Here is a 144,179-nt window from a genome sequence, read left to right as displayed (position 1 = left end):
TCGGGGATGTGGCTTGAAATAGCTAGATCTTGGCAAATGAATAATTTATGAAGGCTCCAGTAGCCTTTCAATAACATAATTTAAACTAAAGTCATTACTGGGTAAAAGGGGGTGAAAATCACTTCAAATTCTTCTAATTTCAACACGAATTATCACCTCGTTTTGATTTAAGGTAATCCAATATCCATTTTTGTTCACGGCACCAGTCTCAGGTAAATCCCTGCTTATACGGCCAGCGGACTTCAGAGAAGTTACAGCTCAAAGGCACTTAGTTTGAACAAACTAATCTAAGCCAGGACCTGTTATAAATCCATTTCTACAATGAGTTTTATCATACATTGCTGCATTTCTTTCCTAACACACATTCTGATTCTAGACCGAAAGAGAAGGTTTAAGTACAAACAAAGAATGAGAGCTGACAAACCAAGCCAAAAAAAAAAGCAATGGACTATCATTTCTACTTATTGTGTCCAAAACATCCTTTTACGTCACTGACGTTCTTACTTAAAAGCTTGCGTTCTAACTAATATATTGGAATTCCACAAATAGAGCATCATGATCACTGATTTCAAATTTTCTCTAACCGGCCTATGTTGAAGAAATGAATACAGCAGACACAGACTACAGTAGCTTTTCTACCCTCTGATAAATAAAGACAATCATGCCCCCAAAGTACAATGATTAGCGCTTTCACGGTCCTCTTTCGAAATGCATTTAAACATCTCATTTTAACACCCCACAAACCTCACATGGCTTTAAGCATTTTTTGCATCATTGTTATCTCTAATTACACTTAAAATACTGTACAAAATTAAGTTTGCTTGCATGTATAACGACCTACCTAGATCATTTAAATGCCTTGAAATACAGAACGTTTTATTCCTCTCTTTATCCCCAGGACACGGCAAATGGCACACTCAAAATCGTTTGGGAATTGAAGAGCTACCATGTTCCCCCCGAAAATAAGATCGGGTCTTATATTAAGTTTTGCTCCAAAAGACACATTAGGGCGTATGTTCAGGGGATGTCCTCCTGAAAAATCATGCTAGGGCTTATTTTCTGATTTGGTCTTATTTTGGGAAAAACAAGGCATATGTAAATATATATTTGCACACACACATACATTGCGTGTGTGTGGGTGTGTGTGGGTGTGTGGTGAGAATGATTAAGATCTACCCTTTTAGCAAATTTTAAGTGTACGATACAATACAGGATTGTCAAGTACAGTGACCATGCTGTACGTTAGATCCCAGCACTCACTCACCTTACATAATTGAAACTTTGTGCCCTTTGATCAACATTTCCTTATTTCCCCCAACACAACCCCTGGTGACCACCCTTCTATTTTGTGCATCTATGAGTTCGACTAGTTTAGATTCCACATATAAGTGAAAGCATGCAGTATTTGTCCTTCCATGCCTGGCATCTTTCACTGAGCATAATGTCCTCCTGGTTCATCCATGTTATCACAAATGGCAGGGTTTCCTGCTTTTTTAAGGATAAATAATATTCCACTCTCTGTATACGTACATATACCACATTTTCTTTATCCATTTATCCATCAACAGACATTTAGGTTGTTTCCATGTCTTGGCTCTTGTGAATAGTGCTGCAGTGAACGTGAGGGTGCAGACATCTCTTTGAGATGGTGATTTCACTTCTTCTGGGTATATACTCAGAAGTGGGATCAAACCAGTACAGTACTGGCGTATAAACAGATCTATAGAAAAACAGAACAGAAATACATTCACTCCTTTATGGGAATATCTGACCTTTGACAAGGGAGCTGAGAACAGAGAATGGGGAAAGGACAGCCTCTCCAATAAATAGTGCTGGGAAAACTGGGTAACCACAGGCAGAAAAATGAAACTGGACACTTAGCTCACACTCTATCTACAAATCAACTCCAAATGAATTAAAGACTTAAATGTAAGACCCGAAACTATAAAACTACAAGAAGAAAAACAGGGGAAAACCTTCTTGACATTGGTCTTGATGGTGATTTTTCAGATATGATACCAAAAACCTAAGCAACAAATGAAAAATAGACAAGTGGGTTTGCATCAAAATAGAATACTTCTGCTCGGCAAAGGCAACAAGCAAGAGAGTGAAAAAGCAACCTATGGGGTGGGAGAAAACATTTGCACACCATATATCTCATAAGGGGTTAACATCCAAAATATATAAGGAGCTCAAACAACTTAATAGCAAAAATGCAAATCACCTGATTTTGAAATGAGTGAAGGGTCTGAATAGACATTTCTCAACAGAAGACACACACGACCAACAGATATGAAAAATTGCTCAACATCACTATTCATCAGGGGAATCCAAATCAAAACCCCACTGAGCTATCACCTCCCCCCTGTCAGAGAAGCTTTAATCAAAAAGACAAAAGATACTAGCGTTGGTGAGGATGTGGAGAAAGGGGAACTGTTAAGCATTGTTGGTGGAAATGTAAATCGGTACAGCCACTATGGAAAACAGCCTAGAGTTTCCACCAAAAATGAAAAGCAGATCTACTACAGGTTAGTGCCGGGTTTCTAAGCCTAGAGACCCATTATTCCTCCAAACTTGGAAGCTCTGTTTCCAGCTCTCTGTTACACTGGGAACACAGCCAGGCTGTCCCCCGCAGACCCTCCCACCTGAGGGCCACTTCCCGGGGACACAGCTGAGTGTCGGTGTTCATTAACAAGGAATAATTCACAACAATTCAATTGCAACCACATCATTCAGCAGTGGGTCCCCCAAAGACCACAAGTAACTGCACTCAGTGGCTCCCAGGACACCCCACGAGAATCTTCATGATTCTGTTTTAGTAACAAGCCAACCTGACAGACTAGGAAGATTTTAATACTGGAAAAGAAGAAAAACAAAGCCTCTTGTAAAGCTAGGCTTCTTGTCCAGGCCTTTGGGGCAAACCCCTATTCAGGCCGCTTGCAAACTTGGGACTCTCCACTTTTTCAGTTGCAGGTTAAGAACTACAGAAGTGAGGTCCTTGTGTAATGGAGGGAAGAAAAGCCTGAGACAGGCGTCCACTCTACCAGAATTCAGACACAGATGCTCTTAAGGGAAAGACTCGTGAAATTCAAACCTATTGCTTTAATTTTAACCCTGCCTATTGTAAACCCTCAGAATGTAATCTCACCACCCCACACCATCTCTCTAAGGGCCTGGCTGACTCGGCTTTCCACTTGCACACCTTCTAACTGGGGACGTTCCTTTCACTTTAATTCTCCCCGGGGCCAAACTCTGATTAAATGAACACATATGGTTTCTAGGGTTTTGAAACCGAGCTCCCTCGGCCAGAAGTTACTTACAGAGTAAACGAGTCAGCCGTCTCCAGTTCTCCCTGCCTGAAATAGATAGGGCAGTGCCCTGGCAGGCAATTAATTGACCCAGACTCCCTTGAATTTTCTCAGCTGTGCAAAGACAAGACAAAAATCCTCTCCTGGCAACTGCTGGCTGGGTGTCCATTTACCACCAGCTCAGCACATTCCAAGTTAATGTACTTCGCGTTGTAGACTAGAGCACCATGTTAACATATTATTTACATCTCAAGGATCACCTTACTTTTTAAAACTTAACTGAAACTTTCACTTTTTTTAAAGAAAAGGCAATGATTGCCGCTTAAGATTTACGGAAAGTAGCCTTTTCAAGTTGACACCCTAATGTCTCAGAGAAATGGCAGCTGGCAGGAAGTCAGAGTAATACAGAGACTTGCACGTTCGTACTGATCCCAGAACCACTCAGATTGGCGCTCGCCTTCTTCCCCAGTCACTGGAACACATGGACGTTTTCCTACCTCAGCCTGTCCTCCAAGAAGCTTCGAGCTCTTATTGTTTTTTGCTTCCTTCCTTATCTCTCTGTCAGAGGGGAGTTTTAGCAAGTCTGAAACGTTTCCATATCCAAGGAAATGGAGGTTAGGAAGCTTTAGCGATTTTTTTAAACCTAAAAATAGAGTTGTTTTTTTTTCAGTTTTACTGAAATATAATTGATGTATAACACTGTATTGGTTGAAGGTGTGTAACACAGTGATTTGAGGTATAAGTATCTACTACAAAATGATCACCACAGTAAGTTTAGTTAACACCCATCACCTCCCATAGTTTTTTTTCTTGTGATGAGAATTCTTTTTTAATTTATTGGGGTGACAATTGTTAGTAAAACTACATCGATTTCAGGTGTACAATTCTGTATTACATCATCTATAAATCCCACTGTGTGTTCACCACCCAGAGTCAGTTCTCCTTCCATCACCATATATTGGTCCCCCGTTACCCTCATCTCCCACCCCCCACCCCCCTTAACCTCTGGTAACCACTAAACTATTGTCTGTGTCTATGAGTTTTTGTTTCTCATTTGTTTGTCTTGCTCTTTTGTTGTTTTCGGTTTATATACCACGTATCAGTGAAATCATATGGTTCTCTGCTTTTTCTGCCTGACTTAGTTCGCTTAGCATTGTAATCTCAAGATCCATCCATGTTGTCACAAATGTTCCTACATCATCTTTTCTTACTGCCGAATAGTATTCCATTGTGTATATTTACCACAACTTCTTTATCCATTCATCTATCGAAGGACATTTTGGTTGTTTCCATGCCTTGGCCACCGTAAACAAAGCTGCAATGAACATTGGAGCACACGTGTCTTTATCTCTAAATGTTTTCAGATTTTTTGGGTAGATACCCAGAAGAGGGATTGCTGGGTCATATGGTAATTTTATTCATAATTTTTTGAGGAACCTCCACACTGCCTTCCATAGTGGCTACACCAGTCTGCATTCCCACCAACAGTGTATGAGGGTTCCTTTTTCTCCACAGCCTCTCCAACACTTGTTACTATTTGTCTTGTTGATGATAGCCATTCTGACTGGGGTGAGGTGATATCTCATTGTGGTTTTTATTTGCATTTCTCTGATGATTAGTGATGTTGAGCACTTTTTCATATGTCTATTTGCCATTTGTATGTCCTCTTTGGAGGTGATGAGAATTTTTAAGATCTACTCCCTTAGCAACTCCCCCAATATACAATACAGTATTGTTAACTGTAGTCATTCGCTGTCTGTTTAACGTCCATGAATACGGCCCTCCGTGTTCATTTATGTGTCCATGACTGAATCTTATTGAACACAAGCTGCTGTATGCCAGACACTGTTCTAGGCCCTGGGGATATAACAAGGAATAAGGAAGGCAACGTCCTTGTTCTCAGCTTTCGTGGAGTTTCTATTCCAGAAGAAGAGTTCATACAATCATTTTAGATAAGCTTCAGTTCTATGAAGAAAATGAATTAAGGAATGTGATAGAACAGGATTTGGGATCACAGTCTACACAGAATTTCTGGGAAATTCGGGGGTGACCATGGCCTGACTGTTGAACAGGAAGAAGGTCGCTGTGGGTAGAGGTTGGTGAGAAAGGTGGAAGAGGATTCAGACATCAGAATATGGAAGTTCCTAAAGCCATAATAAAGAGTTTGGATTTTACACCAATGGAAGAGGGAAGGCATTCTAAGGGGGTTTATGATTGTTAACACTTTTGCTGCTGTCTGCAGAAGAGATGGTAGAAGGCAAGAATGGAAACCGGGACATCACTTAGAGGCTTTTGGAGACGTCCACGTGAGAGACAGAGGCGACTTACCCAAGTAAAGAGTGGAAAGGTGAAACAAAGTAGGTAGATTTATGATTTATATTACAGGTAGAGCTGTCAGAACTTATGATGGATTGTATACAAGAAGTGAAGGCAAAAAGAAAAAATGGAATCAAGTAACCACTTACCTCAGATGACCAAGACATAGATGTGACTAAAAATAGATTTTGCTTGAGAAACTGAAAGTATGTGGCGGACACGTTAAATGTCAGGTTCCTGTGAGACATTTGTGGGGGAGGAAGACATTCTCCTCTACCATTCTAGGCCAGGCTAATAATTAAATCTACATGAGATAGGTTAACAAGAGGAAATAACCACATTTGATCACCTGTATACATATGGGAACTCCACACATGTGAGAAGTTCGTAGACAGAAAGGTAAAATGAGGTACAGATGACATCCTAAGCCAAGGAAGGAGGGAAGGTGCTCCGGAGCGTCAGAGAAGAGGAAAGTCAAGCACAGGATAAGAAGAGTAGATGTTCAGCAATTCAGAGTTTGCCCTGCACTACAGACAGGCCATAAAAGTTTATTTCGGGTAATAACTCTCAGTATGGGCAAGGCCCCCCATTTCGACTCTTCTAGACAGTTAAGGGAGGGGCAGAAGTTTCTCCCGAGCCCACAGGGTCCTGACTGCCTTCAGTTCAAAATAATCCACACGCCAGAGCACCTCTTGGGGAGGCCTGCTCTGAAGCGCTTCACAATCCAGCAGAAAAGTCAAACAGGCAGTTGGACATCCAGGTGTGATTAGGAATTTACGCAAAGCCAAGACAGGGCCCTATTTCACTGCGGAAGGTATCTGCTTAGGGGAACTCATTTGGCCATTCATTCAACCAACACTTAACACTTCCTGTATGCCTGGCACTGCTCTACAGGGCAGGAATGTAGGTTTTTAGGATGAACATTCCCTCTCATGAAAGTTACCATCTCATGGGAGGCCACAGAGCACAAAACAAATAAACAAACAAGAATATACCCGATAGTGAGAAATGCCACAATGAAAATAAATCATGGTGGTAACACACATAATGATGACTTTGGAAGCTGGGTTCTTCCATGTGAATATACCTTAATTTTGGCATACATTGTTGGGGGATGGTGGAAGAGGGACTTACGTTGTGGCATAAAGAATCGGCCATCTGTTCACAGTTATCTGGTGTGGACGTTCCGGTGAAAAACTGATGCTCAAAATTCAGAAAGAGCTGAGAAGTGTGTTTACAAGTAGAAGAGGTAAAAAAAGAGAGAGAGAGAGAGAAAAGGCATTCTACAAACAATCTAAATTCTGCCTAACAAGAATATGAGAGCCCTTTTTCAAGTAAGACTTTATGGCCCCCCATCTCTTTGTGTCTGTTTATGCTCCCAGACAGAGAAACTAAAACAATAAAACATTTTTATCTGCCTTTATAACCTGATTCATTTTTGCCTTAAAATTCACTGATATTGTTTCTCTCTAGTTTACCTCTCTTGCTCCTTCTTGTTCAATTTCCTTGTCTGTGAGGAGTCGTATCAAGTTATTTCTATCCCTGAGAGCAGGACAAAGGTCAGTGCTAAAATAGTTGAATCTGTGAGTGAGAGAAGTCATAGGAGGTCTCAAACCAACCTCGGTAGCTGTTTTTGCAAAGTCAAAGAAGCAAGTGAATGGAAAACCAATACTATGGAAGCTGATACACATCTGATCCGACCATTTCATCTACCTCAGGAAGAACTACGTAGTCAGGAACTGGAACTCTGGGACTCTAAAATCACACTTATACTGTAGGTTTACAAGAGAAGAGTAATATTCTGAAGCATGTAACAAAGAAAGCTTGTCTGTGACAGTCCTGCTGGGTTCGTGATAATAATCTTGTTAGAACAATAGAAAAGGTTACTAAATGGCCATCTTCTTCCAAAGTTCAGTTGTCAGCTGCCTATTATCTCAGTGCCACGCACTCTATGCAATGAATTCAACATTAAAACTCCTCCCACCTAATTAACCCTCTACGCATCTCCCTCCTCGTAACACGCCAGCAACAAATCACGGGTCTACCTAAAGCACAAGTATAATTCATCTCTCGAACCAAAGTAGTTGAAAATGATCGTTCTGGTCAAAAAATTAAATTAGAGGCTATTAAAACATTCCTATTCCAATTCCCAGCACAAATTTTCCCTTATAAAACGTGATACGTCCCCTCTCGGGAATAGGTTTCCCATAGATAACCCCAGTTAGTGACATGGAGTCCAAAAACCAGAATCAGACTTTGATCATTATAATAGAAACTGTTCTCATAATTTGATTAGAAATGAAGTGGTAACAAAAGAGTATAATGTCCCACTTAACTAAGATCATTTATTTTTGTAAAGTAAAATTTACACTTAAGGACGCAGATCAGTATTTTCATTTTAAAGTTTACATTTCCTTAAAAAGTCAGCAAGATATATTCTCTACAAGGTATTTTGCAAATTTCCCCATTTTCCTAATATTCCCAGATACAACCAGGAAATGAGAAGTTTTCTTTCTACAAAATATCTGTCCTTTGGCAAACATCTCTGCATTTTCTCACTTTTCAGTTGTATCGACTAAGCTGATAATGGTTTTCTATTTACTTCTGAGCTAAGTATACCAGTCTCAAAATAATACTGAAGCATCTCTCTTAGAAGACATCTTATTAGTCAAATGTGGCTGTAGGAATATGAAACAGAATATGTACCTAATTGATAACAAAGTAAAGAGAAGTGACAATAATTTTGAAGGACCATTAATCAGCCACTTCATTAATAGTCACGTACACAAAAACCAGGATGTTCCATAATCAACCAACACCAAGTAGATTAGATAATCATGTTTCTGCATCTACTTTCATTGAAAAGGGAAAGACAGCCTTTTAAATCTCCCTATGATGACTTCAGACATAATCCTCTACCTATGAATATCACTTCCGAGTTGTTGCTTTTTAACCTTAGTTAATTTTATTTCAAATTATGTTACCTCAGAATTGCACCTATTTTTTTCCTGAAAAGAGTCACACAAGCAATGAGAGAATTAAAAAACAAAAACAAAAAACATAGATCTTCTAGAATCCTGTTTGGCCATGGAGATATCCTCAGGCACAGGATATGGGGCAGTGGGAAGAGCCAGTCCAAGGACCCTTGGCAGAAGCCCATCTTAGTATATGTGGAGCCAACAGATGCTTTGGGGCAAAGAATGACCAGTTCTGACTGACATTTAGCAGGATTATTCTGCTAACTGAGTAGAAGCGCAGAAGTACCCTTGGAAATCATCATAATTTCTATGAATACTTGCCCCATATTGTCTACAAAGGCCATAATAAAATCTATTAATAAATAATCTTAGGGGACCATTGTAAAACAACTGTTATTATCTTTCAAAATGTGTTAATATAAGCAAAAATAATCTATATTTAATAGTACAATCTTAGTTACATGTCATCTATAATTTATAATTGTCAAAAAGTTATCTTGCTAACCCTGCTTTCACCAGTGGTTAGGGCCAATGGTTCTTGGAGAGAAAAGTCAATGGGTTAATGTTTTGTTAACTCAACAAATATTTACAGAATACACCACTATGTTCCATGTGGTGTGTTAAGCGTGGGATGTGTGACATGCCTCATGGCAGTGGTTACAGTAAAGCACCTTGAAGACAAAAGGGGTTTCGCTCACTCTTTCATGAGAGTTTGAAGTCAAAACCTTCCGGTTAGAAAACAAATTTTCAGAGGCTTTTCAAGCACTTATCAGCATCATGCTGATATTCACACAACCATTCCTTCTTCGGCCACGTAGATGAGACGTGGAAATTCTGAGCAGCCAGCTTATGTCACATTTTTAAATCTCATTATTTACCATCACACTCATTGATTCCTTCTGCAAAATTATAATACCTGGCACAATCAGCCGCTTTGTTTACCAGAGCTCACACCAACTAACTTTTGGCTGTGTCCAAAAATCAAGACCACTTGTAAACGATGAAAAATTGCCATTATTGAGAATATGCGAAAGAATTTGCTCTGAGGGCAATTTCTATAAAGAAGTCTCTAAAATATTTTAAGTAAAGGCAGCCACGTCGAGATTCTTTTTTTATTTTTCAGCGAACACAGTATTTATTTGAATGTAAAAGTCATGTTATAGTTACTAAAATATAACTCTCATCAGAAACATTTTGGGGCCAGCCCGGTGGCTCAGGCAGTTAGAGCTCCATGCTCCTAACTCCTAAGGCTGCTGGTTCGATTCCCACATGGGCCAGTGGGCTCTCAACCACAGGGTTGCCCGTTCAACTCCTCGAGTCCCACAAGGGATGGCGGGCAGCGCCCCCTGCAACTAGTAACAGCAACTGGACCTGGAGCTGAGCTGCGCCCTCCACAACTAAGATTGAAAGGACAACAACTTGACTTGAAAAAAAAAGCCTGGAAGTACACACTGTTCCCTAATAAAGTCCTGTTCCCCTTCCCCAATAAAAAACAAAAATCTTAAAAAAAAAAAGAAACATTTTTATGTAGTTTATTGGTCATGTTATAATGAGACGCCTAGCAGGCAAGGAAACAAACAGATACTGCCCATCAATTGTCATGGTGACAATTTATTTAGCTATTAGTTCTTCCCTGCATGCGTACAAAGATACAAGGGCATGCACTCATTCTCTCTCTCTCTCTCTCTCTCTCTCTCTCTAACACATTAATGGTTGGGAGTCACCCACACCCTCTGCAGAAACCATAGAACCCAGCAGATGCCATCAGCTTCAGTGGTAATTTAGGTGGAACATCTTTGACGGTTATTTCCCAAGACCAACCCAGGCCTTTGTGCCCAATCACATATGTGCATGACCACGTTGGCTTATCAAGCGCTGGGCTACAGTAATGAAATACAACACAGGGAACTGTGCTGGCTACTGCTGTTTTTGTTGGTGAACGTGGCCAAAAGCTGAAACTCATATTATTGCATGAATGCTTGCTCTACCGTATGGTTCACAGCTAACTGTAGGGTTAGTAGTCTGGAATGACCAAAGTCTCACCCCATCCTATCCTCTGAACAAATTTCAGAACGCTCCAAAACTGGGAGTGGCTAATCACCCAAGTCTAAGAGGCTTCATCATTAATGGAGGTGGGAAAAAAAATCAATGATGAGGGTTGCACATCTGCTGAAAAAGTAGACTGTAGACTGCCTCTCCTGTATCAAAAAAGAGTAGATGGTCCCAAGATTGTAAGGAAATAGACTTGATGCTTGAAAAGGAAAAGTCTGACAACAGTCGAGATGCCAACTGGACAGGTCAGCAGAGAGGGTTTGGGAGGCAGTGCCAGAGAGCCATTTGGCCTCAGAGGACCCCTGACGACAGGGTAGAGACTGGCTGTCATGCGAGGCTTCTCTCCTCTCCACTCCGTTTCTTACGTGCATCTTCAACTCCATGACCTGATTTTTGTTTTAATCTTTGCTCTTGTTTACAAGTTCTAACTCATAAGTCACTCCCGCCCAGGTATACTCCCTACCTCTTTGCAAGGAAACTTACACACTCCTTCCTAAGATTCTTGTAGCACTTGTCTTATCCATCTACGTGTATTCAAAGCCTAGCACCCTGCTAGGCATGTAGCATGTGTATGAAAAATAATTGTGTGTAAAGAAATAAAAAAGCGAAGGAACTAGGAGGTTTCTAAGTTAATGTCACGGTACAATTTAAGAATGCAAAATAATTAAATCTCATTCTGTTTATGAATGAGCAGACAGGTCCAGAGCTTGTCCTAAAATTCCTTTGTACTCTCTCAGCCAACTGTATTTCAAAAAGAAAAAGGCACACCATTTATTAACATTAGCCTTTCATGTCATCTTACTTGAATTTTCTATGTAAGCTGGCTCAAGTTATCTTTCTTGGCAGATGGAGCTTTCATCATAGGTTAAAATGTAACCTATATGACATAAAGTGGCATAACACGACTCTCATCACTCTTCTGGGTTAAATTAGTGCTTTCACATTGTTCCTGAGTCCTGTCCTGAGTTATAGTTTAAGACATATTAGAGCCGATAGGCCCCAGATTCTTCCCTGTTGACCTGCCTCTGAACCCCAAACTGCCTGAAGCAGTGAACTAGAGCCTTTCCCTGCCTTTCCAATCATATACATCTGTATATTCATACTGGTCACTTACGATAACATTCAGTAGAGGGAAAGAACCACTGAAAGCCCTAAGAATGAAAGTTTCACAAAAATCTAAGTTTCAAACTTCCACGTCAAACATTTCCCTTTTGTTGAATTCTTCCATGCATTGATGCATTTATTAACACACTGAGGTGTGAGGTGCCTACTATGGGCCAAAGAATAAGCTAGAGGCACTGTTTATAGAGTAAAGCTCTCATGCCCCCGGAGAGTTAAGAGGCGCATATAACAAATACATTGATTGTCCCAGTTGAGTGTGGAGCGTGCTATGGCCAGGAACAGTGCCAAGCAAAAGTTGGGAATGCGAAAGGGAAAAAAAATGCTTCTGGTTCAAAAGGCTGAGACACACAGAAAAACAGGTCTTCAACATAAATCTCCTGGGGAAGGAGAAGTAAGATGAGGCTGTGGAGGCAGGAAAATGCAATTATAAGCAATGATCACCTCCCACATTTCATACTTCATTATACGTGTACAATACAAAATATTCACTTTAAAACTCATTTGGAACTCAAGTATTAGCAATGGTGAAGCAGTTTATTTTAACTAAGCCTCTGAAAGATAATAATTATACCTCTCAACAAGATAAATTTTTTAAAAATTAAAAAAGAAAAAGAACCTATTGAAGGAAACAGAACCACCCTAAACAGGCAGAAACTGTGATTGGATACATAAGAGCAGCAACACTTCCTTCCCTGGGTGAGGTCCCTATGGCCACGGCTTTTCCCCGGGGGCCCCTTCCCAGTCCACATACGATGCAGGGCGGAGAGGACTCAAGCAGAAAAGCACAGCATGACGGGGTTGAGAAGTCAGTGGGTAGAGTCCAGGGCTCCCAGAGTGGCAGGGATAGGAGGTGGGGAGATCTACAAAAGAAGGGAGGAGCCCCCAAATCTACATGTAACTCTCTTAAAGGTCTTGGCAAACCCCTAAACTGTGCATAATCAAGAAACGCGCCAAGGAGCTCGGAAGAAAGAAACCGCTGGAAGTCTGAAAGAGCTGAGCAAAGAATTTATTTACTGCACATCACTGGGGGAGATGCAGTTTGGAGTATAAGTCCTACATTAAGGGCTGAAGAGGCATTAAGGGCTTTCCAGAGATGTATCAGAACAAAGCATAAGACCAAGCATGCCTCAGATTAAGGTGACAAGCCAGTAACTGAACTGTCTACTTGACCAAATAATCAACGCTCATGAGAAAAAGATAATGGAGTCTAGTCTCCATAATGCATTACGTATATAGAGCATTGAGTGTATAATCAAAAATTACTAGACAGTAATAAAAATGGGTAAAGGTGACCATACTTCAGAAAATAAGCAATCAATAGAAATAGTCCCTATTGTGTTGAAATTAATGCCCCCCCAAGACTTTAAAGAAGTTATAATAAATCTGCTTAAGAACTCAAAGTAAAAAATAAGTCATAAGCATCTCAACAGAGAAACTATAAAAAATGAAAATTCTAGAATTTAAAATTATAATATTAGAAATAAAAAATTCACTGGATGAATGTGAAAGAAGACAGAGAATAAAACATTAGCGAACTAGAAAACATATCAATAGAAACCACTCTGAGGAAAGAGAAAAACATGGAAAAGGGGAGCAGAGCTTCGGTGACATAGGGGATAATATCAAGCAGTATAACCACATGCAATTGGGCCCCCAAAAGGAGAGAAGAGAACGGGATGGGGAAAAAAAAAATGCTTGAAGAAATAATGGCTGAAATTTCCCACGTTCTGTGAAAAAAATTAACTTACAGATCCACAAGCTCAAAAAACTACTGATAACATGCAACAAGGATGGACCCCAAAAACATTAGGTTAGATGAAAAAGCCAGAAGACAAAGACGGGTACACGGTACGTGAGTCTGTGTATATGAAGTTCCTAAACAGGCAAAACTATTCTGTGGTGACAAAAAGGACCATGTTTGCCTGTAGGGAGAGGGAAGAATGGAAGAGGAATGAGGGAACTTTCTGGGGTGACGGAAAAGTTCTATAACTTGACTGTAAGGATGGTTACACAGGAAAATACATTCTTTAGAACTCTTCCAGTTTTACGTGTGCTTAAGATCTGCGCATTCCACTCTACAAAAATTTTACCTCAATAAAAAATGGAGTCTGAAAAAAAAAAGAACTTCCGTTATATCAAATTCCATTCAGTATTAACCAGACTGTTCTGAGTGTCAAAACTGGCACCTGAGAAAACAGGGAGGAAATAATGCTTTTGCTTTAAGTTACCCCTGGAGGAAGGGTTTATCCACTTTGGAGCGACTATCTTTCCATCAGAACACACCATGGTTTCTACCAAACAAGTTCCTATAATAAAAAAGAAAACCATTCCAAAAATCTCTGAGGTAACTCAGAACACGTTGAGAATTCCTTACATTCTTAGTAATTACACACACACACACACACACACACACACACACACACACACCTGAACAATAGGATGGCAGCCGCTGTCGAGCAGAACACAGGGGCATCTCAAGTTGAAGGTCAATTGCCGCCCTTTGCAAGGACTGCTTTCCTGATGCTTTAGCATCACGGCATCTCCCTCCCACCCGCACTTGCCCTGTGACCTCTGATGAATGGAGTGTCTCTCAGTAATGCTGACCAACTGGCAACTGAACAAAACGCCTTCTCAAAATAGAGACCTCGAGTCACACTCTAAAAATGACACACAGCTGGCCTAGCACGTGCAGGATACCTAATAACTGCTTTTTCCAAATGGCCAAACTTGACTCACGCTGGACGTGCCGCAGAATGAAGTCCAGGGAGGCTTCAGAAGTTCGTGGGGCCTCACCTGGCTTCTCATTGTGACCTGCAGGGCTCTTCACGTTTACTGCTTGTCTTCTGACCTTTCACAGTGAAGCACAGCCCTGACCTAGAGCTGTGAGAGAGTATCTGTGTGCTTCTAGAATTTACTAAGGTTCCCATGGGACCCTGGCCACCTCCCCACATTGACCGATGAAAGTGAGAGTGAGAAGACACTGGGGTTAGGTGACTTGGAACCTAGCCTGCTCCACCTGATTGCGACAGGATTAGCTCGATTCCAGTCGAAGCTTCTCTCTCTTGGAACCCTGGATAGTTGAAAAGATAACAAACAGCAAGAAAAAGTAGAGAAGAGATTCAAGGTTATGGGGTCAAGAATAGAAGTGATGGAGTTCGTCTTCAATAACAAGAATTACGGTTTCTGCACAGGTCACACCAAACCTGAAAGCACACAAGTCTTCAGGAAGATCGAAATCAGGGCTGACTGGCACATGGCATGGCACCTGCCTCAGCCCTCAGCCCGTGGGGGATGGTGTGACACAGCCCTGCACTCTGCCCCCCGGTCAGGAAGAGGGACTGACGCACAACCCTCCATCTGCAGGAACCTCGGCCAGTGGATAACGGTCGGCCCATGAAATGAAATCTAGGTGACTAAAACCTGATGGTAGAGAGAAGAGCCAGCTCCTTCTGTTCTCCACCACACAACGCAACGTGGAAGGGGAAAGTTTTACAACCAGAAGATTTAATTTCCTAAAGCTGCCACCGACCTTTAAATTAGTACTTAGTAAACCTCTAAGGGCAGTGGAATCGTTTTCCCTAGACTCATTTTAGTCCTGGTACAAAAACAGCAATCCAAAGTTAGCAGTATGACCTACCTAAGCTAGCCTCTTTTATGTGCATTTTTCACACTTTTTCTGAATGCCTAAGGATTGGACACCAGGGTAAAGACATTACAGGACTGGTTTGGTACCAAGCTAATATATTAGGTGGGTGCAAAAGTAATCGCGGTTTTAAAGGTTAAAAATAATTGCAAAAACCGCAATGACTTTTGCACCAACCTACTAAGCTGCTAACAGCTCAACTACCAATACTTGTTTTTATTCATAAGGAAACCAATTGGAAAAATCAGGCAAATACTATAAACTATTCTATTTCTCAAAACAACTGGAAAAATAAATTGAAAAACTAAATGTTTTTAGTGGCATCTGAAGGGCTGCAAAGTAGATATAGGTCCTAGAATCCAGTTCCCCTTCAATCTATGTACCTACTTCCTGAAGAGTCTGAACCTCACTAATGAATTAAGGAAAATGCAGACGATTTTTCTTATCCAACTTTGTGGTATAGTTTTTATAATAACTGCCCGCAAACAGAGCTGGTTTTCCACCTTAAGATGAAATTGTTACTTACTATGTCTTAACTCTGTTCTCTTCAAGAGGAAATAACTCATATTCTAGATGGGACTTTTACACACAGATACCATCATATGCCACTCAGGGGAAAAAACAAAAACAAAAGTTCCATTTCTGAAATTACTCAGGCAGAGCACAGCTTTCACCACAAACAACTTTACCTCAGTGTAAGAAAACCCCTCAATAAGGTTGATAAAATTTAAAACTTCCCGTAGCTGAGTTTAATGGCATTTTCAAAGAATGGTAGAGTTTCTTTGGCTATTCCCTTCCCTACCATGTTTCCCCAAAAATAAAACCGAGATGGATCATCAGCTCTAATACGTCTTTCAGAGTAAAAATTAATATAAAACCCGGTCTTATTTTACTATAAGATTACTTATTAGTAAGTAATACTACTTACTTAGACCCGGTCTTATATAATTTAATACAATATAACATAAGACTCGGTCTTATTCTACTACAAGAGCGGGTCTAACATAATATGATACAGTATGGTATGGTATGGTATGGTATGGTATGGTATGATATGATATGATATGATATGATATGATATGATATGATATGATATGATATGATATGATATGATGAGATGATACGACATGACATGACATGATATGATATGATACCGGGTCTTATATTAATTTTTGCTCCAAAAGATGCATTAGAGCTGATGGTTCGGCTAGGTCTTATTTTGGGGGAAACACTGTATAAATCTACGAAGTTTGTGCAAGTTAAAAAAAAAAACATAGTAATCACAGCAGTCAGGCTAAACTTTTGGGGGGTCTACTTCAGTTGGCCACTCCTTTGCAAAGCTGTCCTATTGCTACCCATCACATTTAGGAGAAGAAACCAAACTCTTTAGGGAGGAGGATGAGGCTGGCAGGACTGGCCCCTGCCTCCTTCTGGCTCTAGCCTCCTTCCATCTGCTCACTGGTCCTTCTCACACAGCCTTTCTGCTTTCCCTCAAGTAGGTCAAGCTCCTGTGTGCCTCAGGACCTTTGCACTTGCCACAGTCCTTCCTAAAGCAGCCTTCCCTGAGATCCTCACCTGACATGTTCTTTCCTATTGGTTGGGTCTCTACTCAAGTCACCCGCTGATGGAGGCTCTTTCAGACTCCCTTCACCAAGTGATCCACTCAGTGTATTTATTTTCTTCACAGCACTTATTACTATGTACTTGCTCATTCTGTCTGTCCTGCTGAAATATAAATCCCGGGAGGGCAGGGAGGGACCAGATACCAGACTGGCTCCTGGTACTCAGTGCACACTGAGTACATGCTTGAAATTAGTGTCACATCAATAGAAAAAAATAAGAAGTCTGATGGTTTCTGCAAAGACATACCCCCTTTAGGTCAGTTACCTAATATCTGGATTAGGTTCTAAGCCTCTAAAATTATATCAACCCCTCTCCTTCCCATCCCCTCCCCACAAGTCATTTGGGAAACGGTCAATGCCCCTTTATTGTAGTATATTTGAATTCTGACATCATAAGAACTGACCCTCTCCAAGAAGTGATTGTGAATTAAGCAGGGAAAAAGAAAGCAAGATGTGATAAAATATAATGTGAGGTTTCAGGCATCTTTGTAAGTTAGTGCTTATATAAAAGCTTTTCTTCCTCTTACAAAAGAAATACTTCCACATGAGAAACCCGGACAATACATTAGCCAAAAGAAGAAAATAAAAACTGAGCATAATTCCCTCGACAGAGAGCTACTGTTGCATTTTTTGGTATTACGCATTTATAGTTTTGTTTTTGATTTGCGCATGCATAAACTTTTAAAACAAAATTTAGCTTACTTTGCATTACCTTTGTAAGCAGCTTTTTTAAAAAAAACCTAATGATATATATTAATAAGTACATTTTTTATCATCAACTATTCTTCTATACCTTGACTTTAATATTGGATTCAACAAATATCAACAGTATTGAGCTTGAATGCATTATTGTCCTTGAGGAAAGCAGGGAGGGTTCTCTGGGGTCAAACATTTTTACCTCTGCTAGAGCACGAAGAAACAGAAGCCTCAGGTCAGCTGTTTTGGAATGCAAAAGAGCAGGAAGATCAAAAATTTGGAGCCCTAAACATTATTTTTAGTGAAATCAAGAGTCCCACGATGAGACTTGGCAGAACACAGGATGAGTCAGTCCAGAATAGGTACCCAGGACTCAGAATGCTGGATTGAAACAGAATTCATCCCACGAGAATGGGGGTGAGATTGAGGGCAAGACACAAAGGACAGGAAAGGGAGAGGGTGGGTGGGGAGAGTGACAGACACACAAGAAGTGTACTCTGCTTGTGAAAATAAAGTCAACTGTCCAGAGCCCCAAACCGAAAGAAACGCTCATCAGACAAACAGAACTCAGAGGGCCAAGTGACACTGAGAAAACACCCCCAGCTTAAGTCACAGACGGCTTCACATGGAGGAGCAGTCCTTGGGCTGCCAGCACCAACGGGAGCTGGAAGAGGTGGGGCAGCCTCGGCCTGGAGGTAGACGTGGGTAGAACAGGACAATGGGGACATGTGGGTCTGGAGAAGAGAGTGACGTGCGCGCTGCAAGGAGCATGTGGTACCCAGTGCCTCAAAGACAGCACTGAATTCCTTAGCCACGTGCCAAGGTTCCCCCCAGAAGGGAACCACGAAAACAGATGAGACGAGGGGAAACTGTATTGGTTACTACAGCAAGACCATCAGCGTGAACATGAGACTGCTTTGCCTTTTGGCATCTAACAGAGCTTTTTAAGAGGTACACGCTCAGTGTTACAGGTGCTCAGGGTGGTCCGGGACGAAAAGGAAGGATACCCGAGCATGATGTGTTTGGAGGGCAAATGTGACCTTCTCTGCGCTCAGAAAGACGGCCCCAGGATAAGCTGGACCGGGAGAGTACACACTGTGGTTTCGGTTTTGCAACAGACAGAAAAGGAAACTTAAGGAATTCTGAGAGAAGTTTAGCAAGAGAAATGGGGGCTTGAGGCTTGGGCTTACAGCTGTTGTTTGCATAGGAGTTGCAAAAGAGCGAGTGTTTGCGGAGGTTGCAGAAAACTCATTGTCCTTTACACATGTGCCAAGTGAACAGCGTAAGAATATTCTTTCCATCCCCAAGTAAAATACACTTTCTGACGCCTTCTGTGTCTGTCTGCTACCAGCCACCCCTCCACCCACTCCCTGACAAATGCAATCTCTCTCAACCCTGAATAACCACATGTGAAACCTTCAAGAGTCCAATGTCTGGGTGACATATTATCATGTGGGCACATAGTATCGGGGGAAAATAAAATGTTTCCTTTCTTCCCTTCTAGGGTCTCTGGCTGTCCTAATAATTAAATTGGCATAAAGCAGATTAACAGAAGAAAAAGAATTAACTTCATATGTATGGGCGCCCTAAAGATATGAGGCTCAAAGAAGTGACCCAAGGAGGCAGCTTTTATACATTTTAGCCAAAGAATAAATTTGTGAAAAATTGACAAGACAAAGGGGTTTGGGTTTGGGGCAGCAAATTAATGAAGAAGCAACAGGTTTGTTTCTACAGCCATCTCCGCCCTGGATTTCCTATCTCTGGCCAAAAGGATGCCTTATACCCTCCCAGTACGTGAAGATAACTTCACATGGGAGATGTATTTCCTGTTTTCAGGGTTCAAAGGGTGGTCAAAGTGTTCTTGCACCTGCTGTTTTTCAAGTAATTGAGTTACCCAAGCAGCGGCCGGCATTGCTCCCTAATACCTTTTACAAGGTACATCGTGCTTGCTCACAGGTCCCCCTCTTCCCAGAGACCAGCTACGAGTTCCTGGGAACCAAGGTAAGGATGCATGTCACTGCACCTTGACCTCCCTCACCTCTGAGGATTTCCTCCGGAAGTAACTCTGCCTGATTCTCCTCTGTGAGCAGGAAGTCTCACCCGTGAGTCTCTGCCGGCCCCAGGTCACCAGGCACGGCCAGATCTATATGCCAGCTGGCGCCCCTGCTAACAAGTGCCCTGGTCTGCGCTCATACATCCTGTTCCCCACATGCTACTGAATCATAATAAAGATTAAACAGCACTGGGGTTATTATTTGGACTGAAGTACAGTAGACACAGTGCGTCAGGAAGTATAACCGAAAAGCCGAGATGCCAGCCAAAGTCACCTTGCCTTTGAGTTCCAATGGATAAACCAGAATACCCATTGCTCTGGCTGGGGGAAAGCCGGGGGTCCCTACAGTCTCTCTGGGGACATGCTTACTTTTCTCCTAGTCACATCTGGCTCCAACTTGCTGTACTTCCTCAATCCATTCTAATTCTGAAACATCTGACCACACCGTACATGGTATCCTTATTGCACACATCACCTTGGGTGGACACCCCAAAGCTCTCCACTCCCCTAAGTGCCACTAAGACAAGCTGGCACACAGAGGAGATTTTGACTCAAAGTTTCAAGTAATGGAAAGAGTTTACATCGCATCCCTGCCAAGAACTGGAAGTCAAATAGTAAATCCCATTCTTGAAGTCTCCGGACCTTGTTTTCTCTCATACCTCCTTCCCACAACAGCCTAACTTGCTATCATCCTTACATATAACAGGTGTCTCATCTCCTTCAGAGCAACTCCAAGGCTGGTTACTGAAATGACATTTTGCTATCCTGCTCTAGCTGGAAAAGAATGTTGGGGAAATGCTAAGGTGACATTCTTTGGAAGAAAAAACAAAATCTCTTTATCACCCTCCCACCTGGACCTCTCCCTTACTATGGCTCTTAACCCATCATGGCAGTGGGGAACCCAGCTTTGGGGTGCGAGAACAGGAAAGCACGCCTCTGTAGGACGCCACGTGTGAGGAAATGTGGAAAGAAAAGAGGGGAGTCACACCTGGACGCCACAAAACTTACGAATCCAGAGCTACACGAAACAGCATGGAGCCCGTGCTGGTGGACATAAAACCCCGTCTGGCTCACACAATCATGTCTCCCTTATTAAATAAGACACCCCGTTCCTTTCATCAGACTGGCATTTGGCCTGTTCAAACACAAGCATGGAACCTCCCTACGTGTGTTCCCAGGTATGTACAATGGTAATTACTGTTGTTGTTTGTGTAACCTCCGTGTGAAGGCAGCCGAGCGATGGGCAGCAGGCAGCCATGAGGATGGCAGAGCAGAGAATGCCAGGGTCTGTTGCAGGTAGCTGCCAGGATAACGTAGGCTTGTCAGTTACGTTGTCATGGAGCAACCTACGTTGAATCTGAAAACAGTAAATGTCACACAAAAGCATAAGCGATTTATAGATGAGACTGGAGGAGCAGTTAAAATCTGCAGTGTAATGAAATGAGATACCAGCAGATTGCATGTTTTGTGGTTATTGCCACAGAGGAAAAAAAATGAGGAAAGAAATAACTATTTGAGAGCAAACAGCTGCAGAGCACGAACCATTTCCCGCCTCACCCCCTCTCCCAGCACTTGGAACATTCAGTCAATCTATCAATCTGACTAACTACTAATGCCTTGGTACTTTAAGTAACAAAAGCTATAAGCACTCAAATCAAAAGTCAGCCTGCTCGCCACTGCTCTTTGCTGCCTGACAACACATCATCGGACAAAATGCAAAAGGCCATGCTGGAAGCAAGGACAAAAAGAAAAAGGAAACAGAAAATTCAAGACAGGCTATAAGCTACAGACACAGGGCGACCTGTTTGAAAACAGCTCATCTTCCACTGGGAACCACATTTTTACATAGAAGCCTGGAGACGTTTGCTTGCGTTGCTCGATCAATTACCAAGAACAAAACGAGTTCAGAGCTGAGAAATCAGGAATGGGTCACACAGCTCGTTTCTCTCTCATTCTTCGTTCCCTCTCCGGTCTCCCATCGTGGTGGAGGCTGGTCTCACCTGGCACTTCCATTACTTCCTTTCTCTTGACGTGACTTCAGATGTCTCTCCCACTGTCCCTCTCAGGCTTTGTTCTCAGTCTTCCTGGGTGAATGCTACCCAGTTTCCAGACCCTCTGGAGTGGCTTCCCGCACGTGGCTCCCATGTTATCCTTCCTGCTCTGTCTGCACTCCCAGGCTGCCTGAGCTATTTCCTATGTGTCCTTGCACCCTAAAATCCTCATAGAATCTTCGCTAGTTTTTTCCAGCTTTTCTATTCCTTTCCCGACAGTACTTTTGTAACCGCAGAACCAGCTTGAAAATGGCCCTGCCCTGCCTGACAAGATACTGAGTTGCTTTTCAGAGACAACAGACCGAAACCACCACAGTCCTACAGCAGAAGCGTGTCCAGAGGAGAGAACACACACACACACACACACACACACACACACACACCCAGTGACACTTTCAGAAACGTTGGGTGCGCTGTCCAGGAAGATGTGGTGCTGAAGCTCCTGTACCATAAACGGCTGAGTTCCGAGGGCCTCCATTTAAAACTTGCCTCACCAGCACTTCTGCGCACCTACTCCCCCAACCCCTTAAAACCCTTAAAATGTAGCCCAGCGAGCAGGATGGACCTGAGGCACCACCAGGCCTCCCACCTTCTTAGTGGGCGCCTTCTCCACCAACAAAGCTTTCCTAACTCCAAATGCTGACGTTTTGAGTTTTGGCCTCTCGAAGCATCGGGCACACAGACTTCCGTAAACTTTTCCTGGGGTTCCTTTAGTCATATGCTCTTATAACAACAACACAGTCCACAAGCTCACCCCCAAACTTTCAATGCAGAAAGTCCGTTTCATCGCTGTACAGCTCAGCTTTCCAGCCCACGTTTCTGCCCTCACTTTCCACAGTCCCCCTGACACTGCTGCACCAAGCCCAGACAGACACTGGTATTACAGAACCAAACACAATACAGAACAACTCTACATCACCCCTGCCCATCAGAAAGGGGCACTGCATTCTGTCTTTAATGAAGCAGAAACATAGCAGGTTTCATAGAATGACAAAGAGCGTATCCCAGGTACCACCGGCTGAACTGGAATATTAATTACTGCTATCAAGTGAGAGAGCTCAGGAGAGCATTTTCTTTAGAAAAGGGAAGCCTGGGAGACTGCAACCTTGCTTTTTAACTCGTCCCAAGCCCAGGGACAACTGCAACCTCAGAAGTTTAGCAGGTGCGGCGCCTTCATCACGTTCTTTTTTCTGTGCTTCTATTTTGGGATTTTCTGGCAGACCACCATGTCTGTGTATCTCACAGTTGAACCACCATAGCTCAGCATCTCATGTATAATTTTTTTTTTTTTTGGTCTTAAAAATGTCAATGGTTCCATTTCCCCTAAGGAACATAGTAATCTCTTTAAAATGTTAAGGCGTCTGCTCTGTTTGACAAAATACTGCGAAACTCCTTAGTGTCATCAACAGGGAAAACTAGAACACAAACTCTAGGGTGATGTATAATGAGCCGTTATCTCATAAGTCCTCAACTGTTCCCTGTATCATAACGAAGTTTTTGCTGAGGGGCACGTTAACGCCTTTATTTATCACTGAAACTCACTCCTCATGGGTTTACATTTAAACCTGACTAAGTGCGGTGGAGAATGTAAGATTGAAATCCTGACTCCTGGTCGTTTACTTTCTAAAGCTGGGTGATATCACACCTATAAAAAGAGATAACCACTATGCAAACAAAAATGAATAACGGATGCTCACAGGTAAGCTCTTCAGCAGAGATAAACATCCCGAAATCTTCCACTAAGGAAATTACACAAAGTTGGGAGGGTGTGTCTGGAATTAGACGCAACTGAGTTCAGATCCCAGCTCCGCTCCTGCGACTGGACAAGAACCTGAGCGAGTTGTTTCACTTCTATGACCGTCTTTCCTTTCTGTCTGGTAAAAAGGAATCATGGCTAAAATCTTCAAAATGAAAGGTAATAACATAAATTGAAAGTCCTCAACAAACGTTAGTTCCTTTTCCGTCTCCCACAGACGTCATTCGAAATGCTCGTCAAACCACTGCCCTCCTGACCACTCGCCAGAACTCTGGCCTTTCTCTGCTTTACACCTGCCCGGATTGGTGCCTCCCCACGACCTCTGCACTTGCTGTTTCCTGTGCCTGGAGGGCTCACCCCCAAGATCTTCTTGTGGCTAAGTCCTCGTCATTCACCCCTCAGCCCACATCTCACCACCTCAGAGACGTCGCTCATGCTCCAAACACGCCCTGTCCCATTACCACTGTCACATCTCGGGTACCTCGTGCCACATGAGCTCATCTCATTACATGCTAGTTTCAGTGTTTGCTGATTGCCGCGTGCGCAAACACACACACTCACACACACGTCTCCATGAAAGGAGAGATTCTGAACATCCTGTCAAGTGCCAGATCAGCAGTGTCAGCTCTGACCCTGAGAACAACGGAGAACCGGGGAGTGGATGAGAAAGTCAGCGTCTTAGAAAGAGCACTCTGATCACAGTGTGAAACAGGGACGGTTCTGGAAAAGGCAAAACTATCGGGACAGTGAAAAGACTGGCGGTTGCCAGGGGTTCGGGGAGGGAGGGATAAATAGGCAGAGCACGGAGGATTTGGGGGGCGAGTACAGAGACACTTTCTGTGTGATCATTTAATGCTGGACGTGTCATGATCCATTTGTCAACAACCACAGAATGTACAACAGCACGAGGAACCGTCCTGTAAACTACGGGGTCTAGGTGGTGATGACGTGTCACTCTTGTTTCATTGATTGTAATAAACATACTGCCCTGGTGGGGGCATGTGTAGAAGCAGAAGGTACATCAGAATCTGGGAGCTCTCTGCTCAATTTGGCTGTGAACTTAAAACTAAAAAAGTTTATTTTTTGAAATACGGAGAAGGCCAACTCGAGACAGGGTGATGGGAACATAACCAGCAAAAGCCAGGCAGGATATGACAGAGACCTCAGGCACAGCGAGAGGCGGCTTCCTGACAGGCTAGGGTTTGTGTCCTGCTGGTGTACAGGCGTCCCTCTCAAAGCAGAACATGTTGGCACGGGCACAGTGCCACGGCTGCAGTCCCCCTGGCATCTAGCTGAATGGGTCTGCTACCGGTATCGCTCCATCTCTTTTGCTTATTATTAAATTTTTTTGAAAAGATTATATGAATCTGAACAGCCCGTTCCTCTAATAGGCTCTTAAGGAGTGTAGAGTCAACTAAATCCCAAAGATAGTTCACAGAAAATACTGTCACAACACAAACTGTCTCCATCTTCTAGTTTCCAAAATCCGTGTTGGTTCCAGACCAACCTGCTAAGCTGCTGTGATCTTTTTGGTTCCTTCCATTCCTTGCGTACAATGCCAGGCTAATCTCGCTCATGGGTTATGAGCATGCCTCCTGTACGTTCATGCCCCGGCAGCAAATGATTCTTTACAAGCAACTGGAGAGCGCAGGGACGGTCAGAGCCCACCAACACCCTTCACCTGCCATGACAAGCTATGTGCCACACGCTCAACGCCAGGGCAAGAAAGAGGCTGCTGGGAATTTTTGTTTGTCTTTATGGAAAACCTTTGTGAAAGAACTGACGAGCACAGGGGCAATCTGAAACGTTAAATATGTGTTCTAGCTCCAAGGCCATTTACCCCAAGATATCATGCCTTTCTATAGCCCAGGTATCTGCTGCCTCACCTGTAAGACTGTGGGCTCCGTGAGAACCAGGAGCTTGGTTTTCTGTCTTGTTCAAAACTGGATCCCCAGCAACAATCATAGTGTTCCTGGCACATAAAATGGGCATGCGAGTAACTGCTGAAAACAACTGACTCAATTTCAGACAACTCTGTGTCTCTGCCTGCTCTCCCTACTCCACTAACACGAACTCAAGGATGGCAACGTGCTCTCTCTCTCAATCCCCATCGATTATAAATCACTAACCGCATTTTCTTGTCCATCAGAATTTGGTAAAGAAAGTTGTCCCCATTGAGGCTCTGCATTCTGAGTGACAACACTGTCATCTTATTAGACATAGAAATAAACTCCATTCTTCTTGAAAGGCTAACATGGGCTAAAACTACTTTTGTGGCTATTATGTTGCATTCGCAGTAGATTCTTCCGGTGGTTGTCACCATAAGACATGTTTGAGCACAAAAACACGGGAGCATTTTATTTACACAAGTTTTGATCTCTACCTGACATGTTAAAATCTAACAGTGACAGTCTACGAAGTAAGCATGGCGGCTCAGAGGCCTGATATAAATGGTATAAACAGATTAAAAGGCTGGGGAGCCTTTTACTGAGGAGATTTACTGAGAATCTACTGTGTATATAGACAGCACTGTGATAGTTACTATAATACAGAAAAAATAAATCGCTATTGAAAGGGTCAAATTTATATTGAAGCATCCAAATGACACTTCTGCTAAATAAACCTGAGAAACCAACAGCTTCCGCTCTTGTTTGCGTCCAGTTTCATACCACAGTCTTAGGCAACCTATTCTAAGGAAAAGAGAGTAACGGGTGGCAGGTTTTGTACAAAGCTGTCAGGGGCGATGTACGCAATCCAGCCCAAACACAGAGCTCCGTGGCTTCTTTCTACTTTCCTGTGATGAAAGGAAACCCACAGGGACATTTCTTTAGAGGCAATACTGTAATCATCACTATCTGAGGGATGAACTGATAACAGACCACTGGCTGGGACCAGGATAGCAATGGCCTAGAGAGATATTTGTGTGTATATGTGTCATCCTTACTCCCTGCCACCCGCATAACCTAAATCTCAGTAGCTCTTGGTGATTGCTTAGCCTACAAAACAACATGTTATTTATGTAGTCCCTGTTGAACGCCTGCTAGAATTTCTCAAGTTCAGAGACAGAGATGCCGGACAGGACTGTTTGGGAGACTCTGTGCAGGGTGTCCCCACCTACGTGGGCACCCGTTTTCTTCTATTTTCAGGACTCAGATGAACCCAAATAAAATTAGAAATCCAAAGTCCACTGAAGAAGTAATTTCCCTTAAAATGTTCCTTAAAGAGAGAAAAATCCCGAAGGCCTATGTACATTAAACACTATTTTACACAAATGCACCACTACTTCCTGTCGATTAGGGTATTAGGAGCTGATCTTCTCCTGTATCCTGCCTGAGTCTTTTTTCTGTATATTATTGCTTTGCGTTATTTGGGTGAATTATCTACGAGGGCGATTTTGGTAAACACTTTCAAAACAATAAAAATTCCACGTCTGATCACCACACCGTATACTTTAAGTATCTTACAATTTTATTTGTCCATTACACCTCAAAATAGTTGGGTGGGGGGAAGACAGGGAACACTTCCAGGAACCTTAAAAATAATTCCATGTTTAAAATCCCACCCCGAAATATAACTTTATCTATACAATAAAATCATTAGAGGTAAGGTTTGTGAGGTAAATGGCAAAGACGTGACAAAGTGTCCTGTAATGTTGACACTGCCAGTCTGTAGGACACCAAAGTGCAACCGCTGGGCCCCGTCTGGCCTGTCCTTTGTTTTACTGGATCATGGCCACACCTGTCCCTATACGGTTCTGACTGTGGCTGCTTTCCTGCTCCTATAGCAGAATTGAGACTGTGTGATACTCAGAGCCAAAAATATTTACTATCTGGCCCTTTACAGAAAAAGTTTTCCTGACCCCTGATCTAGAATATATAACTAATGCTCTGGCCAAAAAACAGGACAATCTCTTCAGTACTGGATAAGATAAAATAAGATAACGATCCTCTTTAGTAATCTCCAAACCCAAATCAAATTGAAAGATTATAGAGTGACAACATAATATTCAATCATTATAGTTGTAAGACGACATCAATAAACTCCCAATTAATAATTATACAGTAGTACCTCGGTTTTTGAACATCTCCGTGGACGAACATTTCAGTTTACGAACGCCGTAAACCCAGAAGTAAATGCTTCGGTTTTCAAATACGCCTCGGAAGTCGAACATGTCACGTGGCTTCTGCTGTGTGCAAGATCCTGAGGCCTCGCTGTCGGCTGTTTTCCAACGTTTCAAAACTCGAACAGTCTTCCGGAACGGATTACGTTTGAAAACCGAGGTACCACTGTAGTTGTTACTTGTGTTCCCTTCATGTTCCAGGGACTCTAGGTGCCACTTTACATACATCATTTCTAGTCTTCACAACAACCCCAGGGAACTATTGGATGGGTCCATTTTACAGACAAGGAACATGAAGCCCAGAGAACTCACTGAAGACCACGCAGATCTCTCCAGCTCCACAGGCCACATCCCAAGCTTCACCTAAGCTTTCGAAAAAAGCTCGTCAGGGGCACCTTCGAGAAGCAGCAGAAGGCATGATTTGACATCACGAGTGTCTCCAATGTGCTTCTGTGCCCTGCACTGAAAAAATACACTAAGAAGTACTTCTGGTTAAACATGGAGAAGTAAAGTCATTTCTGCTCCACTCTCCCTTTGAAACCAACTGAAAAAGGAGACACAGCATGCAAGACAATAAATAGAAGTAAGGCACAGCTCCACACCCATAATTAAGGAAGAAGAGGTACCAAAGGCAATGAAACTGGATTTATGTCTCAGTAGAAGACTCAGAGCAGACATAGGAAGCTGCTGTCAAATAGACCATGATTCATTTCTCTGTTAATTTGATTTTCTCCAGTCTCTGCATGGACGGGGCTCACTTTCTCCATGATCTAATCTACTGAGGAGACCAGTCTACGCTGCCTGATTAAACTGTCATAACTGGTGGGGGGATGGGTGAAAAAAGTGAAGGGGAGTAAGAGGTACAAACTTCCAGGTATAAAATAAGAAAGTCATGGGGCTGTCATACACAGCACATGAAATATAGTCAATAATATTGGTGACAGATGAGTACTAGACTAGTCACCGTGATTGCATCCTAAGGTTTTGTGAGTATCGACATTACACACCTGAAACTAATATAATATCGGATGCCAACTATACTGTAATAAAAAATTAAAAAACCTAAGAAATAAAGTAGCTGATCTCAGCTTCTCATGCTCCCTTCCATGTACAGCCCTTCCTAACTTGTGTCTCCTTAAACCCTCGACTCCTGCCCCTTTCAGTAGATGGTCAATTCTCCTGCTCTGCTTCATATAAAACAGAACCAGTAGGCATAAACGACTGCTTTCGTGCTCTGTATCACAATTTTTATTACTATGTTGAAATCACTAGCTTGCATGTACCCAATACTCTAGTCACATGGACCACTTGCTGGCCCTATATTTTCATACTACAGTACTGTCCTGAGCTACCATCTGGATACAGCAAAATCCATTAGTGCCCCATGGGTTTTAATTTGTACACTCATGTAACCATCATCCACATAAAGATGTAGAACAATTCCATCATCCTAGAACCTTCTCTATGCTCCCTTTCCAGACAATGTACTTCCATGCCTTCAGGCAACACCTATTCTGATTTTTATTGTTACAGATTGGTTTCTGTGTGTTCTAGAACTTGATTTAAAGGACATCATTCAATGATACGGACCATCTTTTGTGTCTGACTTATTTATGAGATTCATCCGTACACACCCCACATGTATCAGCACTCAATAGATAGGAAATAAAGTCTTTATCCATTCTCCTCTTGATGAGAATTTGGGCTAATATTACTAAAGCTAATATGAATATTCTTCGAGTCTTTTTGTGAACATAGGCATTCATTTTTCTTGGATATGTACCAAGAAGTGGAATTGCTGGGTGATGGGGAAGGTATTTGCTTAACTTTATTATGAACCGGCAAACAGGTTGCCAAAGTGATTTTAATTGCTATTCTGTAAACATATCACATAAACTTTTCTCCTCTCACCTCCTGGAACGCCCTTTGCATGCTTATGTGTTAAATCCCACCATCCTTGGGGGTACAATTCACCGGCCTTGTCTTCCATGACGTTTTTCTACCCCAACTCCTGTCCTAAACAGCCAAACTTCTTTTTTTTTTTCCCCTGCTCTAATCTCTCGGCATTTTTCATTACTTTTCCTACAGCCTTTTTCACTCGGCTTTTTCTATATTACATCCCGTGAAAGCAAGACGCCACTGTGCATTGTTGCATGCCTCAGGCCTAGCTCACAGACAATATCAAGCATATAGCAAGTACAGGCTAAAGATTTGTTGAACGAATAAATGGTTATTTTACATATACACTTTCTCTCCTCCCTAAGATTATAAATTCCTAGATGGCAGAAACCATGTTTTACTAATTTCTATAATATCCAGAATTTCCTGCACTAAAATAATCAAAGGAATATCTGATATGTGCTCATAACAACTTATTTAAAAATATGTGGAGATTATAATTCAATTAGATTTGATGGATATGCAAAATAATTGGTTAATTAATATTTTATCACGTGGTTCTAATGAATTTCTCATTTGATTGAAAAGCTAACTTTTTGTTTTAAGGTGAAAGTGGAAGAATATAAATGCTCTTCCCCAAACCTTTATTTCAAATTGGAAGTGATTTTATATAGTGCTTTCATAACACACAAGTATGCAAATGTATTCATAGTTTCTAGAATATTAATGAAGATGAATTAAGCATTTGGTTGTTCCAACTGACTCTCATGTGATAAAAAATTTAATTTTTTGAAAAGGCTGTTGTACTACAACTCAGTTATTTCCTAGGATATAGTTGTATTAATTTTAAATTGATAGGTATTGTTTTAATGACAATAAAATTAATGTATAATTGGGTGAAAGCTTCTGTCTCTTAAAATAAAATATTTCTTTCAAGATAATCTTACAGGGTTTAAACTCATGAAGTGAGAGCTCATTTTAAGACAAAAGAAGAAAAAAATAAAAATTTCGGAAATCTCGCTCCTTTATCTAGAAAATCCATTTACATCCTGAGCAATTGCTCAGGATTCTGCTAGATAAAGTGGGTTATTAGATGTCTTCTGCTATTTTATATGCTATTCCAACTTAGCCCTTATGAGAAATATCATAACACAAAATGCATTTTATTGTCAGTGGACATTTAAAAGGAATTGTCGACTTGGCATTGAATTCCAATGTTTTATTTAACTGGTCTAGGAGATGAATTTTCAAGTAGAAAGGGTAGTAAAAGGAAACAAAAATGAAATTTTAAAAAAGCGATACATGCAACTTTTCTAGATAACAGAAAAATGCAAAACTTAGATACCTAAATCTTTGGTAATTGTTTTGACAAAAACAATGCCTTAAAAACTGAAAAAGACTTGTTGAATAAATGCTTTTTGGGGCAGGGTATGTACTTGGTCTGACACTCTTAAAAGTATATTTTCATCATGTAAACCAAGGGTCTCCAGGTTTTTTTCTCTAAAGGACCACATACTATTATACTTACGTTTTACTTTGCAGGGCATCGGGTCTGTTACAACTACTCAGTTCGGCCTTCATGGCTCAAAAGCAGCCACAGACAACATGTAAGCAACTAGGCATGGCTGTGTTTCCATAGAACTTTATTTATAAACATAAGTCCAGGCATTTGACTTGGATATAGCTTGCTGATGTCTGATTTATACAAGAAAAATAAAATCCAATAGGATTTTTTTTTCCTCCAGTTTGAAATAAATTCTCTCCACTTCAACACTGTACAAACTCTTAATGATAAACAAGGTCTATCTATATATCAGAGACAGATGATTTCCCCATGTCTTTCTTATCACCTCAAATAGAAACTACAACATCTCACATCACCCCTATTAGAATGGCTATTATCAAAAAAACAAGGGTTGGGGAGTGTGTGGAGAAAAGGGAACCCTTATGTGCTGTAGCTGGGAATGCAAACTGGTGCAGCCACTATGAAAATCAGTATGGAGGTTCCTCAAAACATTAAAAATAGAACGACCATATGAATCAGAAATCCCACATCTGGGTATTTACCCAAAGAAAACCAAAAACAGACTCAAAAAGGCATCTGCACCCTTATATTCACAGCAGCATTTTTTACAATGGCCAAGACATGGAAAGAACCTAAGTGTCCACCAACATATAAATGGATAAAGAAATTGTGGCATCTTTATATATAAATATATATATTTCATTATATATAATATTTCATTATATGACATATCTGAAGAATTGAGGAAATCTTACCATTTGCTACAACATGGATAAACCTTGAGGGCATTGTGCTAAGTGAAATAAGGCAGACAGAGAAAGACAAATGTATGATCTCACATATGTGTGGAATCTAAAAACCAAAAAATAAAAATAAAAACAAAAAAAAAAAAGAAACAAGGGAAAAAACCCAAACTCAAAGAAAAAGAGGTCAGACTTATAGTTACCAGCAGTGGAGGGGGAGTTAGAGGAAGGTGGTCAAAAGGGACGAATGTCCAGTCATCAGATAAATAAGTACTAGGATTGGAATGGACCACACACAACGATGGTTATCACTGCTGTATGATACACAGGGAAGCTGTTAAGACAGTAAATCCTAAGGGTTCTTATTGCAAAGACAATTTTTTTTTTCTTTTTCATTTTCTCCTTTCCTTTTTATTGTATTTGGTACCAAAAAAAAAAAAAAATGGATGTTAGGCTGAACCGACTATAATTATGTCACAGTATATGTAAATCAAACCATCATGCTGTACACTTTAAATTTATACAGTGATGCATGCCAATTATTCCTCAATAAAACTGGGAAAAAAAGTTCAACTAAATTTTGGTATGTAGTAACAAATCTACATGCTTGAGAAATCTGTTTTAACAAGTAACTTTGAAGACCTATCTCAGTTTTAACTCAACTCCCTTCTTCAGAAGAGAAAGAAAAAATCAATTTTTCTTTAAAACAATGTTCCAAACAGGTTCAACACTTTATCTCAGCTTTGCTAATACGTGTGATTCATAAAGATTACATATTGGCTGCTTCCCAAAGTACTGTTTTTGTTTTTGTTTGTTTTTCTTAAAGTTTATTGGGGTGATGCTTGATAAACTTTTAACACTTGATAAATAATGTTGTTTCCCAAAGCAACTAGGAGTATAATATGAAAAAACCCTAAATTAGAATAGGAAGTCTACAGATCATTCAATTTGCCTGTGTATGTCCACAATACTTCACTGCAAAGCCAAGGGGCAGATGCATTTGGGAATTCAGAATTTGGGGGATTTTAGAAAAGTAATATGACACATACACTATTTATTATATAACACCCACAACAGGATCTTAGAAAAGTACCACAGAATGAAACTCATTGAGATTTTTGCAGCAAAATATATACATACTCACACTAAGTTGATAAATAAAAACCTATATAACCTCATGTCAGTTCAGGTCACATTTTGTACCCAAATACATTGTGGTGCCAAACTTATGCAAATCTTGCACTTTGCAAAAGATTCTAGATTTCAGAATTGCAGAAGAGGGATTGTGAATCTCTTTTTTCTATGTGCTTTTTCCTTCCTAAAGTCTTTCAAAATGGATGGAAACCAATGTGAAACTGACGCGGAAAAACAGAATCGAGGCTAAATGTTAAGTCTAATAACGTGTGACAAGACAGACCGAGCACATCCTGTCCCTTCGAAATTCATTTTGTTTGGTGAGTGTGTCTAATCCTTGATAGCATCATATCCTTTGGGAGATATGTCATGTAGAGAAACAACGTACTTTTTTTTCTTTTTTTTTTTTTTTTGGATTAGACGTCCCTCAAGTGAAATACTTTGTTTTAGTCTCAGTTGCAGTTGTCTGCACGCTCGTGTGTGACAAAGTCTGGTTCCTGGGCTCCCCCAAGCACATATCTGTCAACTTCCTTCCCTTCAAGCTCTCTCCTGGGCTGATATTGTGACAAGCATCTGATACACCGGAGTTCTCGAAATCCTTTCTTATTTGGTGAAGGAGTTAGAGTGACCACAGGTTTTGTGTGTCCCCTCCGCCCCTCCTCAATGCGTTCCTTTCGGCAGTTTCCTGTGACACGTAGTACGTAAAGCCCTGTGCTAAGAGACAGCCCCCCCAACCCCTCCAATGCTACTTTAAATTTAGTTTGTACTTTCTCTTCAGCTTTTTTTTTTTCCCAATAAGAGACTTCCTTCCCAATCAAGTTCTCTCTGTGCATTTATCATTGTCAGAAAAGATGGGTGGCAAATTTATCTCACAGACGGATACTAAACTCTATGTGTTAATACTTTTACATTCATGTTCTAGTATCCGTCATGGCAGCTGTAATGAAGACTGGTGGTGAGAGTCAGCAGTAAAATTCTTGCCTTGATTCAAATTCTGGATTTTCTGCTTCACAGAGAACCTTGAACGAACTGCCCTGTGTCTTACTGTCTCCTGTACCCCAGGGGCTGGGTGTGAGGAGTACATCAGTTAGTGGTTCAGAAGGACTCAGAACAGGGTCTGAATGTAGTCAGCACTCAATAAATGTTTGTTGTTATTATTATGAAAATGTACCTGGAACTGCCTAGAAAGCTCTATTCTGTACATAAAGCATCAAAAAAGAGAAGTATATAAAAAATACTAATAAAAAACACATCTCAGAACATATAACCCCTGAGCAGTAATTCTCGGACTCCATTTTTTTCTAAGGCATTATAAATTCATATGGGATTCCAATACCGACAGAAGTCGTAAGTTACTTCTCTGCATATACCCGGCACTCAGCCATTTCTTTTTTCCTGCATCTAAAATAGAATGATTCAAAAGGTAATTCTCCTTCTCTCCCTAAAACAGCTTCTCTTTTGTAGTTTCAAGGTTAACCTAGAGTTATCCTTTCAGACGAAAGCTGGTGTTTCCTCCCAGAAGCCTCCACGGAGTCTGTGTCCCATCTTTAATACCCTGTGTATATCATCTCTGCGACTGTTCTTTCCCATTGTTTAATATTCTCTATATTTCTGTCTCTTCCACCAGCTTCTTAACGACAAAGAGAGCCTTATTCATCTTTGTCTTCCTAATGGTTCTTAGAATGCTTGGCACAGCACTGTAAGATGAGCCCAGGAATTCAGGATAAGTCAAGGAACTGACTAAATGAACAAAATGAAGCAAACCAAGCAAAATAGCATCCATTTCTTACCGTGTTGGTCTCATTTTACACACGTTGCATATCTCATTTGAAAAATATTTTTAAACTAAAACGAGGTTTTAGAACCCAACTAAGTGTGCCTGATCCAGCAAGGAAATTAGTCCACACGGTCTCCCTTTACTTATCTTTACCTTCCTTTTCACAAGTAAGAGCACTTCATAAAATGAAACAATTAGAAAAATATCGTTTCCTCAAAGCTTCAACCAGGACAGTTGTTCTCGTTGGCAAACACTAGAGCAAACAAAGGTTACAGGCAAGAAAGACATCTGGAAATGTCACTAAGAAACTCCAAGAAGCCAGACTCATGAGGAAGCATGGCATCCGCCTATTTTTGGCTAAAAACACTGTATAATGGGGGAACGTCCCCTTACCTTTACATGAACTATCCTTGAGCCTTGAAGAACATGGGAGTTAGGGGAGCTGACACCCCCAAAGCCGTGGAACATTCGCATGTAACTTTTCACTCTACAGTCAGCCCCTCTCGTCCGTGGATTCAACCAAACTCAGATCTTTTCAGCTCTAACTCCCTTTCGCCGCTGCCCCCGCCATTCCTTGCCTGCATTGCTCAATTCTCCTGGAAGATGGTTCGCAGCCTGGGCTATTAGAATCACCTGGGAGCTTAAAAAACAACTGCTGCTTGGACCAACTCTGCAGAGTATGATATTTTTTTTAAGGCTTTAAGAAGTATTTATTTATTTACTTATTATTTATCTACTTATTTTGGTGATCTAGGATATATCCTCCCGAAGTACTGTGTCACTTTAGGTAGGTCTACGTGATGGTCCGATTCAGCTAACAGGGCCATGTGGTTCCAGAGATTGTGATTTTAATCAGTGTCCGGTGAGGCTGGTCCAGCAGGTGTGTTGACAGCTCCTCGGTGGTTCTAAGGCGGAGCCAGGGCTGAGAAGCAGCGCCCAGACTATGCTTCACGGGCATCAGGCCCATGTACCGCGGTCAGACCCTCACCAAGCGCCTAGGGCTTCCGCCTCACTGCTCTGCCTCTGAAGAGTCCTCACACCACCCCACCACCCCCATCTATTTCTGGTTCTTTGGCGTAGGACCTCGTCAGGACACTGGTTCTTGACATTTTAATAATGCATCTGCGCACCTGGTGTCTCAGTGTTAGTACTCGGTCCTTGCTACTGCTTGAAATTCTGTGTTAAGAATGATGGGTCGTTGCCCCAGGACACCCTCAAACTTGGCCAAATGGAGTGAATCCATCTCGACACACTGGTGCACCACTACCAACCCTAGTCCTGTCACCGTCCCTAGGCTTGGAGATAGATGCCAAGTGGAACTTATCTTGCACCTGGTCAGGGTCTGGCCCTGGTTCCTAGGTCCCTACCGGAACTGTGGGGCCCAGTAGCCGGGCAGAACTGAGATTCTGCCTTTTCCCTTCTGGATGAGTCTGGAGTGCAAATAGCCCAGCGTTCCTAGCAGCTGGGCTTCCTCTCAGAACCGCCACTCACCGGCTCTGCTTCATGCACACTGGCCTTCCGAGCACTCCTTAAATATTGCCAAGCACCCTCTGCCTCAGGGCCTTTGTTCTCACTGTTCCCACTGTTCGAAATAATTTTCTCCCAGATAGCCATGGCTGTTTCTTCACTTTATTACCCTATTTTTTTCTTCTCCACATTCTTCTCCACTTAGTACTGTCTGACATACTAAATCTTTACTTGTGTGTTGTTTGTTGCCTGAACGTCCCCCTCCAGGAGGCATGTTCCTTTAGCACAGGGACGGTTAGTTATGTTCACTGCTGTGCCCTCGCGCCTAGTACAGTGCCTGGAACACAGGAACTACTTAGGAACTATTTGTGGAATGAATAGACACACAGAACATTGCATGAAATGTATGTTCTCCTTCACTGCAGTCATCTAACATTTGTCAGTACTTCTTCCTAGAGCTGCACCGTCCGATACAGCAGCCACTAGACACAGGTGGCTACTGAGCATTTAAAGTGTGGCTAGTCCAAAGTGAGGTGCGCGGTAACTAAAACTTACATGCTGGATTTCAAAGACTTAATATAAAAAAAATAGTAAAACATGATATTAATAATTTTATCTTCACCACACATTGAAGCATTTTTAGTATCTTGGGTTAAATAAAATGTGTGATTAAAATTAACTTCACCTGTTTTTTACTTTGTAATGTGGCTACTAGAAAATGTGGAATTATATTGTGTGATAGGGCTGTTTGCAACGTATCTTTTAAAGTTCACTCATATTCTTCTTCTCAATTCACGTGACAGAGATTTGGAAATGTACCCCCAATATCTTCTCGCCCTTTCTTCTTTGGTGATCGTGCCTATAATTCTCAGTTGGGGAGGTGACTGCAGCAATGAAGACCCCACTTCCCAGCCTCCCACGCATCTGGGCGGGGATGGTCACCCCCCCACCCCCGCTTGGCCCTGTGAATGGTGGATGAGGAAGTGATATGTGGCTTTTAAAGAGAAAGGATGTCCCCTCCTCCCTTCCTCTTGCCTCATTCCCACTAGTGGCTGGAATGTAAACAAAGTGATGAAACCACCTTGGACCTCGCAAGTGAGAACAAAAGTCTACAGGTGGCAGAGCAAGGAGATCGAAGAAGACTGACCCCGATGAGTGTTCCATGAGACATAAAATTCACTCTTTCACAGCACTGTTCATTCACGTCTCTGTTGCAAGCAGTCAAAAACAACAACTGAACGACTACGACTGATGGTGATATAATACCAATTTCATGGTACATTCATACAGCGCATTTTAGTTTTTTGAACATTCCTCAGTGTCTCCTGTGCTGTTCACAACAAGTCCATCAGGGTCACTAGAACAGATATTGCCATCCTGATTTTATAGATGGGGAAAGCAAGGCTTAAGGAGTCTTTGAGACCTGTCAAAGGATTAGATGGCTGGAAAGCCACACGCCTGGAAGGGCTGCTGGGTCTTGAACCTGAACGGTCCTTCCACTGTGCTGCACCCAGTGGCAAGAAGAGGGGGTCCCGCCAACAACAACCGGGCATTGCACATTTGATCCAGCCTCTTACAAATGAACATAAGAAATGTTTTCCAAAAAATGATTCTGACTTTCTGTACAAAAGATCTTTAACACTGGGGAACATGAGAGCAAAGTTTTCCATAACTCGTGATTTTCTTGGCTTCCAGTCATGTGTCATGTCAGGGCATGGATCAGAGGGATCTCAGGGACAAATTAAGGATGAAAAGTGACGTGTCACAGATAGAAAAAGCAGAAAACGGATGACATAGAATAAAAACAACATGAAATTAAACCACAACCAGCTGCAGGATTTAAAGCTGAGAAAAAAATTACGTTTCTTTTCAATATTATACTAAAACCCAGAACAAAGGTGACAGCTGTCTTCAAATTTAGCTGTTTTCTTTTTCCATACACAAGTGTACTATAATTTAAAAAGAGAATGGAAAGACAAAAAGAGGAACCATAATTAAATGGGACTCTAGGAATCTTTGCAACACATACCATTTCTTATTAACCTGAATTTCAGTGAGGTCCCAGATGCAGTCTGAAGCTGTGAAAACAAAATCCTCCTTCCAACAACTGAGGGAGTAGAAGTTCTGCTTAAGCTTCTCCAGCTGGATCCAAACCCATGATCAGGGGAAAATCTGTGGTTGTTTCTATGCATTCACCTCCAGCCAATTGCTAACTGCCAGTAAGGTACTTATTGCAGTAGCAATTTAGGGGATGAAGGTTTTGGTCTATAACAAACTGAACTGAGAGCAATTCATTTTACACAATAGCCAGCCATCAAGTGACATAATTCAATCTCTATCAAGCCATGACGAAATTGAAATGCGTGAATGCCCATAGGAATAGAAATGTATTCCTTTCCCATGTACTTGTTTTTTAACGTGAACACTTTTTTAAGTGGAATATTATTGAGTACACTTAAAACCATGTTAGGGAGGATATATATAAATATCTATTTTACAAGCTTAAGTTTACAGCAATCAGGTTTTTGTAAAGAGTATGTGCAGATTACTATACCTTGTTTTAGTTGACTTTCTAAAATCATTACTTTCTTAAATTCAAAGTTCTGAACTCAAGCTGAGTCTGAACTCAGACACTTCCACAAGTAGTTTCCAAGGGACTAAAACCCAAATGGCTTACTGGTGAATTAAATAGCACTTTCCACATTAAAGAAGTAAAAAATCTGGCAAGATTGATATCTGCCTTCCTTTCATCCCCGATATCCAATCGATAACTAAGTTGTGACAAAGCTCCTCAAAGCTTTAGTCCTCATTCCCATTTCTCCCCCACCTACTCCTGCCTTCCTTCCACTTCATTCTACCCAAGAAGTTATAATAGCCTTTTAAAAACATTAATCAGCCAAAATCTATATACTACACTTACTAAAAGACATGGACGAGAATATTCCTTTCAGCTTTATTAGTACCAAACTCTATACCACCCCAATGTCCCCCAATGCTTCCTCCAGCAGCTGACCTGCCTGTATGGTAGACGGCTTCCACAATGGCTCCCAGTAAACCCTGCCTCCCTCCTGGTACCCACTCTCTTGTGTAGTCCCCCCACATTTTCGCAGAATTAGTCCATGTGACCAACAGCATATGTCACTTCCAAGGTTAGGTTATAAAAAAGACTGTGCCGTCTTCATTGGGCACTCACTCCCCCTTTCCCTCCCTTACATGGGTCACTCGGGGAAAGGAGGCTGAGCTGTTGTGAGCAGTCTATGCGGAGCTTTACAGGGTGAGGAGCTGAGGCCTCCAGCCAACAGCCACAGAAGAGCGGAGGCCAGTCGATCTTGACACGAGTCAGCCTGGGAGCAGATTCCCTACGTAAGCGTTGAGATGACAGCAGCGCTGACTGTCAGATCTAACCCAGCAGCTCTCAGTGATACTACCTAATACTTCATGAGATATTACCTAATACTTCCTGAGATTATCTTGTATTTCCCAAAATTCTGAAGTTTCTCATGAGAATATCATGGAACTTTTCTGATGCCTCTAAAATAGCAGTGCCACAACGCACGGCAAGCAATCTATAAACACTCTCTGAATTAATTTTTTAAAGTACATTTCAGTAGAGCATACTACTGCATGTTTGTTCACCTCGATGCAGTTAGAAAACTACTCAAGTACTTTGAACTAAGTAAAAAAGGGTAAGATACACAAAGAAAAGACTTCTCTCTGAAGAACTGATTCTAAACACCATTTCTATAATTTGGCACAAGGGACACAGCCATTAAATAAGACCTCTGACAAGGCTCTCTGATCTCTGTAACTTTGATTTCTCTTTCTTGTAGCTCAAGATGACAGAAAAACATGTTAGGAGAAGCATGATCATGAAATAAAAAGGGGCAGATAAGAGAATTTGACAAGTAACATGAATTACTGATGTTGAGTTATAGAAATGTATGAAGAAATCTCTAATACCTTTCTTAAAGTGTCCTAATAAGACACAAGAATAATGTGTAAACTAGACCTAGTAATTAGTACCCCTTTTGAGAGAGGATATCTCCAAAGTTTTATTTAATGACATTTCTATGTTTAAAAATAGGCACACAACACACACACATAAAGTGGGTCTCACACACACACACAAAGAAAAACTTCTAGCATTTACAAAGCAAGGATTTATTAAAATACTTTCTACGATATCTAGCTGATTTTTTAGTCAATTGCTACAAGTTTGATGTGGTGACAATAGATTTTTCAGAAGATTGTGCTGGGTGGCTAAGTGTGGGCAGCTCTTGAGTAACTGTCATCACTAGACGGGAACAAAACGATTAGCTTTTACATGGGGTTTATGACATTGCATGAGTCAGGTGATCCGGTCTAAATCTTGCCAGACTGATCATGCCAGAAACTAAGAAAATGCTCAAAAATATGATTGGGCGGGAGGCGGGGAGGGGTCCCAAGGATACAGGAAATGGCCTGAAGGAACGCCACAGGCCAAATGTGGGATTGTAGTGAACTGTGAGCCACTGAAAAACCAGGAATGTGCGAGTACTTGAGAAGGCCTCAGACCACTTAGGTAGGCTCCCTATGAGGAATGCCACCCTGAATAGTCATGAGGAAATAGCGGACAGACCCAAAAGGAGAAGCACTGTACTTACAAGGAGACTGTGTTCTTCAAATATGTCAGTGCCATAAAGGACTGGGGGACTCTTCGCGTTGAAGAAGATTAAAAAGTCATGGCAGTTAAATTGATATATGATCCTAGACTAGACCCCGTACTGAAGGGGGGGACATGGTATTAAAAAGGACATTGCTGGGTCAATTGAAAAAACTGGAACGTAGACATAGACAGTTGATAAAATGTGGCATCAATATTAAATTTATTTATATTGATAACTGCATTGTGCTATGAGAAAATACCCCATTCTTAATTGACACACACCAAATACTAGGGCAGTGATGCATTCAACTTACTCTCAAATGGCAGGAAAACATGGGGTAGTGGGGAGGACGAAAGAGAGAGAAAACAAGTGTTAGAGTATTAAACCGTTAATGATGTTAAACGACATTAAGTAAATCTGGGCAGAGGGCATCTGGGTTTCCATTAGTACTTTTCTGGCACCTGTTCTGTAAATTTGAAATTACTTCCAGATAAAAATTTTAACACTTCATTTAAAATCCAAATATATAGAAAAAAAGACAGTAAGGTAGCAAACTTCCAAATATTTAAAAAAACGCATATTTGGGGGATGCTGACTTCTCTCAGCCCGGGTACCACAGAGTAAGGCGTGGAGTACACCAGCGTTCACGTACAACCTCAGCAAAAGCTATTCCAGTGTGTGCACCCTCTGCTTTATCATCTGTGGGATCACTCGAACGCTGACACACGTTTCAGGTTCACCAGCTTCAAAGCTCAGCGTGAACCTGAGTATCTCGGCATTGCGTGCAGCCTTCGATCCTCTAATACAGCACTTAGCCCCATTTTCTGTATCACTTGCTCCCATCGGACACATTTATTCATTTACTTATCATCTCTCTCTTCCCACTCCATGAGGACACGGCCCAACACTTTGATCACTCTGTATTTCCAGCGATTCAAACAGTGCTGGTCCCTGACAGGAAGTAGATAATAAGTATCTGAAAGAAACGTCTGCCTACTTACCCTTTTTCCTCCTCGTGTTCCCACTTTGGGAACCATTCACAGGGCTCGCCCTCAGTGGTAAGATGGACACACAACTAGCAGGAGTGGCTTCAGTCAGAAGAGTGCAGAGCTCGGGTCCCTCCAAGAGATCTCACCCACCCCCAGGGTCACCGGGCTACAGAAGCAGCACAGAGCTAGCCTCCCAGAGGAGCAAATTGGGGAAGACGAGCAGAAGGAAGGAAGGCCGTCAGGAAGAACGTACACTCTGTAAGGAACTGTCCTCATAATCCGTGCAAATGGGACACCCTGATACATTTTGTTAAAGCAAGTTGGGGGGCGGGGGGCATTGAAGCGATCCGACCTTTTAAAAAAAAATCTTCAACTATCCAAATGGACAGTCACCGATCTCTTGCTATAAAGCCAAAAATTTTTCTTTTGAGCATGGATCCTTTAGGTCTCCTGCTGGTTGCCATCAGTCACTGGCCTGTGGCCGGCTCCCCTGTCACCCCCCGCTCCGTCATTCGCACTTTATTTCAACACTCACAGAAGAGCGGTGGCCTCACAAATCCTTGACTTGTCAGCGAGGACCTCGTCCTCCTGTCCCAGCCACTGCCAAGGTCTTCACTTGTTCTCATCACTGTCCTATCACTGAAATCGTGACTTCGTATGTGCCCCCTCCCCACCTTCTCGTCTTTCAGGTTCATCTTCAGCCTCCTTGTTGGAAGCTTTCAGCTCCGGGTCATCCACTTTCTCACAGTCTAGCACCTCCGTGCTCTCACGCCTTGAACAGCTCAGAGACCATACTGTGGTATTATAACCATCACCTTGCGATTATCTTCAACTCCCGGCCTGCTTCTGTTTCTACCAAGTTAAAAATCTAGCTATTTGGTTTCTCTACAACTGCAACCAATGCAAATGAAGCTGGAGAAAGACCACACCATAGGCCTGCCTAGGTTCACTTCAAGGATATATCGCTGCCCAGATCCTACAGTATTTTCCCACCGAGCTGGAGCTCCCATGTAATTGCTTCTCCTCAGAATTCCTCCATCAACTTGCTTTCAACTGCATTAATGCTCAAGTTATGTCGTCTCCAGTAACCTTACACTTCCTTTTTGTACTCCATGGTGCATTAGAGACACACAACTAAGACACATACATACTTTAAAATTGTTTTACAGTCTAAGCTGCAATAAACATTAGTGATGCCCAACTATGCGAAAATAACAGATGTAAGCAAGCTCATGGGCTCTCCCCTAACCATTACACACACTGACCTGATAAACTTTCAAACTATTTCATTTTAAAGGAAAACACGTTGATATTATTTCACAATTTTAAAGAAAAATAGATGTCATCGCCATATTTACATTTTTAACGCTAAACTCCATGAAGGCAGTCTCGTGTGTTCACATTACCGTATTTTATCACAGTGAATGTTGTGTAACTCAAGTGTTTCCACTTGGAATTTTTTTGGCAAATGAAGCGCAGCCCACCAAAACATCCAAATGTGATAAATAGAATCTCTCAGATGTCTTCTGTTTCACATGGCCTCAGCCCTATTCACATTCGTCATGTAATATGTCAGCATTCTCCGGGTGACAGACAGGGAACTGTAAACCGTAAATCCTTCTGTGCCAAAGGATCTGCAAATAATCAGGAGACAGACGACAACAGAGCCTTCTCACAAATGAGAGGAAAAGTCTTCCAAGTCACCATAAATGCTGATCATTATACAATTAAATATAAAAGCAACGTGTTTTTTAAAAATGAGAGGAAAGTAGCCCAGCTGGCAACGGGCTGTTATTTACATTCTAGCACCTCTGAGCCTTAAAAAAAATTCCACAGCATTTACCACTCTTGCTGTATCTATTTTAGCGAGGCGGTGCTCCCGGGAGAGCAGAGCAGCAAAGGAACAGAGCAGAATAAAATACATTTAGTGGGCACTTACGAATTGAATGGAAATTAAGGTCCAATATGGCCCATTAAGCTCTCTTCATTAGAGAAACTCGGTTGCAGAACATTCACACATTATTACTGATATGATGACGTTGTTAATGATTTGATTACATGGGAGTACAGTTTGTTTTCGAACTGTAAAACGTGCAAGCCAGGACGTTCCAACTGTAAAGATAATGGAGCGTACCAAGATGCACTCTTAATTCTGTTACAAGGAGGACACAGGCAGTTCAACCTGAACTGAACCAAGCTCCGCGGAGCACGAAGCTTCTCACCTTCATGGAGAACTAAGATTCTCCACACTGTTTAAGTGACAGACAGGGAGACTAACCGTCCTTCACTCACTAGTTTGCACAGGGAACTTACACTGCATTCAGCTGGCCCCTGAACGACGCGAGTACGAACTGCACTGGTCCAAGTGGATTTTCTTCAGTCACAGCCCTTCGTCTCCCCGGGGTTCCGCATGCGCAGATGCAACCAACCCCCAGCGGAAAAGTACTTTTGCTTTCACCACCACGGATTTTCCCGTAATCTCCACTCTGTTCAAGGGTCAACTGTATTTCCAAAACAGAGAACTACTATGCTTGAAAAATCTTAGGAGTCACTTTATGTAAAGACTTTCATCATCCATATCCTACCCCACAATAGTTTGTGTTCTGGGCTGAAAGTCATTGTTTTGCTTGGGAGGTTTGAGGGGCAAGGGTACAGGTAGGGGTGGGAATTGTCCAAGACTCTTAATATAATGTGCTACAGAATGTTTTATTTATTTACAATTAAACCTGAAATGTAAAAGTCCACTGAAACGGAATCAGAATGAATAGAACATTTTATCAGGTCACACAGCCCAAATTTAAGCTCCATTTGAGAATCACTTCTCTTGAGAAACAGTACAAATTGGTGGCTAAACAATCACTTATAGTGCTCGCACCATGTACAGGAACTGCATTCCGTATTAAGCACTATAATCAAACTTGGAGGTTAAATAGCTTTTAGTAAATTTTAAACGGATAAAAATGTAATTCAATGAAAAAGAAAATTCTCAGACAGATCATTTTCTTAAATTTGACATAGAATCCCCACTTTTTAAATTTAGGTAATAAAATTAGTTTATTTCATTAGCTTTATTCACTTAAATGGCACACATTCATAACTCCCAAGATACTCTTGTAAACACTACCTAAAATAATACATATAACCCCAAACAGATCAATAACCTGAAAGTATTACCTATTATGCATTTACTAAGTATAATTCTTTATACATCTATTATACATTTTCAATTTTTCCTTAGTTATTATCCCAACATATTAATATAGATACCATCTGGGGTCAACGTACATCCAAATGTGGTCAGGACATATGTGACATGGCATTTCAAAACTTCTAATCCAATTCTGAAGTCAAATTTGGTCATTTCTCCCTTTTTATTTTTAAAGTTAATATACTATGGTTAGAGACCAGTTGAATATCAATTCCGAGTGAATAAAAATTCTTTCAAGTAATATTAAGGCTAATGTAATTAAATTTTTTATTCTTTCATTTTAAGCAGCTTTTGTAATTGTTGAATTTTACCGTTGGTCACAAAGAATTTTATAAACTAAGTAGCTCAACAAGGAAGACATGGATAACAGGAATCTGGCAAAGCTGGCATTATTTCTGGCCACATACTCTGTCCTATCAGTTTCTATTGTTGACACTGATAAAATGGAATCGTTGTAGTATATAGTAAGAAATACAGCAACTAAATACCCCCACCCCATCCTCCAAAAAAGAACAATGTCATCGCTTTAATTTTGTTAGGAGTCACAAAAATTTTTATTTAGGAAAAATATTTCCTTCATTGTTTATTAATGAATTTTATTTAAATGAATAATTTACTGTTACTTTTCTGTGTAGACCAATTAAAAAGTATGCTTCTTTCCTTTCATAAGCAAACTGTCTAATTCTGCATGGCAGATAAGAAATTAATACTTCCTTCTACCTTAAAAATTGTGAAATTTTCCTCATGAATTAGTTATTTCTGTATGGACTGTTGTCATGCTGCGGTTAAAAAAAAGTCAGTAAAGGATATGGACACATGGGAAACAAATCATAAACTGTATTACTACTTTATAATGAAATATATTAAACATTGTTTAAATATTAAACAGCAAAATAGTCCTATATTAAATAAATAAAACTTGAAATTTGTCACGTGGAACTATAGACCGATACCACCAATAAAGGGGTGGTCTAGTGCAAAGGGTGGCCACAAGAAAAAAGGGGGGGACACATTTAATACTGGTATTGCCTTCAATAACAAATTAAACCAGTCATTCTCAATCCTTTCTGAACATAAAATTATCTGAAGAACTTTCAAAGAATACTGATGACCAGGTCTCGTCCCAGACAAATTAAATCAGAATCAGGATTCAGGCAATGGTATTTTTATAAAGTCCCAAATGATTCTAACGTGCAGTCACGGTTGAGAGCTACTGACTGACAAGCTTCTCACTGTTACCTGACTCAGAAGTGTCCTATGAATAAAAAGATGGAGTTTTTTTTACTGGTGGGACAAGACAAGGGGGTCTCCCGTTAATGGTAACTTAGGGGTAAGACAAGTTTATCAATGTGCACTTCATTTCCATTAAAATATCTGCATATGCCTATTAATTTCCTTTAACTCTGAATTTTCAAAATCCAAGACCATGTAGTCAAAGTACTCTGTAATAAATCAGTTAACATTGAAAATAGATCATTCATTCAGTCATTCATGTATATAAATATTTACTGAATGCCTACTACGTGCAAGGCACTGTGACAGGTGCTACTGGAGGACTTGGAGTCATGAGAGAATGAATAGTGAGTGCCTGAAAATCTTTTCTTTAATTAATGGCTATAAAATTATTTGCATGGACCTAAGGGACTGAACTGCCGTAAAAAAAAAAAGAGAGAGAATACATACAAAGGATTGGATCTGAAAATACATGGCACAGCATATTTGTACTTTTCCTAATGTTCCTTACAGCATTTCAAGAAGCCTTTGAAAATATATAAGGCAAATTCAAGATAGAAAAATAAACCCTGTTTAAAGTAAATGTTCCCAATTTTAACCACACTTTGTATCAAGTAAGTTTCATACATGACATAAGTATAAATACTAAAAATCTTTATAGAAAGGTAGTTCGTGTCCACTTGTAGTAGTCTTAACAAGTAATCTCACATTAAAATATTACAGATTCTAGTTCTTAACTATTTCATCACGGAGAAAGTTTACACAATACATAATTTATTTTAAAAACTGATTTATATGCTGAGATATTCTAATGTGAACATAATTTGAGTTTTCTTTTATTTTCAAGAGAGCATACAGAGAAGAAAGGGGGGTCAGAATTTGTTCAAACCTTATAAATATCCTAAAATCTAATAACTTTAAATGCTGACTATCTTCTGAAAAACCTAGTGAATTCCATATGAATAAATACTTTTGTTTATTCCCCACTAATATGGACTTTTTGTTTAAAAATAAATAGTAAGTGCTTCTCATTTTTATGATAGCATTAAATTTCAAAATGAGGCTGGGAAATGTTAACATAGAAGCTAAATGTTTACCAAAAAAAAAAAAAAAACGTTAACCTAAGAGAAATCACTGCAGGGTAAAAATGGGGAATGATACAAGGTGAATGATCAGCAACAATCCTAATGGCAAAAACTCTTTAGGGCAGTGAAGGTTCCAAGTTGCTTTTAGGTAATAAAAGGTGAAATTAGGACTCAAGGAAAATGCTCATTCATTGTACCTCGTATGCAACACTTTGTCTAAAGTAGAGAAGTAGTAAAATATTTTACTAAGTTAAAATATAGGTTTTATATTTCATACGATATTGAATATGCACATAAAAATACCAGTGTTTTTATCTTGTTTCTGTTCAGAGAATTAAGCAAATGTGTTCTTTGGTGCCTGGGAGAGTTTAGCAATACCCAAGAGATAATGGAAGGTAAGGACTCCCATCAACATGCCTAGAAGCAGAAGACTCCAAATCCATACCTGTGAGCTAAGAATGAAAGGTGGACTTAGGACAAAAGGTAAGGAAGCTCAAGTTACCCTGCAGGAGGACCAGTACATTTCCTTCCCACACACCATACTCGAGCTCCCAACATAAAAAGTACTATATATACCCTATTCGTTTTTTAATCTGAGTTTTGAGATTTTTCAAGTGGAAAGATATCACAGATAGAAATATATCATTCTAAGTTTTAAAATCACCAAAGTCAGTGAGAAGAATGTACATTCATTAAATGTATTCAATATAAGTAAAGAAGTCTTGAAAAGGCTGAACGATTCAACCAAAGCTGAAGAATTGTTCTTGATTTTTCATTATTCCTTTTTAAATAAAAAGTATAGATATAGTATATTAATACACACAGATTGACATTTTGATTCATTCAAAATAGTCACATCCCTTTGCTTGGTTTTTCAAGTTCCAGAAACCAAAAATTTAATACCATTCATAACACAGTATTTTCAATAAAGGAATTATAGAGCAATGAAAAATCAGAAGCAAGATGGCTTAGAGAGCCTTATGACCTCTAAATATACACACATTTATAACCTGTATTTATTTTCTAAAGAAACAAATTTTAAGTAATGCTAGTTTAACCAATGGAGAAAAAACTTCTATCAAAATATACAATTTCCATTACAGACTAGAAGGCAAGTATTAAAAAAATAGTTGTAAGCCAAAAAGTTTGCTTATATGAATGACAGGCATCATCCCTTTGAAGCATAAAGCATCAAATGAGGTCTTTTGATCGATCTGTGACCTTCTTCATTTGTAAGTTTTTGATAAATTCATAAAGCTTGACTCTCAGTCTTTAGATCAAGGCATATCCACGCTTCTTAATCCAGATTTCCAGAAGAAGGGGAAACCAAGTAACTCAGAATCTCAAGTGGGATTTATGTTTTACCATGTACCTGAAAAATAGTATTATAATAGGTTATAATGATTGTACAAATTTTAGATACTACATGTAAAAATAAGTGGACTTTTTTTAACTTAAAATCAACAGTGAAACAATGTTTTGTTTTCTAAAAAACTGGAAACCTACTACTGTAACCTTTGGGAGCATAACATCGTCTAAAGTAAACTAGAAGAAACATTCCACTTACTAAATTCTATAATCTAAGAGCTTCTCGCTAGAATAATAAATGTTTCTCTTTAATACGTTATCAATTAGAATCACCGGTCATAATCACCTCTGACTTTGAGGAAACCCGTAACGTTCAGTAAGGGACTTAGACCAAGGAAGTTACACATTTTAGAGGGCGCCTCATGAGAAGACCAGATTCGGTGGGATTTACTGCGATCATGTACTGCTCTGAATGTTTCCAATTACAAAACTGCTGTGTTTTAAGGATTGCAAGAACTCTATATTAGGAATTAAAATAAATTCCAAAACTCAGTTTCTTTCATCAGCTACCCGCAACTCAAATCCAGAGTCAGAGAGCTTTCTGTGCTGACCGAAAACACCGGACTCCCTGGGTCCAAGCCCGCCGGTGGGGAGAACACCACGTTCTGGGAGCTCGCACAGGCCTTGACAGCAGGTCAGAGTCAGAACTGAAATGCACGCCTTCTGACTCAGAATTTAGGGTGTTTCCTATCAAGAAACCCTTTCTCCATCTGTTTCTAAAATCAACAGAACACAGATAGTTGGTAAATTATAGACTGTAAATCAGCATCAAATTAGAAAATGTTCAAAAAAGGGAACTGGGGGATATGGTTCACCAGTTTGGGGAACTTAAACCTAACTGAAAAAAGCAGAAGTGCATGCGTCTGAGCACCAGCATTACCTGTCCAGCGTCTCCCAGAACCGTAAGAAAACCGGTCTATCCAGGTGGCGTTTGTGATAGCTGAGTTCTAACACTGTCACATCCCATTTCTGAACGTTTGGATCTAGACGAACTTCATCATATTTGAGATGGAAGGCTTTAACTACATGGGGATGGGGGGGGGGGAGAGATAATATTTTTTATTCAAACTGCAGTCAAAATTTTAAAAAATTTTTCTAAAAAAAAAATACCCAATACAGACATTAGCTAAAATTTTTTTTTAATTTTTTTTCTTCCACCAACTAAAGCTATATGATAACCAAAGTGATCTTTGAAATAGATGCTAGAAACTGCGGCATCCTCAAAAACATTTAATTTAACAAACATTTATGGAGGGTTTATATAAGCCAGCTACTGGGGACTGACCTGAGGAATAAGGTAGGATAAAATGCACATGGTCTGGTGAAAAAGAATAATAAGGAAAAGACTATTCAAATACAATATGATAAAGGTTCCTTACCCAGACCATGGAATTCCAAAAAGGCTTGCATAGGCAGTGATGTCTAATCTAAGACCTAAAAGTGGAGTAAGAATTAGGCTAACACAGAACAAAAGTGACCCAGTTAGTCAGAAGAGTACACTCAAAGAGAAAACGGTTTAGTGTAGGAACTAACGAAATTAAATGGAACTACATTGTGCAAAGTAATGGAGGGGCTGCATAAGAGGGAAGACCACAGACGTCTGAGCAACACTGGCTTCTAGGCCATATGAGGAAGTCTGGACTTTTATCTGAGAGACATGGAGAATCACTTCAATGTGTTCAGCAGAGACAACTGACAGAATTTAGGAATCTAGAGGAGGAGACAGATTTGATCAACTGGGGAGAAGATATCTGTATGGCAAGAAAATCATTCAAGAGATAATTAGGGAGTGAGAACTAATGGGACTTGGAAAGAAATGATGAATAGGAAAAAGAAAAAATTGGCACTTCTCTCAAGAAGTTCGTAGACGTAGATAACTAAACGCTATAAAAAGTGAGTCCAGCAAAGCTCTAGGAGAAAGGTCTCAGGCAGAGGGAATAGCTGGTACAGAGGCTGGGATGGAAGCGAGCTGGGAGTGCCCTCCCAACAAGCCTAACTTCTTTTGTGGGCGATGTCCCACACGTAGAACCTTATGGCTATGGCAAAAAAACACCTGAATTTCATTCCAAGTGGGACAATAAGCCACCAGAAAATGTAAAGCACAACTACATGGTAACTCTAGGTGCTGGGCAAATACAAGACTCCAGGGCAAAACTTCCCCAAGTCCTGTGTGTGCTGCAAACAGTGAGGAGGTGGGCCTTTCAGTCCTCCGCTCTCCCTGACCACCCAGCTGGCTTACTATTGTATTTGCAATCAGTTCACCTTCCGTGGAACTTTTGTTTTATATGTGCACGTGTAAGGTGTGTGGCTTTTCTGCCCATTTTTCACTTTTTTCCCTAAGATACAAACTATGACAGCTACTGTCACCATTATCATCAAGTATTAAGGTTTTCAAAGAAGAAATGATTAATTCTGTTCATTTTTTGATAGCCACCTTATGAACAAGTTACCTTGTTCCACTATTGCCGGCTGGCTTATGTTTGATGTTAAAAATAAATCAAGGTCTAATTCATGATGGAAATCCAAAATGAATCAATTGTGCCCACCAAAAAAACAAAACAAAACAAAACAAAATACTCATAAACATTATTTCTAAATGATTTCCTTTTTAAAGTACAGGTCCCCTCATCAGACACATTACTCATTTTGAAATGAATTAAATTTAATGAATTTAAGCCAATTTATTAAAAGGGCTTAATGTTATAGTTTGAGAGAAGACCCATTTTCAAAATATTTGAGAAAATATTTTTTAATTTTTTAAACTCTTAAAATTAAATACATCAACATTTCAACACCTCCTATTCTGCTTACATTTCACACTTCTAATTTTCTCAGTATGACTGCTTTAAATCATTTTTAAAAATACATTATTAGTTATATTTTAAAAAATGATTTATCTAAAGCCACAAAGGCATGCAGTTCCCCTTAACAATTTCAGTAAATTTAGTTTATACAGTATTTTTCCAACACAATAGAGAACGTTTTAAATTAAAAAGGGAATATCAGAATCCAAAAAGTTTAACTCACAAATGAAGAAACATAAGGTTTCTCTCATCATATAAAACATTTCATCATTTAACATGGAGCGATGGTGACAAGCAAACCACGACATCACCCTAAAACACCATTCTTATTCAGAAAAAGCTTCGAGGTTTTAAGCCTCAGCAAAACGTAAAAGAAGCAAAGTTCATTTATAAGAAGCCAGTGAGCTGGTGGCACAATGAATACGAAAGCAAAATACTTCACACAGCTCAGAACTGTTCATTTTCCGCAAACTGCATAAATCTTGTCAACATTTTTTTGTGGGAACAAAGAAGTAAAAAAATTAAAACGGTGCTCTTGAATAATATTTAGTAGATACAATAATGGCATGTCAAATGATAAAGGAACAACATAATGTAAGGATATTGTTGAATGAAATTTTCTCAATGATAACTAGCAAAACTTTGAAGAAATCATCATTTAAAAATCTTGATCACCGATGTGTGGAGCCATCTCAAGCATAAAAAATAATATTTTATAAAAGCTATACCTAGTCATAAGCTCAAATTTCTCATAATTTTGAAAATACTTTATTTGGCAATTTTATACAACTCAATATTTAATATCTTCTCTAAAGTTTTGTATTTTATTATGCAATATAAAGAAAAGATAATTTTTTACCAAGGCCCACAGAGACGCTCCCAACGCCCTCCGTCTTCTCCCCGTATGCTACACAGATACTACTGTTTTCAGAGTGTGTTATGGGGGAAAGGTTGGGAAGCTAGAAGAGGCAAGAGTGAAGTCAGCAAGGAGACCAATTAAAAGCCAAGAGATAATATAGTCCTGAACTTCTGTCTTAGGTAAATGACTACAAAAAAACTAACTGAGGAAAAGAAACAGTTTGGGGATAAGGGAGAATATAAGACCATCAATTTCACGGGGAAGAGGGTGAGTGTGATGCACCAATGGGGACATCAGAGGCCTTACTTGGGAAGCATGACATGCGCCAGAGACGTGACTTTTCAAACAAGAGGGCATAGATGGTAACTGAAGGCTATCAGATCTTCTTCAGAGGGTATTTCTAATTAAAGGAGAAGAGAAACGGGAACACAAAAATGTAGCTGAAAGCCAGAGGAAAAGTAGCAAGGAAGTCTGAGAAAGCATAACACACCACAGAGAAGAACATTTTTAAAAGGAGGAAATGGGTCAAAAGAGTCAAAATCTGATAAAGAGGTCAAAAATATCCTGTATTTGGGTCACTGGTGAGCTTGGTGGGAATAGTTTAGTGGAAAGAAGACAGTCCGACTACAGTGGATTGAGAATTAGGAGGGAGTGAGCAGAGACAATTCTTTCAAAAGCTTATCTGTAAAGGAAAAGGAGAAGGCGCCAGGAGGCAGAGTGAGGTCAAGAGAAAGGGTTTGTTTTATCTGTTTTAAGATGGAAGGGGAAGAGTACTTTCATCTTAAATGCTAACAGAGGGGCGGTGGGGGAAAAACAAAAAACAAAAAATAAAATAAATAAGTAAATGCTGACCCAAAGGAATCAAGAAAGAAGGAAGGCTGAAGAGAAAGAAAATAATCCATGGAAGAAAATCATTACTAATAACTTTTTTTTTAAAGCCTCTAAGTTCTTATTGAAATTTCAGAAGACTTAACAATCTGAACAAAATAACAATTAAAACATTGTTTATAATTAATTCAATTTAGACAGCATTTACATCTTCAAGACATTCTGATCATTTTTTATTATAACACTACCAACAAAGCGAGCAAGCAGGTGGAATACAACATTCGTGTTCGGTGACTGTTTTCATAAAAATTCCCCTTCTCTCTGCATCTTTAACTTTCTACTTATCAACTCTGTGCATCACTCAAGTTTCAGAAATAACATAATATTAGCATTATGAAAACTTTTTAAAAAATGAATGAAGGTAGGACAAGAAAGATTACATGTTTTAAGCGGCAGTTTCCAGACTGGAAGAATAGTGGTACCACTAACAAAAACGGAAGTTTCTAAAAATCAGCTGGATTTCACAGTAGCACAATCTACATTTATAATAACTAAAGTTGTCATTTGTAATAAACATATTTGTTTCATGAGAATGCTTTTTATAAAGTGGTTCCACTAATGTTACTAACTTAACAGGGTACTCGAATTAAATAATAATTGAACTACCCCTACCAGCCAAAAAAGCAGGTTAAATTCCTCTGCTTTTTGTTGACCAATATATGGTGGCGAAAGGCTATAACCACATGAAATCTACTCCTTTAACGGGTTATCTACCAAATGCCACACACTCTTCTGTGCTGAGGAGACAAGAGCGAAGAATGCAGGTAAACCTCCTCCTATCACGGAACTTGCAGAGCGAGACGACCACAATACAAACTAAGAAAAGATCAAGAACAGTCAGTGCTATCACAGAAATACAACCGCGTAGAGAGGAACTGAGAGGAGGGAATGCCTATTTCCAGGCCGGGAGAGAAGGATTCTCTACAGGGAAGACCTGAGCTGAGGCCTGAATGAGAAGAAGCCGGTCAGGCTACAACCACTCCAGACAAAGGGAAGAGCTGGCAAAAGCGACACGAGCACTTCAAGTCACAGCTACACATCACTGTTCATAAAAGTCAACCCCGACAACAATTCTAATAAAAATGTATGGGCAGGCAACAATACAACCGATTTTAAAGCAAACTAAAAAATAATTATTAATGTTCTGGGATAGGCAATAATTCACTGTTAGATATTAAGTTCACAGAAAACATTAACGGTCACAAAAAAGGCTTAAAAATATTTCACAGGTGCTTAAAAATAACATTATACAGAGAGTGCCAAAAAAATGTATACACATCTTAAGAGAGGAAAAAACTATTAAAATTGTAATACTCAATACGTACTGATAACAGAAGATAAATACATGTCACGTTTGGCTTCCGCAATTACAAGAGGTGCTCAAAGTGGTTACCATCAGCGTAATTTTAATATAGTTTTTTTCCTCCCCCCACTTCTTCAGCCTCCCCCACCCCCCCACTCCGGTTCAAGCTGTTGTTTCTCAGTCTAGTTGTGTAGGACACAGCTCCCTGGCCCATGCTGGTATTAGGAGCCTTGCACTCCCCCAGCTGAGGCAGTCAGTCGCCGGTCACCGGGCGGCCGCTCACGGCAGCTCTCACTGGCTGCCGGCCACTCACAGCAGCCCAGCTCCAGGGACAGCCGTTGTTCACAATCTTAGCTGTAGAGGGCGCAGCTCACTGGCCCATGTGGGAATCCAGCACAGCGCTCCAACCACCTGAGCCACCAGACCAGCCCCCGTTTTTTCCTTTCTTAAATGTGTATACATTTTTGTGGGCACCGTCTGTGTATGTTAATAGGAATCCTCTGATATACACATCATAGATGCAGAGACATAGATGACGCTTTCTCTTAAATAAAGTAAGAGTACCTCCATATTAGGCAAGCAGTAGGAAGTAATAAAGAAAATCTTACTTTTAGCAAATATGTCAACTGGTGACCCATCAGGCAAAAGCCATGGCCAACCTTTGAACTGCCACGCGGGACCTTGCACAAACACTGCTACAACCCGGTCCCTACAAACAGAAAAGGGGCAGGGGGAGAGTGGAGAGAGAAAATACACAAACATGAGTTTCGGTTATTGTAAATCCTGAAGAAAAGTCTCGTAATTAGTCTTGCAATATAGTCTCCTGTCAACAGTTCTAGGAGGCAAACCAAGCACATCACCGTAACTTGTCATCACGACGTTTCCATCAGATTACAACGCTTGCTACACTCCCCATGTGGCTGTATTTTGTGCCTGAGTCTTTTTAAGCACAAGTGCAATCCTTCCATGTGATCTTTTTTTTAGCCTCTTATCTCTGCCCTTTTATTAACTACAGTGAGGGCCCACTTCTCCAATGCAATAGGGAATGGTAGTTGATCTATTAATTGAAAAAGTTGGTTTCAAAATTCAAACACATCCTAAATATTTTACCTTAATTAAAAACATTATAAATTATAGTAATTCACCAACCATTTTATGAAGCTCTAAGGCCTTGTTTTGAGTTCTGATTATTTGGAAAGTAATTTGAATACAGAAACCATCTAGACTTTTAAAAGTTTTTCAACTGTTTAAGTTTTCAATTTTTCACTCACCCTACATGCTATAAGTACTGCTTAAAGCAGCTTCTTTTTCCAACCATTTAATTTTGTTTTCCTAAAAAGAACAAATCTCTTTCTAGGCCCTCACATTTCACTGGTTTACAAAATATTTAATTAAATTGAGAAATCGCAGTAAGTACAACCGCCATAAACAGTCTACAAGTAAAAAGGCGGGAACAAAACCCAACATCAACAACAGTTAACGTCAGTGAGATGGACTCCAGCATTTACGATGTGCCCAAGCTGGGCTAAGCACCTTACAGCGTGACTTATGTGCACACATTTAATCTTTGAAAGAATCCAGGGAGGCGAGTTCTATCATTATCCCCATTTTACAGATGAGGAACCAGAAGTGCATGGGCATGCTAGAGAAAAGAGGGAGGGAGGGAGAGGACTGCGAGGAGCGAGAAAGGGGCGGCGGACAGAAAGGGAAATAAGTGACTGATCTTGTACACTGGTGGTGCTACTGTCCCGTGTGGGAGCTGATAAACCATGAGAACAGCCACTCCACTCAAAACCATGGAAGTAGTTCTGACCGTCCAACTCCCTGACAGGGTCCTAGCAATGCCCGGGAGTCCACGGACAACCAGTACATTAGATGAAGAAGACTCTATCTATCCAACAACATTAAACCTGGGTTGCCTTCTACTCAAGTAAAAAAGACCTACAGCAATAATCGGTTACCATGACAAACCACAGCTTAAAATTCTTAATCTGTTTAAAAACCTGTTCTAAGGCTAAAATTAAATCTTAAATAGAAGATTTCTTCCTTTCAAGGGGTATATGCCTCATCCCGCCAAAACCGCCCTTGGGAATGAAGCACACTATTAAATGGCTTCTTAATTGTATGATGTAACTTGTATCATATTAAAAGCTCAAGGTGCCTAGCTGCCAAGAAAAGGGAATTTGCTGGAGAGAGGTCACCTGGATCCTTCCAGGTCTCAATGTGTTAGCTGGGGAGCAGCAAAATATAAATATGACTCCCGGTGAATTGATGAAAGGACAATTAACACAGAAGAAAAGAAGAAAGAAAGGGAAAATATCCCTAGGTTATGACACCAATGGCTAGGGACGTAGTGAATATGCACAAGCCATGTTTTGTGTCCAGTGATGGCACTTGTACATCCCATCTGCATTATCATTTTCTGCCAATAGCTCCAAACATATATAATACAAATGGTACAACACTCCTCCTTCCTACAAGTTTTAAACCTGACATCTGAAATTCTCATCTTATTCATTTCATGTATTACTCAATGTATCTTGGTTAGGTATCAGGGGAGAATTATAATACAAGAATCCTTTATTCTTTAGTGAATTAACATACCAGTATCATCAACGGCTTGACTTCCTAATGTCTGAAGACTAGTGAGTGCTGCAAAGGGAAATGCCATCTCATGCGTCAATGTGTGGCATTCCCTGTATCACAGAGATGCGCTCAGACTGTGTTTTTATTCCAGCTTACATCAATGAAACAATTTAAGGTAATTCATGTATATGAATTTTATATATATAAGTATTTTACATTACAAAAAGCTTAATATTTTATTAAAGGACATTTTAATGTAATAACAGCCCTAAAACATGGTGATTATGTTTTTATTAAATTATTCCCTTACAATAAAAGTAACAATGCATTCACTGTTTACCAGAAAATTTGAATTGTCCAAATCAAAATGTTAAATAAACTATAAACCCTCAAAACATTAGTCTATTTGAAAGTTTTCCTCTAAAAGCTGATCCAGAACAAATGAAAAAAATTTTTACTAAGGCTTCGAGAAGTTAGTGCTTCTTCTTATAAGTAAAATAAAGTTTAACTATTCAAAATATAAATTTATGTATTACTAGTCTGTATTATTGATGACCAAATTAGATAGTAACACAGGTTTCAAAGATAGGTTCTATTTATAACTCATGATAAAATATGATGTGTTCATTATACCAAAAATTATAGATTATCTTACCAGTCTTGAGGCATAAGTTTAAGGGGCTGGTCTACTACTCTATATGGAACTGTGACACTAATTGCAGTGCCCCCTGGTTGCATCTGGTCTTTTCTTCTCTGTATTAGAGTTTCATTTTCTCGTTGGCAGCCTTGTTTCTTCTTTTCATCTGATGGGACAAATCTTTGAAAAAACAGAGATGAGAAAACGTCAAACGATTCAATGTGATGCAAACAGTAAAATACATTATATTTTGAAATTATTTTTTTAAAATACTGCGAGTTTTTAAAAACATTCATTTTTAAAATAAACCTGTTTTGCATGTACAGGTCATAATGCTTCAAGATTATGGGTCTTCCCTTGCATGTCCACAGAACAGAACACACGCTCACTTGGGCCGTAAGTATGTGTGTGCATGTCTCACACAGACACACACTATTTATATTTGTTCGTCTAGCCCTTAGCATTCTCCAAGGTCACATAAAAGACCACAGTAATCCTTGACTTCTCAAATGCTCTTAGAGGGAAGTTTTATTATAAACTGAAAGGCAACTTGAAAGAAAGGCGTGGCTGGCGAGGCTTCTTCCTGGACAGGGGACTCAGCCTACCCAGGAACTTCACAACACACCTCTGTTCACATTTTATGCCTCAGCAAAATTAGAAAAACGCCATCAAATTTCAGGGTTGCTTTGCAATTTCTAACGTAAGGAAATTCAATTGGTGTATGCCAACTGTCTGATTCAGTAAATACTGCTAATAATTCAGTCAACTGCCATATCTATGTGGCTGAATTCTCTACTGTACCATCAACAGATATTCTCAAAAATAATTCAGCAATCTGCAGAGCTGTTAACCAGATCTAGATTTGTTAGTGTTCACAAAGTATTTTAAAAGCCTTTTTTTTTTTAAATATACATACCCCTAATACAGTCTATTAGTTATTTTATTAGCTATAGTCTGGGCCCTCTAATTAAATGGGGGCAATGCAATTACTGTGTTGAGTAGCGTTCTGCTTCTAAAATTTAGGAGAGATAAAAGGGGGAGGGGATGCATGAGAGACTGCACTTGGTAGAATCCTTTGAAAATGTTTAATACCACGTGTTGGATTCATGATATAGTGATATTAGCTCTGTAGTCATGAAAGTTGTTAGGATATGGTGATTGTGATAAGACTGAACTTCACTTTTGAGCTGAATGCTTTCACATCCATATCACATCTAATAGGAAAGACTGTCGTATCATTTAAAAAGTTCTCCCAGATAATCACTTTCCTCCCTATGGATTCGTTTACAAAGTCATCTACAAGAAAAGATGGGTGTGAGGTCATTTCTCCAAGGGGGAATCCACGCACATGCCTCCCAAATACCACACATATGCCCCATTGCTTCCTGTCAGTGTGAGTCTGCATACGCAAGGCTGCTGCCACAAAATGTACACACAGTGACGTTCAGAAGGATGCCTTTTCGGGAATGTATACTCAGTGTAAGCAGCACTCCAACCAAAACAAAACATCTGCCATCTAACCAGAAACACACCTAGGGAACTTTTCAGTAAATCCCCATCCTCCCTCCCCCCATAGGCAGCCGCTATTCTGCAATCCCTCACTCAAGACTAGCTTTGCCTGTTCTAGGAATGCACACATCTGGGATCGTACAGATGCACTCTTTTAGGTGCCTGGCTTCTTTCACCCAGGTGAACATTTGCAGCGGTCATCCATGTGGGCATATAGTGGTTCATTCTTCTTGACTGCTGAGTAGAATTCTAGTGTATGAATATGCCACATCTGTTTATGCATTCTCCTGTGGTGGACACCTGGGTAGTTCCAAAATTGGGGTTATTACAAATAAAGCTACTATAAACATTCTTGTGTAACATTTTCTGTGACATATGCTTTCATTTCTTATATAAACACCTATGCGTGGAACTGTTGGATCACAGGGTATGTTTAACTGTGTAAGAAATTGTTGGGAAGTTTTCCAAAGTAGGACAAGGTTTAAAGAGCATCATAAAGGCATCTCTGAGCTAGCTAGTAAGAAGGAAAGATTCTTGGGCCAAGGACTAAGTGGAGTTGGGAACCCAAAGAAGTCAGAATAACAGTGCAGACTTCTACCCATGGAGGGCACTGGCAAACTAATTAAACTTAGCCTTTGGTTTTTACAATATTTCACAAGGCTATTGGAATAGGAAACAAAGCCACAATTCTGCTCCAGGTAGGGAATCTAACAGGAGTTCCTTCTTTCATAAAGCTCTCCAGAAATAAGAACTCTCCAGAAATAAGTTCAAAGTAATGGCAAACTAGGAATAAACTCACTGCCCACCCTCTTCCCTGCCCCTCAGCCCCAATCCTAACCAACACCATGGCCAGTGCAAGGAAAATCAAATCTCAGAACTGTAAACTGGACCTCACTGAGACTTGAAGCAAGAATTAACAACCCTGACCACCGTGACTGGTTCAGGATCAACATGTTATCCAAGACAGGCCAGAGACGTAATCCTGGGGTTTCTGCTGGAATTACTGGGAAACAGGTACTATCTTCGTGCAGTGATTGCTAACCTGGACGTTCTGGTCATCGTCTTTCTCGATGATTACGGAGACAGACACAGCAGCCCCTGATTCCATCATTTTAGCACTGGGTCCAGCTGTGTCGAAAGCCAGAACTTTTAGGTCATATTGAGACAATAAATTATTTTTTATAAAGGTAGTTTCAGTTGGTTTTTATCACTTAAAAGTATTCTCACAAGTACAACCAGAACTGCACAACTGATACGGTGGGTGGTATGTGATTTGGATAAGTATTTTGATGTCCACTGACTCACCCAATATTTGCAAATGTCTGTATTCCACTTTATACTCCATAGTGTGAAGGGGGGTGGGGGGCACAACTGAAGTCATTACTGTTTCAACACGTGTAGTTCTACTGAAATACTTTTACTAGTACTGTCAAAGAATCAAATACAAATGAAATGATAGAGGGAGATATGTTCTGGACTTTTAATTTTGTTATTTTGAAAACTGAACACGTTTATGGATGTTTCCCACGTTCAAAATATAAATGTAAAAAAAATTGAAATAAAAAAAATAGTATCTGGATGTGCACTAATACCTTCAGTGCAATGAGAAAATACTAAGCAGCTCCTGTATTGTTTCCCAGGTGGCTGAATGGCTGCAGTGCGCTGGGAGCATGAACGAGCCACAGCACCACTGAGAACCCCGGGAACTGCTCTGCCCGCGGCTTCCCCAGGCCCTGCGCAGCGTCCTTACACGCTTGTGCTCTGAACGCGTGACTGAAGCAAGGGGCCCTCTTTGCAACGCTGCCCATGGAGGCTACCACCATCATGGCCAGACTCACAAGTGCCATCCAATCAGTTTATTTTCAATAAACTTACAGTCCCACTAAAACATCTCTCCAGATCATGTTCATGAATGCAAAATGCGTTTTTTAATACTGCCATAATGTAACCTCAATTTTGTTTTTCAGGATGTTAAAGGTTACGGTGGGGTTTATTTTGTTCTGTTTCATTCTCTTACTGAAGGGCTAGAAAATGGAAGAATCCCCCGTTTCACGTGAAACCAAGTCAACTCCATGCTACCAGGCATATGGGCCCCAGCCCGTGCTCTCATTGTGAGGAGGAGGTTTCAATGATGCATTAATTACACAGCAAGGCCTCCAGCTGACTCAAACTGTAGGGGATGTGTCAGCTGCAATGAGGTGTTAAAAACAATGAAGGGAGTGTTTGCAACTTAGAAGAAAAATGAGGCATGGTGGGTCCTAAGAATGTGGTACTTTGTGATTTCTTTGCACATTTGCTGTCTTCTGTTATAAAACAATATTTCAGATTTGTAATACATTCGGATGAGCACTGCAAAGGTTCCAATGGAATAAAAAATTAAAGACAGGATTTCTTTTTTAACATTTCAAAAACTTACTGTGAATTTTCTGCAACCATTCAGACATATTTATGAAACACATAGTTGTCAATTACTTAAAATAAAAATGAGAACCGAAAATATCAAATTCACAGATCATAAAAACCCAAGAGCAACAAAAGGCCACAAATCTCAGCTGATCCACATACAGTAAGTGCAAAAAACCCACTACCAAGTACAATGACACTTCATGACAACCAATCACAGGTACAGATATGACTACCATAGAGCAAAAAAGGAATTGAAAATTAGAGATAAATGCACTAAATGAATTCACAGCTTGCACAAACACACACAAAAACAAATTCTGAATTTCAGGTACACACGAGTACCACTCTCCAATTTTCTCAATGTGTTCCCCTCTCCTTCCTAAACATTGACTTAATACCTATTACTTGGCAAACAATGGAAAGACAAATAACGGTAGAATAACAAGTCCTTTGCCTTGAGGAATTCACAATTTAGTTGTAAAGTTTGCTGGACTGCAAGACACAGACCGAGCCATCACAAAACCAAAACCAAAACCTACATGCATGTCGTATTTCACAGATTATAAATGATAAAAAAATCTACTTATGTATATCGATTAGAAGATGAAAAGGAGATACATAAATACTCAAGCAAAAGCACAGCATTTTTAAAAAGTTAATAAAAACCATTTGTGTGTGGGTCTGACAGTCTCAGCTGTAGGAGCATCAAATCCATCTCAGAAAGTGGGCCAAATGATTCCATTCCTTTTCACCCCCAACTGTAGGTCAACTGAGGAACTGAGCCAGTAATCCACAACACTACCACAACACTAAACTTCATTACAAAAGCCTAATAAAAACTAAAACCATAAGACAAACATTTCTTCTCTCCATACTGTTAATGGAAAGAGCTTTTTTGAAAATGTCATTCAAAGGTACTAAAAAAAATAAGAAGAATAAAACACGGATAAACTTGTATGTACCAGGTTACATAAATTTTTATACAGCTATTTAAGTCATAGGTACTTTTTAAAATTCAGTTCTACATTTGGTAAAACCTAAAATCAGCAAGGATTACAACTTACTTTGCTTCTCATTTTTAATTAGTCATAAGCTATTTAGAAGCAGTATGAATTCCTTTTTGGAGGTGAGGGTTTTGGGGTTGTTTTATTCCTTCTTCAAGAATTGTCACTGTTATTTTACTAAGAAGGTAGATCATTCACTCACATTCTTCTTTTAGATACTAATTATGATATTGAGTGAATGTAATTTCCTAGTTACCACTAAACATATTTAACAAGAATTTTTACTGTCAGACAATTCAAATTATAAAATGTTATTCTAACAGTGAATGAAGAGTTTTTGTTCTTGAGTTATCCCATAACGATCAGGTCCAGAAAAAAACCTCATTTCTTAACCTGAATGTTTAAGAATCTCCACTGTCCCAAGGTTAAAACAAGTGAACTGGTCACTGGAAGATCCTGACCTGCAACTAACGAAATTCCAGAGTCGCCTGTAAGGTTATCTCCCAGCATTTTCACTGAGTGTAACAATGGATCAAGCTAAAGGCGTTCTATATTCCTTTCAGATCTCAAATTCTAGAAAATAATGAATTTCAAGTATTTCTTTAGATTACAAAAAAAAGTCACTGTGGTTCTGTATGTTCTCACTAATACCACAAAATCTGTCAGAAATGTAGGTAAAGTTTGTATTGGCTAATATATTACAGTGGAGGTCTAATTTGATTTTGAACCAACCTTCTAGATGGGATTTCAGTTTATGGCGTGTCAAAGGAAATGATGTTCTCGCCATACTTTGAACAATGCACATTAAAACTGGGAAGACTGGGTTTTACACTAAATGCTGGAACACATTCTACTTCTCATCAACTGCTATTAGTTCCTCCTAATACACTATCACCACTATCCTGGGCGTTCCTAGAAGGCTGGACTTGTGGTGTATTTATCTACTTAGCACTGTGCTTTTTAGTTATGGCTCAGTAGACACAGCAATCTCCCTAACTGGGTGTTATGACTAAGTCCATCTGTACTTCTCATAACAGATAAAACAGCATGATTTACAACGTAAAAATTAAAACTCACTTCTAATGTAGGGTGTATTCCAAACCAAAACAAACTTTTTATAGCCAAATGGGCAAATATTTTATTAAATATACTTTTTAAAATTTCTCCTCAGCTATAACTCAATCAAGAAATGTGAATTAAAAATTTGCTGGTGTCTTAACAGATTAACATACATTTAGCAAACTGAGTTACTACTAAGATAGATTAAATATACCTAACAAGCTTTATTAATTTATCATATTAATATAATATAAATAAAAATGCTATTGGAAAATATGTAAACTACTTAAATTTTAAGTCTAACTCTAACGCTGGTTGGGTAGGGGAGAGATTTATTTTGTGCCCATTGCCCTGATGCACATTCATTAGAATAAATTGAGTACAACTGCAACTATACTCATTTTAAACAGGAAATTAGGAAAGAGACATTCAAAGTTTCAGGTACAAAATTCCAGTTATAAAATGAAAATGTATAACTATCCAGTTATAAAATAAGTAAGTCACAGTCATCAGGATGTAATCATGTACACCATGGTCAATAACAGGATACTGCATATTTGAAAGTCGCTAGGAGAGCGGATCTTTCAAGCTCTATTCACAAGAAGAAATCCGTATGTGGTGGTGGACGTTCACTGGTCTTACTCTGCGATCATTTTGATTCCGCGTCATTACAACGATTTCCGATCATTACACTGTACACCTCAAATGCATACAATGTTATGTCAATTCTACCTCAATTTTTAAAGCTCAGAAAGTTAAGCATCTGGAAAATTTAACATAGATTATAGGGTTCGTTTCCACTTTAACTAATTTTTTTTTAATGTATAGGTTAAGAAAACCATGGTTCTACCCTCCTCCCCCGAGGGAACTTCTTATCTAACAGCCAGAAGGTCACATCACTTCCTCCATTCTGAGGGTGAAAGAGGGAGAGAACCTCAGGTTGTTTTGGGACCTCCTCAAACTCTTCGGGGGGAAAAAAAATCAACAAAACAATTCATATTAAAAATGAATACAATAGTATCCTTTTCATTATGACTTTAGCCAAAAGTCTGTGTAATTTTCCCTAAAAACCCAGACATTAAAAATACACTCTACTTTGAACATTATATTTCAGACTATCTATAAAGCCTATAGCACAGAAACACAAATTTTGTTTCGCTAGATAAGGAGTACAGATCATAACTGTCACACCTCTCTCTGTGCTCTGAAAAGAGCAGATTATCAAATGACTCACTTCAGGTCCTGTAGAAGGTCCTTGGCATTAAGCATGGTTATTAACGAGGTGGTAGCTGCAGGAATGATGATAATGGGTGTTCGAGATCCTGCACAGACAAAATTTTAAAGGTAGCAAATCTGTTATTACCAAAAGGAATTATAGTTACTCTCCCAATTAAAAGTTAAAAGTTTGTAAATTTGTAATTATAACTCTGTGAGCCAAAAACTATTTTAAGTCAGCAGTGATATTCAAAATGCTTAATCATCAGTAGGGCCCAGGCACTCACGTTATCAGAATAGGTAACACGCACACATGTTTGATGTAACGCACAAGCATAGTACCCGCCCTGGTCTGGGAATCTAGATTAGTCACAACTACTTTTTAAAGTACATTTAGAAGCATATGCACAACCTCACCTTTCTTCTGATTTGGGGGAGGTCTTGCTTGAGAAACTGCAAGAGAAGGGAAAAAAAACTCAAACCTTTTAGTATTATAAAAATCACATTCTTATTTTCAAACTTAAAAAGCAAACAAGGTCTAAAAATTATCTGTATTTACATACGACTAGCTATAAAATTTTAAAATGTATTGCAATCTTCTCAAATAATAAGTTATTTCTCTGCTTCATAAAAACACTAAAAGGATTTAGCATTATTCAACAACCTGTAGTTGCATCAGTCCTTACTTACCAAGGAACTATCTACTATATTCTTTTGTAGTTATTTTTCCACTGAACAAGGAAAGTGGATATACTACATTAGTGGGTGCTGAGTGTCTCTGTCCATGGATGTTAAGGTCTACCCAAGGAAGCAAATAAACAACTTCTTAATTAACTGACCACCACAGCAGTAAGTGCAACAACAGAGTATTACAAGAGCGTACGTACAACACTGGGGGGAGGACTAGGAGGGGGCCTGTGCTTAACCACTGTGGAGGGAAATGAAAGGCATTATTGGGAGCCAACACCTAAAATATTTATTACTTCTTTTTTCTCTCTCTTTTTAAAATGGCTTTTCTTTTTTTATTAGAAGAAGAAGAGAACAGTACAGGCCATGAGTCATGTGAAGGTCTGTATTATCTGGAATTGCCCATATATATTATTAATAATTGTAAACATATGTTATAAAAAACACAGATAGTCATGCTTTCATTATTTGTATACAACAGACTTTATAATGCACAGAAATATTTGTTGGCATAATGGTAATACCAGCCGAGTTCAAAATTAATATATTTTAGGATAAAGTGCTGTATGTTCAATTTTCAGCATTTATCCAACAATTAAAATTTACTGACTGCCCTCTATGTTCCATGTGCTGTGCTACTACAATGTGCTTTTTAGTCATATAAGCAAATAAAAATTTAGGAGAGTTAAGATTCTAATTAAACATCAGTTCTTAGAAACATACTACTTTTAAAGGAAAGCTCACACATTTTCGGAATATGTTCCATTTTAAATGCAGTAAAATTGGACACTGCACAACAGTTTACACTCCTATGGAGAGTAAGTCACTGCGTTAGGTACTATCCAGTCCAGTAGCATGATTCTTCCAGCCACAGAAAGCAGAAGAAGACACACACAAATGGAAGTTCTCACATGTATGTATTTGCTATAGTGTTGTCATTTTTCTTAATGCTGAGGAAAAATACTAACACTTTATTAAGTCAGTTTTAGAAACAGGACTTCTGGATGCATCTGATTAACTAGACAGTGTCATCTGGGCTGTAACACAGTCTCCGTAACTATTTGGTATTTGGTAGAGGGACAAAGCAATGACAGGATGGACGGGTACATGGGTACACAGGAGACAGCAGGTGCTATGAGAATGACTAAGGAGGAAAAAAAAGAAAAGATGTCTTTGAATGAAATGCCACTGATGTGGTAGAGAGCCCAAAATGGACTCAGGAATTTAGGAAAAGTGTTTCACTAAAAATCAAGGCTAAAAGGACCCAATGTAAGAAAAAGATAAAATATGAAAGCTCACATATTAAAAATAAAGTTTAGAGGTTTAGAAGAAAACAAGTACAGAAGAGCGAGGACGAAGGCAGGGCCCCTGAGGAGCTCGCTAAGCATGAGCCTCCAAGAGGGCGGACAGGAATCCACTCAGCAGAGTCGAGTCTGTCCTCAGATCTCCACTCCAAGCCCCTTGGGCCACTCCCCAGGCACATGACCCTCCCCAGGCGAGGAGAAGAGACTGACTGCTCCACCTCAGGTGGCCCCAACCAGAACACAGGTAATAGTTTCTATCACTGATGCTGCTGTAAGACTCGAAACGACAACGCGCGGTCGGTCCTTCGCCGGCTCTGGGCGCCCATCTAGCACTTCCTGCACCGTGGCCACCGCCAACACTGACCGCTGCAGCCCCTGGTCCCACCCACCTCCAGTCCAGCAAATGCAGTGACTGATGATTTACAGGCTGAGAATTAGCAATTTTTGTGGCTATGTCTGATTTCAAATACAATTATATTCGTCACTTAAATATTTACTCGGAGCCAATGTACAAGAACTCTGCTAGGCTCTTGTTATTGGAATGATAAAGAAAACAGAAGTAATCCCTGCCCTCCAAGACCTCTCAGTGAAGTAGAGGGGCCACACCCCAACTAAGCAAACGAACACACAGAAGTAAATACATGTGACTACACAATATTAAGGAGTAACAGGAGGGGACACTGAGCGGAAGGTGTCCTCAGGTAGACTGCGTAGGAAAAGCCTCTCAAAGGAAGTGGCATTTAAGCGGAGATTTGAAGCATGAAAAGGAGCCAACCTGCCAAGAACAAGTCCAGAGAAGCAGCAGGAACATGAGCAAATGGGAGAAGCAGAAGAAAGTGCTGTGCCTGTGGATCTGCAGAGGTGCCGGCCGGGGGGCCAAAGGAGAAGTGGCAGGAGATGAGCTTAAAAAATATACGCAGAAACCAATTCACACAGGGCTTTCCAGGCAGCGTGAGTCTGTACTGAGGCATCACTGGAAAAGCCTGCAACTTGTAAGCCAGAGAGTGACATAATGTGGTTTTCCCAGCACATCTTCGGTAAGGCAAACCCAATGGGTTTCGGTAACAGGTTTAAGGGGGGCGAGCAGGAAAACAGAGGCTCTGTCAGGACGACACACAGCACCGCAGCCCACCCTGCTGCCCCTGGAAGTGTGTGTGCTTAGGCAGCAGGCGTTCTGTTTTTCAGATTCCCAATCCAAGGCCCACTGAACAAAATGCAGTCACAGCGCGATGCTCGAGACCGGCCAGGCCCTGGGGTGCTGTGACAGCATTGTACTCTCCAGCGCTGGATGTGTCTCGTTGGGGACCGGAAATGAACGGGTCATGGACTCATGGAATAAGACTTTAAGATGCACCGATCTGAAGAAACAATGACGGTTTAGACTTGAGCTGTGCTCGTGGAGAAAAAGAGAACAGTGATGAATCTCTAACACAAAAAAGGTGAATGTGACAGAACTTGCCAACATTAGATGAGAGGAATAAGCAAATGTGAAGAATGAAAAATAATTCCTAAGTTTGTGGTTTAAGAAACAAAGTGGATGGTGGTGCCTTTTACTCAGGAAGAAGCTGAAAAGTGTGAAGCCATCTTGGGGAAAATATCAGGGAGTGAAGTTTTTAAATCAGTATTAAGATGCCCATGGCATATCCAAATGTTGGACAATTAATATAAATACCAGAGATAAGAAGGCACGTCTAAACTGGAAACAAAAATTTGAAAATCATCAGCACAGAGATTTAGAAGTATGGAAAGAGGCCCTCCAACACGCACCTAGGTTATAAAGCGATGACTGAACAGAAACGTGTGTAAAACACAGAGGGCTAACTCACTCAATCTCACACGAGCGATAAGCAGGTAAACTAGAGTTGTAAGCCACCCACGCGTTTCAGAAGATCTATAAAGTAGAAGAATTAAAGCTGGAGAAGTGAAGTATGTGCATTCTGTGTGCACCAGAAAGAGGTGGGAGAGCAGTGGTATGTGCGAGAGGCTGAGCCTGGCTCTAAAAAGCAAGTGACAAAAAAGACCAGGGCTGTGGCTTTTCAAAGGCTGTGCTTTTTAATACATTGGAAAACATGTCTCTTGTTAGTTATATTCCCTAAAGGAATGTTTAGAAGTTAGGGATAACTGCAAACACTTTAAAATATTAAATCACATGGCACAATTGGTGCTAAATAAATATTTGATGAATGGATAAAGAAGAAAACGATAAAAAATGGAGGTCCATCTTTGAGTTCCTTCCCTGGAGGAAAAGAGAATAGGTGGCTCCGTGTCTCATTTCCAAAAGGTTCGCTCTGCCTACAAATAATATAAGTCTATAATCTCGCATCTACAACATATTACATTGCCAGATCCTTTGTACATTCGTATTTTTTCCAATTTTAAAAAGACAGTACAGATGAACACATTTTTGCTGCAAAACAGAAATTCATTAATCTGACAAATAAAGATGACAAACTGTTAACACCCACTCAAATCAGGTCTTAGTGACAAATGAGTGCTGAAAACTTATAAAACAGTCTTTGCTTTTAGAATGGTGGGTAGGGATTGTGGGCCTAGGGGAGTAGTTAAGTGGAAGAAGAGGAGACCACACACGAATGGGCATCAGAATATTTGTTATATTATGAGACATTAGCTCACATTAATTTCAATCAGTTTAATTGTCAGTGCATCCTGGTAGAAGGACTGAGCAAGAATGACAGAATATTAAGAGCTGAAAAGACCCAGAGCTCCTTCTGTCATGTGATCGCCCGCAGATCAGCTCCCATAATTTCATTTCATCACAGGGCACATTGGAACAACCTGGTTTATATCGGTGTTCCTGCCTCCTCCACCCCATTCCTTTGTTTGCCAAATGATTCTGAGAAAATGTGAGATAACACAACTTTACATCACACAACACAAAATTGGGTTAGAATATTTGGGTGGCGATTTCTCCTTTTTTATACTGTTTCTGAATTTCTCACTGGATCTTCGTAGCCTGGCCAACGATCACCTCCCGTCCCTCCCTTCCAAGAACAACAAACCACTGGGGGTGCCTGTGCTCCAGCGGCCAGCACCACAGCTCCTCTACTCTGTAGGCTGTGTTCTTGGGGCCCAGCTCAGCCCACCCATCCCTACTTCCTCCTGCAACCAGCTCCTGGAGCTTCTCCGAGTGCCTGGCACTGAGAGCATAGATGGCATTCAAATAGCATTTACCGAAGTTAATTGCTCTTCCTTGTACTCTCATAATTGCTTTGGCATGATGCTCGCTCCTTAAAATAGACCACGGTCCTGTCATCCGAAATCAATTATATCCGACGTGCTCCCAATTTAAGACGACTAATGGAGCACTCCTCCTCAAAAACAGCAATGACAACGACTTCCAACAAACCCACTGTCATGTTAAAAAAGGTGTGTCAAGATCCAGGTGTACGGATCCAGGGCACAGTGAAACAGCCGATTCAGAACCATTCCAATCAAAGCCCCTTATAATCTTAATCCCAGACTTTTAAAGTGCTTCCAGAACTATTTACTATGCATAATCTACATAATTTTAGAATTAGCCTGTGTGTGGCCATACTATGAGTAAAAAGAAGCCCAAATACGCACTCCTGATCAAGTCAAACTGAAGAGAAGGTCACCCAGTTACCTGCGTCTTTCCAATACTTCTTACTGTGCCTTCCAGTACTTTTCGTTTCCTTCATAGTTACTTTCAACAACAATGACGTAAAAAAGACACACAGTACAGCCTAGCCCTGAAATTATGCTAAATGTAAAATTAAAACAAACACCAAAATCAAACCCAAAAAAACCTAAAATGAATTTAGCATTGGTATCTATGCGCACTAATAAACATCAATCTTTTCAGGTACCAGGAAGAGGGAAGAAAAATATTTCTAAAATGACTTCAATATTACCTCTGCTTAACACATTTAAAAAAAAAAATGATTAAGAACCTTACACACTAAATAACACAGGCATCTGAAATTCTAAGCATAAAAGCTGCCTATTAGTCTATTAAAATGATGCTTCTCTGATTCTACAGGGGAACAAAAATCACATCCTCATGGACCATCATGGATTTTATCAAGGAATTGGTGAGGGGGATGGTACACAACACATAACCAGCTTTTAAAAATATTTTTCTAAAAATCTGAAAAATATTTTCTTAAAAATTTTCTCCAACTATACCTCCTTTCAAGTAATTGTTCTTATGATATTACTTTAGAAGTACTTTAAGTAAAATTTCAATTCCTTCAAAGCAAAATAAAATATCAAAAAAAAACCTTTCACTGTTGCATCATTTAGAAAGAAAACAAAAAGCCAAAGTTTGTATTTTTACCTGGTCTTGGTACTGGCTGTGCTGCAGGAGTCTGAGTCTTACGGGCCGATGCACCCTCCTTTTAAAGAATAAAAAGTGATACATGGCATGAAAATCCTTTTACATGATGAACACTTTAATTACTGCCAACAAATTCCGTATCTAGTTTTCTCTCAGTCACTCCACAAACTTAAGAATTAAAAAAAAACAACTTTCCTTATCTTTTATGCTATTGGTCATAAAGTAGAAATTGGAATCTTCAGTGGAAAATAAATGTAAATTGTTACCATACTGTAGTTATTGTAAGCATGTAATATTTTTCAAATATTCAGTGATTTGCTTAATTGCTAACAATTTTAACATCTCAGAAATGTCATTACCAGCTTTTAAATCAAGTCAATCTTTCTTCCCTTAAACAGTCTGAAAATGAATAAATAATACAGAACTTCATGTAAGAAAGATGTAAACAATGTTACTTTGAAGGCATTAAAAAACCACAAACAGTTCATATTAAATGCCTTTAAAATATTCAGGGAAAATAATCCCATTTATAAAGATGAGACTTGTTACAGTTAAGAGTGGTTGAAAATACTTTAAAAAGTGAATAACAAATCTCAACTAATTACTAAGGAGGTGAATATGTACAAAGAAATATGCTAAGTGTGGAAGTATATCAATTATATACTCAGGATTAGATGCCTCTGAAATGTTTAAGACACTTAAAAGGTTGTCTATTTCTGGTGCAATACTTTCAATCATACTCACACTAAATTTTTTATTAAAACATTTTTTTTTTATAGAAAGAAATTTATTATAATATGTATTTCAATATGTGCATCTCAGACCTGATTACACCAGAAGACTCACTGAAGTAATCAGATACTAGAATCTATACCTAAAATCACAGTGAATGTAACAATTACAAAGGCCCACAGACTGTATGTTGTACTGGTGACTCAATTACTATAAGCATCACTACAACAGCAACATGATTTTTCAAAATGGTGTAATACTGGCAAAATTCAGAACAAATATAAGCCCAATCTTCCCTCCATATATACTGTAAATTCCTAGGAAAATTCAGTGCATATTTAAAACTTTACAAAACACACTTTGTATTCCAATTATGGTTTAGCTTCATTTAATTATAAAGGCCTGTTACTCACACACAAATACCCAATGGGACAGCCAGAAGTCCCGGGGAACACAGAACTTCACTGATTTCAGAAGTCGTCCCAAACACTACAGACTGCCTCCCCTGGCCCCACTGACTAAATGATCTTCAGTAGTTTTGTCAACCAAAGCCTCCTTCATAAACTTCTACAACCCCCGTAACAAGGCGTGTTACCTGCAGCACCATCCCTCTAATTGCTTTGTGGGCAGAAAGAATAGGGTTGCAGGGAGAGAGGGGGGAGAAAAGGAAAGAGGGTGTGAGGGAGACAAAGGAAAGAAAGGAGATGAGATCACTCTTAGAAAAAGGTGCAGCTACCCGACTGGCCAGAGCTAGATTTCGGTGACTCGGACACCATCTTGCTCCTCAAGGTGAACTGTAGCTAACTGGTAACAGAGTATAATACTATTAGCATTGTGGGCAGGGAACACTCTCCACCCCTCTGACGCCATGGCAGTTCAGACAAGGGCCAAATAAAGGGAATCCCACCCAACCGGAAGGAGTGGTGAGCGAAGACCCACCTGGGAATGCCTGCAACTCCACCCCTAAAACCTGGGTATTTTGCACCCCCATTCTAATAAAGTCCTAAGCCTAAATTCACTGCTTCCTTGGCTTATTCAGTGTGTCTCTGAATTCTTCGTGTCATGACACCAAAAACCCATTCTCCAGCAGCATAACCAAGAGTATCTACCCCCTGCATATATACCAAGTAACAACTGAAAGAGTCCAGTTGATTTGTGCCCAAATAAAATAGCTATGCTACTGACAAACCAAAGACTATATCATACTATTAAAGTATGTGCGAAAGTACTGCTGCTTTTAAATGCTTACATTTTCCTTTAGGATCACTCATAATTTGTGTGAATTAAATCAGATAAAGATGTCTACCATTAGTTCTGAAAGAGACTTAAATTTAGCTCTGCTTTCAAGTCAAAAGAAATTCTTAAACAATAGCTGTTGCACAGGTTGATGAAAACTGAAGGAGAAAAAATAAGGCAGGCAAACACTGACACTTGTGGTCGTTCTGAGATTGCTAATTTGTAATCAGGCTAATTCCTAATTCCAGCTTTATGAGTTTAAATAAAAGTACAACTGGTTCATAAATCATCTACTGACTTTATAGGAAATTTCTAAACTCTTAATAAACAGTAATTTTTTTCTTCAAAAATGGAAAACCATTCACTAAAATTAAATAGCCAAATATATGCTATTTGTCCAAATCTTTTATGCAATACAAAAGATTTCACCTAATTTTAAGTCCAAATAGTCAAGAGATAAAAACTCCAAGCAAACATTACTATGTAAAATTTTTGATTGAGCTCAATAAAACTAAAATTGGTCTCTAAGTAACTGTGTCCAATGGCATTTTCAGAGTACTGCGGTGGAAACTACATCTGATCCAAAACCTTATTAACATTTTTCTCCAGCACTGCAAAGGAAGCTAGCTCTTAGGTGAGTGCTGTGAAACGCTCGCCTGCCGCAGGGGCCACTACTCACCCCAAAGCCCAGACAGCGGCGAGGAGCGATGGGAGGGGACCCGCTGCCCGGCTCCTGCTCACATCCTCAGGGCTTCTCCGCATTCTCAGGGGATGGAAGTCACCCGCCATGACTGAAGTGTCCCCCTCACACCCCTCTCTCCCTCAATCTTTTTAACCAAAGATTTTTAGTTGAACTTATCTAGATAAACAGATTAATGTTAAGTCCATGAAATGACTTATCCTGACTATTAGATAATGAGCAAATCTATACCTGATTCATCATGTAATAATCACTGCAAAACTATTAATATTAACTACATGAATAAAATAATTACTTCTGTACCCAGTAGAAGAGTTTGGAAGGTGTGAAAAAGAACAAAGGAAACCTCATTTAAAATGAAGGTCAGAAAGCCCTGAAGGGGGCGGCTCTCACCCACCCCCACCCCCACCCCCAGCTCTGCCAGCAGACCCCCCGGCAGGAGAAGCCTGCCTTCTATTCCCCAGATGGAGGAAGCTAACTTTACCTCACAACAGGAGAAGGGGAGATGTTCTCCCAGACTAGCAACAACCCAGCCAATGGGAAACCTGGCCACCCTGCGCACTTTTGTTCGAAGCACACCCTCGCCACTTCCTTTTTTCTCTATAAAGTCATGTGCTTCTCCTTCGTCTCTGGTCTTGCCTATGGTGTCTTATAGCTTGCATGTCTCAAATTGCAATTTCTCTGCCATTTCTCAATAAACTCATTTTTTTGCTGGTAAAATAACTGGCTATTTCTTTTTAACTTTTTTTTATTTCAGTGTTTTTCTAGGACCCATCAGCTCCAAGTCAAGTAGCTGTTTCGATCTAGTTGTGGAGGGCGCAGTTCCCAGTGGCCCATGTGGGGATCGAACCGGCAACCTTATTGTTAAGAGCACCGCGCTCTAACCAACTGAACTAACTGGCCGCTCCCAGCTATTTTATTTTTAAGGTTGACAGAGGCATTGTACATCCTGTCTTTAAATTCTGACTCCTTGAGATTTATTCTAGACGGGCTCAGGAAAATCCTAAAACCAACCTGGGCAGTTGTGGCCATAACGCACTTAGTAGTAACTACCTATGTTCTTTCTTTTTTTTTTTTCAGAGGGCACAGCTCACAGTGGCCCATGCAGGGATCAAACTGGCAACCCTGGAGCTCCCAGCACCATGCTCTAACCAACTGAGATAACCAGCCACCCCTATGACTACCTGTTTTCCCATCAGGGACATGTTACAGATTAAAAAGTAGACCTATGCAAGGAAAAATTACAAGACAGTTATAACACTTAACAAAATAGCTGGCAGTCTGCTGAGTCTGACAAAGAAGCTTGTCACATCTACTGAGAAAGTTTAACCATAGAATTCAGATGTTAAAAGAAACCAGACTAGAGGAGGAACTTCTACAAGCTCGCCTGTCATAAGATTTTCACCGTTTCTCTTGGCTGGAAACATGAAGGTTGCTAGAAAAAGTCACTACAGGAACTTTTATCTCATGCCTGCTCTGCTTTCCTGCACTTTATGTGAAGTTCTTAACCAGCTTAACTTAAACAGAATGCAGCTATACCTAAAGGTTTAAAGTAAATTCTGATTAAGGACACAGGCCCCTTTTTATTAGTTTTCAGGAATCTCGTTTGCTGCAGAAACACTTGTCCCACAGCAAGTATCTTTAAGACAACAGTCCACTAGGAATTCAGGGGCTCCGGACAACACTGAAGGTTCCCAACCAGCCAGCAGGTTACCGTGGAGCGCTCTCAATAATCCAGACCCACGCCTACATCCCCTGTGCCACCTGCTTTTTCTGACCAGTCCACTCCATCTTTACCTGCCCAGACCGCCCCTGCAGCAGGGTCTCAGTCCCTTTCCTCTGGGGCGGTGGCCAAGACCACGTCTTCGGCAGGTGACCATAACACATGCTCTCTGGTCCTGGCCCTGGGGTGCTCCACCCTGGGGGTGGGAACCACCTGCCTATATGGGGCCGAGCAGCCTTCTGCACTGGCCACCCTGCAGCAGCAAAGGGCAAGGAGGCGGAGCGCCTTCTCCGCAGGCTCCTGTTCTGGGAACTCAGAGGGCTCTCCTTACTGTCCCATTCAACCTGAGCGAGCACTGAGGAGGGTTCCTAGTCCGCCCCAACCCCAAAGGAGGCTGTTGTAAAGGGACATCCCAGGAGCCAACCGCAGCCAGGCCAAGAGGCTGGAGCGGCTTCAGTTCCTGCTATTCCACTTCCACTTCCTCTTCCTCGTCTTCCTCTTCTGCTTCCTCCCCACCCCAAGCTTGACCCTCAGGCCTTGCCCAAACCTGCAGCCCCAGGAAACCACTAGACTCCGGGTCCCTCAGTGCCAATGCCCCTCACCCAACCCTCACATGGGACCAGCAGAGCAGCACAGAGCGGGGTTCCCAGAGAGGCTAGCGTGGGGACAGCTGTTCCCCAGGACACAAATGCAGGATGGACACGCCTGGGCCCCGCCTCCGTGCAGCACGGTTCATCCAGGTCTCCACGAATGTTTTGGGGAGAATCCCACCACACCCCAAGTTCTGGAGCCACAAGGAATGCGTCCTTTCCCCCCAACAGCTGCAGGAGGGGTCCCCCGCCACCCCAAACCCTGACAGCACCTTGCAGGGAGGGGCTCCCTTCTTTCCCTCCCCACCTATTTTTCTTTGTTTGTATGAAATGTTAATCTGTTTTTCCTGGTTCACATGTTTTGGGGGGCTTGGGTTGCGGGGAATGAAAATGGGAGTTGCTGGAGGGGAGGATACAGTTCAAGACTTCCCAGTCTTGAGTCAGAAAGAGACTGGAAGGCACTGTCCCCCTGTACCCCTGAATTCTGGGGGGATGATGGTTCGGGGCTAGAGAACTTGTGTGAGGTGTTCTGGAAACATGGGGCAGGAATTAAAATTAGTTGGCCCTTACTGCCTCCCAGTGAGATTGTGGCCCCCTACCCCCAACTTTTCTTCACCTTTCTTAAATGCATTTGGTTTTTTAAAATCTGTACAGCGAGAACAACTTTTTCTGTCAAATAAAAATGAGAAATGCAAAACAAAAAGAAAAAAGAAAAAAAAGAAAAGAAAAACCAAGATCCATAATAAATCCAGTAGGCCATCAAAAAAAGAGTCCACTCAAAAGAACTGGCAAAAATAATTCCTTTATCCTTCCTAGACAAAGGGCAGGAAGGTGGCTAAACCATCTTTGTACCCCTAACCTTTAATAAGCTGTGCCCAACTGCAAATGTTGGCACATAGTAGTTGATCAATATATATTTGCTGAACAGGTGAGTAAAGTAAAAATGTGACAACCATTTATACTTCTGTGAATGATTTCTGGGCATGGTGTGCCAGCACTAGAAAAAAATTCCCACAATTTCCACAGCAGCGCCATGTAGCATAATGGTTAAGAAAAGAACGTAAGGACATAAATATCGTTTTAACTCCCAGGCGGACTCTTTCTCATCAATAGTTAGCTAATATTTGGGATAACTAGTTTATAACGCTAAGCACTAGTTCCTCATCTTTAGGTGAGTATTACAGTAATAAAACCATTACAAGGGAAAAAGCCATTTGTACAACAACTCTGGTAGGCCTGGTGTCCATTCTGACTTGGGTTAGTGATAAATGGCCACTGCTGCTCGCTGAGCTGCACAGTGAAATCCTATGTGAGGGGTTATGGGTAAATACTGATCTACTATAATCAACTTCTACTTTTGTAAGATAAGGTATTTTAAGTAGGCACTAAGCATTCCTCTGCTGCCTAAATTAAACAAACACACAAAAATGACTGGTGAGCGTGTGTGGTATGCGTGGGCAAGAGGCCTAAATGCCAAGAAACCTGGGTTTTAGGTCTCTCCTTCACACTGAACTACTCAAAGTCAAAAGCTCTAGGCTTTAGATTTCACATTTACAGAATTCTTAATGTTCCTTCTAATTTCTAGGAAAGTCATATACACTCCTAAAAACCAGTCATAGGATTCCTAAAACTACAAAGTACTTTTCATCAGCTAAACTAAAAATAAATGAGGACAAAAAAATTTCAGGTACTAGAGGAAATGCACATCTATATTTGAAATAAGAGACATCACTGACTGGGGAAGAAAGATGGGATGAAACATATACAAATATATAGCTTAAGTTCCAAAACTATAAATTTCTAGGAGTTAATGTCCCTAAAGCCTCAGAGAAAAAACTGGTAATTCAAGCTAGTTTAAAAAAAAAAAGACAATGTCCCAGTTTAAAAACAAAAAAAAAAGAAAAGGAAGCAAAGAACCCAGGATACTAAATGTACAAAGAAATGTTTGCATGAGTATCTAGAGCTTACTAAAAAATCTGCTTGACAGTAAGTTACTAACCCATCCTGAAATAAATATCAGAACAAGTAAATATGACCAGTGAAACCTCATTACCCACCAAGAGGATCCTGTACACGTGTGCTGTATCTACCAGCTCATTTTGCTGGATTCTATCATAAATGTAATTTTAAACAAAAGGAAAAATAAAAAGGAAATGCTGACATTAAAAAAGTGATTAAAAGTTTTGCTGCCTTCTAGAACACTCGAAACCACATAAGAGAAAAAAGATCTAGGCTGTATCACATCACGTGTCAGTAAAGCAAAGCATGGCACTGATTTACATAAACCCCAGAAAGTGGGGGGGAACGCAAGGGGCGGGGGTCTAAGTTACAGATAAAAGAAAAGGGTCTGTGAGTCTTAAACAGATACTAGTAAAATCAGGACAATGTGAGGAAGAAACAAAAACTTCAAGGGAAGGAGTGCACTGCAAGGGTTAAATTTCACCAAGTTACATATAAAAGCTAATAATTGCTTATGCCCAGTGAAACCATGGAAGAAACATGAAAACCAACATCGAACACTGACAACGGTAAGAAAGCATGTTCTTCAGCATAAAGTTTTTTTTTTTTTTTAAAAAAAAAGGACATAAAATGGAAAAAAATAAAATTATAACCTTTTCATAATCATCCCATTTTCATATCACACACTCATCACTACACTTGTACTGAGTATATATAATTCATCACATAGAAGCAAAATCCCCAAGCCTTCCCCTACCTTAGGTTTTTAGTCCAAATTAATGCAAACAATCACGTGGGATTCAGCCAAGCAGTGACGTTCAATTCTGCTCTGTCAGAGAGAGCATCTGTCAAGCCCACATTTAAACTGCTGCCTGCCTGTGCAGCAGCTGAGGAAACGTGGGTTTCATATTATAGACTAAAACCCCAGGAAAACTGCTCAAAATCCTTCCTGCAGCTGCCAGGCAACAACGAGAGAGAATTAAAGCCTGGTCTCTTCCAACACAACCGAAGCACTCCGTTCTAGCTCTGGCTGCCTTACACTGCAGCTCCGTGTTTTTACTAGAAATATGGATACTGAGAAGAGAATACAGCACTGCATTGTCCGGCCAGCAAAACAGCAGATGTAAAAAGCTTCAATGTATCGACTGTCGGGAAGGGTCCACAGTGCTCCAAACAGAACGGACAACTACAGCTCTTTTGTTTAAAGAAAGAGAAAATGAAAGACAGGAAAAGCCGCAGAAGAGCAGGACCCCTATGAAGAAGGAGGGTGCCTGGAGGCCAGGCAGACAGACGGACACTTTGCAGGCTGTGAAAAGCAATCGCAGGCGGCAGACTGCTGGGGGATGTACGCATGTTCCATAGCATCTTTCTGCTGAAGTGATGGCGTGCCCAAAGTACGTTCAGTGGGCTTAGTCCTCTCCACACAAATGGCCTGACCAAGGAAGGTATGTCAGTATCTTATGTGTGATATTCATGTAAATGTCTGCTGCCTTTTTTTAGCCCTGCAGGCAATAATATCTGATAAAAGAGTTCGTACAGTTCACTGCCCTTGAAACTATGAAAGGTTTCTAAATATATGATTCTAAAAACGTGTCATTATTTAGAAGACAAGCTGCCACTGCTTTATTCAAGTCACTATGTAGCTTGGAGTAAATACGGATTATAGGCATATAAGGGAGAAAAAGCAAATATAAGATGTGCTTAAAGGATTCTCTGAGAAATTAAACTTAAAAAAAAAAATCTGTAGCCCTCTAAAGAAAACATAGCAATCCTCTACCAAATTAGGTCAAATTGCATCCTTATCTAGTAAATTACAGTGCTCCCTTAAAAATGGCTATCAGGAGAGACAATGCAATTACATTAAATAGCACCAAAGATGATCTGAACATGAAGAGCTGTTTTCAAAGTCCTTTTACAACAGGATCTCAATATACAGCAGCTTTTGGCAACACAATCTTCCCTCCAATATTCATCAAATAGAGATAAGGAACACCACCTAAGAGAGTATCAACAAATTTTAAGTGTTACCAGGCAGTGAGACACGACACAGAAGGCGTGTGCAGAGGATCACAGGCACTGGGTCCACGCACAGAACACCACCACGGTGGGTTGCATGTTATTACGGTGTCCGTGAATACAACTTTAAACAAAGAAATATCAATAGTTGCTAAAAATTCCCCTACCTGAAACAGTGAGCTTTAATTTTAAGCAACAGACTGATTCTAAATGATTACATATAAGGTTGTTGGTGATCATTTTTAATGTGAAATTCCAAAACATAGTATGAAAATACTATGATATAAAAACATCCATAGGTAGCAATATAAGGCCAAAAAATTAAAAATAAATGTAGCTACTGTGCTTTCAGGCTATATTAATATGTAGTAACGAACTACTGCCACGGTTATGTGTGTGCAGGGCAGAAATTAATAAACTATCTTAGCAACAATCATAGAATAGCAGCTCATGGTTCAGGAACTCAAAGATATTTCTACAGTTTTTTACGTATCTATCAAAGATCCCAATTTTTGCTCTATGTCACAGGACAACTCAGTAACCTATGATTCACTATTCATAAAAGACAAACATTTGCAAGACATGTCAGCATTCCATTCTAAAATTAAGATTAAACAAGTTTTAGCAGGCCCTACTATTATTACATCTCAACATCAACTCTCATTCAAACCATGAATTTTTTATTCCACGTAAGAATAAAATCAGATGGTATTAAAAAAATATGGTTGTAAAAACCTCAAGTCCCTTTTAGAGCCTGTATCTCTTAAGGTTAAAGTCACCAATTAAACATTTTTATAGGCTCGATATTTCATAACAAAGTGTAGCATTTTTTTCATTTAAGCACCACTTAAATTTACAACTGTTCCAATACACTAAAGATATCAACACTTTTAAAAGCCAAATGATAAAGACAGTGAGTGGGTATGTGTGTCTGTAAGTAACTGAACATTTTACAGTAATATTCCATAAACTTCAGTCCATAAGACGTAAACACACATTATAACTTGAAAATACTACCATAAAAACCCGTAAGAGATAAATCAAAGCTATTTCTGTGCCAAAAATGTAAAAGTACAAAAATATTTAGAATGCCACAATATTTTTAACTTTCTTGTCTTGTTCCTACTTTCTGAGAATTAAAATACAACAGGCAGTAACTGGAGAATGATTTTTATCGTGTAATAAAAGGTTGTAATTTTACTTTAATTTTACTTTCTTTTTAACAGAAAAATTATAATACCTGATAAACTTATAATAAAAAGTTTTAAGGCTGGACACATGCATTTTTATCAATGGGAGGTTAACATATGAGTATATATGATTTCAAGCCTGAGCAGCTGAATAGTTACAAACATACAAATACATGAATTTAAATTAAGATATATTTCCATCAGCCATTGCTACAAAATCACATGGAACCATAAACTATGTATTTGTGCTGGATTACAAACAAATATCACTTCAGGTATATTGTTTTAATAAAAATACCAACATTTATTACCATGATAATTACCTTCATTCACTTCTTCAGTCCATTATTTAAACATTCATTCAAAAATCTGACTTTGTATTTACTGCTTTTTTAAGCAGTCAAAATTTACACTTTTAAAAAATGTAAATAATTGGGACTTCAACCAGATTGCAAGCAGCATTATTTTATGAACAGAAAGCTGATACATTTAATTGAGCTTTGGAATGTTTAAATCAGATGATGAAATTAAAATTTAAAAGCCACTTTTGTATTTTTAAAGTATATACACATAACCCGTACATCTACTGGCTTCTTTATGTGGTGGAGGAAGCATCATTACTATTTATTAAATGTTTCATTTGAAAATAAAAGCTTAGAAAAAGTTTCCCAGTCTAAACAGACTGGCCAACTATTTACATTCACGAGAAAGGAAAAAGTGAGTTTCTAAATCATGATACTCAGCTCAATTATTTTCAGCTTAGTTCACTGCAGAACTATGTTTTACTGGTACAGTGAATAGCCTTGGTCTTCATTATAGTAATGTAACATTAAAATTCATGTAAATGAACTTTAATAAATAGCAAATTAGATCCTATGTATTTAAAACCACAAACTTAAAAATAAATCACTGTTCGCATCTCACAAAATGATTAATTTTCTACACGCGAGAAATGCCATAACTTCTAAAAGTACTACAAAATTTCAGATACTAGAAATTATAAAAAGCCGGCGCCTGTACTATGACAGTTTAGAAATTTGTTCAAATTCCCACCTACTTGCTCCCCCTAGTGACTGTTACTAGAAGTACTTTCATTCATATGTCTCAACACTTTCAGTCAATAGTTTCAAAGTTCTTCACATTATGTATATAAATGAATTTTACTCTATAATTATTCAGTTATATGAGGACTGGCATTATTTCCCCAAAATAATTAAATTGCAGGTCAAGGTTAAACAAATTTGGTATTAACCATGAATCTCTCAATATCACAGACTAAATGAACAAATACGTATGGATGTATAGATTATAATTTCAAATAAATGTTCCCACATTAAATTTTTTATTGACTAGTTTTTTTTTTGCTTAAAGAAATAGTTTTCATAATAAAAAGCTGGAAAATTAAAATTGCATATTTATTAGTCCCCTTCCCAAAGTTTTTACTTTTACTAGAATTCAAGCTACAGCTCCTTTATCCAACTCCACCCCTGTGCCTTGATCCAGAAAAACAAACCAGAAACCATGAACAAATCTGTGCTATGTTCTGAAAAATCCGCTTCAAAGACAACAGCCAATTCTTAATATGCGGTACCATGAACTTCTCATACTGGTATCTCATAATCTTTTTAAAAATTTAGGGTTCTAAATGCCATGCTCGCAAGTCCTAAAAATGTAACAAATTTTCTACATACGTACAAATTTAGAACACAGCATAACTTAGGAATCTTTAAAAATGCATTTTGTGAAATTTAAAATGTTAAACAGTTGGCTATGACAGTAATTAGTGCCCATATTTTGTACGAAATCTGAAAAGACTGTTCAAAGTAGTTCTTTGTTTAATTCTAACATGCAGAGTCTACTGGGATATGTGACAGTGCTCTGCCAAGGCCACAGACAATTAAAGATAATTAGCTGCTATATATTTTTTGTAAAAATCAATCTTCAGTCTAAGTGAAGATAATGATCTCCTGAACCCCTCGTATTTGGAGTGGAAGGGTAGGATTAGCAAAGAATGCCTGGAAATGCTCATCATTTATTACTGTCTGAAAATCTGCACTGAAGTTACTGGACCCTGAAAATTAATTTTGACAGGTGCATCTTCTCACTCACTTTCTCAGCACAGCAGGGGCCAATGGAAACATGCCAAGCAGCGCACTGTGTCTAACAGAGCTCTGCCATAATCAACCTTGCGCCGTCTGTCCCACAACTGATACATGGCCGCTGTACAGAAAGGGCCGCTGACTGAGCGCCACCCCACCAATGGCATGTCAAATCAATTTTAATTAATGCCAATACATTTCCCATCTGCTCTCAGGCCTTCTCGCGTGGCCTCGGTCAGGAAACCACTGGCGTTCTCCTCCACATGCACACAACTTGTACATGTTTAACTTAGGTCCAGGGTACAAATGACCAGACCTACGGAGACAACGAAGTAAGTGGAAGAAACGATATCCGTCCCCCTCACTACAGTGCTCACTGTGCTACAAAAAGGTATATTTTTAAAGAAACTAATTCTACGTGGTGATGTTATGTTTCCAAAAGGAAACGAGTTATAAACTTTGTTCCTGGGTTACCGTATGTTCACAGCTTCAGAATTCCTATTTGCCCTCATTTCAGAGCGCTCCAAGTCTCTTTCAGACAGTTCTGTAACAGTTAGCATTGCATAAACTTCCGTGCTTTATCTTTACAGAATGGCTGCAACGGAGACAATGTGACCGAATGAGAAGATGGTCACCAAAGAACAGTCCTGATTCCGCAGAAGGAACCCTTCTCAGCACCAGTAGCTCCTCCCCGGCCCTGGATCTGTACAACATGCTGCAGTGGAGGAGAAGGCACTGCTGCTTTGCCAAGATGAGCTGGAACGCCAAGAGGTCTCTATTCCGCACCCACCTCATCGGCGTACTTTCCCTAGTGTTCCTTTTTGCCATGTTCTTGTTTTTCAATCATCATGACTGGCTGCCAGGCAGAGGTGGATTCAAGGAAAACCCTGTGACCTACACTTTCCGAGGATTTCGTTCCACAAAAAGTGAGACAAACCACAGCTCTCTTCGAAACATTTGGAAAGAAACGGTCCCTCAAACTCTGAGGCCTCAAACAGCAACCAACTCCAATAACACCGACCTTTCGCCCCAAGGAGTTACAGGGCTGGAGAATACACTCAGTGCCAATGGAAGTATTTACACCGAGAAAGGTACTGGACATCCCAATGCTTACCATTTCAAATATATTATCAATGAACCTGGAAAATGCCAAGAGAAAAGCCCCTTTTTAATACTACTAATAGCTGCAGAACCTGGACAAATAGAAGCTAGAAGAGCCATCCGGCAAACCTGGGGCAACGAAAGTCTAGCAGCTGGAATCCAAATCACGCGCATTTTTTTGTTGGGCGTCAGTATTAAGTTAAATGGCTACCTGCAACGTGCAATACTGGAAGAAAGCAGACAACACCATGATATCATTCAACAGGAATATTTAGATACATACTATAATTTGACCATTAAAACACTGATGGGCATGAACTGGGTTGCAACATACTGTCCACATATCCCTTATGTTATGAAAACTGACAGTGACATGTTTGTCAACACTGAATATCTGCTACACAAATTACTGAAGCCAGACTTGCCTCCCAGACGGAACTATTTCACTGGTTACCTAATGAGAGGATACGCACCCAACCGAAACAAAGACAGCAAATGGTACATGCCACCAGACCTCTACCCAAGTGAGCGCTACCCTGTCTTCTGCTCTGGGACTGGGTACGTTTTCTCTGGAGACCTGGCCGAGAAGATATTTAAAGTTTCTTTAAGTATCCGCCGTCTGCACTTGGAAGATGTATACGTAGGGATCTGTCTCGCCAAGCTGAGAATTGACCCTGTGCCTCCGCCCAATGAGTTTGTGTTCAATCACTGGCGAGTTTCTTACTCAAGCTGTAAATACAGCCACCTAATTACCTCTCATCAGTTCCAGCCTAGTGAACTGATAAAATACTGGAACCATTTACAACAAAATAAGCACAACGCTTGTGCCAACGCAGCAAAAGAAAAGGCAGGCAGGTATCGCCACCGTAAACTACACTAGAAAACAACTTTTCTTTTCCAACGTGCAATCTGTAAAATATTGCTAAAAGCATGTATAGTTAAAACTGAGTACACCCATAGGACAGGTTTTAGTTAAAATTCACCACATGAAAGAATTCCAAAAATATTTGTTTTAATTTCTGAAGAAGGTAATTCTTAAAAATACATTATATAACAGAAAGGCATCCTGAAAGAATCTATACAAAAACTGTGTAAGGGGATTCTGTGTATTAACCTGCAATAACAAGCATGCAGACATCAATGGTTCAAGTCTTATGTTAGGGGCCAAGAAGACGTATTTGCATATATTTCCCACATCAATTTTAATTTAAGAAATGGGGGCAGTCAAAAGACCCCTCATTTCAGATTCAGTTTTTCATTTCAATATATAATCACATGTAAATAAAACATTACTGTCAATTTTAAGGAAACTTTGTAATTGTGCAAAGGACAAATTTTCTGACATGACTATTTTAGGGTTCTAAAAACCGTATTCCATGCAATAAGAGTTAGCTGAGTTATTCCAGAAACACATTTACAAAGTTCAGATGTTTCATCAATGCAGTTCTCATCTTAAGTATTTACTTTTTAAAAGCGACTGAGAGATTCATTTTCTTTTATTAATACATATATTGGGGGAAATTATTTTGACGTGATAAAATGTGAAAAATCGATGTGTCTCAGGCTCAAGTTTTTATAAAAGCAAAAAATTAAATGTTTCAAAGTAGACAAATGTGTTTCCTCGTTGGTGTTAAAGGGCCAAGCTAGTATTTCAACGCATTATTCAACTAGATCAGTTATTGCAGTCTTAAGGAACCACCACTTAACTTCAAGACGCTCTGTAAAAATACACCCTGTTTCTCTAATTGAAGCAGAAGTGACGACTTAAAGTCACAAAGAGAATGTGCTGTTGAAAAAGGATAAAGAGTGCAGCAGCAGTTTCATTCAATCCATTTTTAAGATGCATGGCTGCCAAATGCAACATACGGGAAGTTTATTTCCTGACAGCAGGTGTACACATGCCAATACTTAATCATCTTATGGCACCTACTTCTTTCTCTGAGTGCCAAGTTTACAAACCTGCAGTTTTTAATTTGGTAGGTGACAAATATTCTGCATCACCAATTAAAAACCTTTTTGGGGGGAATGGGGGGAAACTACAAATGCTGATGAACACTTAATTCTAGGATGAACAATGTATACAATGCACTTTTATCAATTTTTTAATAAAAAAGGTAAAGAAAAATATCACTGAGTGTTATGGTACAAATATTTCACAGTAATTTTGTTTGGCTCCATTACAAATTTAAAAATCAGGAAATACTATATCCACTAACTTTAACGTTTTTATTTCATACAAGTATGTAAATGTATCAACCTTAATTTAATCAGGATGTTACTTATTCTAATTCTAACACAATTATTTTTATCCTTAATTCCGAAGAGACATTGCATCAAAACAGACTTGTCTCATTTGATCAAGTTCAGAATCACAAGGCCTGCTTAAGTACTCATTATTTCATACACTGAATTCTATTTATACTCAGTTTATCTCCCATTTTCAATTTCTTAGTCTAAGTGTCCTGTTCTACATAGAGTAATTCTGAGAGCTGAGCTATACAACACCTTCAGCTCTTGTTAGGTCTGGTTTTCACTTAATTTATTCCATATGATTACAAAACGACTAAAATTAGACACCAAAATTACTATACGAGTCACACATAACAGGACAATACCAAATTACGCAAGTTTGATGACAGACAAAAAGAACCCGCCCCTCGGTGTAATTCTCTCATTTATACCTCTAAATCAAGGGGGAAAGGTGTATGTTGATCCCTGCGTAGGTGCACAGCTATGCACACAGAACCAAGCCCAGCCCTGTTTGTCCAGGATGTCCTATGGGAGTACTTTCCTTCTGGAAAAATTCAAGTGTAAAAAGTTGACTTATGAAAGCACCAATTTAAAATCATTTTTATATCCCTGATAATACTATCTTGAAAACCAATGGTAATCTAATGATAGACTCTGATGAGTTCTCAAAGAGCACTGGACCAAATAATAGTTTCTTAGTACAGCTGAAAATTCTTATTTTAAAATAAATATTCTACTATTAATTGATATTTGACTTTCTAGAAGTCAACAATATGCAAGTTGACTTCTTCAGCAAAATATGAATTTTTATATTGCATTTTAAAATATGGTATGAAAACATTTCACCACGTATTAATTGTGCCTTATTCATGCCTATGGTATTTTTATTATACATGAAAATATAATTTTAAATGACAGCACTGCTTCATCAAAGAAAATATTACAGAATAATCTTTATACTTAAAGTGTTAATAGTTATTTTAGAAGACAAAAATAACTGTCAATATACTATTTTGATCAAGATTATAAGTGATGAAATTCTAATTCTGTAATTAAAATTTTCACCTCTTAGTATACAGCATAATCCTATATAATCTCAACTGGAATATGAATATCCATTACCAAAAACCCCTATAAAAATACTAACAACAGCAACAGGAATTGTTCACTGATGGCGCACACACCGCGTGCCTGGCACTGTGTTAAAGCACCTTACATGCATCTCACATAATCCTTATAAATAACCTGGAGAGATAGGAAAGTCTCATTCCTGCGAGAGGCTGAGTGAGGACCTAGGACCACACAGCTGGCGAAGCAACAGGGTTCCCTCGCGAAGACCTCTACTATTCTGCTGTGTATTTCACATAATGACACCTTTTACAAGGTATAAAAAGCTAAGCAAAAAAGGCCTGTCTTCTATTCTCCACTTGCCCTTCACCTTTTGCCACGGCCTCCAGGCTTTCCAACATTTTCTTGCACTGGAGGGGAACCTCATGTTAAGTGCAACTAAAGAGAAGCGAAACGAGAGGAATCCTGAGCCCTCAGTTCCTTTTTCTTCTCCTTTTCAGTAGTTGATGTCTGGTGGCCAGAACCTTAGAAAACCATTAAGCACACAGACACATATGTAAACAACAGGCAGGTGACACTTAAAAATTACAAAAGGTGCTTCTTTTGAAGCACAATTGATCATCTTTATTAGACAAAAGTATTTATTTACCCACACTACTAGTTAGTCACTACTGTTTTGTGACAAGGTGGTAAAATCCTCTGATCTGGCTGATTTGGGTATTTTTTCCCCAAGATTTTACCGCTTAACTACAAAATTTTACTATTAAATTAACACAGATTTAAGAAGTCAAATAATATCCGTACTAGACGTTTCTAATATGCCTCACAGAATATCGATGTGTTACTTAAACACGACTCTAAGAAGACAGGTTAATACATCCAATACTGAAAGGGGGACATTCTGAGTTTCAGGAAGAAACTGATCACTGAGCTCCACCAACACAGACGCACACACCCTCGTCCCAGCATAATGTAATTGTAAACCTCACAATCAGCCAGAAGAGGAAGGAAACCTTCCTGTATGTGCAGAAATTGTTTCCTCTCCCTTCACACAGCACGGCTGCGCTAAACAGAGCTAAAGCAACTGCCTCAGTCTGTTATTAGTCCAATTATTTCAATTTCCAACTGAATCCTACAGATTCTAAATTTGAATCTCACTTTAGTGTCATAAACACTGAAAAAAAATGAAAACAGATCAACAGCATCATAAAAAATATCAAATGATTCAAGTTCGATGATTCTTGAACTGAAATATAACTACAAAAAAAGGGAAAAGTACATATTTACTTATATAACATCCAACCAATCAACTATCTCAAAGAATAAAAAGAACTCACAAAATCAGTCAAAAGCAAGACTATAATACAAAAACAAGAGTCTTTCTACATTTTTAAAAAGTTTTTAGTGTGTGTGGAAAGCACAACACGATTATAAAGTTAATATGGAAAAAAGGCATCAGTAGCTAAGAAAATACTATTGAAAATGATGATAAAGAATTTACTATGAAGCAACAACGCTTTTGGTTTGTACCAACACAAAAACTAGGTTGGCACTTATATCAAGAAAAAAAAAGTCAGACCTGAAAGAGACCCTAACGTTTATAGTAACCTGGTCTCATGAACAAATTAAAATTTAATATTCCATTATTTAATATAAAAAGTGGCTAATCTCTAGGATGCAATGTTTAGAATTCAGGTTAAGTCCTCATACTACTAAACTCATACTTTACAAAAATAAATCCCAGTAGAGCAAACTAAGTACAATACTGTCCTAATAATTACCAAACCTGTTACATGCCAGGCACTGTGAAGCCTGTTACTGAAGGGGTAGGAGGACTATTTTACTGATCACAGAGAGAAAAAAAATCAAACAGAGAAAGAAATCAAGCAGAAAAAGATAAACAAAATACTAACTTCTACATAAAATCGACTACTGCCATAAGCAAAATTAAAAGGCAAAATAGAAATTGAGAAAATATTTACAATAATTGACAGTGGATGACAGTCTCGATATATAAAAATACTGTTACAAGTCAGTAAGAAAACAAATATTCCAAAAGAAATCTGACCATAAGCCATAAATAAATCACAAACAATGAAATCATCCAATAAAACATTCAGCCTCACTCGTAGTCAATAAATGCACTTAGAAACTAGGTCCCATCTTTATCTATCAAACTGGAAGATATTAAAATAACGGTAAGGGTTGAGAAAGTCCTCCACAGGCAGTGTAAGCTGGTAGAGTCTTTCTGAAAATCAACTTTAAAATATTTAACAAAAGCCTTTGAACCATTAGCTCACAATTAAAAATCTGTAAGAAAGTAAACCAGAAAAAAATGTAAAAGTCCAAAACAGAGATTAAATAAACTATGGTAGTTGTATAATAGAATATTACAGTCCTTTACAACTTGGATTCAAAGACAATTTAATAACATAGAAAACCACGCACTCTATTAAGCCATAACAAAAAAAGAATCAGGCTACAAAACAATGTAGTATGGTTCATATTCCACTAACATATGTACTTTTTTAAATGAAAATGAATATGTAAAAATGGAATGGTGGTGATTTCTGGAAAATGGAATAATGACTATGTTTTCTTCCTATTTTTCTGTATGTTTTCAATTTTTCCAGGTTTAAAATCAGTGAAAAATAAAGTCAGTAACAAGCGAATCATATCAAGGTTTGTACTATATCTTGTATGATTAGCACATATTCACTATGTTCACTAAATCTACTCTAATAAATTTCAAACATTTTTAAAGAACTTTCTAGAGTTATAGATCATAATCAAAATTTGAATGAAGTTGACTGGACTTAGCTCTTCAAGGGATAAATGACCAAACATTTTCACATTTTCAGAGCACCTACAATTTGCCAGGTACTGACACTATGATAACTAGATAAGATAAGGTATATTTTTTCATAAATGTCTGGGTAACAGGACAGCCATAAGGAAAAAGAATTAGAGCTGTTAGACAACCCTATATGAGAATAATTTTCAAAGAGATCAAATATCTTAATGTAAACAACAAAACAAACCAGTTCTAGAGGTGAAGAAAACATGAACTCCTTTATAAATCAGGCGAAGTAGTAACTTTCCTAAATATGGCAAAACCCAGAAGCAATGAGATTTATAACTGTGATTACGTAAAATCTGGGGGGGAAAAACTCTTGCATGCCAATAAAAACATCAACAAATCAGAAGGAAAATTACAAACTGGGAAAGGATATTTGCAACCGATCAAGGTTTATATCCCCAATATACCAGAGAGAGAGAGACAGAGGAAGAGGAGGAGACCGACATTCTGATAGAAAAATGGAGAAAAATATTAATAGTTTGCAGAGAAAGAACTGATGTAAGCCTAAACATGGTCAACCTTGAACTGAAGAGGAATCAAATAAAAACTTCATTGAGAAACCGTTCTCCATCTATTGAACTAACAAAAGATTAAGAGATACACATCAGACTCTTCGGACAGACCTGTGAGAAAACAGGCAAACTCATACATACCAGTGGAAATGCAAATGGCACAATGCTGACTGCAGGGAAATTGATAACATCCCGCAAAATTACACGAGCATTTACCCTTTACTCATCAATTCTGCATGTAGGAAGCTCTTCCCAAAATACATTAACAATATGAAATAAAGTTGGCATAACACTATCATGAGGCATGATTTGTAACAGCACAGTAAACAGAAAGCAACCTAAACATCCACCCAGAAAGGACTGGTTAAATAGACCAAGACTGTATCGAAGTAGGAAAAGTAATTGCATTCACCTATGTTGTAATAAACAGCAATATTATTAATGTTATTTAGAAGTAACTATTGAAATATCAGATAGAACAAACAAGAAATCATGTTAATATGGTTAGGAAATGCTATGAACCAAATTGTTTAAGAAAATACTTTCTTTCTACTGATTATCCACTAGAACCCGTATGGAAAAGCAAAGGTATTGAAAAAGAACAGATATTACTTATTCTCAAGTAATATTCCCATGTAACCATTAAAGGGATAAAGAAAAGAATGAATGCAGGCTGACTGGTTACTTATACACACACATTTGGCAGGGAGAGAGGGAAAATAGGAGAATGAATGAGAGAATTATGGGGAACTTTGAGCATAAGAAAAAGAAAAACAACAGATCAAATTGGAAAATCACTATGCCTCAACAAGGAGAAAGTAGAAGACCATATTCAAGAGCAGCAAGCTTACAAAATGCTCTGGGCTTAGGATGGGTGGAAAAAACACAAGGCACAGAATTACTACAGAGCTACTTATTAGGCCATGAAAAAGAAAAAAGTTGAAACTGAGAATACCAGATCTGTTACAACCATGTATAGTGAGTCTCAAACTCTTGTGCTGCAAAAAATTGTGGAGTTCCGTCAACTGGAGATGGCATACTCCTAAAAAACGAACCATGATCTATTAAATATTCTAGACAATACCCAACGTGGGCAGACTCCCTTTGGGAAGCTGTTCCATCCTCAATGAACTGGGCAAAAAAGACAAACTTAATTTTTACAAAAATAAAGTTTTTAATCAAAGTTCATAACATAACCCCAAATGTAACCTATTTGTATGTCTATGTGAATGTCTATGAGTACACACACATTTAACAGTACATTTAACCCAGGTTATCTTCTCTCATCTCCAAAGATAATACATTCTCATCATTTCATGTCTCAATGAATGGTTATCTCCAGTCAGTGGCCACGTCTGAATCAATCAATCAATCAATCTATCTATCTATCTATCTATCTATCTATGTATCTATCTAATCTATCTAATCTATCTATATCTATCTATCCATCCACCCACCCACCCACCTACCCACCCAAAAACCTGGATTCCTAGTGGAATCCATGTACTTTTCTTAACGATCTTACCCTCTAGTAATTCCAATGAGCATCTCTCACTTGAACGTCTGCAATACCTTTACAACTGGTTTCCTCATATTCATACAATCCATTTTCCAGACTACAGCCACAATGGTACTTTCAAAACACAAAGCTATTCACGTCATCCCACTGCTTTAATGGCTTCCCAATGTTCTTAGGATAAACACCAAAATCCCTAAAATCCTTGGCTAGCTACAAGGCCCATTGAATGATTCCCTTCCTTGCTAAGGCTAATCTCTCCATCCAATCTTTTGATCCCACTCCTGCCTTCCTCTTCATTCTATAAATTACCCTCTCTTCCTCAAGACTGATTTTAAAATCAATAAACAAAAAATCCTAGGTTAGAAACAGAAAATTGAAATTTGACTCAATAAAATAGTCTCACATTTCTGGGTTAAGGCATTTTTGTTGTATCTGAAAGGAAATTTTTTAAGGTACCTAATCAGTTTTTCTCTACAGGGACAAGACTCATCCACTAATTTAGATATGGGTTCATTCACACTGAGAATAAAGCAACATTAAAGTAAATACAGGCTGACAAAAAATACAGGTATTCTGGAAACAATAACTACAATCAGTTACACAAACTAAATCCCTCTCAGTCATCTTGGGCAACACAAAATGGATTTACAGACAGCCCATGAGAACTGAATCGTGAACAGGGAAGCAACTGTGAAGAGCTGATTATCAAACTTAATGAAGCCACATATGTCCAGGTCCTGCAAACCACAGTGCATTTCTAAGCAGGGATTATGATGCTTAAGATCAAGATGTGAGGGGTTCGCTGTCCTCAGTATAACGTCAATACAGATGAAACAGCTCGGCATCATTTCCCGAAAAGACCAGTCTTGCCATGCTAAATTCTAAAACCTAACATTAGACTGAATGCGTGGAAAGTAACTAAAAACATAATGCGCAATATGAGCTTAAGAATCATCCATTTGAGGAATACTTTTCAAGCAACACCTATTTGCCAAGTACTCTGTTCTCAGCACTGGAGACACAGTGGAGGGCATGAGGTGGTTCCTACCTTCAGATTCTCATATTCAAAGAAGACTGTCACAGTAAACAAATAAACAAGAAGATTACTAGAAGAAAAAACTGGGCGGTCTTCCTGAGAACATGACCTTTGCACTGAGATATGAATTAAGAGGAGGCGCCAGTCTTATTCAGAGCAAAAGGAAGAATGATCCAGGCGAAAGAAAAGAACAGGAAGTCGAGAACTGCTTGACAAGCTGGTGGGAAACAGGCAAAGGCAGTGAAACAGAAGCACGCGGCCAGGACCTTTCTTAGTACATTTACTCCAGAGCAGGAGGTTAGGAGCAGGATTCGGAGGGTTCCCAATCTGGATGGGAAAAATACTGAACAATTTTACTGTCACCAACATCTAACAGAAATTAACATTTCCTTCCTGCGTGAACAGGCAAGAAGCCACAGCACTATTAACAATGGCTGAGACTTTGTCACCAACAGAAATCAGACATTTTCATGTCATATTAAAACTTAACTGTCTTAAACTATTATATATACTCATACTCTAAATTCTGGTATTTATTAGATTTGTCACTGAATTTTGTTATAAAATACATAAGTAAAGTACAAACTACTATTTCATAAATTCGCACTTTTAAAATATGATACTTTTATTTCATCACAATTGGTTTTGTCATCGTTTGTATTTTATTGTATGCATTAAAAATATTATTCAGGGGCCGGTGCAGTGGCTCAGATTGTTGGAGGGCCGTGCTCCTAATGCCGAGATCACCGGTTCAATTCCCACATGGGCTTGTGAGCTGCGCCCTCTACAGCTAAGACTGTAAACAAGGGCCCTTCCTGGAGCTGGGCGGCAGTGAACTGCCGTGAGCTGCTGTGAGCTGCTGTGAGCCGCCGCCCCGGCAACCGACTGCCTCAGCTGGGGGAGCTCAAGGCTCCTAATACCAGCATGGGCCAGGGAGCTGTGTCCTACACAACTAGACTGAGAAACAACGGCTTAAACCAGAGAGCAGGGGAGAGGAGAGAGGAAGAAGGTGGGGAAAATAACAAAAATAAAAAACATCATTCAGAGAGAGGACTCACTAGGCCACCAAATGGGTCAATGGCACAAAAAAAGATTATAAACCTTTAACCTAGAATAAAAGAAACTTAAGATTTCTAACAACTAAATGCAACTTCTGCTGCTTGTTTGGATCCTATTTCCAAGAAATGAACTACAAAAAGACGTTCAGAAAAATCAAAGAAACTAGAAAATGAACTGGGTATTAGCTGACACCACCAAATTATTACTTATTTTATTATGTGTGATAACGTTAGCCTCTGTGGCTGGGTAAAAAATAAAAATAAGAAAAGTCCATGTTGTTTGGAAGTGCCAAGTCCATGTGTACACAAAGTGTCAGTGTCAGATTCTGCGTTACAATACTTCAGAATACTTCAGAAAACCAGAGAGACGTGGAGCCAGTGGAGGAAAAGTGGTTAAGAAGGATAATTATAGCATCTGTGTGATGGGCGAAGAAGATCATATGCTACTTTCTCTAATTATGTTTGAAACTTTTCAAAATTAAGAAAAACGGGGATGGTAAAGGCATTCAGTAGTCACTTTTGTAAAAAGGTGCCCCTTAGATAAAAAAAAAAAAAGAAATCACAAAGAGGCACTGTCAGCTGGAGTGCAAATGAGAGGAAGACGCCCCTTCCTCCAGGCTGACGTCCTGGGCCAGGCTGCCTGACTTGCCGAGGTGCAGGCTAACCAGGGTTTTCCTCTTTCTTCTCCCATTCCGCTCAGAGAAGACAGGAGGCATCATTAAAACCTGCTCTGCTATTATTCATACCTTGCTGAGTATGCAACCCCTGTCTAACAGCACTCAGTGCAAAGACAAAAGAGACTACTTCTCATTATTCAGCTGTCTGGGCCTAGAAAATTAGTCTCTGATCAAACTAGCACATCTCGGCATTAGAAACAGCGATGGTTTAGGAGAAATAAGTTACAGTCATAAGCTAACGAGCACTGGCTGAATTTAGGCTTTCCATGTAGGAGACCCTGACACCTGTGGGGTGGGAGGTGGCGGACACTAGGTAGTTGCAGATACACGTAAACAATGCAGGACCAGGTCACTTAGTCTTCACGACTGGCAGAACACACACACACAAAAGAAACAGAGGGGGGTGAGGAAATGCCATATTTAGACAACTGGACCATATAAGATGGTTCCCAGCTTGTCAAAAAATGACTGTCACTGGAGAGGAAGCCTTTCCCCTTGCGTAACTGGAGTGGACTGCAAGATGGGAACACTCACACGGCTCTGCAACCGGCGGGAAGGTGGGCTTGTGAATCCCCTCTTCTCTCCAGGCCCTGTACACTGGCCTGCTCGCCTCACCTGCTCACCTGTCAGCTAACTCAAAAGACTCTCAACTCCTCCTGTCTCTGCATAAGTGTTTTCTCAGCTTGGCTGACAGACAGAAAGCCTTAGAACTTTCTTCCCTAAATATCTTATGTTACCACAAATCAGGAGGATGTCTTAGCAAAAATCGGCACATTCTTTCATTCATTATGAGAAATTTTCTTTACAAAAAGAAACACCACCAAAATCCATTTCCCCCATTTGGCTTTAAGCAATTAATTCCTGATTAGGGGCCGGCCTGGTGGCTCAGGCGGTTAGAGCTCCATGCTCTTAACTCCGAAGGCTGCCGGTTCGATTCCCACATGGGCCAGTGGGCCCTCAACCACAAGGTTGCCAGTTCGATTCCTCGACTCCCACATGGGATGGTGGGCAGCGCCCCCTGCAACTAAGATTGAACACGGCACCTTGAGCTGAGCCCAGATGGCTCAGTTGGTTGGAGCGCATCCTCTCAACCACAAGGTTGCCGGTTCGACTCCCGCAAGGGATGGTGGGCTGCGCCCCCTGAAACTAGCAATGGCAACTGGACCTGGAGCTGAGCTGCACCCTCCACAACTAAGACTGAAAGGACAACAACTTGACTTGGAAAAAAAGCCTAGAAGTACACACTGTTCCCCAATAAAGTTCTGTAACCCTTCCCCAATAAAATCTTAAAAAAAAAAAAAAAAATCCCTGATTTAAAAAAAAAGGAATGATGAAATTTTAATTATTTCAGTACTGAGAAATACATCTTCTCACATAGTATTTCCCTGCTGTTAGTCTGAAATCCAAATCCATCATTAAGAATTTTTATTTAATATTTTTGCATTTCCTAAGATAAATAGAAATGTTTCAACTCCAGTACACAGGCAATAGCCATTATGCAAATGCCTCCACTCTTACAAATTTAACATTACGTTAGTATTTTTATTTAATGAGCATTCCAGGTGTGTTTAAATAGCATCCTTCCTAAAATTCATCTAAATATCAATTCCTTAGGATATTAAATTCTACTCAATTATGGATTGTTTGGCTTAGTAGATAAATTATTGCCTTCTATATCAGTTGATAAAATTTAAGTCAAGCATTAGCAAACTTAGAGTTGTTGGGCCAAATCTAGGCTACTGCCTATACTGATGTATGCCATGGGCCAAGAGACTGGTTTGTACATTTTTAAGGTTGGAAAAATAAATCAAAATGATCTTAGTTATAAATGCCCCAATGGAGACCTCAAGCACATTTTTATTAGTATTATTTATGCACGTGTGAGAGAGGGAAAGGAGTATTGCATTTATGTGTGAGACAGAAACACACTTTCCTTCTCCTATTATTGAAAATGTTTCTGGTAATTTCACTAACTGAATTTTACATAAGAAGTATAACCAACTGAGTAAAATGTGAACTAAAGTCAGGGAAACTTTCCATGTAATAATCCACTAATTATCCTTACTGTAAAATCCCTCACACTTCGCATTGTACTGCATTATATTCACACCTGCAAGTACACACACCAAGGCAGCATTAAGTTGTGCACAATGTTCACCCAAGACAGAAGGATCACGCTCCTGGTCACCCAGGAAGGATTCAACAACGGTCCTCACTCACACTGGGACGTCTCCATCTGTACTTCATATTTGTTTTGTGCTCATTCTGACAGCATTCTAAATCTTAAATTCTTCCCTACAATGCCAAGAAAACACTTAAATTTTAATGTCTTTGTAGCAATGAAATTATTGAATTAATCGGAAGGGTGGAGTTTAAGTAATCTCCTTAATCTGATTAATGATCTGTGAGAATACATGAAAGATAGAAATAAGTGGTTTCTAGAATCCAGTGGGAAATCCTTGCCCCTCGTCTCCCCATCCGAAGCACTGAGGCTACGTGAGACTAATGCTGGCCCTGCAGCTCCGAGTTCTAGCCAGGTTGTCAACCACTCTACTCTCTCGAGGGGCAAATCAGATCCTTTGGACATTTACGTAATGAATTTTAAATGCAAAAGAGGTTAATTCCCTCACCAACACTTTTTAGTCAATCATATGGAATCAGATGGTAGTCCTAAAGCTAAATCAGTAACCAATACAGCTAAAGAAATACATCATACCCACTTGGAGAGAGATCAGTTAGAACACAAATGAGGAACACAAGAAATGGCAAATGATGACAAAGCCTATCCAAGCAGTGACCAAGGCAGGAGGGTCCCTGGCCTCGCAATAGGTCTGTCTTTATTGAAGAGATGCAAATGCCAAGCCGTCTCACTCTCGTCCCACTCAACGTTTGAAGGATCTCCTTTAATATGTGCTCACTGCACCACCACATCAATATGCCATGATTTCCCACGTAGCTTTTTTACACAAAGAACACGTCTGTGCTTCACAGGACTGGAGTCAGTGACCCGGGTAATCCTATTTCTCACTGTAATTAATGCATCAACATTGAGCACTTGCAGCGCTACTCTCAGAAGCTTCCACAAGGAACCAATATCTCATAGCATTTCCTCAGCCTTTCTCTAGGACACTACAAATTACTAAGGAAATGCCACCCTGTGAAGCGACTTGGGGTCCATGCAGGTGCTCTTCCCCGGGGACGCAGCCTCCTCACCTGCAGCTATTTACACTCTGACTGTGCTGGAACAAAGATGGTTATGAAAATTCTCCAGGCAGTCAGAACCAGACTGTGTGACTATGAACTGGTCCTCAGTGATCTAGGAGAGGGTCACGATATAAAATGTAAATGTCCTGTTACCAGTGTGCCACACTGAGGCCAGCTTTTGTAACATCTGTTGTACTGTAATCTATGCAAACTTGGCAAAAATACTCATGACTCCAAGCTAAGAAATAAACCAAATGTCTCAGAGGTCTCTCAAAAATTGATGTCTATCAACTTATTAGAAGGTATTCGATCAATTACATCTATTACGTTGAATCCAGATAAAGAAAAAAAATGGTCCCTAACTCAATTTATTTGAATAGTTAAATTTTTAATGTTTATTTTGTCCTGTTCAAGTGACTTTTTTTAAAACTAACTTTTTTTTTGTAGGGAAAAAATGTGATGATATAGTCCAAAGTTCTTGATAAATTATAACGTACCCACAAATTTACTATCAGAATGGTTGGTTATTATGAGGTAGCTCTATGTTAAAACCCAACAGTTCCTAAGGACGCTATGAAGTATTTTTTATAGCCGTTTATGATCAATTATAATACTCTAATCATATCAGAAGCTGAATTTGGGAGGTTTTTAATTAAAAAAAACTAAAAGCCTTCTGCATAATAGAAGTTAAAATTCTTGGAAAGATCAAAGACCTGCTTAACTTTATTTCTCAAGTTTGGTATATTAAAATACACAAGCAATTTAATTACAGACTGTTTATGGCAACAATGTAAGATAGGAATGACAAAAATACACTGTAAGAAGACTGAAGCATATATCTAAAAATACCGAATGTAGGGAGGTAAGTAATTAGATTGAGTGTCCAAAATTCACTGTTTGTAGATGATGATAAAATATTGAATCAATTCTTTCTGACTTAAATTGTAATTTGTAAAAATGTCCAACTGACTTGATTTCAAAATAGTTCTGTTTGAACATATACTACTGCAAAAATCTAAATGTAAAGAACAAATGCCTTTTCAATGACAACCTAACATTGACAACCACGACAGTGAGAGAATTACGTGAGTTTGGTGGTACAACCTTTATCTCCAATTAAAACAAAACTAAAAAAAATTTGTAAAGCTTTAATTCCTTAGCATTACAAATGAATGCCTTCAACTTATTTGCAGCAAAGTACCATTCTAAAATTTCAAATAAGAACTTCAGTTTCGTCCAAACCAGAAGCAGTAAGAGTTTACATACAGATATTTAAAATAAAAGTGGGAACAGTCACTCACAGAGGAACATGAGAAGCAGGAAAGACAAGAAGAACAATACTAAAAGAAACATCCATCAAGAAAAAGACCTGGAAAAGAAACCAAAACTTAGAATTAAAGATCAAATGAAGCTTGGCACAGTAAGGGAAGGGGTAGGTGATGGGATGAACTAACTAGACAATCCAACGAATAAGACAGAAATACTAAGAAAAGTAAGAAAATAAAATCTGAACGCAGAATTTATATAAAAGATAGGAAATTCATTGAAGATTTTAAACCAGTTTATGAAGACCTACAAATTGATACAACAAACTAAAACTCTGCCAACCACAGCCAACAGAAAAGTACCTATCAAAGAAATAACACTAATTAGAGCATGTTATTAAATATATAAGGTTTTCTTCTTATGAATGGATTCAAATCATGTCATGAAATTAAAGGAAATATTAATCCTTTTCCTCAAAATAACGGAGAGACATATATAAAGTAAAATCACGTCTATGTTAAAGAAGAGCAAACAGTTAGTCTAAAAACACGCTGAGAAAAAAATAAAGTAAAAAATTAAAAAATAGTAAAAAAATAATAAAAATAAAAATACAGTGAGCAATTAGAATTTAAAATGGTGAAATACATTCATTAATAATAATTCTGTTAAAATGGAATGGATTCAAGTTGTATTGATGAAGGTAAATAGAAATTATAATAAAAAGCTATATTGCATGTACTATGTCCAAGAGAGAATATTAAATTTAAAGAAAATTAAGTTTGCTTTATCTGAGTTATATGTAACTATAACATTACACATGGAATGACAACTAAAAGCATATATACAGTAAAACTGAAATTGTGTAATAAATTTTTGTGTAATAAAAATTGTGTATAAATTTTTATCAAGCTGCTAACAAAAAACATTATATTTGCAAACTGTTTTCTCCCATTCTTAAAATGATCAATATGAAAACACTATGAAACAAGATGTTGTTAACATTATCACTAAAAATTACACGAATACAGGCATTTCTAAGTTTCAGATACTTCTGACATATGCACCAACAGTAGCTCTGCCTATGCTTCTTTCGAAAATAAGTCTCAGCAATTTTGTAATCATGGCATTGGCTATATGGTCATTGGCAGATTAATTTTAAAGATTATGTTATAGATATTAAAATTGCTAAGATATTTTAGATAAACTCTTTAACGAAATACAAAGATAAATTAATGGAGTTTAATTTATAGGCTTACATCAAAAGTACCATCCACTGTGCAATCAATTTTCAATAAATCTCAGGATACATAAACTTTTACTTAATATACATTAAAATATCAGTATGTTCCGCTGCCATAATACATTTTTCTTGAAGTATATTAGCATCAAAATGCTGATTATGGTGACAAAATATTCAGGTACAATGAGATTTTAATATCTTTCACCCCAAAGAAAGTTATCAATGTAAGACCAATACGCACCCATCTAAGTACATGTTCACAGTCAACACTGCCCAACTTTAAAAAAAAGGGTTTTCTATACTACTCAGCATTAAACATTTACAAAATATTACGTGTTTAACATAAAAATTTCTGTAATAACTACAATTAATTCAGTGCTACAATTCAACAGTACTGAACGGAATAATGTTAAACAAGGTAAGCCTGTATACATTTAAACCTCTAAACAAATCCCAGAAGAAGTTATTATAATACTTTTTTTCAGATGTGAACAGTGTCTTTACTATAAAGTAAGAACAAGCCCACTGACAGAAAGGTTAAATAACCTGCTCAACTTCATTAGCTGCAGAATGAACGCAAGAGCCGAGATTCAAAGCCAGGGCTGACTTCCAAGCCTGAAATCTGTAGTGCTTCCAACTGTTTAACTTCTAACAAGGTAGCACTCTCTGTTTTAGAGCAGGGATTTCAAACCCAAAGGCCACTAGAGTCTAAGAAGAGAGAATAAAGAGATGAAGAAAGCCAGCTAAAAGGGACAGAAACATGAGGCCTGTGGCGACCTGGAGAAACCCACGATGCTCAAGAAGGCAGCTGCAGCTCAGATGGATGTGGCTGCTGAGAAGCTAGAACAAGGACCCAATTCTGCCAGAGAGCCCCTGGGAGCAGGGGAAACCCAGACTGCTTATGAGACATACTCTTGTTTTTAAATGTTGGTGAGTAAAACAAAATTTTAAATTGCAATGGCGCCTAGTAAGACATGCCTGGGGCCCCACTGACATGGCCGAGTGAATGACTGCAGACGTACAAATGCTGAGGGGGGCAGAGGATGGCCGCGCACGGGCGTCTGGGAGCAGGCGGGCTGCGTCTGATGCTGGGAGGAGACTGTCTCGCAGGCACCTTACCAACCACACAATAACCAGCCTTCTTTCAAATCTTTCTGCCGCCAAGGCGCTGACGCATGCTTCTTGTTCACGCCTCCCAAAATGTGCTGTCCTGCGATCTTCAAGGTAACTGCCGCTCAAACTGCGCCCCCACTTCAAGTCGGATTACCTCCTCCCTGAACGATTCTGACTGTCCCCAAACAAGCCCCATGTAAGGCGCCTCTCCTCCGACAGACAGACCAGAAATACAGCCCATGAGAACCGTCTGGGTTTGCTCAGCTAGCACAGGACACGCGCATCACAAGCACCGAAGGAGAATTTGCTCAGGAGGAGGAGGAGAGCGGGGAAGGAGGGCCCTGAGAAAGCCCTCAGCGGCCGTCTTCACCTTCCCTGGCCTGGTCCAGACCCGACTCCGGCATTCGGATCCTAGAGCACCCCGTACGCTGCAGGCAGAGGCGAACCTGCTCATCAACACTGAGTGGGGATGAAAAAGGCTCCACAAAACAGGGAGCGGGAAGGTTACTAATGTACGCATTCCTGCTTAAGAGAAGTTCCTGAAGAGGTTGAGATTCCAGATCCTTCCAAAACGTGACAGTTGATGGTGATATCATTATACCTCTAATGCAGATACTGAAAATCCACGCAAGTTTCCTTACTATCCGAAAAATGGTTCCCCAAAGACTTGTTCTAAGAACTACAGCTGTCAGAGTCAATTCAAATAACGATCTTAAAGGAAAGCTTTTGATCTGTACAATTTCAGAGTGCAAACTGTTTCCTCAAAAATGTTAAGACAGCAAGGTAATCCAGAGTCAGTGCCATTCAGTGAGAACAGAGAAAAGAATGAGGAGGGGCTACAGTACGTGACCCTTCACCTGAACATGAACAAACTAGATGGGGACGTTAAAATGAAGCAGTGCTACATTCAATCACCAAATCCTTATGCATAACAAGAGTGAGTTCTGATCCTATTTTCTTACTCCATCTCCAGCGGGAGCATAGGTTCTTTGCTAGTACCTAACCAACAAAGAAAGGTCCTCATCTTATTTACTACAGAATGAAACGCACTGTCGAGTGGCGTTTTCTTAGTCTAAGATGCCCCCTTTCACAAACGGAATCCATGAAAATACGTCCTGGTGTTCTCCATGCTAAACGGTTTCTAGTCCCACCCACCCGGTAACTCCCAAGATGTTTCACCTAAACCGAGTCTGGGCAGCTCGAGGTGTCCCCAGAGCTCTCAACAGCAGGGAGCAAAGGGGTAAAGTGGGGACACACGAGCTTGGGAGCAAGTTGGGCTCTTGATTCACACACTAAACACGAAGAGATTCCTTCCTGCACCACGAAACGCTTCATCTAGTATTTCTGAAACACTACAGAAACCAAGTAACACATTTTGGGGAAAGGCCTCCAACTCAGAAAAGCCCTCTAACAACTCTTCAATATTCATGTCTAGTGTCCCTGGAACCTTTGCCATGAAGTGTATTTCTTAGCCTAAGTCAAAAGGTAGCCAGCAAGCCAACAACATAAACTCAGTAACTTTAAAGATGCCTGGACTTCTGCTCCTGTACTAAATTTCAGTAAATTATTACTTTTACGAAATATTACCAACTATTACAAAAATATCCTGGCTAGGCAGTAATTTCCATATGTCTCAATAACTTACGACTCATGAAATATTATCAAAGCACATACCTCTTTTCTGTAAAACATATAGGGAAAAACTCATTTGTATAAAAATTTTCTAACCATCTGCAGAAGCTGATTTACTAACATATTCTTACATCTAACAGAAGCCTGGTGTCTTGAACTTCAAAGTTATGTAGATCAATCGTAAAGTGAACTGATCCTATTTCAGTAACTGTATCACCGAGGCCTAGCAAAACCCTGAAGAACATGGTGGTGAGGAGCTCTCATCACTGAGAGGAAGTCACCACTGGGCCTCTGTTACAGGCAGCACTCACTCAAGGGCTCTGTAAGTCCGGCGGGTATCGGATAGCGTAAGAGAAACTGTCTTAAGAATCGAACAAGGTAGAAAGTTGGTGAAACTCATAAGCTCACAAATTGGTATTAACTCCAAAAGAGGGGGGGAAATGCAAGAAAAAACATAAGTTTGAGATTCAACTTTTAAAAAGAAACAATTATCAAATAATTTCAAAGCTTTCAAGTGTCAAACGTCTGTCTATATTCTTTCTAAACACCGCTGGAATGAATCAGGTCATAAGCAGCAGAGATTCAAACTGGGTATTAACATATTAAAGGTACTAGAAATCTGGGCACTGTTAGTCTTTCTGTTGCATTCCTACACACAGTCTTCTTGAGATTCTTTCTGTAAAATCACACAGCATAAATTCATTTACATTGACCTCTATTACTAGTACATTCAGGAACACAGTCTCTGATGAGGAAGCAGAGCCATTATCATTCTCACAGTGCCTAACTAAGAAGCTGTCCTTGGACTTTAGCAAAACTGTTTTGTGAAAAAAGAATCACTATAAAAACTATCACTGATTTTACTATTTGCATAGAAGCTCAGTAATGAAACCAACTAAATGGCATTTCAGATGAGACAAAAGTGAAAAGGACAACAATAATCACAAAAAAGTTACTTTGACAACTACCAAAGGGTAACTTCAGTTCCACAGTTAATTCACCTGGGCAATGGCCAGTAGGCAAGCTCTGTCCCCAAGAAAACATCAATAAATGAATCTTGTAAGAAGTTAAGTTAAATCTTACAACCACGAGTTTCCTTTTGAAGTCAGGAGGAAGTAGGCAGATGCTAGAATGCTCCACTGCCAGGTCTCCGCTCGACTGTCACCTCCGCAGAGGCCTCTGTCATTGCTCACTCATAAGAAGCCCTCCCTGTCTTACCCATGGCTGCAGACCCCACACCCAGAACAGGATCTGACTCAAGCCCTCAGGAAGTACTTGCAGAATGAATGAACGAGTCCACATACAATTTCAAAACTACAAAAATAAATCTGATGACAATTTAAAAACATGTATACTATTAGCAAAATGTCTAATCCTCCATTCCAATTTGAAGTCCCGAAAAAGAAAAAAAGTCAACTTTTAATATCAGATCCTCCACACTTATTTGCTGTCTGTTTCTGGAAATGAGTGAAGCATGGCGAGACGTATCTTAATTCTGAGAAACCACAGCAAATGCACAGTGACTCCTATGCTGAGTCCTCAAAGACATGATGACTCACGCAGGCACAGTAAGCGTGGCAGTGGTGTTTTAAACATACAGGCACTCCAATTAACGCATATACAAAGTATTTTAAAGTGTTCACGGTACAATGAGCTATAATATAAATACGCAAATGAGGTTAACACAATTCCTGCTCCACGTCACCCTGTCCTATCACTGACTAAAAATGAAAAGTGTTAACTTTGGCTTAGTCAGAACATCGAGAAATAACCATCTTTAGGGGGTTGAAGAGCAAAGTTTGCTACAAGTGAGCCAAAGGCTTTCAGTCGTGGATACCCAAGTATTTGGTTCTGTCACGTGTGCACTTCGCAAGCATTACATCAACCACTGCCATCAGTCATTTTAAAGAGTGTAAAAGATTAAAGAACCTAAGCCATTATGGCAGAAAACTCTCCAAACTGGACCTTCCATTCCCCACTGGCTTTAAATAGTCTAACCAGGTAGCATCCACCCTACTTGCAGTTAAAACAGATTTTATTTACACACTCAACTCAGGTAAAAAAATAAATAAATAAACAATTAAAAATAAATACATAAAGGACACCCATGAATCAAATAATCACCACAAAGATCTATGGACACAATTGGTTATTAAAGATAAATGTTTGAAATAGAAAATACTGGAGCATAATAAAGATTTTCTTCAACATCTGCTACTCACATAAAATGCCTGGAACAAAAGAGCCTGTGCAGTCAAAGGAACTTACCGTTACAGATTTCAGGGTCATACCGTGGTACGTGCCCATTGTGTCGATTTTGAAGCCTTCCGTTTCTATAAAGAAAAACAGTTCACTATTAGAATTTATGTATTTCATGATCAATAACAAATCTAAAGTGGTCATCTACACAGTCTCTTGACAGTTCAACAGTATAACAAAACCTTCAATCTACTATACATACGAAGTTTAAGTTAAATGACATATTTGTGATGATAAAAAGTTCAATAGGGACACTAGTCTCAAAAATATATTCAACACGCACCAACGAGCCCATTGGGTAGACGCTGGTTAAGACTACCTCTGTACTTTTGTTCAACAGTCATGTATGTAGTTGCTTGGGAATATCAAAAATTTGAGTGAATAACATTTTTTATAACCCGCAAATTATCTATTACAGTACCACTAAACGCATCTATTATCATGACAAGTCCTTAACTTATAAAAAGTTGTGTTCCACCTGTATAAAAGCCACATTGTAAGAGGGAATAAGGTTCCAGGACAAAGTCCCAACATGCCTTTCTGTAAAGGGTCACATGATAAACAGTTTACACCCTGCAAACTACACAGTCTCTGTCACAACTACTGAACTACGCACTTGTGGTGCAAAAGCAGGATAAACAATATATGTAAACAAATGGCATAGCCTGATGCTGCCCGGGGAGGGTGGGATTTGGTCTGTGGGCTGTGACTGTCCAAGTCCTACTTTCCACAATTCATTCCACAGGAAATACAGTGCAGTGAATAAAGAATGGACCGCTCTCTTCTATGGCATGAATTCAGTACATGCTTTTGTCCAGTGAATGAAGTCAACACACAGAATTCACTGCATCAAGGCAATATAACCTTAATGAAAGTGAAATAGAGACTTCAGATTACGCAGGAAAAGAATCATAAATGTTAGACTTGCTTCTAACAAGTCTTTGCTTCTTTCTCATTTTTTCACGAATCAAGTAAAGATACATGAAGATCTCAAGAGAAGTTACAATGACAGCAGTCCCACCTCACTAAGCGCCTCACTGACATGGAACCAATTCATGACTGCATTAGCCAATCTACCACGTGGGCATTCACAGCGTGCCACGTGAGGACCCTGCGACTAAAATGTGCACTCCCCACGTTCTCATGGACACTGTTATAATTTGGGAGACAACATGGATAGAATCTCCACTCTTAAAATTTGAGACACAGAATATTAATAATAGCAAACATAATATATACATATAAATATATTACATATATATACATATATGTACACACTATATATAAAAATATATATAATAGCTTAGTATATACCGCCCACTATTCCAGGGCCTTTACATTTACTAACTAGTTTAATCCCAACAATACTGTACTATTTATTACGTTGGTGCAAAAGTAATTGCAATTTAAAAGGTTAAAAACAATTGCAAACACCTCAATTACTTTTGCACCAACCGAATACTGCTATTATTAGTACTATAATGTTAGAAAGGAGGAAACTGAGACAGAATGCAGTTAAAGTAACTTATCAAAGTTCACGGAAAAAGTAACTGTGACACAGGCAATCTGGATTCAGAATCCATGCAGTTAACCAATGGCGGGCAAATTTATTCTGTAAAAGACCAGATAGTATTTTAAGGCTTTGCAGACCACACAGTCTGGTCACAACTCCGTATCGCTGTCACACCACCAAAGGAGCCACCGATAACACGAATGAATGAGTGTGGCCGTTTGTTCCAACACTGTACTTACAGTAACACGTGGAGAGCCAGATCTGGCCTGCGGCTGTTGTTTTGTCAACCTCTGCTCTCAAGCATCAGGCTCTACTGCCTCTCAAGTTGAGCACAACCACAGTAAAAGGAAAACAAAAACTAAGTAACTTGCCTTCTTTTCCTTTGAATCGTTCCTGGTCATATCTGTTGTACGCAGCTGGGATGGGCTGTTTGGTACGCAATGTGGGATCCTGTAGAAAAATTAATTATGAGTCACATTTTAATATTTTAAATTGTTACTTAATACTCATGATAAAAACCTAATAACGGTATTGTTTTCTAAACTTTTGCTTACTGTAGCCAATAAGACAAAAGTGGGGAGTCATCATATGCTTATTTCCAAGATACTGTGGAACCATATGAAACTAAATAGCTAGAAGGATTTTCAACCAAATTGGAGGGTACGTTTGAGTTAAAATACAGGCAATATGTCATACATGGAATTTACTTTAGGGGTTCTACGTGGGACCTCAAAGAGTGAGGAAATCAACCTTCCAAACAGCTGAAGCTAAGGCCCAATGAAAGGACCAAATGACCTATGAGGAGGAGAAACACAATACATTCACTCAGAAGTCACAGATACCAATGATTTAAAAGAGCCCCAAGGTGGACACTTGTAGGATTTCTATTTCTAACAGTGGTCAGTGATTGTCCCAAGCCACCATAAGAAGGCCAGCTACAGTTTACCCAACTCCTCAGAGGGTGTTTCCTAATTAACCCCTTTCAGATTTAAGACCCAGGAATGTCTCCAGGTAAGAACTGCTGCTGAAGCAACTTTTAATGATGAGGAGGATTTTCACTTCCTTCAGCTATACTGGAGCACCAAAAGGTTTAGAACATACTGATTGAAAAACTTTCAGATGAGATGTCTTCAAAATTACAACACTGAAAAACAAGTGTCATTTTCCATAAAATTACTATGTAAGCAGTAAAACATCCTTACCACGGGCGGTGCGTTTGGGGCCGGCCGCTGCTCAGGCGCACGCCCTTCTTCTCTGGCTTTTACAGACTGAAGAATTGCGAATATATTCTTGGAAAAATTCTGAAAAATAAATGGATTTTCATTAAGCCTGGTTAAACATTCAAAGACAGTAACTTAATAGAGAATTTCAGATTTTTTCTTCCTCTCAATTCTTTCCTACTATAGCATGAGGTATTATTGTTACACACATTAAGTAAAAAATCAACTAACTGCAGGGAAATGGATCCAAAGACCAATGATTACAAATCCAGTCTTATTCATTTATTTCATTTTACTTAACTTGTATAATTGGCTACAAATTTATTCTTATGCTGCATCTATTCAAATTAGAGCCAGGAAATAAGTTACATTTAAATAAAACATGACAAATTTGTTGTCAAAAGAGGATTCCTAATTCTGAATCAACTACTACAGTCGTGGCCCCGTTATTCCTAGGGGACAGGTTCCAAGATCCCAGTGGATTCCTAAAACCTCAAATAGCACCACCAAACCATAACCACTCCTTCAAAATCTGCCACAAATGTGGTGGCAGCCACTTCATCAACAGATGCAGCTTCTTCAGTAATTGTTGTGTTTTTCAGTGTAAACCTATTCCTGAATCTGTGGAACCACCCCTTACTTGAAGTAAATAGCTTGGCGTCATTCATTTCAGGGGTCCCTTGCTGAAGTCAAGCTATAATGATTTCAGGCGCTAATACTTTTTTTAAAACTAATTTCCAAAATGCACAAAAAGTGCTGACAAAAAAGAATGGCAGTGTTTTAAGTTTTTGCAAATCTCCTTAATGTCTGGCTTAATATAAGACAGCTGTATTCTCAAATCTACGTCTACATTCAGTATTTCTTGTGACATCTTGTTTTGTTCTGATCAGAGCGTATAAAATAAAACCTAGTCTCACACAGACACTTGAAAAGGACAAGTATTATAATCACTTTCAGATGACTGGATATTCTTCTTTGATATCACACCAAAACTCAGTAAGTGATAGTCTCCTAAAGGTTACTGCCATGTGGAAACCACATCCATAAACATTTTGTATCGTTCCTTTAAAATCCACCGGTCTCTTTTGTACATTAAATGGACTTTTTTGTTTACTCACACAATAGTTTGCATTGGTCATCTGGAAAATATTGATCACTGCAGACTTACCAAATATTAACAAATTGTATAATATTATACACTGCAACAAATTACATTTGCTAGTATCATCACAGACCTCATCAGAAGAGTCTAGAATTAGGAAGCAACAGGTCACAGTAGCAAAAGAAACTCCCCAAAACACTGTCTTATAAAAGCTCACATTTCAATTATTGACAACAAATATTATCGACTGCATCCCTTGAAGGAAAAGAGTTACTTCATTTTCCAAAAAAAAGTCTACCAAACATGAGTCTAAGTAGCATAATTAAGCAAATAAAAAATGGTTTTCTTGAAAAAGCAGCTGGGTCGGCACACAACTTAAACAATGGCACAAGTGTTTTTCATGGACACCGCCCTCGTATTTCGGCACACAAAAGTGCCGTGGATATTCAGATTTCATCACCCAAAATCCTGGAAAGGTGTTATTCAAAAGTCAAGAGTTAATAAAATTAGTCTATTTTAAAATTTCACCGAGGACATTATTAGTGAGTGAAGAACCCAAGGCTGCTAGTATAGTTGGGTGCCAACGCCCTCATTCATGCCAAGATGCCAGCGGTGAACAAACCACTGCTGTTGTACCAGGAGTGCTAAAATCAAAGCAGTGACAGAGGCAAACAAAGTCTTAATCCTATTAAGAGAATTGATAAAAATCAAGTCTCGTTACTTTAAAAATAATCCAGTATTGTGTGAGAGATACAAACTCTAGAAACATCAATCAAAATGTCATCACTATTTTTGTGTGGTAGAATTACAGGTGATTTTTGTGGTCCTTTTAGCAATGTCTTTTTATCAATTTTTCAACACTGGACAATACTAATTAATGTATGTTTAAAAATGTGTTTCTAATGGCTTTATAAAGTCAGGTTGCTTTATGTGGGAATCTTCAACCTGTCTTTTATTCCAGAAACCCATAAAATAAGGAGGCCCCGATCCCTGGTAGTAAGGAAGGTCTGTCTAAAATCTTGGGGCCTTTGGAGTTATGAGTACCTATGAGGTTTTTAGAGTTGAGCAGATAAAACAGTATACAGAGAAAATATCAAAGTTACTTTTCTTATTTTTAAAAATGTTAAGACTCACAGAAGCAAATCTAGCTGCCAAACAATTCTTAAATTAACCTAGTTTTAAATTATACAGTGGTGCCAATGACACTAAATTAAATTACAACACTAAATTCTGAAATGATGGTACAATCCTGCCACCTAGAGCTCAATAAAAAACGTTCATCGCAGTTATTTGAAAGCTTAATTGTCAGTCTACAAGATGGGGCATATCACCTATGTTTTATTTCATTACTATGAAATTCAGATTTTTCAACAATTATAATAAATGCTAGTAGAACAATATAAGTCACAATATTCAACTATGAGCCCCACATTAAGCTGTAAAAATGTGTATAAACAGATCACTGTATTGCAAATACAAAAATGGAAGTCAGTTTGTTTTCTCAGATATCTCTAGAATTCTGAGCTCTAGAGAATGATTCTTAATCTTTGAGCTCAAGTACTTTGTAAAACAAGTCAAAGTACACAAGAAAAATAATTCCTTCCTTCACATACTCTTTTCTAGTAGTTTTGTTCCTACTAAAATGGCACAGTCAATTTGAGTTCGGAACCCAAAATCCGCAAACGACGCCTGCCTGCCAAGACCGCTGCTGAAGCTCCCTCACATCGGTAATTCACACACTTGTACAAACCTCTGACCAAATCCTCACTAGTAACAACTTGGCATCAGTGCAGAATTAACAGGAGAAAACTGGGAGGCAGGGGAAGGAAAGACAGATGAAAATATGTAGTGAAACAAATCAATGTAACCTTTTTGGAGATCCATTGAGATACTGACATTCAGTACCTTTCCAGTATTTAAAGTACAAACCTCCTTTAGTAGCAAGTTGCTTCTAGGAATTAATCCTTTTGCTATATACAAATAAATGCACAAAGGTGTATGTATGTACAAGGATGCTTTATAATGCATTACGTGTATACTGAATAGGAAGGCAGAAAGGAGAAAGGGAAGGGGGAAACAATCCCATAATCCTATAGCTCCTCCCCCCCCAAAAAAAAACTGACTCCATTATCAAGGAATAAGTAAATACTGCTACATCTATACAACAGAATATATAAACACAGTAAATGTTTGCTGACTGATTTTCGTTTAAGTTCTCTACTTTGTGGAGAAAAAATATTAATAATATTAACGACCAGAAAGCTTGCCACCAGTAATCCCTATTCATTAGGTTTAAGCAAAACTCTGCTCCACAAGAACACGGGACCACTCCTCAGATTTACGAATGAGGTGTGAAGCAAGGGGCTTGCACTTGGGTTCAGACGTTTTCATCAGCTTCTTTGGTGACCAACAACCAACCACGTGGTAGAACGGAATGGCAAACATGGCCACTTGGAAATCTACATTATTACCAATCTTTCAGGAATAAACCTGAAACCTCCTGCTACTAGCAAGTGTTAACCAGTTCTGTCAGCAATCACAGGCTCAGTACACACGCTAACGACTGAGTGAAACACGCAGGTTACCTTTCCCGTGCTCTGTAAGATAGTCGTCCGCGTCCTCCACACGCGCTCTCTGCTGACAATATCTCGGGTCACATCCACCTCCGCGTCTACGAAACTCCTCTGCTTAAGAGCAGTTATATCATCGTCTAAGTCAGTCTTGATAGTAGATCTTTTCTTAGCCATAATTTTGGCTTTGATTGCAGCAATTTTTTCCACTGACATAGCTTCAGACAAGGACCTGAAAGCAATTTCCTTTTTAAACTTTCACAAGCAAGGATCTCAAAATATAAATACATTTTGTTACATTCGTTAAGTTCCTGGTAAAAATACTTTAAGTGGCAATAATTAAGATTTTCTTCTTATAGGTGAAAATGACACACCTGACATTTTGTGATCATATAAGAGTGTTATAGAGCCCATGTAGAAATATTACTCTACAAGCAAATTAGTAATTTCTTATTAGAATCAATGAAAGAAAAACCTTCACATTTTTTTCATGTCTCCCATCACCCAAGAGTACAACTCATTAATATGGGTGCTTTTTCTTTATATTTTCTGATTCTTTTATTTGCTAATGGCCCCATCCATGTAAATTCTGCACACGCACACCACCTTGAAGAGGAGAGTGAGAATTCATTCTGTGAAGAATTCAAAGCTTACGTTGTTCTTGAAATTTATTTCAAGATTTCAAACCTATGTCATAATGTACAACATATCAAATTTACAGTTGACGGAGGTTTTTACATGCCACATAAACATATACTCCATTTTATGTCTGGAAGAGAAAACCATGTTTTTGAAGTTTCCTTTTCTTTACTTGATTTCCAAATAACAGGCAAAATAGCAAGGAGAGGCTATGCTTTCAGAATAAAAAAAGACAACACTGAAAGTACAGATTTCATTAAGATGACAATCTTAAGCTTAAGTGTCATTTTTCACAATATAAACTGAGAAAGAGTTAAAAAGTGTTTGGGTACCTTAACAGTTGACAAAATTATTACTCTAATCACAAGATGACAATCTTGAAATAGGCTTAAACAACATCTGGAAAAAGGACAGGAGTTCCTGCAGGTTTAAATATGGTCATATTATACAGTATACTAGCTTACATTAGGCATGAAGGCTCTTTATAGTAGATGCTCAGTATGTACCTAGTATTCGACTCATTGTATATAATGTTCTGCAATTTTCCCTCAAAATCGAAAGCATACAAGCATACCTTGAGCCAAATTCAAACACTTTTCTAAATTATAATGAAATGTGCATTAGGCTTTTACCTCCAGCCAAGATGAAATAACGGAGACTGGATTAACCCTCCTTCTTTGCAATGACCAGTCAAATGACGTGAAACGGTAGTCTACTAGATACTTGATATCAAACAATGAAAGACAGTGACCTCTAACAAATGAAAAACAAGGCGAGCCCTGGGTATGCTGCTGTCTCCTGCCTCGAAAGTTTTCAACATGGCGTAAGGAGGAGAACCCATGCGGAACATCACAGTGGACTCCCTGGTTTGAGAAAATGGAGCCAAGTCCAGTAAAACCAAGGTGGCTGGAATTCACAGGCCAGAGGACCTGAGAAGAGAGAGCTGCACAGAAGGGCCCCCTTGCATATTCCAGCAGAACGCTGATGAGCACATGACTATGAGGAAACTAAGTAAAGCTGGGTCTGGAATCATCCAAGAGGACAGAGAGAACCATGCCCAGTGCTTACCAGGGAGAAGAACAGCACCTGTGCCCGCCTGCCAGACCGGAAACCTCGCATTCATGGGGCATTAGGTACTCAGAATGGTTTTGTTCCACCAATGGGTGGGGAATAGAATAATTACCCTAACTGAACACTGTCCAAATAACAAATCTTAAAATCAAGACCCAAAGAAACAAACTTTCCAAGCAATTTAACTAAGTCCCAAAGTAAAACTAAAAAAAAGTAGAGAAATACAAAAATATCTAGTACTCAGGGCCAGCCCTGTGGCTCAGGCGGTTAGAGCTCCATGCTCCTAACTCCGAAGGCTGCCGGTTCGATTCCCACATGGGCCAGTGGGCTCTCAACCACAAGGTTGCCAGTTCAATTTCTCGAGTCCCGCAAGGGATGGTGGGCTCCACCCCCTGCAACTAGCAACAACAACTGGACCTGGAGCTGAGCTGCGCCCTCCACAACTAAGACTGAAAGGACAACAACTTGAAGCTGAACGGCACCCTCCACAACTAGGATTGAAAGGACAACAACTTGACTTGGAAAAAAATAAATAAATAAAACCAACAGAGCTAGCCTTTAAAAAAAAAAAAAATATCTAGTACTCAAACAGGTAAAGTGCAAAATGTCTAATATCCAAAGATTACAAGGCATGTTAAAGGTGCAGAAAAACAAAAGCCAGAATGAGGACAAATATAATGAAAACCAACTGTAAACTGACACAGATGTAGGATTAGCAAACAAAGGCATTAAAATAGTGATTATAACTCTATTCCACATGTTCAACAAGTGCAGTAGAGACATGGATTATATATTTAACCAATTTATAGAGATTTACAAACACACAACGTCAGAGACAACAAATGTATTGCAAATATAAGTAGAGAAGAAAATATTAACAAACTACAGAAATTATCTGAAACGAATAGAAAAAAGAATCCAAAAAATACGGAGTCCAAAAAAAATAAAAAAAGATAAGGAAAGAATATTAAATGAGCTGTTGGACAACTTCAAGGGGAGTCCAGAAAGAGGAAAACAAACAAAATAATTGAAGAAACAACGCCAAAAATTTTCCAAACTCAATAAAAATTAAGACCCCCAAAATCCCCTCAAGAAGCTCAATGGATCTCAAGCACAAGAACCATGAAGAAAACACCCCCAAGTCAAGTGATAATTAAATGGCTCAAAATCAACGATTGAAAAAAAAAAAAATCTTAAAGTAGCCAGAGGGAAAAAAGACACATTTCATAAAAAGAAACAAAAATAAATACAACAGACTTCTCATAAAAAAATGCAACTGAGGCTGTGGTATAATACAGGATTTTTAAAGTACTTTTTAAAAGAGGTTAGAAAGCTATATACAGTGAAAAAACTTTTCAAAAGAAAAAACAAACTAAAGACTTTTTCAGAAATAAAAAGAGTTGAAAGAATTAATCACCAGCAGACCTGAACAAAAATAAATGTTAAGAGAAGTCTTTCAGGAAGAAGGAAAAAAATGGATACTCGGAGCTACACAAAGGAATGAGATGAGCCATGCAAATGGTACCTGTAAATATGTAGGACTTTTTCTTATTTAAATGTCTTTAAAAGATAACTGTTTAAACAAGAAGGAGAACAATGCATATTGGTGTTTACAATGTATGTGTAGAGAAACGTATGACAATAGTTTCCCAATGGCCAGAAGGAGAGAAATGCAGTGAGGTGGTGCAATACTTGAAGATAAGACTGTGAGGCTACAAACGTTGCATACCAGAAACCCTAAAGCAAACACAGGCACAAAACAGTTGTAACTAAGAGGCCAACAAAAAGACCAAATGGAGTTACAACAAATATTCATTCAATCTAAAATAAGTCCAAAAAAAGGAGCAAAGAACAGAAGAGACAAACATAAAACAGCAGCAAAATGACCAACTGAAACTAACCCCAGGAATAATCACCAGTGTAAAGGTCTAAATATATGAGAAAAGCACTTACGCTACAAAGGTGCACAGGTTAAAAGTACCAGGACGTGTTTAAAGGTGAATGAAATTCTGGAGATGGTCGCACGACGATGTCAAACTACTTACCACTATTAAATTGTACACTTAAAAATGGTTAAGATATTTATAGATAAAGACACGTGTGCTCCAATGTTCATTGCAGCTTTGTTTACGTTGGCCAAGACATGGAAACAACCAAAATGTCCTTCGATAGATGAATGGATAAAGAAGTTGTGGTATATATACACAATGGAATACTATTTGGTGGTAAGAAAAGATGATATAGGAACATTTGTGACAACATGGATGGATCTTGAGAGTGTAAAGCTGAGCGAAAAAAGTCTGACAGAAAAAGCAGAGAACCATGTGATTTCACTGATATGTGGTATATAAACCAAAAGAACAAGACAACAATGGTTAAGATGGCAAATTTTATTTTATGTCTTTTACCACAATTTCTTTTAAGTAGACGTGTGAAAAAGATATACTACTAAGCTAACATACGCCAAAAGAAAGCTGAAAGAATGACTATGTTAGCATTAGAAAAAGCAGATTATTTTTTTAACAAATAATATTGCCAGGGATAAACGAGGTCATTCCATAATAAGAAAAAGATTCATTCATCAAAAGAACATAGTCCCAAACATTTACAACTAACAAGAGCTTCAAAGTAGGTAGAACAAAATCTGATAAACCACAAGGAGGCACAGACAAAGTCACAGTCGGGGATTTCAATGATCTTATCTCAATAATTAATAAAACAAGTAAGGCAGAAAACTAACATGGGGAAAAAACATTTGACTGACATGATAGACCAACTTGACCTTACTGACCTTTATAAAACCTCCAAAATAATAGCAAACTACACATCTTCAAGTGCACATAGAACATTTATCAGATAGACCATATCTGGGGCCAAAAAACAAATTTCAATACATTTCAAAGGATTCAAGTCATACAGAATATAACCATACTTTAGAATAAATTGGATCATCAGTAACAAAAAGATCTCCAGAAAATCCCCAAATATTTGGAAACGAAATAACTCACTTGCAAACGAAAATGAAAACACAGCACGTCAAATGAGACATTAAAGCAGTACTTAGAGAGAAATTGATGACTTCAGCTTCCACTGTAAGAAACTATAAAGAAGAATGTATCAAACACAGGGTGAGCAGAAGAAATCATGACGATCAGAGCAGAAATCAAAGAATCAAAAGAGGGGGAAAAAAGACGAAAACCCCAATCTGGTTTTTAGAAGATAAAGAAAATCAATAAATTTTGGCCAAACTAATAAAGAAACTAGCAGAGAAGACACAAATTACAAACATCAAGAATGAAAAGAGGGAATTGGCGATTATTTTGTCATTTTTTTGTACATTTGCAACAGTGAGCCCCATTTTAAATAAATGAGCCCCCTTTTAAAATATTAAAGAATGAAAAGAGAGGACATCACTACCTATTCTAGACATAACAAAAGGACATTATGAACAACATTATGACAATAAATTTGACAAGTTACATGAAATGGACAAATTCTTTCAAAGAAACAATCCATAAATAGAGACTAGCCTTGTAACTGTTTAAGAAATTAAATTTGTACTTAAAAACTTTAGGGGCGGCCAGATGGCTCAGTTGGTTACAGCACGAGCTCTCAACAACAGGGTGCCTGTTGAATTCCCACATGGGATGGTGGGCTGCGTCCCCTGCAACTAAGATTGAAAACGGCAACTGGACTTGGAGCTGAGCTGCGCCCTCCACAACTAGACTGAAGGACAACGACTTGGAGCTGATGAGCCCTGGAGAGACACACTGTTCCCCAACGCTCCCCAATTGGGGGAAAAAAAAAAATCAGTCTTAAAAAAAAAAAAAAAGAAAAACTTTATCTGAAATAAATATATAAAAATAACTAAAACTATAGAACAGACGGCTTCATTAGTAAATTCTCCCAAATGTTGGAGGAAATAATACCAATTCTAAATAAACTCTTCCAGAAAACTGAAGGAAATATTTTCCAACTCATTGTGAAACCAGAATTATCTTGGTATGAATGAAACAAGATAAAGACATGACAAGAAAACTACAGACCTCATAAACTTAGGTATAAAAATTCTACATAAAGTTTTGAAAATCTAATTCAATAATACGCAAGCAGGATATGACAGCTGTGGTACCAGCTTCTGAAATTACCATTACTGATACCCCCTCTCGGCTCTCAAACCCACACTTACTCCCCTCTCTGTGGGGAGGTGTAGAACGCTGTACAAGAGACAGGGTGTCACTAAAGGTTTGGCTTTAAACAACCACAACTTCTAGCTTGTCTCGCCCTCCTGTTTGCTCACTCTGACGAAGCAAGCTGCCATACTGTGAAACATTCTACGGACAGATCCCAGGCGGCAAAGAACCAAGAGCGTCCTCTAAATACCAGCTGAGGAACTGAAGTGTGTCTAAGAACCTGCAAGGAGCTAAACTCTGTTAACACAACAGGCACATGAGCCCGGAAGCAGGTCCTCCCCCAGTCAGGCCTCCATGAGACCCCGGTGCTGCCGACACCTAACGCGCATTCGCTGTGAGAGACTCCGAAGTCGGGAAGCCTCCGAAGTCACCCCAAGACTCGACCCACAGAAACTGTGAGGTAACATGTATGTTGTGTATTTAAGCCACTAAGTTTTGGGTTAACTTGTTCTGCATCAATAGGTAACAACTAAAATAACCAAGCAGAGTTTATCCATGGAACATAAACATTCAAAAAATTAACTTAATTCACCATGTTAACAAAAAAGAAAAACTATGTGATTATTTCAACAGAATCACAAAAAGCATTTGAGCATAGCCAGCATTCCTTTCTGATAAAATCTCAGCAAACCAGGAATAAAAAGGCTATTTCCTCAACCTGTTAAGAGGTTATCTACAAAAAAAACCTAAGCTAACTTGCTTATATGGTGAAAGACTGTTTTCCCCTAATATGAGGAACAAGACAAGTTCTAATCTCAGTGCTTCTATTCAACATTGGGTTAGCAAGTCTTGCCAGCGCAATAAGGCAAGAAACAAAAGGCATCCAATTTGGAAAGAAAGAAGTGAAGGTGGACTTTGTGTAGACAACAGGATTGTCTACACAAAAGACAATAAAACCTACAAGAAAAAGTTACAAAGGCATATGGAAGGATACAAAGTCCATACCCTTAAGTCAACTGTATTTCTACAATAGCAATAAACAATCAAGAATTGAAAATTAAAAAAAAATACAATAGCATCAAAAAGTATGAACTTCTTATGAAAAATGACAAAAAGACATATAAGCCCAGTACACTGAAAATTATAAAATGTTAAAAGAAACTAAAGAATACCTAAATATTTCTCCATTAATAAAGAAATATACTGTATTCATAAGTCAGAAGGTTCAGTATTTTTAAGATGTCAATTCTCCCCAAAACTGGTCTACAGATTCAATGCAATCCTAATCAAAATCCCAGCCAGCTTTTCTGTAGAAACTGGCACATTAATTCCAAAACTCATATGGAAATGCAAAGGACTAAAAAATAACAAAACATCCTTGAAACAGAAGAACAGAGTTGGAAAGCTAACACTACCTGATTTCAACTTATTACAGAGTCATGTAAACAGTGTGGCATCAGCAAAAAGACAAACAAATCAATGGTATAGAATAGGTCCAGAAACAGACCTACACGTGAAGGAACAACTGGTTTTTCACCCAAGTACAAAGACAATTCATTGGAGGGCAACAGTGCTGAAACAACTGGCTCTCCATAGGCACAGTATTGAACTTCAATCCTTATCTCATTAAAAAAAGTGCATTTTTATCCATACCACATGTCATATACAAAAAGGTTAACTGAAAGTAGATGAGACTTACATGTAAAACCGTCTATAAAACTTCTACAAGAAAATATAAGAGACAATCTTTGTTGACCTTGCCCAAAGATTTTGTATCTATACCAAAACACAATTCACGCAAAAACACACTGATAAATTAGACTCCGTAAAAATTAAAACATTCAGCTCTTCAAAAAGCAGCTAGGAGAATGAAAAGGTAAGTCAGATTGAGGAAAATATTTGCAAAGCATGTGTTTGAAAAAGGACTTGTATCCAGAAAAGAACTTGTAACAAACTTGCATTAACTCAGTAATAAGAAAACAGTCCAGTAAAAAAATGGACACAAAATGATACTTCACCAGATGCAGGGTGGCGAGTAAGCACATGAAAGGAAGCTTATAACATTTTCATTTTAGAATGGCTAAAATTAAAAAGCCTGGCTACACCAAGTGTTGGCAAGCATGTGAAGAAACTAGAACTCTTATACACTGCTGGTAGAAATGTAAAACAGTGCTACCACTTTGAAAAACAGTTTTAACAATTTTTCAGAAACTTAAATCTACAATACTTTATGATCTATTGCTCACCTAGGTATTTACTCAAGAGAAATGAAAACACACATCCATGCAAAAAGTTGTACACAGATATTCATAGCTTTAGTTGTAATAACCAAAAACAGCAACCAGCGAAACGTCCCTCAACAGGTCACAGGGACAACAAACTGTTACATCCATACAATGGAATCGTCCTCGGCAATAAAAGGGAATGATTTGTTGACACATCCAACAACATGAGTCAATCTCAGAAATATGCTAAATCAAAGAAACCAGACCAAAAATATAGCACATACTACATAATTCCATTTATCTAATTCTAGAAAAAACAAAACTATAGTAACAAGCATGTCACTGTTTGCCAGGGAGGGAAAGGTGTGGGAATAGGTAGAGCATGGAATTATAAAGGTACACACAGGAAATTTATGGGGTGACAAAAATGTCTTATTGTCTTGATTATGATGATGGTTTCACAGATGCATACATACGTGAAAATTTATCAACTTATACACTTTAAATGCATGCAGTTTATTGTATGTCAATTATCTTTTTAAATCTGCATTAATTTTTAAGTTAAACTTCCAAAAACATTATATTGTGCCAAGGAAAAATTATGAAGTGCTTCTAATTATAGTAAAAATCAGGGCTCAACAAAATAAGACCACAGGCTGAAACCTGCCATGTCCATTCATTTACGAACAAAAGCAGTATACAAGTATGGCTGTTTCACTACCACAAAGAGTTGAATAGTTGCAAAAAGACCTATGACCTGCACAAAGCCAAAATATTGAATAAGTGGCACTTTACAGAACAAATTTGCTGACCTCTACTATAAATCAACAAGAGATTAACTTCCCTTACATAAATGAGTGGCTTGGATTATGGAGTAATTTTAAAAAAGAAAGCTCGACGTGGTAACAGAATCAAGGTGGCTTTCCAGAAAGCATCATTAGCACAATGGCTTCCACACACACACACATCATCTTTGGAACTTATGGCACAGAGGCACATACTGAACGCAAGAGGTAAATGCGGAGAACATACTAATATCCCCTTTTCTGCACGTGCTTACATACGCCGAAACCGCCTACTTTCTACTAAGTAAGGTCTTACCTAATCTGTTCAGTTTGTACAATCCCTTCTTTGTGGCCCTCCAAGCGAGCAGCCAATCTCTCTTTATCCAGGCGCACACACTCTTCATCCTGAAAACAATCACAAATTAGCAAATACCTTAAATTTTTATCTAACTTGTAGAACAAAACAAAAAAACACTACGTGTAACTTTTCCTTACATAAATTTGCGCCTCTAAAGTTCCAGGCACCACTGGCCTTACGTCAACGTAAGGTTACTTTTAGTTACATGAAGACAATAATACGTTGGATAACATAAGAATGGAACTGACCCAAAAACTTCAGCAACTTTATGATTAAGTGGTCTTCCAGTAACATATGATAGCTACCTTTATTCAAAAAGGTATCATACAACAAAGAAATTCCTCCTCTTCAGGAAAGTTTCTGACCAAATTTTATGAAAAGCCTTCACCACAGTCAAAAATTTCATTTGGACCTAGATTTTTTCATCTGTTGCCCAGGCCCTGAATCCACCAGTACAGATCCAAACACTAGAAGTGAAACTTAAAAAAGGTTTTTAAAAGCATGCTCCTCCAAACATCAGGAGTTCCCTACAAAGGGCCCCATGGGCCACTTTTGTCTGAATTCAACCTTGGTAGCTCAGCTTTTTACCTCATTGGTAAATTAAAATTTCAAGTAAAATTTAATCTCAAAAGTGTTTGGTTAAAAACAAAACTTAGTAACTCTGATCTAGGTTAACAGCCACATTTAAAAATGAGAAAACTGAGGACCAGAGTTAGTGTCTGACTAATGGAGTATGAACCTGTATAAAAAGCATCATCAGTATATTCGAGAGATCTAAAAGGATGCTGTGTTTCCATTCATGCTCTAACGTTAATCTATCACATAAAACTCTCAAAGCACAACATACTGGCTGACATGAATGAATACAAGGATAATAGTTTAAGAAATGGGATACATGTTTGCCATTTGTAACAAAGGTATAACACATATTACTTAAGTTCCTTAAGAAGCTGCTGCCTAGATTTTAATCAGACCAGAATTCCTACCCTCAAGGTTTCTTTCTCCCTCCTAATGTAGTGTCTTACAGGTTCTCAATATGTATCTGCTGAACTGGAAATGGTTTATGTACCACGGCTGTTTAAATAACTCTAACTCTAAATGCTCTGGAAAGAATTTTATTATTTATGCTGTTTCCTGCTGGTTTTTCAAATTACTGGAATCCTAACAAATTAACATTTCTGACATGTTCAATGTTTTTCAATAATTAAACTGTGTTCAATAATTAAACTGTGAGTTTTATGTTTTTCAAAATAAATGGTATCTTTCAATTCACTTATTTTGTACAGTGAGTTACAATCTCCTTTCACAGAGAAAGAGTTGGGGGAAATTTCAGTTTTACTGCCCCAAAACGTGTAGCCAGTATAGTGGAATGGCTGGCAGCCAGACTGCCTGGGCTCTACTCCCGGTGAGGCTCACACGTCACTCATTCTCTCTGAGAGCGTTTGCTGGTGCATGACACGCCCAGTACTGCCAACTTCAGGAGCTTGTGGTGAGGGCTCCATGAGTTCATAGACACGAAGTACACGGAATAGCACCTAACAGAGCAGTAACAGTGAGCTGTCACTGTCACCACCTGCAATACATCAGGCCCGTGTCTCAAAGCATGCTAAACACCATTTTAGCATCAAACGTTGTCCATGATTCTAGTGTAGGTACTTACCAACCAACCCTGTCCCTTTAACAGCTCCCTCCTATTCTTAATTGTGGATGCTTTGCTGTTTATGTAGCAGGCAAATGGTACAATTGTTTGATTTTTATACAAGTGTGAAATGCACAGATTGATGTTATCGAGCCATGTTAACACTAGTGATGACTACAAGTTATTCCTACATTGGGAATTGATATATGACCAGTTTGGTCATTTCTCAGATCTTAAGTGCGCCTCTAGTACATAATTCTCCATTTTCAGGGGCTTTTATATGTAACTAATCTGGGGCTTGTTACAAATTTCAATGAACAGTATCATTAAATTCCTAAGGTTTAATTGTCTCATGCAGTGTACCAGCTAATCAACAAATTTTATCTCCAAAGGTAACTCTCTCTTTTTGGCTTCTATGTCACATGAACTATCCTTATTCACCAATATTAATATTCCACTTGCTGGCTATAAAATGCTACAAGAAACATGTAACCTGATGAGTCAGTATTTTAAGAAGTAACTGTAATAAGCACTTCATGTTCATAGTTCTTTGGGTGAAGCAAATTTCCACACTATCTTATTCCAGGATTAAGCAAACTACAACCCAAAGGCCAAATCTGGCGCGCCATCTGTTTTGTACAATTTGACTGGAACACAGCCCCACCTGCTTATTTACGTATTGTCTATCCCGCCTGCGCACTACAGCAGCAGCATAGTGGACAGAAACTAAATGGCCCAAAAAGCCTAAAATATTTACTGTCTGGCTCTTTATAGTAAGTTTCCCAATCCCTGATCCTAGTCCAACACTTTCATTAAAGTGCTTTGTCCATCACATAGCTTATATGTGACAGATCTTAAACTACAAGAGCTCAGGCTACTTACTAATCATCTATTTATTCTACAACAATTCTTTCAGAAAAAAAGTTCCTAGGACAACTATGAGCAAAGAATTCTTATTGCTACACAATCCCAATTTCTGCAACAATATGATTCACCTTTAAACTAGAGTTCCATTACCTCAATTCGTGGTTTCTTTGCTTCTGCTAAAACTTCATCTGCAGCTCGCTTGACTGAAAAAAACAGAAGTAAATAAATGTACAGTTTTGGGATAGGTTTTTGAAAGTTCAATATAGACATTAAAGAAGACATACCTTGAGTAGATCGCTGAAGACCTATTTCTAGAGGAGCACTTCTGTCTATACTTCCAGACGTTGCTGAAGATTTAAAAAGATTTATGTGAGGCCTTTTTTAAACACATATATTGGATTTATTACAGGTGAAATGCTCAAGATTTGATATATTACTTTATATACGGTGATTTCCCTAGGTGAAAATAAGTTTTAAAGCAGCTCCTGTAAATACATTTTATCATAACAGATTAATGTGCATTTAGTCTACTAGGAGGACAGACTATTTTCAACAATTTAAACTACAAATTATTGAGATAATCTGACTGAAATCAACTGGTTACTGCCAAGAACATACTCCAATACACAGGCACATGGAAAGGTATCAAAACAAATACATAAACATATGTGTGTACATATACGTGAAGGAAAGGTTATTTTTTAAGTTAGCATTCACTTTTAAATACAACTTTTATTCATAATTGGTTTTAAAATTGTAATTATTTTTTAAAGAATGGTTCAAAATAATGGAAAGATAACAACAGGCTATATCCATCCCATCCACCGAGTTGCCACCACCTTATGTAACTACTGCTAGTCTCTTACATAGCTTTCTAGTTTCTTTCTGTAGATACAAGAACTACAAAACTATACTTTTTCCTCCTTTTTTACACAAAGGATAGTATACTATACACACTGTTCCGAACCTTCCTTTCTTTCCCTAACAATTTATCTCCAACATCCCTCCATATCAGTACATGAAGTCTTTTCTAACTTTTTGTTATAGCTACATGGGCATCTATTAATAACTGGGCACTGATTCGGGTAAGCACCTCGTAACCACTGTTCTAAATGATGGGTATTTACAACTGTCTGCCCCCTTAGTTGACCCTCCAGTCGGGGAGACGATCTATAAGTAAACAAATATAGCATTCAGGTCAACACAAGGGACTTGATCAAAGTAAATCAGACGGTGCTACACACGACAGGCGCATGAGGGAGAGCCATGCTGTCAGCTGAGTTCTCTGAGAGACCCCCACGTGAGCATAGGGCTGAGGGAGGTGGTAAGAAGTGAGCCATGTACCACTGTAGAGAAACAGAACTGGACACAGGGAGCGAAGCCACTGCAAAGGCTCTGAGGGTTAGAACCGTTAAAAGGACCAACTGTACTGGCGTGCTGTGAGCAGAGGAAGGCTGGGAGAGGACGCGGTCAGAGGATGAGAAGCAAGACCATGCAGGTCAGGAGAAGGAGTATGAGCATCATTCTAATGTGATGGAAGCCACAGGGGGACCCTGGGCAGGTGAGTGACACAATACAGTTGACATGCTTGCAAAAGCAGGTCACTAACGGTATGGGGACACTGCGCTGCAGAAAATAAAGGCTGCAGTGGGGACCTGTGAGAGGGTTACACGGTAGAGGAAGTCTGGAGCAGGGTGGGCATAGAATAGGAAGTTGTCAGAAGTTTAAAGATGGAAGATGGGATAGACGGGAGACGTGAGAGGAGAAAATCAAAGGTTTCTCCAGGGTTTTTGGCCTAAGCAGCTACGGGAATGGGATTCCATTCACTGAGATGGGAACGCTGATGAACAGATTTGCTGTTTTAGTTTTGTTTCCAGGAAACGGGAGGAGGGTCGGCATTCTGTTTTTCGATACGTTAAGTTCCAGATGCCTGTAAAATATCCAAGGGAAGATGCTGAGAGTGAATTCTTAAACCTGGAGCTCAGGAATAGGCCAGCATTGGAGGCAAGGAAGTAGGCAAAATAAAACAAAAGGTGGCCAATGAGTAGAAAGACAACCAAAAGAGCCTGATGCCCCAAACGCCGAGTGAAGAAAAGGCTCTCCAAGAGGGAGCAGTCAATAGAAGCAAGCGCTGCTAAGAGGTCAGATAGGCCGTGGATAAGAGACCCAAGGGCACGCAACCCTCAAGGCAGTGTTGACATCACCGGGGTGATTTTTGTGAGATGTGAGGAAGAAAGCTAGACTGGAGGAGTCAAGAGAGAAGCAGAGGTAAAGAAGAAGCAGTGATACCACGCAACCCTTGCAAAGAACTTTGCAATAAAAAGACAAATAGAGCAGTAGATAGTAGGAAATGTGGGGTCAAAATATTTTCTTTAATAAGAGGTCTTACTGTAGGTATTCTAAAAGGAATGATGCAGAAGAAAAAAGTGCAAGAGAAAATCAACAATTTTCCCAAGCAAAGTCTTTGAAAGTGTGAAAGGAGATGGAACCCACACACAAGGAAGGGGTGACTGGCCTTAGGAGCAAAAGCTGTGCATTCACTGTAACAGGAAAGAAAGGAGAGCACATGGACACAGCTGCAGGTACGTCCATCTTTCAGTGGGGATAGATTCTCTTCCCACCGCTTATTTCATAGAAAACACACACACACACACACACACACACACACACACAATTTCCACTTAAAGTGAGAGCAATTTCAGGATTCAAAGCAAGAGAAAATTCTCCATGGCTGGTTTTGAAGATGGAGGAAGACACATAACAAGGAATGTGGGCAACTTTTAGTTGCTGAGGGCAACCCCCATTCCACAGCCAGCAAGAAAATGGAGACAATACTACAACTGCAAGCAGCTGAGCTCTGCCAACAACCGGAAGGACCTTCGAAGAGGACGCCAACATACTGATTTCAACCTGTGACGCTCTGAACAGAGAACCCAGTTATGCCACAGTGGGCTTCTGACCTACCAAAATTGTGAGGTGATAAATTCTATTGTTTTAAGCCTTAAAGAAAAAAAAAAAAAAAAGAGCGAGGGCAATTTAAAAATGACTCACATGCTTCGCCATTGAGATATCCAAGCAGATCTTTTCGGTCAGGTCTTCTAACCACAGGAATATTTTCTGTCTGAAATAAAAATTTTAAATTAGATACCAAACCAAAAACAATTATAGACACTTGGTAAAGATAAACATCATGTAATGTCTGAATTTTAGTCCAACATATCTTCATAACATTATTTAGAACTGTATTTTTAGGAAATTACTAGGTTAAAAGAACCTAAAAATAATCTTTAAAAGTACTAAGCATGTTAATTTTTGGTATCAGAAATGAAACAATGACCCTTTCCCTCTTCAAAATATCAATTTGAGTCTGTTTTGTTCCCTTCGCTTACTCTACGTACTTAGTTTTTAATTTTACTCATGATGGTTTGCGTTATTTGGGGCAAGTATCTTTTTAGTCTCATTGCTCGCTAATTTTATGCAACGTTTCCAAAGTGCTTTCTTTTATCACATCTAAACCAGACTTCCTCAAAATATACTTGCACTCTTTCAAATAAACCAGCTTAACCACTAAAACTAAATTTTTATAATTAACAATAGGTATGTGTTGACTGGCATGAGGGAAATTTTAGATTATACAGGGAAATGTTAATGGTGGTTGTATACTTTCTACATCACATATTTCTTTTTTATCCTCAAGTGTGTATACATTCTGTAAGAAGATTAAAAAATTAAATCTGGAGAAATGTATACACTGTGGTAAAACAGATAATTTTCCTTTAAGTTCCTACATGAGCAATTTGTAGAGGTGAGCAAAACAAATAGAACTGTATACTTTAGGCACCAAGTTATCTCTGGGCCATGAATGCAACGAATCCTGCAATTACAATCGTCCATATCATTTTTATAATGTAAACAAACAACAGAGTACAGGAAAAACTAGTGGCTGCAGGATGACATAGTGAAAATCCTTTCGGGCAGTCTCCGTAAGCCAACAATGAAGTAACCAGAACCCTTAGCACCCTAGCTGATGACTATGTTGACTACTGACTTGATTTCGCTGCACCAAACATTCAGTCCTCCATCGTAGAGATGCACTGTATTTAACCACTTAAGATTAATGTATTTTTTCAAAAGAGTAGGCTAAACTTTCATTGCTGCTTACAAATACAGACATTTAAGGGCCCACAGGTTTTTCTGTGCACTAGCCTACAAGGAATATCATAAACAGTTAAAAGATTTGGATGAATTTTCCTTACACTACTGTTTCTAAGTCTGAGAACACACTTCAGGGTTTGGTCACTAGTGAATGATACACACGTTACTAGGAGCTACAACTCAGGCAAACTGAGTTCAGAAATGGTCTGTTCCACGGAATGAGAAGGGAACACAGAATGAGGAGAATAGAACTGTAGAACTTAGAATTTTAGAATCCTGCCCTTTCAATCTTTCAGGCAGTTAAGAAAAACAAAGCGTTAAATGCTGTGTGACCCAGCTCCTCAGAGCCACAATAACATCCACAGTGTTAGTTTGTGCTACACCCATCCCCAAGAAGAGACTCTCTAAATCTAAATCAAGTGTCGGGACCACCCTTATTACCCCAAAAGGAATGCATACAACCAACAAAACATTCTAATTACTGCCTAATACAGTTTTTAAGATCTGAGTTAACATGGCTTTACAGAGATGCTGCTGTGTTATCCCACTATTTCTCCAGATTCCAAGCCGTTTCACCTTACGTATTATTTCTTTCAATACATATTTGACACTAAACATGTATTTCCTGTTCACAAAAGCAGTGTTCAAACACTGAGGTGCAGAAAGCAGGCAAAACTGAAAACAGATGAATTTATCAATAAAATCTGAAAAAAGTCTGATTAAAAATTAATTTTAAAAAGTTGTTAATCTTGATTCTTTCTGATGTCAAAAAAGTTTTGAGATTAAACTAGAGTTCTGAATTTTAGGGTCCTACCACAGACTCATAAATTATTTAAAACATCCCTATAAATGTCTTTAAAACTTTTGTTGTTGTAAACATTACCCACATTTTACATGCAAAAAAATCTGCATAAACCACAATAATCTAATCACAACCCTCCAGGAAACTTTCATACAAACCTTTCATCCTTTTCATCTGAAATCCACGAGAGACATTATCTATGTCAAATGCTACCTACCATCAATTAAATCAATAAAGTTTTAAAATAAATTCTACTTACGGCTGCACGTCGGACATAAACAGGATGAGAAAGATGCACATTATTAAGTAAAAATAAAATAGAATCCAACGTGTAGTACTCTCTGGGCTGGCCTTCCTTTCCAGTCCTGAAAGAATCATGGCAAGAGTTTTACTCACAATTCTATTTCAACTCGTAGGGCTTAATTATGTGTATTAATTTACCTATACCCACTTTGCTATCCAACAATGGAATTAAGATGGCTAACAAAAATACAAAATATGAAATTTAGTAAGTGGAATCATCATTAGGTTAGGTAGGGCAAAAGGAGCACAAGGGTGGACAATGGCAAAAAGCAAGAAGGAAAGCACACCCATTCCTACCCTACGATATTACATACACTTTTTAATATTTGGCCCAAATTAGGTTGTGGACTTTGTCAATAGAGAAACCTAATCAGTAACACACTAGAAAGGATTCAGAGAAGAACAGATTGAAAAGAAGAAAAGAAGCACATCTGTTACTGGTGCTAAACTTACAAGAAATTTATGGTATGTCTATGTCTCCTAAGTAATGAACACAACAATTAATTTCTGAGGTATACGTCTTAATCACATGCTTCAAATTAAACCAATGACCAAAACCAAAATGAGTTCTACCTGTGATAAAACAATGTAGTCTAGGGGTGCAAGATATTTAACACAGGAACATAATACCACTTGCTCAACAAATATTAGTGTCCAATCCCACCCTTCCTACAACATTCTCCGCATCTGGAAATGTCAAAGCATTTGAATTCACTTGAACATGGCCCAGTATAATCAGCCCTAAACCTTATCTTCCAGCCTCTACTTCCATTTTTCTTCTAAATCTATATATTTCAAACCACACATCACTGTCAATTATTGCACTATGAAATCTAAAATACGGGTAACAACAAGGGGTTTTTTATGATATAGAAAAGCAAAATAAGAAACAACGTACTGCATGCGATAAAGGTAAATATTGTTCAACGTCATGAACATGTACAGATTTACATACGCACAAACATTAATAATAAAAGACATATTTATTGGTGTGATTCACTGCTGTAAAAGTTTGAAATCTACTATTCTACGCACTCCTTTTTCACTAAATTGCTCTCAAAATATTTCCTTTCCAGCACGCATGCCTTTTAATACAGTGCTCTTGTCTTTAAAGACCTACTCCACCATTTCACCTCAGAATTCCTACCCATTCTTTAAAGCTTATTTATCTGTTCATTCATTTATTCAAGAAAAATCTGTCGCATGTCTACATGCCAAATACACGTCCATGAAACTTTTCCCAATACCCCAAGCTAGAAGGGGTATTGGGGGTCTTGTCCTAAGACCTAGAGCAGGTTTCATCTCCTCTATTCTGATTAGCTGAACCGCCTTTGAGGCAGGGACCAGGGTCCTCAGAAGTTTCCATCTCTCAGGTTGAGCTGCCCAACACCCTGAGGACTCCTGAGCCATTGAAGGAAAAAAAAATACACACTCAGTTAAACTCCAAGTGTAACTCAGTCTGCAAATCCTTCTGAATGAACAAAACAGGAAAATCTGAATGATGTCACTTTTAACATTCCATAAACCGAATTAAACCCCAAGCCCTCAAGCCAGAAAAACAAAAAACAAAACCCACCAAGTAAATTTCGCCTCGTTTTTCATCAACACTTCATAAAGCGCACCACTTCCACGCAATCAAACAAAAAAAGAGGATGGAAGTTCTGGCCCAAGGTTCTAATTATCCCAACGAAACACCACCAACGAGAGACACATCACTAAAAAGGCCCAAACGATTGTCAGACCTCTGTCTGGATGCTTTCTCAATGACTTAAAAATTCAGGACACCCCACGTGGATCAATGTCCCCAAACATCTCTCTTTAAAACACATTTCCCAAAATCACACACACACCATCCATTTCTAACTCAGACCTGTACACCTCAGTCTATCTCACCAGCAACGTCGTCCCTGCGGAAACTCCTGCCTTCACTTCCAACTAAAGTGACCAAACCTCTTTCCCGTCCTAACTCCACACAGTTGGCTCCCTTCTCTCTTCCCGAGGGAATCGCCAAAGCAGAAGAAACAGAGCAGGAGCTGCAAGGGGCAGCGGAGATAGTTCACAACACAGGGCGGCCTCGGACGGAGAAAGCGAGGAAACAGAACAAACAAACAACAACAAAACCCCCAAGAACAAAAAGACGCGTCTCCGGGCGCGGACGGAACGCTGCTCCTTCACGCACCTAAGCGCGTTGCTAGCGCTCCTCACACATCGGTAAAAACCAACTGGGAGACTCAGAAACCGCCCCAGGACCTTCCCCTTCAGCGCCCCCAGGACTCGGGGGGACGGACCGCTCCGGACGCAGCTCCCACCTCGCCCTCCTCACCTACCAGTGCAACTTCTGCTCCAGAGGAAAACTTTTCCCCGAGCCCCCGCGTCCTCCATCCCCACAGGGCCCGGGGGGAGGGGCCGGGGGAGAGGTCGCCCGGGGGCGCCCGCCGCCGCCCGGCCACAGCCCCGCCGGACTCACCCCCAAACTACATAGTTGGTCTTCACGTTCTTGGGCCAGGAGAACTCGCCGAAGATCACTTCGTCTCCCTTCACCACAATCTCCTTCTTCTGGATGTTGTACTGTCGCAGGACACTGAGCACGTCCGCCATCTTCACCCCCCTGTCGGCCGCCGGCCCCGGACGCCGCCGCCGCCGCCGCCGCCCCTGCCTCCTTCTTCCCCGGTCGCCTGGTCCGCCGCCCCCTCCGCTGCCGCCGCCGCCGCCGCCGCGAACCAACTGCAGCCGCACTCGCAGCCGCCCGCGCCTACGCCAGCAGCAGGGGCAGTAGCCACCCAGGCCGCCGAGGACCCCGCGCTAGGAGGCAAGGCCCCGCCGCAGGCTGCCCGCGGAGAACGCCTGACTGCGCGCCTCCCGCGCCGCGCGGCCGCCGCCAGGGGGCGTCGCCTCCGCCCCGGAAGACGCCCCTCCCCGACTCCCAGGCGGCGCGGGCCCGACTCCCGGCCCGCACCTCGGAGCGCAGGGACACGGCCACCACGTACGACGCACGTACGGGAAACATCGCCGGGCGCACGCGCGCGGAGCCAGTGCCTCATCCCCACCCCCCGCCGCCCCTCCCACCGCTGCCTCCGGCTCCGCGAGCGACAGGTGCGCGCGCACCTGCACAGAGGTTCGCGCGTCCGTTCCTAGAGCGCGCGCGGAGGGACCCGTGACCCGTTTTGAGTGCGGCCGAAAGCTCGCCGTCCCTGCTTTGGCGACGGAACGTGGCAGAAGGTGTGCAGGGCGCTAGGGTTACCTTCCCACCTAGGTCGCACCAGGCCTAGCGAGTGGCCTCTGGGTCTTAGTGACGAAGACCCTATAGAAGAGCGGGGTTTCGGGTTGTTTTTGGTGTGAGGCTGCTTAGCATGTTGGAAAAGACCGGGTCCAGCGGGGATCAGTCCCGCACTTGGTCAAGCTATGCGCCTTCTCACAGCATCCGTTGGGTCATGGAGAAAATGGAGTTAGTATGAGAATTAGGTGGAAGGGTCCCGCAAATCATCAAAATGTCGTAAATGTGGGGCCTTCCCCTTCAGTTCCTTACATCTTCAATAAGGGAAGCCGTCGGTGGAACCTCAGTAACAGTGTCATTCAAGTTTCAACTTGTTGGGTGCAGGCAGGCGGGTGTGAGCTACAGTTGAGAGAAGGTGTGTTTTACAGTGTGCGGTAAATCATGGATCACAAGCAGTGTAGTAACATGAAGTGGACAAACGGTTTCAGCCTCCATTGTGCCAACGCTCCGTGTCACATCGCGGGTGGTACGGCAATTTCTGTCACAAACATTACAGTGTGTCCTCAGCGACCTGATTCACCAGATCTGGCTCCATGTGACTTCTGGCTCTTCCCCTAAATCAAAATGACCAAGAAAGGTAAACTTTTTGAATCAATTCAGGACGTCGAAGCAGCCACGACTGCCAGAGGACTTGTAGCACAGCTTGAGAAAGTGGCAAGAACGATGGCACACGTGTGTGCGAAGCAAGAGGGAGTGTTTTGAAGGGGATTAATGGCAATGTGGCTTTTATTTTAATAATTTTTTTATGTAAACATTCACCATGTTTTTTATCATACCTCATATATATTTATACATATATATATCATATAACCAAGAGACATTTGTATAGTTTGTTAATCCATTGCCATTGTAATAAATAAAAACAAATTATATTTAGTAACCAATGTGGTTTTCTTTATCTGCTTTTTACTTAAAAATTGTCCAAGCATCAAAAGATTAGTTATTTGTTAATTTATTCATTTGTCTAGTCTTAAAGTTAATTAAGAATCGGTAATTTACAATTTTAGCAAGCACATTAAATTGTTATTTGTAGCACTGTAGGAATTTCAGAAAGTTATCTGTTGGGCCGGCCCGGTGGCTCAGGCGGTTAGAGCTCCGTGCTCCTAACTCCGAAGGCTGCCAGTTCGATTCCCACATGGGCCAGTGGACTCTCAACCACAAGGTTGCTCTGCCCCCTGCAACTAAGATTGAACACAGCACCTGGAGCTGAGCTGCCTCCCGGATGGCTCAGTTGTTGGTTGGAGCGCGGACTCTCAACCACGAGGTTGCCGGTTCAACTCCCGCAAGGGATGGTGGGTTGTGCCCCCTGCAACTAGCAACGGCAACTGGACCTGGAGCTGAGCTGAGCCCTCCACAACTAACACTGAAAGGACAACAACTTGAAGATGAACGGCACCCTCCACAACTAAGATTGAAAGGATAACAAATTGATTTGGAAAAAAGTCCTGGAAGTACACACTGTTCCCCAATAAAGTCCTGTTCCCCTTCCCCAATAAAATCTAAAAAAAATGAGTGACTGTGTGAAGGGTGCAGCCATTTAAAAAAACAGATATCTGTTATTACCATTTCATTTAGTTGAATATAATTCATATGTTTTATTTGTAGAGGTATATATACACATATATATGTATATATATATATATATGTAATTTTAATCATGTTATACAAACATTATTTAACTCAAAAACCAAACATAGGAAATTTTGGAAGTACAAATCATGAGAAACTAAACACTAGTTTAATTTGTACAAAATACTATGTTGACATTGCTTTTATATGGTAAATTAAAATTTACAAACTCTGAATCATGCCCAAAGTTCTTCTTTTCTTGTATTGTGCTTATGTGACCAGGGCTATTCAGTAAGTATAATTTTCAGAGTTCACAAAATAAACACTAAGTTTGACAACTGTCTTTTAGAATGAGCACCTAACTGAATGTGTTTGTTTGTTTGATCCATTAGTTAATGTTTAGATTTTTTAAGAGAAGGAAAATGAAAACAAAATGAAAAGCAGGCAGCTTCAGACAAATATGAAATGACCACTGTAAAAGGCTAATTATATTGTCTATGTGAAGAGAGAAGAGAAAATTTAGATATAGAAATACCCATTTTAACATGTACACACACAAAAGGGTATTATAGCTGGTTTAAAGAATAACTCGGATCCTTGACAAGTTTAGTAATACAATTAAAAAGCAGCCCTTATCAATCTTCAAAGTACGGACATGAAGAAGGGGGTGTCTCCTACCTTAAATTTTAAAAATTCTCTTTCCTTTACACTAACAAGACAAGTTCATCATATGACTTTCTTTTATTTTTGTTCTAAAGCACCTCCTAAATGACCAATCTTGTTCTTCTCAAAAGTAGCCAAGGTGGCTGTGTAGTTCTAAACTGCCTCTTGTATAATTCTGCCGGTTAGAGAGCTCAGCGTACCAGTTAAAATTAGAGTGTAAGAACACGAGGGAAGCAGATTTTTGGCATGAAAGTGGCAGTTTTCGATCAAGAAGCCCCTGTGAAAATTGCAGTGTTCCCTAAAGATGCTACTGTGTTTCCCCAAAAATAAGACCGGGTCTTATAGTAATGTTTGCATCAAAAGACGTATTAGGGCTTATATTCAGGGGATGTCATCCTGAAAAATCACTCTAGGGCTTATTTTCCCGTTAGGTCTTATTTTGGAGGAAACACACAGTACTTGTGAAACCTCATGTCTCTGGAAGTTAGCCAAAACTAATCATCCCCAAACACGGGTGGGGCAAGCTTCTTGCTTTTAAGCAGATGAAAATAAACAGAGCAGGGATACAAAGACAAGACTAAGGAGGGAGTCTTTGTATCATTTGTAAATGGAAACGCAAGGCAAAGTTGGTTCACAGACAGCGTTCTGAGGAGACCTGTGGCACCAGCTCAAGGATAGACTTATAGGGCCTCTGCCTCTCCTCTTCCGATGGACTTTTCCTCTAATAGACAACCTCACAAGCAGACAGGAGAAAAAGACAACCACAGGAGAGAAAGTCAGAAGGCTAGAAAACAGTTTTGCTAAGGAACAATACAAATCTGGTCAGATTGCAGAACGTTCTCAGGAGACTTTTCCCAGGGAAGAAAATAAAACCCAGTGTAAAGTACTTCAACACAATGTCGGAGCTCAATTCAGCCTAAATTTACCTCCCCACTCCAGGTATGGTGGCCTTAGCCAGGAGACACAAGAGATTTCCAATGTCCAAACCAGAGGGTCGAAGGGCCCAGTCTGTGGCGGTGAGGGTCTCAGCTGAATCTTGATGAAAACTTCATTTTTGTCAATGACCTTCAAGCATAGACCACCAGGAACACACTGTAAAGAGGGGTGTACTAATAATCACATCATAAAGAGTTAGAGATTCAGGGGAATACGACCACCATTGTAGCTTTTGTTTGAAATGCCACTGAAATTTCTCAGTCTCCAGTATGCAATAGATAATTTACTAAATTATGAACATGAATTTACTTACACTCACTATTTGCCTCTATAAAATTTTGCAAGACACATGTTTCACTGTGGACGAAAAAGGGACCACATACTAAACGTGACAAGTTCAGGGAAGGCCTGCCAGCAGGCCCTACAAACTCAAGAGACCGAAATTAACCACACAGGATGGTCTGAACATAAAAATTCCCAACTAAACTCAGGTCATGGCGAGTAGTCACATCCTTGGCCTTCAGGTTCCATAATAAAGGTCCATCTTTACCTTAAGTGAGCCTGTCTATTGTCTTTGTGCATCTAAGATAACATACCCTTGGAATGTCAGAGTAACCCCTTTTTCCAGACCCCTCCAGTCATAAACTGCCACACCAGAGCAGGAGACCACCGAACACTCATTGTTATCTCGTTCCCTGAATACCATCTCTAAGTGCCATAAATGTTTACCCACCAATATAAAAAGGTACCCACTCTTGTAAAAGTTACCCACTCATCTCTCCATTTTGCTTTTTACCCAATCCCAGAGATTTCCCGCTTTGCTTTCTCCCACCCCCTTAATCTACCACCAATGGATTTCATGTAACCCTCCTTATGTCTCCTCCTTTGATTCTAATATATAAAATAAGCTGCAAAACTGCCATTTTCCAGAGCATTTTCTTTTCTTTTGTAAAGATTTTATTGGGGAAAGGGAACAGGACTTTATTGGGGAACAGTGTGTACTTCCAGGACTTTTTCCAAGTCAAAGTTGTTGTCCTTTCAATCTTAGCTGTGGAGGGCACAGCTCAGCTCCAGGTCCAGTTGCCGTTGCTAGTTGCAGAGGGCACAGCCCACCATCCCTTGCGGGAGTTGAGGAGTTGAACCGGCAACCTTGTGGTTGAGAGCCTACTGGCCCATGTGGGAATCGAACCGACAGCCTTCGGAGTTAGGAGCAGGGAGCTCTAACCGCCTGAGCCAACGGGCGGGCCCCTCCGGAGCATTTTCTTCCCCCCCCCCATCAATATTTTAATATGAAAATTTTAAAACATATGGAAGACTTGAATGATTTTATGCATAACTTAAATTCTAAAATTAACATGCTACCATATTTACTTTGTCACATGTCCATCCCTCCATCAACCCATCAATCCATTTTGGTGTTTTTTTTGCAGAATTTCAAAGTAAATTGCAAATATTGCTGCACTTAATCCCTAAATGCTTTAGCACAGATATCATTACCTTGAGTTCAATGTTTGTTTATGGTTCTTTCAAATGTTTGAAGTAAAATTGTCATACAGGGAAATGCACAAATCTTAAGTGTGACATTGGATAAATGTTGACAAATGTATATGTCAGTGTAATCTAAATTTCTATCAAGATACACAACATTATCCTCACTCTAGAAATTTCTCTCCTGTTCCTTTCTAGTTAAGCCCTGTCCACTTGCCTTCCCACCCAGAGGTAGCCACTGGATTCATTTTGTCTGTTGTAGAACTTCAAAAGACAAAGTAGACTTCAGAGCAAGGACAGTGTCTCTGAAAAACATACCCATTCGCATACCTAATGATATGTTAGAGTCACCTGCTTTTGTTCTGGTGGGTGCAAATAAGGTCACCTGTATTTCCTTCTCAACTATTATTAATTATGTTTCCCTCTTTCTAGAAGCTTGGGCAACTCAACTACAAAGTATCCTGTGGAATTCACAGGGATGTCTTTTGCATTACAGTATCAACTAATTCACATACCCTGACACTAATACTTGGGCTGTGGCTCATGTCCCTGATTTCACATGCCACTGGCCTACCTCATGTTCTTTCTGTTATCCTGCTCTGAAAACTGTCAGTTGCCTCAGACAGTAACCAATAGAATTTTGATCGGCATGCTCTCTAGCTCATGTCAAGTACTCACCATATTTTGCCTGAATATGGATAGACCAGGAAATGACTTCTCTTCAGAGTCAGGTTCGAGTGGAGGGGATCTCATAGCAAGGTAGCTTCGTGCCACAGTTCTGGTGTTACACACCTTCTCCAGTGTAGGGTGCTGAGTAGAGGTGGGTTCAAGTGACAGCTGCCCTGCTGTACCTGAAACCATTTCTCCCCTCTCACCTCAGGCAGAGCATTTTCTTAATCCATCGAGGTTTTGCTTGTTGGCAATTGTCGTCAGTTTGGCTCAAATAAACTCACTAAATTTCTCTACAGGTTTCTTACCTGACATTCACTCTTCTGCATCAATACTTAAAACTTCTTATACTATTAAGTGAATTTTTAGTCTTAACTAGGATGATATTCGCCAGTAAAGTTGAAAATATAACCCCTTCATTCATTCTCTTTGAATGCATAAGGAAAGAAAGTTAGAATGAAAATGCAAGGTTAACCTCGTCTTGACCAACAAAAATGGACAGGGCAAAGCAACGTTGACCTCTACAAAGATACAGAGAAAAGACAAAACTCCAGAACACAATGGTTAGGAAACATCTATCACAGAGTGCTGTTTGTTCAACACAACCGTCGACAGTTGGAGTTATTAGTTTGTCTAGTGCAAGCCTTGTAGACCCCCGAGATCTTTAAAAAAAGAAATTTGCTCACACTTCAAAAGAAAACATGTTCTGGTCTTGTCACCGAAGTCTATTGACCCAGAGACTTAAGAAAACACATTTTATGGATATAGAAAAGACATAGAAGTGTTTGGCAGGAAATAAAAGTAAATATTTTCATTAGAACATACCAGATGCTAATTCTTCAGTGAGCTGAAGTGGTAAAGTTGCCACATTCTTTAACAGAAGTTCCCCCAATCAATGACATATCTTTTATCTCCTTCATAAACATATCCTGGGCATACTTGGTTCAAGAATATCACTCCCAATTCTTCCATGTAGGTGTGAAGTACTCACTGTCTGGTTTTCTTTCCCTGTTCTCAGGGCACAGAGCATTTAACTGTCTTCCAGTTTGACACTTAAAATTTCTGCATAAATCTTTAATTCTTTCCATTTTTACTATGCAGATGGATATTCTAATCCACCTAACAAAAGTGTTTTCTTATTCATTTCAGTCTTAATTTAGGAATCTGGACTATAAACCTTCTGAGTATAAAAAGCTCAAATAGTATCTGACACCTCCATTTGTTCTAGCATGTTACCCTTGGGTTTCTATAAAAAGACTAGATAGGTCCTTGTGGTATAATTTAACAAGTATGCATTTGGTTTTTGCTCCTGGTTTGGTTCCTGGCACAGAGATCCTAACGCCCTTGGAATTTCTCGAGTGGTTGTAGTGGCTTTTGTTATTCATAACAAGCCCTTTTTCCCTGCACCTGAGTTTACATTAACGAGGTGATTCCTGGTGGGTCCTCCTTAGTTTCAAGGGAGAGGCTGGCTGTGCTTAAGGGATGGACTTTCAACACCCCCTCCCACTGCACTCCCCAACACCTGCCCCTGTACAACTCAGAGGAGAAGAGGGAGCTAGAGACTGAGTTCTAGCACCGTTGGGTGACGATTTAATCAACCTTGCCTATGCAATGAAACTTTGATGAAAACTCTTGAACAACAAAGTTTCAGGGGACCTTCTGGGTTGGTGAACACACTGATTTGCCGGGAGGGTGGTGATGTGCCTGGAGAGCAAATGGAAGCTCTGCACTTAACCTCCGCCCAGCCGTGTCCCCGGAGTCTCTGCCATCTGGCTGTTTCTGAGTTGTATCCTTCACAATACAAGTGTAAGTACAGCACTTTTCTGAGTTTTGTGAGTTTTTCTAGCAAATTATTGAACTTGAGTGGAGGTCATAGTAACACCCGAATTTATAGTTGGCCAGGCAAAAGTGCGGGTAGCCTGGACACCCCGTCTGTGGCTGGTATTTGGAGTGGAGGCAGTCTTGCAGCCCTGAGCCTGGAACCTGTGGGGTGGTGCGTGTCGGCGCTGAATTGAATCCTAGAACACCCAGGTGATGGCAGACATCGGGAAACTGGTCGTTGTTTAGAAAAGCAACAGTCCTTCAGCAGCTTATCTGTGAAATAATAATGTGTTGTAATTCTTGTGCTTATAGAATGAGAAACCCTCTAATGCCAAAAAGCTTACAATGACTTTCAGTAATGGTTTTGTTGACATAAGAAATGTCCCAACCTGTAGAGAATTTTTATGAGGTTATTTGAGCCAAACTGACGACAATTGCCAGGAAGCAAAATCTCAAAGGATTGAGAAAATGCTCTGGAAAATGGCAGTTTTGCAGCTTATTTTACACATTAGAATCAAAGGAGGAGACGTAAGGAGAGTTACATGTACTCCATTGGTGGTAGATTAAAGGGGTGGGAGAAAGCTAGTGGAGAAATCTCTGCAATTGGGTAAAAGTCAAAATGGAGAGACACATACTTCTTTTGCACGGGTGGGTACATTTTTACATTGGTGGGTAAACATTCACAGCACTTAGAGATGGTATGCAGGTAATAAGATAACAACAAAGGGTTGTGTGGTCTCTCAGCTCTAGTGCTGGGGTGTGTCCCGGAGGCGTCTGGAATAGAAGATTACTCTGACATTTCAAAGGTATTTTATCTTAGATGCAAAAAGACAACAGACAGGGCTCACTTAAGGTAAAGACTAACCTTTGTCAAGGAAGCTATGGGTCAAGGATGTGACTACCCACCATGACCCGCTTTCAGTTGGGAATTTTTATGTTCAGACCATCCTGTGTGGTTACTTTCAGTCTCTGAGTTTGTAGGGCCTGCCACGCAGGCTTCCCCTGAGCTTGTCAGGTTTAGTATGGGGCCCCTTTATTGTCCACAGTTTTAAACTGATGCGATTTTCATTAGAGCTGCAATTTATTTTGGGGAATAAAACACAAGGGGAAGACATTGTTCAGTCGAAGATAATGCATGGGCTCACAAATTTGTACCGTTTCATACAGGGGTATGTAACAGAAAATGAGTGCATTGCAAAATTCACAGAATTTTAACAAAATCCACAAGACTTTAATGAAATATCAGGCTTTCTCTAAGCTGTTTTATTCGGTTATGTAGGCTGAAAACTGTGGTAGGCTGAAAAAAAATGGTCCTTCCCCCAAAATGTCCAGGTCAAATCCCTGGAACTTGTAAATATTAGCTTACTTGGAAAACTGAGCCTTTGCAGATGGAATTTAGTTCAGGACCTGGAGGAAAGCGTCCTGGATTATCCAGGTGGGGCCAATCTAATCACTGGTGTCCGGATCAGGGACAAACTGGAGAAGGCCCGTGAAGATGGAAGCAGAGATGGAAGAGATGTGCCCACAAGTCCAGGAAGCCAGGGAACACGTGGAGCCACCAGAAGGAGGAAGAGGAAGGAAGTGATTTCTCCTTTACAGCAGACGCTAGAAGGAACCCCGCCCCTGGCCACGTTTGGTGCTTCCCACATCCAGACTGTGAGAGAACACATTTTTGGTAGTTAGAGCAGCCCTAGGAAACTGCTACAGTAGTTGACCCTGGAGGGCACACAATTAGGCTTTTAAGAAAAGTTCCTTGGAGGAAGAATTTGCAGCGCTTCCCAGAGGGCTAAGGTACACAGGTTGGACCCGCTATAGATGACGTCACTTAAGGGCCCTTTCAAGCAGAAGATCTCAGAATTGACTGAGCTTAGTGGCTTTCAACCCTAGGCAGGGGGTTAACCTGCTCTTGATGTCAAAGAAAATGTGTGAGCTTTAATTCACAATTCAAACAATAATAAACAAGTCCAAAAAAAGTGTAAAGATCTCAGTTCTTTGAAATGATATCACATTGAGTCGTGAAAAAGAAATTATGGAACTCATAAGGCTAGCTATTTACCAATGCATTCTATATATTTGCCAAGAAGCAGCCCTAGCAACGCAGTGCACTATGCGTGGTCCATGGACCCAAAGGGCGCTCCACGGCGGTGCCGCTCCCTTCCGCTCACCTGGCCGCAGGGGTCTCCCCCAGGGGAGCCAGTGGGGCGTTGGAAGCCGGGAGGACTTCTGCCGGAAGCTCTGGGGTCTCCACCTCGCAGCGCAGCTTCTCCTCCTAGGATCCTACAGCCGGGAAGGGTCAGGTGGGGATGCAGGGGGTGAGGTCTCCGCGGTCTCCGGCCACCACGCTCTCCCCGCAGGCTCTGCTCCCCATCTCCGCTCCGGTACTGCCTGGCGCCGGCCACCAGGGGTCTCTGTGCCTTGAGGCTGTTGGTGTCGCGGGAGTAGCAGAGTGGGCTGCCGCACAGTCTGTAACCGCCGCTGGCGGCTCCACCTTCAGCATCTGCGAGGGGCTGAGCGACAGGTTTAGCGGATTTCCCACCGCCAGTTTCCATTGCTTTGCCCCGGCTTCGTGGAGCATCGCCAGGAGGCAGAAAGCGAGCAGGGACCGCCCCAGAGCCAGGCGGAGGTGCAGTCCTCGCATGATGGTCTGTGCACACCTAGTGGGCGCTTCTTTTATAGGGGCCACCACAAGGCAGGCCCAGGGAGGGTACCGCCTGGACTGGTCCCGGAGGTACAGGCTGAACTGAGAGAGAGAGAGAGAGGAATGCGCATCATTCCAGGGCACTTGGCACCTTCTGCATATTCGTGACTTAGTTACACTGGCCACTCCCCATTATTTTCAGAGCACACATGTAGGTGACCAGGCCACGTACTTCTTACTATGCTCTTGTAGACATCACAGTTATGACCCCAACCCATCACTTCTGTTGCTACCCAGTTAAGCACGAAGAGGCAGTATGTAGCATGTAGCATGTAGTATGTAGCATGTAGTATGTAGCATGTAGTATGCTTCCTGTAGTATGCTTCATTCACGCACACCATTTTGGTCTGAAGTACTTTCATTGTGAGATCTCTTTTTAAAAATCTGTAGGCCATGTCTACTACATGAAAATTACGTTGTGACATGATTGTTTCACCTCATAATGGTCTTTATTTTGTAAAATTATTTGAGGCAATAAGGTAAAATCCTACTTTCAAAACAAAAATAACGCAGTAAATTTCCTAAACAGCTCTCTTTTGGTTACACAAACAAAACAAAACCCCGCAACACTGTAGATGACATATCCTAATTTCTAAAGTTATTTTGGATTTATGAAGAATGACTGCACACCTTTTAGGGTGTTTGTTTTGGCTATTAACTTTCATCCTTTCATGAAGTCGTGAAGCACAGCCCGCCTGAACGTAGAAAAAGAACCGTCAGAAACAGAAGCTGTAACCTGGTAACACGACTCTGAAACTTAGCTAGTTGAGCATCAAGGATCGAAAAAGGTCTGGATTGTTGAAATAATTGTTTAGAGCGCAGACGTGTCATTTGACCTTTGACCCTCCTTAACATAGTCGTCGGCGGCTTCAGTGAATAAAATAGTGGTCTCCTCGCTTCATCTTCCGCAGCCGCTGCACGGAGGGCTCTTATTGCCACGACCGGGTGGCCCAGGCTTCTTATTAGCATCAGCGGCCTATTTTCAAAGCCATGGCGAGACAGCTCTGCGCTTTTAAGTTTTATTTCCTAACTTCGAAAACACAATCTTTGTTTTCTTCGGAATGAACCTTCTACATCGGATTACTTCTTTCTTCTAACTGTGAACGTAAAGATCCAATATCCCCAGGTTGCTGTGGGTTCTCGATCAATACCCTTCGATGGCTTATTGAGGCTTTCACTTCACCAACACACAGACCTGGCCGACAGACGCTGTGATGACACTGCCATCCTTAGGCAAACATCCCAAGGACTTGGATTGCTTTGGACAGT

At 39.7% G+C, this 144,179-nt stretch overlaps 2 protein-coding genes and 1 long non-coding RNA gene across 3 annotated transcripts; 2 read left to right on the top strand and 1 right to left on the bottom strand.

The window, feature by feature from the left end:
- The first annotated feature begins 19,958 nt into the window (after nucleotides 1-19,958).
- LOC141567856 (uncharacterized) lies at nucleotides 19,959-24,345 on the top strand. The gene is made up of 3 exons (XR_012490772.1): nucleotides 19,959-20,404; nucleotides 20,497-20,968; nucleotides 23,815-24,345. It is a non-coding gene; the product is annotated as an uncharacterized LOC141567856 (long non-coding RNA).
- A 20,239-nt stretch (nucleotides 24,346-44,584) lies between these two features.
- Nucleotides 44,585-132,561, bottom strand: CDC73 (cell division cycle 73). The gene is made up of 17 exons (XM_019746080.2): nucleotides 132,260-132,561; nucleotides 129,749-129,854; nucleotides 127,584-127,653; nucleotides 124,817-124,879; nucleotides 124,683-124,735; nucleotides 121,985-122,073; nucleotides 112,831-113,047; nucleotides 109,126-109,224; nucleotides 108,295-108,373; nucleotides 106,420-106,484; nucleotides 71,371-71,428; nucleotides 65,479-65,514; nucleotides 65,081-65,168; nucleotides 57,887-58,048; nucleotides 55,254-55,354; nucleotides 49,672-49,813; nucleotides 44,585-48,795 (listed from the first exon to the last, which is right to left on the bottom strand). Exons 1-17 carry the CDS (start codon nucleotides 132,388-132,390, stop codon nucleotides 48,759-48,761), a joined length of 1,596 nt encoding a protein of 531 aa, XP_019601639.1. The 5' UTR covers nucleotides 132,391-132,561; the 3' UTR covers nucleotides 44,585-48,758.
- B3GALT2 (beta-1,3-galactosyltransferase 2) lies at nucleotides 79,154-86,843 on the top strand. The gene is made up of 2 exons (XM_019746208.2): nucleotides 79,154-79,755; nucleotides 84,206-86,843. The coding sequence occupies exon 2, from the start codon at nucleotides 84,235-84,237 to the stop codon at nucleotides 85,594-85,596; it is 1,362 nt and encodes a 453-aa protein (XP_019601767.1). The 5' UTR covers nucleotides 79,154-79,755; nucleotides 84,206-84,234; the 3' UTR covers nucleotides 85,597-86,843.
- Nucleotides 132,562-144,179: the final 11,618 nt, after the last annotated feature.

Source organism: Rhinolophus sinicus, linkage group LG12 (genome assembly GCF_036562045.2).
Source record: "Rhinolophus sinicus isolate RSC01 linkage group LG12, ASM3656204v1, whole genome shotgun sequence".
Classification (NCBI taxonomy): Eukaryota; Metazoa; Chordata; class Mammalia; order Chiroptera; family Rhinolophidae; genus Rhinolophus; species Rhinolophus sinicus.
This window is presented reverse-complemented; position numbering and strand designations above follow the sequence as displayed.

Coding starts and splice junctions, on each gene's coding strand:
- B3GALT2 (XM_019746208.2), top strand. CDS start 84,235: ATGAGAAGATGGTCACCAAAGAACAGTCCTGATTCCGCAGAAGGAACC.
- CDC73 (XM_019746080.2), bottom strand. CDS start 132,390: ATGGCGGACGTGCTCAGTGTCCTGCGACAGTACAACATCCAGAAGAAG. Junction 122,074..124,682: donor CAAAGAAACCACGAATTGAG/GTAATGGAACTC, acceptor GATTGTTTTCAG/GATGAAGAGTGTGTGCGCCT. Junction 58,049..65,080: donor GACCTTCTACAGGACCTGAA/GTGAGTCATTTG, acceptor GTTTTTTCAAAG/ATTTGTCCCATCAGATGAAA.